Genomic DNA, 106,470 nt, shown 5'->3' with positions numbered 1-106,470 from the left:
ATGAGATGCTCTAGAAATAACGTTACCCAGACTAGTTTTCTCAGAAATGTTATCCTTAGTTAAATATACAGGTGATTCTAAGAAAGAAAAAAAATAAAGGTGGGGATTGCAGGAAGGAGGAGGGTTTTCTGCTGCGACAAAGGTGTGCGTATGTACGTGTGTGGTTGGCCTAGACTACTTGGCGTGGCATAGATAGGATGTTACGCAGTTCTTATTTACAACCCAGTGTGCTTTGCCCTGACCCGTGTAAAATGTTTTCATGTCGACCAGACAGTCAGAATAACCATCTAGCAGGTGAGCTCGGTTGTTTTTTCCACTGATTAGAGCATATAAAGTTTCAGCTCAGATATCAGACATTAACCAAATAGTTGCTGTCCTGAGCATAAAAATAAACTTTGATTTGCATGAAAGGCTTGTACAGTCCTAGCTGATACTGCCTATTCATTATATTATATGACTGGGTTTATGTAATTGTATTGATTCTGTAGACCTTATTTTCATTTCTGGATGTCCTGTAAACCAATAATGAGGTTTACACCCAGTATCAGCCTGTTATTTATTAGCTAATGGTATTTTTAGTCAAGTGCGCACCTTTTATTTCTGATGTAAACAAAGCTGGCATGTATTTTCCTTTGCCATTGGCGGCGCTGTTTTGCGACTGACTGGCCAGATTAGGTTGCTTCAATCAGTTATGAGTGGAATTTATTTATTTATTATTAAAAATAGTTTTATTTATTTACAATAAAGCAGTTGTTTATTTATTATTTTATTTTTTAATTAAAAATATTTTTATTTTTAAATAAATAAAGAAGTTTCATATTTTGAACTAAAATATTTAAAAAATTGTATTAATAAAATTAATTTAATTATAAACTTTAATATATATTTTTTAAATAAATAAAAACTTTTCTCGTTTTGAATCAAAATATTTTTAATTATTTTATTATTTTAATTTGATATTTATTTAATTTAGTTTACAGTAAATAAAGCTTTCTATTGATGTATGGTTTGTTAGGATAAGACTATATTTGGCCGAGAAACAATTATTTGAAAATCTGGAATCTGGCGGTGCAAAAAAATCAAAATATTGAGAAAATCGCCGTTAAAGTTGTCCAAATGAAGTTCTTAGCAATGCAAAACTTAAGTTTGAATATATTTACGGTAGGAAATTTACAAAATATCTTCATGGAACATGAACTTAATTAAATAAAAAAAAGATTTTTGTGGTCCAGGGTAAGATATGACAAATCAGCATAATAATTATACAATACAAGAAAGAGTAAATCAGTTTTAATAAAGCACACCATCAGAAAGTCATGTTTCAGAATAATGTAACATATTGTAGTATAATTTGAGAATTCATCTGGCTCCAAGTGGTCCCGGGAATGATTCAATGCCAAAATGATTTGAGATTGAATGATGAATTGTATTTATTCATCAGACAAACTCAGACACGTCTCAGGAATGCTTGGACTCACCATCGTGTAAAGAGTGCTGTACTTTTCATTCCTTGTTGATATTGATGAAATCTCTATAATGCGATTTATACCAATTTCTCTTATATTTATATTTGTTTTTTAGGGAATCCAGGATGACGATCAACCACTGCACTGTGAAGGTATGTGTACATATATTGACAAGCATCCTAAAATTATTTTTATTTAGGTTATGTGCAGTCCCTTCTTGGGTGTGGCACTATTGTGGCGTTCACTGAGGAAACTGCAGTTTCATCCATCCATGCAGAACAAGGGTAGCCATATTGCTGTTTCCCTCCACCAAATTTAAATAATGGGAATTCACTCTCACCATGTATTAAAAGTTTAAAACCTCATCATGATGCATTGAGAATCAGCTGCCTTTACTGGCATGTATGCCAAGATCTTCATCTCATTTCTCTGTTTTGCCAAGGTTTTATCTGAGCGAACACTTTGGCAGCAATTGAAAGTGCGTCATTCAGGGTCAATGTGAAGTCAGTCGGCCAGTCTCCCCTACTGTTAGAGATTAAGCCTACAGGAACTGGACTACTATGTTGAGATGACACTGCTAAAATTAACCCACCTGCTGCTTGCTGCTGATGACGATTGCATTAATAGAGAGACAGACAGGAAGGATGCTAGTTAGCATGCACTGTTGTAGCACGCATGTATATCCTGTGTGAAATGATGAAGAGACAAACATGGTGCTATTTCGGATGTTAAAGGTCGTAAAGATCATGTTAAATTGATAAAGAGATCATGTTCTGTCTCGCGTCCAAAGCTTCTTGTTAAAAAAGCTCTTTCTTCATTTGATGTGGGTGGCCAGTTCTGTCTGAGATTAAACTGCATTGTTATTCTTCATTGGCTGGACCTTGGGGTAAAAAAATATGAAAAAAGATAAAAGTAAGTTGATTAATAAACCTCAAAGGTGAGTGGATTGATTATTAAACATATGAGACTGAACTAGTAGAATTGAACAGTAAAATGATTGAATAAACAGACTGCAATTCTATTTGGTGCCACTAGTTATTCTAACTAAGCCAAAAGTTTAAATTGACAAGCAGTTTGTATGTTCAGACTGAATCATAGACTGTAAAAAAAAACATGGACGTAGTGTCCGTGACGCCACTTGTCAGTTTCTGAAGTGCATTTTTGAAGCCCAAAGTGGGCAGAGCAAGCCGTCACCATCTTGTCACCACTCCCGGATAATCGAAAATGGGCAAAGAAGCGGGTCATGGGTGGAGCTTGTTGCTGAAACCACGCCCACCTCGCTCAATGGTGGTGACAGCAGCAGCAATCCACCTGTCACTCAAGTGGTCACGCTCTTAATTATGCAGAACTTTAAGGCTTAATATAAGTTAAACGGATGAGTTATAAAAAAAAATCATCCCCCTTACAGTTGTCATGAAGAGCAAAATTGGCTTTATAGACCAAAAAAACTACTTTTTGTACCAGGATGTAAACAAATTTTTTCTACTGTAAAGTTGGGCATTTTAACATGGGGTGTCTATGGGATTGACTCCTTTTTGGAGCCAGTCTCAAGCGGACAGTCGATGAATTGCAGTATAAGGGTGTGTTCACACTTGTAGTTCAGTTCGTTTGGTTAATTTGGTCCGGACCAAAAGGGAAAATTATATATTTGGTCCTGGATATAGGCATAGTGATACGTTCACAACTTGATTAGTCCAAACAAAAGGAGCGTTCGACTTAAAGCTGCTTAAGTCGACTACACCTAATGCCGTCTGCTATACTAAGCGCGCTCATTGTTGCTATTGATTTGATTTTCACCACCATCATAAAAGGCACTTTTCCTCCTCGTTGCTCCACGTTTGTTGCGTTCATATTACATTCAAACCGCACCAGAGTTAATTTGGAAGCAGACCGAAAGCCATCTTTTTAGCGGTCTCTGTCCGCCTGTTTGGTGCACACCAGGGTTCGGATGGGAGCGTTCACACTTACTCAACTGAACCACACTAACAGAGCAATCGCACCAGAGTTTGTTTTAATCAAACCAAACATGACAAGTGTGAACACACCCTAAGTCACTTCCGTGTTGGTTTCAAGAGAGAGACTGGAAGGTTGCTGCTTGGACTAAATACAATATGACACACCCCACAAATTTACATGACCAACTTGAAAATGTGCAAAATCTGGATAGGAAAAATGTTCGCCCTCATGCGAAACACCCATGGATTCCTATTGGAATGGCTGGATTTTGCCTGCAAAATGTCACCAAGCAATGGTACATCTGACTGAACCAAACTAATGTTATGCGGTGTGGGTTTTTGGACCAATTACATTTTTAGGCTGGGTTTAGGCTGTAAATGTCAAATGTTTGTTGCAGTCACGGCCAGTTATAACTTTTAACACCGCTGCAGACTATTATTTTCTTCAATAGCTGGGTTTCCATCCAAAGTTGCGAACTTAAATTGAACTTATGTGCATAAAACATTTGCGAAAAAGCAACTTTCCATCCAATGAGTCAAAAAGAACAAAATGAGATCGCTCCGATGGTTAGTCAAGTTATCCTGTCCCATAGCGCAAGTGCGAGTGGAGGAATTTATTCGCAAAATGCTTTTCCATCTTGTATCATTCGCACAATTCAAAAACCACCTCAATCGAGCGTAAAAACTTTTTTTTGCAAATTAAAATATTTTTTTCAGAATTTTGCCATTTCCATCACTCGTTTCTGATGCGATACTGTAAAATGCGCATAAAAACAAGGTGATGGAATTATAGCTAATGACATTTAATTGATGAGTCCAGTATTCCAAAAAAATAAGTTAATTTAATATTTTTTTTTAGGATTTCGTAATTCATTAATCAGTTTGACCTTGTGTTATTTTATTTTATTTTTCTCACAGTGTATAATGTAGCTATAATTTCTTTTATTGATTCTGACACAAGAAATCTCCCAATTCTGCTATTATTTACTGCCTGTACTAATGCAGTGCATTTCTGCATTTATTGCTTTATAATGGTGCACATCAAACAGATAAATGTTGAAGAAGTCGTCCCAGCCATCAGCTCAACAGATGCCCTCATAACTGTAAATGTTACATAATGGCTGTCCTGATATACCCGGACACAAATAGATTGCAGCACAGCTTGGGTAAAATGCACTGTGAATTGAGACTAGGTTTGATTTGCGTTTAGAAAAGCAGATGGATGAACAATCTCAAACCACCAGCTGGTTGTAGTTCATTGTAGAGTCTATTTTCCATAGGTCTGTATCTTCTCGCATACTTAGCATGCCTTAATCAATACTCAGTTGACATTGTTCCAATGCCAAGTTGTAATGCAATAAGAGGTGGTTCAAAAAGCCATTAGGGAGACATAGATGCTCCTCCTTAGGCGTGAAGCAGATATTTGATTACTTAAAGATAAATGTTACTAAAGATATATCAGAATAACATCATGCTTCATAGTGTAGCATTTCATACTGTGTTCATCTCCCAATCTAACAAAAACTGGAGCAGAGAGGAGGATTATCATTGGCTGGTGGTGTTTCATTAGACTGTGGCCTGCCGTGCACCCTGCCAGCTGACCTACCTCACTTCCACACTTAGATTGAGATGTTATACAGAGGAGCATGCTGGGAATTGTGGTCTGTGTTAAAGTGTGTCAGGCTACTCTGAGCATAGTGCAATATTAGCCGTGTCTTTTTATGTTATTGTTATAGTATCTACCAGTCAAATGTTTTTGAAGATTTTTAATATATTTAAAGAACTGTCTTCTGCTCACCAAGCTATTACTCCAGTCTTCAGTGTCACATGATCCTTCAGAAATCATTATAATATGCTGATTTGCTGTTTAAAAAACATTTTATTATTATTATTATTATAATATTTGAAACCATTAAGTAAATGTTTTTCTGAAATATTTCATGAATAGAAAGATCCAAAGATAGGCATTTATCTGAATTAAAAATCATTTGTAACATTATAAACTATGCCATTCAAAATCTAGGACTAAGTATAATTTTTTTCTTTAAGAAATTATAAAAATTAACACTTTTAATTAGCATGGATGCTTTAAATCCACCAAACGTGATGATAAAGACATTTATAATGTTACAAAACATTTCTGTTTCAGATAAATGCTGTTTTTCTAAACTTTCAATTTATGAAAGAAACCTAAAAAATTATACTCGGCTGTTTTCAACATAATCAGAATATTAGAATAATTTCCGAAGGACTGTGTGACTGGAGTAATGATGCTAAAAATTCAGCTTTGAAATCACAGGAATAAATTACATTTTAAAATATATTCAAATTGAAATCAATTATTTTAAATAGTAAAAATATTTCACAATTTTACTGTTTTTGCTGCACTTTGGATCATATAAATGCAGGCTTGGTGAGCAGATGAGACTAGTTTTCCAGTTTTCCGAAATAGATTCAGTTTATATTTTTATTAGCATTTAGAAATGTATGTTTATATAAGTTATAAATTTGACCTCCTGTCCACATTATTTTATTTTATTTGTATTTTATTATTATTGTTAGATATTAATTAATTAATTATATTTAATTTAGGTTTGCTTCATTTTATTTTTTATATTTAATTTTCTTATATTTTAATAACATTTATTAATTAATTTAATAATTGTTTCATTTAAATAAATTAATAAATTATATAATTTTAGTTTTTTTTTTTCAAATGTAATTATCAAGGTTTACCCTCCCTTTTCCCTTATACCTCACACTTCAGATTTGAATATGGTGACATAATCCATGTTGTTCTGCTGTCTGTCTCCATGGTTACAGATCTGTAGTCACAAAACAGGAAGAGGAAGTCTATGAGCTACTGATGCACCTTCCCATGATTCTACAGTCCCTCTTGTTTTCTTTTAATCATGCAGTCCTTTATCATATCTAACCCTGCATGTCCATTCTGCTAATCTCTCCAAACGTCAGAATGACGTTACCTTATTAGACATGTCAGTTGTGATGTTCATAGATTCAAGATTCTTTCCGTCCCTGCCCATATTATCTGATTTAGCTGTCCCCCGACAGCCTGGATATGTTAAACAGGCCAAGCAAATAGGCCGAGATTAAAAACACGAGAAACAAAACAGCCCAGTTGTTACATAACCGAAGCAGAGCTCTGCGATGTGCCTTTAAAAGCTGCAGGCTGTCAGGTGATCACAGGGGCACCGTCATCTCAGTTCACCGAGACACCAGCACTTCTCTCAGAGACGCAGATGAGACGCTGAAGATATAAAAAGGGGGGGGGGGAGTTATAGGAGGACAGAGGGGAGAGGAGGACACCAGATAGACAGGAAAAAGAAAGAAGCCAACTGTAATCAAAGTGTCTGTGCCTCTCTCGCTCTCCATCTCTCACATTCCCACTCGTTATGTGGATTTTTCGAGACGCTGCGTTTGTGTGGTCATAACACAGAGAGAAAAGACCCAAGAATTAAGTGCTGCGTCACAATGAGACAAACTGAGGGAGAAGGAGACAGAGGGATTGTGGGAGCATTTGCGGCAACTATCTGTCTGGCTGATCACAATGAGCGTGTTTGTATGCGTCTATTAGCGATCTATTTATGTAGACATGTGTCTGTCTGAAAAAACAGCAGCGATTCTGCTGTTGCAACAAGATGAAAATAGAGCGAGCAGGAGAGGGTGGAGGTCTGGTGGAGAGAGGGAGGGAGGAAGCGAGAGAGAGAGAGAGGGAGAAAGAGATTTTGGATTAGTTGCTACGTCACTTTTTCACGTCGAGAGGAAAACAGCAGCTAGGAGGAGAGGATTCGGACATGTGTGCTTTTCTCCTACCTGTGAGTGTATCCCAGTCTGCTCGTGCCTTTCATCCTCCTCTTCTCCATCTCTTTTTCTCTTCCACTTCCACTCTCTCTGATTTCACGTTTTAGTCCGTTTCTCCACAATCGCAGCTCCAACATGGATGCTGAGAACGTGATAGAGTTCCTCCGATTGTGTGCGCAGAGGTTCGGTGTGTGTCGACGTTGGCTGGGCGTGTGGAGGCGGCACGAGGTGGCGAAAAAACGGTTAACAAAAACGATAACAAAACAAATGCTGCTTTCGAAGGCTCTTGTGAGATGTGTAAATAGTTTATAGAAATACCGTTTTCTGCCCGTTACTCGATCGGATACCACAAGCGTCCATACCGTAATCGCAATACGCATAATTGCGGTTGATACTGATTCAGGTATACCTTACAACGCATCTTTTCTGGCTCTTCGTAACAGGTAAGTCGTATACAACAGGCTATTTAGACCTGAGATCAGTCTCTGAATTCTTCTCGACTTCGATATTACTTTATGTCCCACATATTAGGAAGGATGAGTAGACAAGCAGGTGCCTTGGCTAAATTTGTGATCTTTTGGCAGGGACGAGGGCAGATGTCGCACTTCCATCAACAACATTTGTTTCTGCAGAGTTACTAGAAACACAAGCAGTGACGCAGTCATATTTGCAGCACTTTCTTCAAAGTGCGTGACTGTTTTCACCTCTCTCCCTGGGTCTAATTTTCAATATAGGGGTTAAATTGCATCCTGAGGAGGGTTACGTTGATGAAAAGGGTCTAAATGTCATGGGAGGGAACCGGGGAAAGGACTAGAATGAGAGGGAGAGCAAGAGAGAGAGAGAGAAATTGTTTACCTTGCTCTCTTGGTGACTGTGCACTGGCAGGCGTCCAGTTCACATGCGCTAGACTTCCTAATGCAGCCGCATCAGAGAGATGAATGACAGAGCTCTGCTCCTATCAGGCGCCGGTTGTGCTTCCGACTTTTTGCAGCTCTAAATCCCATTGGATTAGTCGTGGAAAGCAGGTGGAGGGATTAATCCGATTGGTTGCGAGGTAATGTTATCATTTGTGAGTACTCTGTTACGTTAGAGTGTTGTTGTTTTAGAGAGATGATACTTGATGAAGCTTACTTTGTAAAAACATGTTGTTTAAAGGGATAATCCGTTTAAAAATTAACAATCAGTCATCATTTAGTGGCTCGTTCAAAAAAGGAGATATTTTGTAGAATATCTCTGTTGTCCATATACTGAAAGTCAATGGGGTCCAATTTTGTTTGTTCACTAACATTATTCTTATGACATCAAGGTGAATAAATGATTTTAATGCAGTTTAAAGAGATAGTTCACTAAAAAATCTGTCATTTATTCACCATCATGTCATTCCAGAAAGTTTCAGTTTTCATTGACTTTCATTGGCACTTGGTGTTTTGTTAAATCAAATGATTGTACGATCAGAACTATCTTATTTTTTTGTTTGATTTTGACTTTTTGTTGTCCCTTCTGATTTAATCAGCTGATCTGCTATTTGACCACCAGTGTCAAAACCGCAAGTTTGCATGTGATTTGCTCTATTAGGGAGATGGTCCTGTCCTAAAACCTGTTGCGTGTTGAGCAGTGCTGTCCCCAGGTTACGTCCAAGTGTGTCTGTGTGTGTGTGAGGCAGAGGCCTGCACTGCAGCTGTTAATGCTGCATTAGACGCCACAGACCGGAGCTCTGGCAAACGTTGGTGGCACCAGAGGGCCGGAGTGGATTGCATCCCCGTCTACTTCATCCTCCCTATCACGTGGGATGGGCGTTTTTTTAATGGATGAAGCTCGCCACATGATGGAGTTAACCTACAGGCGTCTGGGCCGAGGATCGGGCTGTGACGCAGATTGTAACTTGTGCTATTTTTCACTGATATTCAGCTTGGCACTGTTGCACTCTGTGATATTGGATGTCAGATTAGGTCTTTTTCCTTTCAGCAAATCATCTCGACTTTATATACGTTATTTTATTTTGCTGATTTTGTCATGGAGTAAAACAGACGTGGTGAAAAATATATTTTTAAGTGAATGCGTAAAAGAGAAACTAAACTAATTGCCAATAAATTTTAATTGAGCTTCAATTTTTGAAAGTAGTTCTTGTCCTGTTTCAATAGTTTAGTTAGTAGATATTGAAAGTATTTATAGGCAATGTATAGAATTGTATGTATAAATTTTTTGTTTGTTTGTTTGTTCGTTTGGTTGGTTGGTTGGTTGCGTACTGTATTATAATCTTAATCTATTTATTTAATTTATTAAAAACAAATATTATATATATATATATATATATATATATATATATATATATATATACACTCACTTGATTTTTTTTCATTTTTTATGCTTCTTTTTTTTCTGTTATTAGAAAAACAAAGCTGCCCCCTTTAAGTCTTTTATAAATATTGCACAACAGGCCGAAGGCAAACAAACAGGGCAGAAGAAAGTGAGAGAGGCAACCAGATACCTCTAAACAGCAACTGTCGCCATGCTGCTCTCCTCTCGGCCGGGAAACTCCCACGAGTTCTGTCCTATCAGTCAGATAAGGGTTACCGAGCTCCTGGGGCATGTTTTAGCTCTGCCGTACGGCTCAAAACACACTCGGTGTAGTCGTTGAGCAAACTAAGGAAGCCAGAAAAAATATTTTGACATCCATGAATTGCTTTACTGAATCTCTCTTAATCAGTCCGTAGGAAAGGACTTTTAAAAAGATTGGGTGGAAAAGATTCAGGAGGAAAGTGAGGCAAATTCGAGGGATATATGTCAGGTGAGTGGGATGTTAATCTGGCAAAGATTTTGCCTCTGAGAACACTGATATGTAAAGAACAAAAAACCTTGGCAAAACGTCAGTCTACAGGGCAGTACCTGCCGCCACACCCTCGCCGAGTGCTGGCATCAGGAATCTCCCTTTCCAGATTTCTCCATTTCCTGCGCTCACGTCTTTCAGAGAGACTGCGGCGGAAAGAGCAACAGCTTAAATGAACAACTCTATAGAGACACTCGACTTTACATCCCACAGGTCTAGTGAGTACTTGACATTGAAATCTGTAGCTAATTTCTGATTTGATTTAATTTGATTTCTTTCGATCAGTTGTAAAAGCCAACCGAATGCCATTTTGATATGCTAGGTTGAATGAACTGAGCTTTGGTCATATATTCTGACCTGCTTTTGCTCTCAAATCCTTCCTGGTTTGCCTGCGTAGGTGCTGCTTCACATTCCCTGCCACTGAGTGACAGTTGAAAAAGCATACAGGGCGTTCTCTAGAGCCGTGGTGCTTGACTGGTTTCGCATCAGGACTTACAATTTACAGCCTGTTCATATAAAAGGAAACAAAAAATTACAATAAAATTAATCAGTCTTTATATAACCAACATATAACCAACATGGTACAATACTATGAAAAATGATTATGATATAAAATGAATAGGAAAATCTACCATGGTGTTTATAGTTTGAATGTTGGGTTTCTAAAAATGTCTTAAAAGTTTGATTTGATATATTTATATAAATTAATATGTGATGTGTTTGTCGATTGCCTGGCTGTATGGTGAGACAGAAAAGATGCCGTTATATATATTCAGCTCTGAGTTCAAACCCCTCACACCTGAGGGAGCTGGATCTGAGCTACAATCACCCAGGAAATTCAGGAGTCAAGCTGCTCTCTGAAAAACTGGAGGATTCAAACTGCTCATTGAGTATGTCAAGCAGGAAGGTTTATTATTTTGGGGTAAAAGGCTCCTTTGATTTTATTTTCCTCTAAACCACTAGATGGCAGAAAAATGTGGCGTAGCACTTTCCAAAACATCGGCTTTTCAAGATCCATGTGCAAATTTGACTGATCCTTGTCGCGATCGCAGACAGCAGCACATTTTGATTCTGTGCTGACTTGATCTAATATTTGATGTTGTTTAAAAATGCTGTAGATTTAAATAGCAAATGAGAATCGCTAAAATTATTGAATATATTTTGAGACAAAGGTCTTGTTAATGATGAGTTTTGTTTACGATAATTTAAAGCAACAGTTTTTAAATAGCAAAAGAATATGTAAATATATGGTAATTGGGGTAAAAAGCACAATAATTAACATGATAATTAATAGATGGCTGACTTTTCCATTTGTTGACATTAAATGGTTAGATTTAGATGGTAAATATCTATGGTAATATTATGTTGTGTGTTCATCTTGGAGATAATCATGTTTATAATGAAACCATCATATTTAAAAACATGATATTAATCATATATAATAAAATATAATTTGTTGATAGATTGAAATTTGTATATTTTTATGAAATATATGCCTGATGAAATTCGCATGACCAAAATGTTATATCAAAATTAAGGCACAACCACTCAGGAAATTCAGGAGTCAAGCTACTCTCTGAAAAACTGGAGGATTTTAAACTGAGATCTATTTGTAAATGTGATGTCAGTATTCAAGTTAGTATTCTCATTTGCTTAGAGAAGTTATAGATTAACACAAGAAATACAATATGTTTCAGTGGCTGTAGCTGTGGAGACGGAGGCGGGGATTGGTCTCCTTTGGGTTTGAAACAAACTATACATACTTTCTGTATGCTCGCAATTTTCCACTTAAAGCCCACAAACGCAGGCTGTTCACAGTTTTTCATCCATGCCAAATTTGCTTAGTCAGATTGCAAATCAGCATTGTCTCGTGTATAATTATTCACTGGCATTGTGCCACTGCATTTGCTTGTGTTATGAGTGCCGTAACTAGTGCTTACGAAACCACATTATCTTTTATCCTCAGATCAATATTTCTTCAAATTATATTGCTCAACGTTATGCAATGTTTCTTTGTGCACATTTAATGTTTAAAATGAGCGGCCGAGTGAAAGATGTGCGAGATGAAAGTTGCCTGAGATTGTGTTCTGTAGGTTTGCAGACTAATATTCTTGATTATTCTCTGTGAAAGAAGTCTAGCCGTGTTGGGTTTCCTGCCAGAATTGGAGGTGTGGGCTTTCTAGTCTTTTTTTGTTTTCTTTGTGGTTTGAGGTGTGAATCTGTCACGAGGATTGAGTTTTGAGTTGCTGCACTTTAAACTCAGAATAGAGTGTTATTGGAGATTAGCTGGTTAGCATTAGCGTTTACTGTAGCTCATGTTGGTATAGGCCGTATACATGACTACACCGTTCCTTCAACAGCCATCAGAAGCAAATTGGCAATATTTATAGTATTTAATTATATAATGGTAGATGTTTTACCACTTTTATTTTAATAAATCTTATTAAATGTATTACTAATAGTATTGAAATATTATTTTATGATGTTATTGCACTTATTAATATGATTATTTATAGTATATTATAATATGATATTATTGCACTTATTATTGATATTATTAGTTATTATTTGTAGTATTTAATTATATAATAGTAATTTTATAATGTTACAACTTTTATTTTATTAAATCTAATTAAATGTTATTACAGTTATTATTTATGATATTATTGCACTTATTATAGATATTATTCAAAATTATAATTAAATCATAATATATAACTTATAATAATTTTACATACAAAGCAACTTGTTTTTCTTTGTTGCAAACATTTTGTTTATGGTTCTGTCCGACTATTATTAATTACAAACATAAAATTATTATTCAGTATTGAAATATTGTTTTATTAATCATCATTGTATGTTTAAAAATGTAAACTGTTAGTAATTTAGTGCACAAATCACATTTATTTTTGTTGCAAATGAACCCATCGATTTGTTTGGTTTTGTTTATAGTTTGACATCTGCCTAATTAAATATATTGTACATCTTATTAAATATATTATAAATACTATTATAATTTAATTAAATATATTAGATTATATATTATGTACTATTAAATATATTATAATATTAATAAAATATATTATATTACCATTTATCATAATCACAACTTTTATGACAGTCAATATTTTATTTTATCAAACATTATTACATTACTAATATATTTTATTTGGTTGAATTTTATAACATTTATTATGCATATTAACATTATTATTAAATATGAATATTGCATTTTATTAAATAAAATATTAATTCTATGCTAATAAGACTAGAATACAAATTCTTATTAAAACCCTAAAAAAAATGCCTGCAGATTGTTTGCAAGCTATAGCAACATACAGGATTCATCTTTCATTTGCTTTTCGTTATTGCATGCACCTGTTTAAATGATTTACAAGGAAGTGTGATGGCATTTCATTTATATTTATGGTTCCTAAAAACCAAAACATATACTTAAATTTTGCCTTGCTTGGTGCCGTTGATATCACAGCCTAGTGAAGACCTTGTTCTTGTGGTGTCATCTGCAAGTCAGCATTGTTAGGATGCTATTTTCCTCCAGCTTCAGGGGGAAGACCTTAGCATTTTGTTGTTTTGGTTTCCAGGCTCATGATCCAGTGACAGCTCTGCTAAATCCCAAAGCTCTGTCTGTCAACTGCAGGTTACATTATTGGAGAAGAAATGGAAGACATTTCTTTCAACATTGATTTCTGCACTGTGTACTGCCTGAGGTCGAAATGATAAAATATGTGACTTAATATTGTGTTTTCTGTCTTTTTGTCTGAAGCCCTGCCATCTGAGGAGTGACAGTGAGTTAGTTTTGGCAGCTGACGTCGAAGGCCAGTGAAAGAGGCTCACCATGTCTCCTCCTGGAAGCTGGTTTCAAGTGGTGTCTTAGAGTGCTGATGAAATAAATCTAGCACCATTTGAAATCAGTGTTCTTGGGGTGGGGAATGCGGCACTTTCTAACTGGACAACTGACAACATTCATGCTTTATACAATGTAAACACATCTTAAATTACGTTTGACTTCAAGACATGTCCTCTAAACAAGGTTGACCGATTTCTTTTGGTGTTCAGAGTCTTTTGGGGTTTCTAGCACCATTTGAAATCGGTTACAATGAAGGACAGATGACGACGCTGGAGCACAGAAGGTATTCCAAGATCTTAACAGAAGCCATTTCAACAATATAACAGTATCAGTTCTTGTGCAATTATATACAAGACATGTGATAAACAAACTTTACAGGTAAACAAAAAGTGAGAGGTCACTTTTGTTGTTACAATACCATAAAATACCACTAGATGGCATTGTGGTCAATTAACTGAAACTACAGCATCTGAATATAGTAGGTCGATGTGACATTTTAATTTGTTTGCACTGATCTGTACACTTTTTTTTTTGTCATGTTGCACATTTTTACACAAACCTAATCAGCTTTATCAGGAAAGTCAACTTTGTTTCAGACCAAGAAAGTAGCACCTGACATTTATAATAGAGTGTTTTCATTTAAAATCCACATAAAACATAAAAATAAATGTATTTGCCAGGATACTCACAACATTATATACAGCTGTACATCACTTCTAAGTATTTATGGACATCTGGACATGGATCAGAGAAGACTGGAGGATTTGAGGCATTTAATTGACAAGACGTCTTCCCATTGCAGCTGATAATGTAAAAAAAAAGTAAAAATTAAGATTTTAATTACGTTTTTACTTTATGCTGATGTTTCATTATTTATTTTGTTATGTTTGTTATATTGCTTAATTATGCTGGTTGTTTATCTCTTTTTCCTCACATAATTAAACAATGTAATTGCAAATAAATAGTTTTATGTCTGTTCATGTTTATTTGTTAAGTAGCTGTTTAATAAGCAGAATAATGATTGGCTAAATGTACATTGTCCTTTATTATTTTGCAAATTGTTTCAAAAATAGATAAAGATAGAACTTTTATGTTTGTATGTGAGTGTTTATGTGTATCTGCTGTACCTGGAACGCAGGCTGCGGGTCTGAGGAGAGTAACAGTCTGATGTAGTTGCTAATTTATGAGCACAGGTTACAAGATCCCGTCGTCCATAATTGGCATGATGAATCCAAATCACACTATTACCTTTAGAGACATAAAAAAAAAAAACAGATGTGTGAAATTCTGAAAGGCACAATATGATGTTCTCTTACGAGAGGTCTCTCGTACTGCGTAAGCTAGCTTACGCTTGGGGAAAATCCTTTCCGCGAGAGATATTGAAGCCAAAAAATTATCCTTAATTTTGTATTAATGTAAAACGCGTTGCCGCAGTGAGCAGACATAGGCGAGGCGTATTGCTTGCCTATTGGCTGCTCTGCAGCAACTGCAGCACCTATCGAGCGAGGCTTGGCGCGAAACCAGCTCCAATGAGAGCCTTTCGCGCCTAATACGTCATCTCCCGCCGAAAGTGGCGTGATCCAAGCCTATAAATATCGCTCGAAGGTAGCTACACTCTGATTTTTTCATCCTTCAAGCGAAGCTCACGCATCGCTGGAGCCGGAGAAGAAGCCGCCGTCGACTGCAAGCATCTCAGCGGGACGAGCCATTGGAACTGCTGGCCACGCCGCCTTCCGTGCCTTCCTGCTGCGCTTTCCGGCGCCTATATCCTTTATAAACCTTTATAATCTACAGTGTGTGTCGCCGCTGCGATACACACTGTTTCTCTAAGAGAGCAAAGTGTCTTTTTAAAGATGCTTTCATACGGCTCGTGCAGATGCCAATGGCGACTCTGAGGACTTGCCTTGCCTTCTTCACTGAGACTGCTCCCCCGCCCGCGCGGTGTCGCGCCGTAAAAAGCGCCGTGCCCAGCGGGCCCCGGACCCCTCCTCCAGCCGACAAAGCTCGCCGGTTCGCCCGCCTGCTTCATCGACCTCGTCAGCCTCTGTTCCGGACGTAAAGCGGCCGCTGTATGCCACCGCTTCCATCGACGCCGGTGACGAGGGGGGCCATGAAGGAGGAAGAGGATTTCCGTTTCCCGCCAAAGCGGGAACGCGCATGCTGCTCAGAAGAGGCGATAGCAGCCCACTTATGTCTGCCCTCCGCTGGACGGCGTGCTAAGTCGGCCCTCCCCTCTAAAGCTTGCCGTCAGACGTCAAACCTGCTTCGCCGCGCTCTCGCCGCCGCCTAGCCGCGTCAGCGCTGCGTAACATGGTCTCTCACCGTTGCTGAGAGGCACCCGTGGTTAACGCTTTCTGACGTTTTTCTCGTCTGGCCGCCGCCCCGCCAGACGCGGCCCGCGGCCCAGGATTGAGTTGAAACCTGAGCCTCCGAAATCGTCCTAGCACATCTGGGAAAACGACAGTGTACGAGTCCCGCGGTTGCCGGACCCCCACCAAAGTTATTCGCTCGTCCAGTTCCAGGAAATGTGACTGTTCCAGTGTTTTCTGCAGCCAACAAACCGGCTCCGTCGCCCGTTTGCCTGCACACAAAAGTCGTTCCCACGGCTACACAGATATACCCCCAATAAAGTGTATTATCTGGTGTCCCGGCCACGGCCGATGGTGTTTCATGTGTCGTATGAATATGCCCACTAACCAGTGCTCATCTCTACACACAAACACAGCGCACATAAAATCGACTCAGATCGATTGCGCGTCACACGTGGTAAATGTGCCCGCTTCACAGTGCCCACAAACACCACATTATGCACTGTTGGTTTCTGTAAAAACGAAACCAACAGTGCATTAACTCTATGCTTTGGGATGTTAAATGTGCCCGCTTCACAGTGCTCACAGACACCTCATTATGCACGTCAACCGGTTTCTGTTAAAACGAAACCAACAGTGCATCCGCTCTATGCAGGCGAACGTTGTTTTGGAGTGTTAAATGTGCCCGCTTCACAGTGCTCACAGACACCTCATTATGCACGTCAACCGGTTTCTGTAAAAACGAAACCAGGAGTGCGTTCGCTCTATGCAGGCGAACGCTGTTTGGAGTGTTGAACGCCGGTGCGCGAGTCCCGCGGCTGCCAGACTCCCACCGAAAGTATTCGCTCTCTCAGCTCCAAGAAATGTGGCTGTTCCAGCGTTATCCGCAGTCATCAAGCCGGCGCTGCAGCCTGCTTGTCTGCACTCAAGAGCCGTTCTCACGGCTACCCAATTAAATCCTCAAAGGAGTGTATTTTCGGGTGTTCCGGCCATAGCCGAAGGTGTTTTGTGTGTAGCTCGCATGCACATACACATGAGCACATCCTGTCATACAAAACCCGCGCACATAAAGTCGACCCGAATCGGCTGCGCTTCGCATGTGATAAATGTGCCCACCCTAGAGTGCCCACACATATCACATCAGGCAGGTCTTACGGTTTCTGTAAAAACGAACCGGACGACGCCCCGTCTACACGGCTAAAGGCTGCGCTGAGTGTGTTGAATGTGCCCGTTACTACGCAACCATATATACACACAAAGATAGCAGTCCCCGCGGTCAGTGTACCCCGAGCCTCGAATGTCACAGACACTCGTGCGTCACAACGCACCGAAGCGACTCCGTTGTTGACAGATCGGAGCGCGCATCGCACCTACCCCCTTGCGTTACAGGTAAATGCATGGGAAAAGCTCCCAGGGGTTTCACAATGGGTGCTGGACATTATTAAAGGAGGCTATTCGCTACAGTTTCACCGACTTCGCATGTTTTATATGTGCCCACCTCAGAGTGCCCACACATATTACATCAGGCAGGTCTTACGGTTTCTGTAAACCGGACGACGCCCAGTCTACGCGGCTTAAAGCTGCATCGAGTGTGTTAAATGTGCCGTTACCACGCAACCACACATACACACAGAGAAAGCAGTCCCCGCGGTCAGCGTACCCCGAGCCTTGCATGTCACAGACACCGAAGCGGCTCCGTTAGTAACAGATCGGAGCGCGCTTCGCACCCACCCCCTCGCATTACATGATAGATGCATGGGAAAAACTCCCAGGGGTCTCAAAATGGGTGCTGGACATTATAAAGAGAGGCTATTCGCTCCAGTTTCGACGACGCCCTCGCCGTTACACGGCGCGCGTCGAGACCACGATAAAGGCAGATGCAGCACACCTGCTACGAGCCGAAGTGACCACTAGATCTAAGGCAACTGAACAAAGCGCTAGTGAAGCGAAAGTTCAGAATGCTCACAACCAAGAAAATCCTCGCACAAGTGTGCCGAGGAGACTGGTTTGTGTCAGTGGATCTGAAAGACGCGTATTTTCAAATACAGATAGCGTCGCGTCACAGGCGATTTTTGAGATTCGCCTTCGAGGGCCAAGCTTATCAGTACACAGTCCTACCATTCGGTTTGTCCCTAGCACCCCGTACGTTTACGAAGTGCATGGACGCAGCGCTCGCCCCGCTCAGACTGAAGGGAGTGCGAATACTGAATTATTTGGACGATTGGCTGATTTTAGCGCAATCTCGCTCAATGCTCAGGGAACACACGACCATGTTACTCGATCACCTCGAGAATTTGGGTTTGAAAGTAAACTGGGAGAAAAGCTCGCTGAACCCCAGCCAGAATATCTCCTTCCTGGGCATAGAACTGGATTCGCAGTCAATGACAGCGAAGCTAACGCAAGAGCGCGCGCTGAACATTCAGAGAGCAGTGAGCGCGCTCTGCTGCAGCGCGTCTGCCCCGCTCAAAACCTTTCAAAGAGTGTTAGGTCTTATGGCGTCAGCATCATCAGTTCTACAGTTAGGGATGCTCTGCATGCGCCCACTGCAGTTCTGGCTGAGAGCGCGAGTGCCGCACCAAGCGTGGGCGTCCGGTCGACTCCGTCTCACGATCAATCAGAGATGCGTTACAGCCCTGATGCCGTGGAGAACAGCCGGCTGGTACCAAACAGGTGTCACTCTAGAGAGACCCTCGAAGGTGAAAGTAGTGTCCACGGACGCGTCCACCTCGGGATGGGGAGCGCTCCTAGACGGCAGACCGTCGTTCGGCCAGTGGTCAGAACGCGAGAAATCGCTGCATATCAACTGCCTCGAAATGATGGCAGTAGAGAATGCGCTGACATATTTTCTTCCTTTATTGAAAGGAAGTCATGTATTAGTCCGCTCCGACAACATATCGGTAGTGGCTTACATAAATCGCCAGGGCGGTCTCAGGTCCAGAAAACTACATGCACTTGCAGAACGCCTTCTGGTATGGGCTCATCGCAACCTGCGCTCGCTGAGGGCAGCGCACGTGCGGGGGACCCTAAATGTAGGACCAGACAGACTGTCCAGGAACAATGTTCCGGCGGGCGAATGGTCGCTGCACCCTCAGACGGTGCAGCTATTATGGAAAACATTCGGCAGAGCGGAGATAGATCTATTTGCATCTCAGGACAACGCTCATTGTCTAGAATTCTTTTCCAAAGCCAAGGACGCGCTAGCACATGCGTGGCCCCGCCGTCCTCTTTATGCTTTTCCCCCAGTCTCTCTCCTACCTCAGGTGATAGAGAGGGTGAAGGAGGAAGGGTGTGCAATACTGCTAATAGCGCCGTTTTGGGGGAACCAGCCTTGGTTCCCAGCGCTGATGCAGATGACGAGCATCGCACCGTGGCCAATACCTGTGAGGAGAGACCTCCTCTCGCAGGCGGGCGGCGCGATTTGGCACCCTCACCCCGAGCTGTGGTCCCTTCATGTATGGGTCACCAGGGAATATATGATGAACTCCCCACAGGAGTGATATCAACGATCACACAGGCTAGGGCGCCATCTACTAGACGGCTCTATGCCTCGAAGTGGTCGATATTTGCGGACTGGTGCACAGCCCGCGGATCTTCACCCACAGACTGTGGAGTGACAGATGTACTTTCCTTCCTACAAGAGCTGCTGGACAAGGGCAGGTCCCCGTCCACGCTCAAAGTTTATGTGGCGGCCATAGCAGCGTTCTCGAGGACAACGCTAGGTCAGTCAATAGGGAGGAACGATTTAATCATACGCTTCCTTAGGGGAGCTAAGAGATTAAATCCACCCAGACCGCCTTCAGTCCCAACTTGGGACCTTTCTGTGGTGCTGGACGCTATGAAGGGCGGACCATTCGAACCACTACAGGCGGCTGAATTAAAATATCTGTCTCTTAAGGCTATATTCCTCCTAGCGCTCGCTTCAGTGAAGCGCGTAGGAGATTTGCATGCGCTCTCCGTGGGCGCGACATGCATGGAGTTTGGACCTAACGACTCTAAAGTTATACTCAAACCCAAGCATGGATATGTGCCAAAGTCTATTAACACACCGTTTAGAGCACAGGTCATCGCACTGTCTGCTCTGCCGGTTGGGGATGATGAGGCTGACGCGAGACTCTTATGTCCAGTTAGAGCGCTAAGAGTCTATGTGTCTCGCACGTCTGCTTTTAGACAGACAGAACAGCTGTTCGTCTCGTTTTACGGGCATTCTAAAGGAATGGCTGCGTCAAAACAGACTTTATCCAGATGGATAGTGGATGCTATTGCACTGGCGTACGAGTCCAAGGGCATGCGATGCCCGCTGGGTGTCAGAGCACATTCCACGAGGGGCGTGGCCTCGTCGTGGGCTTGGTCGAGTGGAATTAACTTGCAAGACATTTGTACGGCGGCAGGCTGGGCCTCTCCGTCTACATTCATAAGATTCTACAACTTGGAGGTTCCCGCCCTACAGGCCAAGTTGCTATCGGTCTAGATATTAACAGATATCTAGACCCATGTTCCAAGTTTATCCAGGTCGTTTACCTGCCCGGATATACCAGGAGCCAGTGTTTATAGGGTCCTAATCCCCTTATATGTTCAAGCACGTTCAAACACTATATGAACCCCGGGCTATTCGCCCTCGGGTCTATGGTATCAGATCTTGGCATGCACGGCGTTTTACATGGGGTCCCCAAGCGTAAGCTAGCTTACGCAGTACGAGAGACCTCTCGTAAGAGAACGTACTCGGTTACTAACGTAACCTCGGTTCTCTCAGAGAGGGAACGAGTACTGCGTACCTTGCCGTGCAAGCGCGTGCTCTGGGCGCTTTTATGATGAAAAAACCAGAGTGTAGCTACCTTCGAGCGATATTTATAGGCTTGGATCACGCCACTTTCGGCGGGAGATGACGTATTAGGCGCGAAAGGCTCTCATTGGAGCTGGTTTCGCGCCAAGCCTCGCTCGATAGGTGCTGCAGTTGCTGCAGAGCAGCCAATAGGCAAGCAATACGCCTCGCCTATGTCTGCTCACTGCGGCAACGCGTTTTACATTAATACAAAATTAAGGATAATTTTTTGGCTTCAATATCTCTCGCGGAAAGGATTTTCCCCAAGCGTAAGCTAGCTTACGCAGTACTCGTTCCCTCTCTGAGAGAACCGAGGTTACGTTAGTAACCGAGTACGTTTTTTTTTTTTAATAAGAATAACCAAAAACCACTAGAACAGTTTAGATTCGTGTACTTACAACATTCCAAATGTTTCCAACAATGTTTAAATCCAGAGAAATAAATAACTGAACTAGTATAACGAACCGTGTGATTTCCGATTTACGGTTTTATTTTGTAGAAAACATGGAAATACCAAAAACAGTTTAGTATGTTATGTATTATTAGACAGGTGACGAACGCACAGAGTAGCATTATAACAGAACTTTCAACACACTAAACTGTATCTAGTTTGATAAAACAACGCTGGTTTACCCAACATACGCATGACTAGAAGAGCTGGACTGTGGCATAATAAAAGCTCCTCTGCTTTCGCGCCGTGTGTCGCGCTCATCTCCAAGTGTGCCGCACGAGTCCCGAAAAGTAAAGCCAAAACGTTTCAATCGCCCCCCGGTGGCTGGCTGCAGTATAGGTCATTAACCCCGCCCTCCCCATGTAATCTAATCGGACGTGAGCCAAACCAGAGTATAGAATACAGTACAAGTTCTTTGGCCAAACTAAATATTCAAATTACATTTCAAACAATTTTTTCCCAAATATAGTTTCTATCGTGTGAGGTAGTTCTTATTATAGTGCTGATTCATGTTCAAGTGTTCGTTTTTCTAATAAGTTCGCTTTTAGGTAGTTATTTGATACTATAAAAACAGGGTGTGTCATGATTATGATCTTGCGATTGGGTCTGTGGGAGTTTTGGCGGGACTTTGATACCGCGGCTTTGCCTCACAACACTACTGCGCAGACTCTGGCTACAAACGAATCTGTACTGCGCAGACTCTGGCTCCAAATGACATACCCTGCGTCCCAATGTTCATACTTATACTACGCCCTTAAAGTATGTACTCTTTTGTTGAAGAAAAAGTACACACTTTTGAGTGTGTAGTAGAAGAGTAGGCAAGCTTTGGAGCACACTAACATGTCACACAATTGCATCTTTACCCTGTCACAGTAAACTGGCCTGTCAATCATCTTCTCACAGTCACCATCCTCCACATTGCTGGTCGCACACATCCGCCATGCTTGTAGTTTTTTTACACGTTTTATTCGTGATTTTAGTTCTAAACCGAATCCTTTGCCAAAGCGCAATGGACTGTGGGCAATATTAGCCATTAGAGTGTGCACAGATCCACACTTAAAAAATCGACCTGAAGTAGTAGACCATCCAGGGACTTTTGCCATACTCTTTTCAGCATACTATACTTTGGGACACACTTATTGTAATCTCACATGCTATTTAGGATGGATAGTATGGACATTGGGACGCAGGGATTATTTCCTCCAAGATGTCAGCGGCCATATTGAGATGCTTTGTCTTTACTTTTCTATAGTGGAATGAAGCAGAGACGCGTTGTCCCTCTTTTTTTACAGTCTATGCCCTAGGGTTGTGCCAATAGACGATAGTTTCGTATATCGTCGATAGAGATATCGCCTGTTGCTGATGCCTTTGATGATAGCAAGGCGATTATTATTATTATTGTCTGTCAAAAAGGGGCCTAACTTTAACGATGCAGATTTATTCATCATACAGTGTAGATAGATTAACTGATTTTAACAAGTCATTAGGATAACAGAGGTAGTAAAATGTGGTTTAGGCTGAAATAAACAAATACGATATATCAGAATCCGTCTGTGTATAGTAAACAAACATTCACCTCACTTGATCACTGTGTCATCAAACTGAGCATTTTTTTCTTTTTTGTTTATTTTGAATATGCGCCCCCTAGCGGTGAAAATGACATACTGTGGTTTTAAGGTGTATAGAGTGTTTTCAGGACACGTCATCAATCGACCATATTGGCACACTGAATGTAAACAAAGCCACTGAACCGAACAAAACTTGGATATTATTCTGATTATTGCCCCGGAAAATAATCAATTGTTGTTGTCACAAGGAGGGTCAGAGACGTGCGGATCCATTCGCAGCATTTATTGAAACAAAACAAACACAAAGGGGCAGGCAGAAATCGTGGTCAAAACAGGCAGAAAGGTCGGGGCTGGCAGCGAGAATCAAAACACGGGAAGGAGTCCAGGAATCAAAAACACAGGAAATCAAACACGGGAATAAACGCTTGATTGTTACAACAAATCAAGGAGAAGAGTGCAAAAAACTAAGGAACAAAAGGTGTTTGTGGTTGGCCAAACTAAACTAGAATTTCCAGGGCAAGAATCTTTACAACATTCGTGTTTGTTCTTATCATTTCCAGTCAGGTAGGTGAAATATAAAGCTAAAATCTTAATTAATACTGCTGGTATGTATCTTTACCAAGTATTAACTTTTGTCAAAACATTGCATCCTTTCCTACTTACTAAGTCCTTCTCTATATTTAGCAGCTTCCACACATTTTGTCCGTGGTTTAGACAGTATAAATTAGCAGAACAGCGTATTCAGTAGTACATTAACCGTGCAATCCATGCTGTTGTTTACATCCGAGTATCACCAAATCAAAGACGTTTAGCCAATGTCTGTAATGTTTTGGTCAGAAATAGGCAGCACAAATTAAGAAAATTAACCGGTTTAAAGTTAAAGTACACTAAAGCTTCATAGCATCATTGTGGATGGAAAGCAGGGCCAAAGATTACAAATGCCCAAATTTGTCTGGATTGATAACAACATAGAAATGAATTTGGAGAAAGAACAGATGAATCTTACCACAGTCAATGAGACTTTGGCTGCCTTCACAAGTGACACTTCTTCCTACAATTATGTTGGAGAAACAAAAGGAAAACTGGTCATTACTAAGTAACTACCAATTTAAGATGGCAAAAAAAAGCTTTCGAAATGGTCAGTAATAATTTATTAAGCCAGGACACATAAACTACAAAACCGTTTCCACAAAATATTAAGCAACACTACTGTTTTCAATATTGATAATAATAATAAAAAAAAGTTTCTTTAATTTTTTAATATATTAAAACAGAAAACAGTCAATTTAAATTGTAATAATATTTCACAATATTACAGTTAATGAATGAATTAGTATATTAGAAATATATAGTTTTGATTGTATCAAATAAATGCAGCCTTGGTGAGCAAAAGAGGCTCCTTCCAAAAACATTTGAAAAATGTTGCTCACCCCAAATTTTGAACAGTAATGTGTATCAGTATTGACTTACTAAATGGGAGACACAAATAGGACACATCCAGGTATTTATAAGTCCCAACACAAGGGTCAGAGAAAACTGAGTTCACTGCAGGAACAGAACAGCTCTTTCGTCCATCACATCTATGATCACACACAAACTAGGTCAAGAACAGACAGTTTTAAGAAGAACTGCAATTATATCTACTGTTTGATATAGAGCTGCTGTTTCAGTTGCCCGTAAAGAAGTGATTACCGGATGGACATCACATGGACGGATGTCTCTTGGAAGCAGTCGACATTTGAGACCTGATGAAGTGATCTTCCAGTGGAGCATGTTGTTTCATCAGTTCGTCCATAGTTGGCTGTAACCACCTTTATGTATCCCCAATCTGACACATTAAACTATTTACCAATAAGAATCATTGAGAATTTTAACACACTTTGTGTGATTGTAGATTACTCACCACAGCTGAGTTGAACAGAGCCTCCTTCACACGTGAAATATCTTTTTGTTTCAACACCTGGAGAGAGAAAAGCTGTTTAGGATGATGTAAGGTACAGTAACTTAATAAAAGTAAATAATCAGCATTGGATTGAATTAGCAACAGGATTGTTTTGAATTTGAATTTGCATTTCTAGCAAAAGAACTCTTTAAGGCCTTACCTTGTCGACACAGTAAAATTAGCACTGTAAAATCACAGAGAAAATATTTTGTTTTAAATATCATAGTTTTAAACATTCTTATTGCAAGTTAATGAAATAAAATCACTTACAAGAGATCCAGTTGAGGTTTTGTTGCAGCATGTTGATATGTTTGAACACAAGGAAGTATCCTTACTATTTATTGAGATTAGGAGTATAAAAATGAACATTACACTAATGTGTGTCAAGCTCACTGTCAAAGTCTAACTGGCTCCAAATCAAAACAAAACATGCAAAACGTGCATTTTATATTTTCTCATAAAAAGCCACTGGTGTTATTTAAAGATACTATTGTGCTTTAACTTTTTTAATTTACAGTAGTTATCATTTTGTGCTCTTTGTTTGGTCATACAGTACATTTGAAATATTGCATGACCTAGAAACCTCAGATTTATGACTTTATACTATAATAAGCATTAAGCAATCTTGTTTATATATCTGCATATGTATTGATCATATACTTTAAACATTAACTGTTTGGGCTTGATGATAAAAACAGCCTACTCAAAAAAAAAAAAAAAAAAAAAAAATAGACCCACACTTTTTATTAGCATGTTTCTGCTGTAAACACATTTTTGTTTCAGGAATATAATTTTGTAGTTGCCTGTTGGATCTGATATGACCAATAAACTGCTGAAATTACAATTCATACGAAAGTACAAGCTTTCTTGAGTATTTATCTACTTTTTGCCCTACGTAGCACAGTAATATGCAAAAGTCTTAGATGCTTCACGTAAACATTTGATTGCAAGATGGCAACTTATATAATTAACACAAATTCCTTTTGCAAATATTGTAATAATCAAATCCAATCAGACCGAAAATTTGATTATAATAACATAAAAAAAATATTAAAAAAAATGTTTTTGTTGACACACTGCTTTCTGTCCTCTACAAGATTGTGATTCCTATTTCATTACAATGGCAAGTGAATGGATTGTTTTGCATATTTGATTTATTTGATCAATAAGCCATGTGCATTTAGTTATTGTGTAAACTGTAGACAATTGTACTTACTCTTTTGTACATATGTCTCTAAAATAAAGACAGCTCTAGAGTTTTGTAGATTCCTCTAAAAGAGTTTGAGAATGATCATTTTCATACATTTACGTTACAATTTGTTTAACATATTTATGACAGAATCCTACAAAATCAAACACCACAAAAACAAATTATACTATGCATGTAGAGAAGATTTTATTTGCATTGTGACATTATTTTCATGTAGGTCCATTTGTAAGCATCTGCACATTTACCGTTTTGATACATTTTACTTATTTTTACTCTTTTTTGTTAACACATGATCATTAAAGCAGTGTGTGTAAGCTGTGAAATTACAGGTTGATTTTGATATATTCTTTTATTATCAACCCCAGTATTATCAGCATCTATAACAGAGATGGTTTTCAAATGGCATGTAACAGAAACGTCATACAATTATTCACAGCTGTACGTCACTTCCAGGTACTTATTGACAAGATAACATGGATCACAGAAGACAGAATTTGAGGCATTAAGATGACAAGAATTCTTCCCATTGCACCTATAAAAAAAAAAAAAAAAAAAAAAAAGGTATTAATAGCTTGCCATGTGTATCTTTCATGACTGGATACATGTACATCGCTCCTAATGATTATTATGCATATTGTTTCAAAATAGCTGAAGATATGTGTGTGTATGTGATCTGATGAAGTGAACGAAGTGTATCTGCTGGTCTGAGGAGAGAAACATTTTCGTGATGTTGCTGATTGATGAGGGCAGGTATCAAGATCACGTCGTCCATAATTGGCATGATGAACAGAAATAACACCAGTATCTTTTGAAACACAAGAACAGCAAATTTCAAAACAGTAATTTGTCCCACCATGTACTGTACCTGGACTGATCCAGTCAAAATAATGTGGACATGAGTTTCTGATGAAGTAAACAAAATGCTGTACCTTTTTGATGCTATAATCTCAGCAAAAGAACTTACAGAAAGAAATGATAAATCTTACCACAGACAATGACGCTGTTTCAATTTTCACATGTTACACTTCTTTCTAAAATTATTTTGGGGAAAATGGGAACAGAGGTCAGTAATATTTATGGTAACTACCAATTCTAGATATGTAGAGAAAAGACAACATTAATAATCAACTTTTAAAATTTAGAATGGAAATTGTATAAAACACGTGGCTTACTTGCTGGGACACATTCATAAGTCACATCCAGGTATTTGTAAGTCCCATAACAAGGATCAGAGAAAACTGAGTTATTTACAGGAACAGAGCAGTATTCTCTTCCATCACACCTGTTTCATAAACAGACAATGACTTGAGATTAGGTTTAATATATTAGAGACGAAATGAATGTTATGTATCTTGCTCTTGTAAAATATTAATTAAAATGAATTGTAAACATAAATTAATCTTTTGTCTGTCAGTCCTACCGAGCGGACATATGGAGGAATGTGTCTTTGAAGCAGTGCGTATTTGAGATAGACTTCTATTTTTTCCCACTAGCGCATGTTGTGTGATCAGTCCGTCCATAGTTGGCTTTAACAACCTTTATGAATCCCAAATCTGACATGTAAAAAAAAAAGAGAATTGTGGTAAAGTTTAATTACACTGCACATGGTCAGAGTTCAGACTCAAGGTTTCTTCCCAATTCTGTTCTCTTTTCTCTTTAAAATTTAACATTTAAAAATGACTGAATCACCAACCACAGCTGAGGAACGCAGATTCTCCTTCACAGACCAGTGTTGTTTTTGCTGCTACACCTGCAGAGAGGATGTAGTAAAATTACTTGAAATAATGTTGTTTTGTATTTAAAAGGCTCTTTTATTTAATGAGACACTATACATTAGTAAACTGCCATTCTTACCATACATGTTGCAGCATGTTGATATGTTTGAACACAAGGAAGTATCCTTACTATTTATTGAGATTAGGAGTATAAAAATGAACATTTCACTAATGTGTGTCAAGCTCACTGTCAAAGTCTAACTGGCTCCAAATCAAAACAAAACATGCAAAACGTGCATTTTATTTTCTCATAAAAAGCCACTGGTGTTATTTAAAGATACTATTACGCTTTAACTTTTTTAATTTACAGTAGTTATCGTTTTGTGCTCTTTGTTTGGTCATACAGTACATTTGAAATATTGCATGACCTAGAAACCTCAGATTTTATGACTTTATACTATAAGCATTAAGCAATCTTGTTTATATATCTGCATATGTATTAATCATATACTTTAAACATTAACTGTTTGGGCTTGATGATAAAAACAGCCTACTCAAAAAAAAAAAAAAAAATAGACCCACACTTTTTATTAGCATGTTTCTGCTGTAAACACATTTTTGTTTCAGGAATATAATTTTATATAATTTTATATAATCACCTGCAGAGAGGATGTAGTAAAATTACTTGAAATAATGTTGTTTTGTATTTAAAAGGCTCTTTTATTTAATGAGACACTATACATTAGTAAACTGCCATTCTTACCATACTGACATAATAACAGCAGCACTAAAAATCAAAATCACATAGAAACAATTATAAACAATTATAATTATAAAAAGTTAACTCAATTTCACAGTAAATACTCACAGCAATACTTACAAATGATCCAGCTTAGCTTTTGCCCCAGCATGTTGAATGTGTGATCAGAAGGAAAACGTTAGAGGTCTCTAAAGGAGACACATGTCCATGTGGCATTTATAGCAAACAGAGACCAATTTTTTCTGTTTGCTGTAGCTCACAAATGCAGAAGTTTTTTTTTAACAAACGAGATTCTAAAAAACAACACCTTATTTTTCTGATATCTAATGACTGCGTGATGTCTGTTGCAAAATTAAGGTCAAGTAATGCTACCTTTATTTCTATAGAACTTTACACAATACAGATGACAATTCATACTCTGGAAACTTCTTCAATTTTTACTCCTTCACTTTTTACCCTTATCTGCCTGCTCTCATAATATTTTAGCACCTCTATTATTTTATGTACATAAAACAACATGTTTTTAGTGACATGAACATGAATAAATACACATGTAAACACACAACAGAACAAAAAGATGTAATGAAAACCAAGTTCCAATGAAATGATTTCACAATCCTCCAATGCCTTTAAGTCCATCATTATGTTTCGTACAATTGAGTTTAGAGTTACAGTGTCTCTATTCCATTATGTTTACGAATGACAAAATAAGCAAAAATGGACAGTATGCAATTGCTTTGAAAAATAGTGACTAGGTATGTTTTTGCATAAACCCAAGTAAAAATCAATATGAATCATAACATTCGACTTCCAGAACTTAGTGGAGAAGAGAAGTAGGCCTAGGCCTATTCGTAACTGACCAGAGCTGCTCACACTTATATGTTCAGTTAAACTAAAGCAAGAAAAAGGTATGATTGGTAGGAAAACAGTTGCAATCTGAAAGTTTAGTTTAGTTCATTTATCAACATTTTCTTCAAGCAGATATGGTTCTATATAGAACTGTTACTACGTGTAAAAAAAAAAACTTATGGGTAAAGACCATTTTTAACTTGAATGTAGAAGACTTCTTGTGTCATTCGCATCCAATTATCTTATCTGTACAAAAAATGGTATTTGTTACAGAATAATATTTTAATGTATAGCCATAATTATGAACACAGTGGTTTGTAACACAAATAGTTTTACCATTTACTGCACTTTGTTATTCTTCTAGTTATTTACCTGATGAATCTGAAGTCTCTTAGTCATAGAAAACAGCTTAGAAAGAGGTACAACAAAGTAAGGTGGATAACAAATGAAGCGGATCCATCACCACCTGTTGACTGTAGATAACAAAAAAGGAACTTAGAGTTACAGGTCATAACCTCTTGAATGCTGAAATCATAAGGATCACAACATGATTTTATACAATAATACTTCTTCTTTCTGCTTCTTATTTTATTGCTTCTTTGTAGCATGGATAAACCACATTACGGTTGAGGTCAAAGTTTACATCCACCTTTCAGAATCTGCAAAATGTTAATTATTTCACCAAAATAAGAGGGATCAAAATGCATGTTATTTTCCATTTAGTACTGAATATATATTTCACGTAGAAGATGTTTACATATAGAGAAAATAATAGTATTAATAATAATAATAATAAAATTACCCCGTTCAAAAGTGTAATTCCCTTTGATTCTTAATACTGTGTTCTTTTATGTTCATTTGTTTAGTGATAGTTGTTCATGAGTCCCTTGTTTGTCCTGGGCAGTTAAACTGCATGCTGTTCTTCAGAAAAATCCTTTAGGTCCCACAAATTCTTTGGTTTTTCCAGCATTTTTGTGTATTTGAACCCTTTACAACAATGACTGTAATATTTTGAGATCCATCTTTTTACATTGAGGACGACTGAGGGACTCATATTCAACTATTACAGAAGGTTCAAACGCTCACTGATGCTTCAGAAGGAAAAAACATGCATTAAAGGATTAGTTCACTTTCATAACAAAAATGTACAGATAATGTAGGCTACTCACCCTCTTGTCATCCAAGATTTCATGTCTTTCTTTCTTCAGTTGTAAAGAAATTATGTTTTTTGAGGAAAACATTTCAGGATTTCTCTCTATATAATGGATATGTATGGATCTTTTTGTAAAGGGCGTTTGAGCTTCTTTGTATGTTCATTTTGTAAACACTGTGTCGGTACTTTTGCAGCGATGTAAGGCGATTTTGAAGTTAGGGAAGAAAACGAGATGACGAGACGAGAAGAGCATTTGAGCTTAAAATGTATATAAATTGTAAATTTGTTTTGAAAATAACTGATTGTTTCACCAGATAAGACGCTTCTTCCTCGGCTGGGATTGTTTAGAGCCTTTTGAAGCAGTGGCGGCCGGCCCATAGGGGGCGCTGGGGCACCGCCCTCTCTGATAAAAGGGGCTAAAAATGTAAAATGTATTTTTACAAATTAAGTTTTTTAATTCGGTTTTACCCACCAGTATGTGCCTACATGCGATATGAAAACATATACAACATTTCCCACCTAGTGACATTCATTCACCAGTGAATTTCCACAGGCACAGACAGACTTGTATCGTTTCTGTCATGGGGCGCTGAGAAAAAGCGCCCCTGCAGTTCAGCCATGTACTGTTGCTAGGGTAAATTAATAAATATGCGGCCAATCAGTCTCTCAGAATTTTATGGTCTTGGGGCGCTGAAAATTCTGCCCCAAGCAGCAGAAAATACCGCGAGATTTAAGTTTTTTTTTTCTTTTGAGGCGCGGTCAATCAGAGTAATGATGGCGAACTTAACGAGCGAAGAGCAATTTCCACCAAATTCGGTGAGATCACAAGCCGTTCAAATGAAGCAAAAAATAAAACAATCTTACGAATCATGGAGCTTGGATAAAGTCGTGTAAAGTCATGCCTTTTATCGTTTTCCCTGTTTGTTATTTCAAAGTCCTGTCACCAAAGCGTTGTGGACAACTACACAGAGAGTAACTGAAACAATGCAGTTTAACTCGATCGTCGGGGTACAAGCACAATGATTTGTGTAGATGATGCAGTTACACAATAGACGTCTTTTTTCAAGTAAATTGTGAGTGTTTATGTTAGTATTATTATAAGCACAATATTATTTACATATATTCATATATACAGATAGATAGTGTTCCTTCTTTAATTGGACATACATTCAGTTATGTCTACCAACTTGACAAATATATTGTCAATACCATTATAATTAGGTCAAAACAATTAATGGTCTACAAGTATTTAGTATTTACAGTTTTTGCATAACAGTTACTTATTATATCGGACTATATATAACTTTATGAAAATTAATTTCTATGCAATGTTTTACTACAAATCAATTTATTTTCACTGTCTTTAAACTGAGAATTATCCTGTGGCTCCCTCGTGTGGATAATATTAGTATTATGGCCTTCATCTCTGAATCACATTAATATAAATGGCTAATATTTTTTTGGATGATTACAAATGTTTAATGATTACTTTACTGATAATAAAGCCTGTATTAACAATGTGATTTATTTTGTGTGTGCCCCCCTAAAATTTTTTAGCACCAGCCGCCACTGGGCCTTAGGAATAAATAACGGTCCGTTTCCATGGAGAGCAGAGGATCCGCGGCTCATAAGCGCGTCTATAAGTATTTACAGTGCTTCTGTTCAGGTTTGTGATATTCTTATTATTAGTTTGAAACGTTAAAGCCACCAAAGCAATCTGCTAAGCTATGTATTGAGTGTATATTGAATATTGACAGTAAAGTACAGTAGGTGTTTCAGTAAATACACAGGCAAACATAAAAATAAAACATAATTCAGTCAATAATCATGAAAAGTGCTATGGTACATAGTAAAATAGGATTATAAGGGGTAATGTGCTTTATAAAACCTGTTTTAGCAAAGAAACACACAAGGACACTTTTAGGGGTAAACAGGGGGAAAAGGGGCAATGGGACTCCCTTCGGTTATAATTCAATAACTTCCAATTAGAAACTGTTATATGAAAAAATCTTTCTGGTATATCCTGAGACCTAGTGGAATCAAACAAAACAATTTGCAAATAGCTGGACACCCAAAACCTGAATAACAGACTTTCAAAAAAAAATTCAAAATCAAAAAGCGCCTATGTTTTTTAAGTTTTTATTGTAATATTTGAAACCTATATTATGTTATTTATAAAGAATTACACTGATATTATGTAGTTTAAATGGTTTTCTATACAATGAAACCATTTTTTTCATCGTGAATAGGGGAACCATTTGAATTTAGGTAGGCCAAATGCAGGCGGAAATCCCCAAAATAGCTGCAGAGCTTTTAAACATTTTAACTGATTCCTAGGATAGTTACAGTTTTTCTCAATTGCTAAAACACTATAACCAGTCTTTTGAACTAAAATTTCAAAACTATAACGCCATTTTTGAAAAAGCACACCCATTTCCCTAAACTATAAACACTATTCCCTGCTTTGACACATGAGTTATATTTGGTGAACTGTTACTTCAAAACTCTACACACAAATCCCTACATTTCTCAGTGCTTACACCATGAGGTCATTTAGAAAGCACAAGCATTCAATATTGTTCACTCAAGTCTGCGAAGTTTGAGCTCAATTAGCACACAATTACCCAAGTGGAAACACTAGGAGTCAAAATTTAGCACACACCAATCAGAACCTTCGATGGAGATAAAAGGATAAAAGTTTTTCTCAGTCACTTTGGTGCATTTCTCAGATCAGAAATGAAATATACATTTGTGCAGTTTCAGTTGCTATTGTCATGTTGCTCAAAATGTATTATATACTGTAGTTCTCTGTGCAATAGTCTTACCCCTCAAAACATCAAGTCATTAGCTCATCGTATAAATCATTACCTAAATGCAAAATTTTTGATCTAGTTGTCCTAAACTGTCAATCATATATTCTACACATTTCTATTAGACTTTTTGTAAATTTGCCATGAATTATTCAAGTGAATCTTGACTTTCACTAATGAAGATACAGTTTTTTCCAATTGCTAACACACAATTTTTCAAACTGGTCTGGTTTTATCAAAATACTTAACACAATTCACAAAACCACACACCCAAACTGCAAAATACCTCATATATCCTGTAAAATGAAGCACTGCAACCGAAACTACACATAGCATTATCAAAATCAAACTTTTGCATGAAATGGCACACACTTCATTCATATTACCAGATTTTTGCCTAAACAAACAACAACCTACTGGGCATAATGGAAAGCACCCCCATCTTTAGTATGCTTTGCCATAATACTAAAATATGTATCAGATTGTTCACATTCACAGAAATATGCAGATACACACACATCCTGTTGCAACATTTTTTTATTTTATATTTTTTTCACTACAGTAAACAAGTCAGTGCAACATATGCACAGCAGATATATTTACATGGGACTGAACAAAAATATTCTTACAAAAAACAGTAGACTGCAAAATAAAATTTCAGAACAAATATATTACAGTTAAAAAAAGAAAAAAAAAAAAGGTTCTCACCTGTGGTCTTTTTACATCCTGATTGAAGTGTTCACAATTAACCATTGAGGTGTTTGGCCAGGTGGCACATGTAATTGGCCAATTAGCTCATGCAGTGTAATTTTGAATAGCAGTGTTTTGAAATGGCAAGCATGTGACTTTATGTCAGATTGTTGTGTCTTATGCAGAGAACTGTTTTCAGTGCATTTGAAAAGTGTCATTTTGAATTGCAAAATGTGTGTAAAGCAGAAAATGTGTTTAGACTTTTGGAGACTTGAGAAGAAGTTTTGTTCTCTGTGTGTCAGTTTAAATAATTGTGCTGTGCATGTCATTTTAGTGTGTTAGCAATTGGAAAAAACTGTAATATAGATCAACCAATGATAAAGCAGTTCTCTGAAATAGATCAAAGGTACATCTCATGAACCTTCCATTGGAAAGCATATAGACAGAGGACAACACAGGAGTTACAAATTCTGACAGTGGACTTTCTTATTTTTATTTTCACCTTTGTGCCCATATTTCTTTTTTTTCTGTTTCACAATGACGTTGTGTGCTTTTATTTTATTTTTTTATTTTTTGTCAGACCACTAGTACAAGTGTAACTGTGAATCCTATCCAGTCTTTTTCAATCAATATCCCACATACAGTAATGTGTAATTTTGAAGAGGAAGAGTAGGAGGTGAAAGATGAAGAGGAGGAGGAGAAGGAGGACGATGACGACAACAACATGGAAGAGACAGAGGAAGAGCAAGGGCAAGAAGACAAGCAGTCTCATATATTTTAGTTGATGAGTGCCAGGGTTGGATCGGGCATGCAAGAGGATTTTACCCCTGCTGCCTGGCCAGGGCTAATTTAGCCTGTAATGCTGAAGAGGTTCTTTGGCCTGTCCCAGACCAAAGACAGGATGCTGGGCCGAATAATTATTTTGTTGTTTTTTGCTGTTTTGTACTGTACTCTACAGTACATTAAATTAAGGAATAAAACACTTGCAAAGGAATAGATTTGTGTTCATCATGTGAAAAGTTTTTTATTTGTATTGTTTTGGTAGTATTGTTTTGAATTTATCTCATCAGTGTGTAAAACTGTGTTGTAGTGTGTTTGTTTTTGAGGATTTGTGTGTCATGTCTGAAAGCAAAGTTTGGTTTTTCAGCAAGATTGAATTGTTTTGAGTGGAGAGCTTCATTTTGACCTCAATATAGGAAGTTTGGGGAAATGAGTTAGGAGTTGTGGATTTGTGTTTAGAGTTTCGCAAATAAGAGGCATAATTTCAAGAAATGTGTTTAAGCAATTGAGAAAAACTGTAAAGTTAAAGTTCTCTTTCAATTTTGTAATCAGCTTACTCCTTTTAAAGGAATTGCTTAGCCAGTTTACATTTATCAAGAAAATATTATAAAACTGAAAAGACATTTTTCTCTGCTCAAAAGAGTACCAGCACCCAACATGGGGGAGAGTGGGGACAGTTGCAACGTGTGGCAGTTGCAACATTGCTTATTTCTTCAAGCAGGAATAAGATACGGTGATAATATTCATACTGCACATGCTTTATTGGTCTCTCATAGCCTACTTCCTGGAAGAAATCAGTCACATGCGATCATTCCTTTTACCCAAAATCATTTTCTTGGTAAAAAGTAATTTTTTTAAAGATGAGATTTTTGGTCATAGTCTCTAAATTGTTTGTGTGACGAATTGCAAAAACGTAACCTCTTAATCTGTGCGTTATTAGTTTCTAATAGGCATGGCTAGCGTGTGCCAATGATATGTTGTAATATACCAATTTTTATCATGGCTATCACTGTAGGGACAGTTGCAACACACTGTTGCAACCATCCCAACATGCTGTCCCTTACCACAATATTGATTTAAAAGCTTACCATCACATTACATAATTGTAATTTTATAATGATAATACTAATGAACCCGTTTAATAGTTAGTTATCTCCCCTTTTTTAAGTGAATAGGTAAAAAATGTACTTGTTACTTAACAATGTTTTTAATTTACTATTCTTTGTTTTTTTACAGCCAATTTACCTTATTGAAGACCGTGACTGTGAACAAATAAAATAAAGAAATTGCAAAATTATATTTAAGAATGATTTCAACACATTTTATTGTATGTTGCAACTGTCCCCTATTGTGGGGACGGTTGCGACATTTCACTTTGTCTATTTAAGTGTAAAGTGTACGTATATTATAATATGTACACATGTTGCAGCAATATGGGTGAGTAGCTGACAGATGCGGCTTTATTGTATTAAAATTTTGGCTTTTTAATACAAACACTGAGAAACTAAAGGAAATGCAAAACGTGTTGCAACCGCCCCCACTCTCCCCTATTCATAAACATAGACCTCAAGTAATAACATAAATAATAAGGAACAAATGAACACCTATCTCTTTTTTTCTTTAAACGCTGAAGTAAGCGGGTGACACATCAGGTTCATTCCGATTAGATTTTCAAACAAGAGGAAACATTTTCTCCTCCAGCGACAGTGAGGGCAAATGGCCACAAGATGGTGCCCCCCAATCGCAAACTATCCAGGTGCACTTCCATAATGTAGCCTACCTAAAGTGCTGTATTTTCATGCACTAATTTTGTACTTATTAATATACTAAAAATTATTCTTTAGTACTTTAGATAATCTTAAAATATTAAAGTGTAGTCAAATGTGCTATTTTGGGACATCATGAACATGAAAATGTGCTTTTAATTTAACCCACTATCTCTGTATTAAAAATGTATTTAGTTATCACTTGTAGTACATTTGAACTAAACTTATTTCATAAAGTGGGCAGTAGTGAAGTGGAGGGTATACGTAGGTATACGGCGTAGAAGTGGGTTCAAGTGTACCCAGATAGCACACGTACATCTGCAAGATGTCTGTTAAAGATCTCTTGATCTGGAAAGCATCTACAAACGTCTGGCAGATGTCTGTAAGATGTCAGTTTTACATACATTCTAATTCATAAACATCTTAAAGACATCTAATAGACGTCTATTTGACATCTGATAGGAAACGTCCAATAGATGTATTGCAGATGAGCAAACTACATGCCGCAGATGTAAATGCAGACATCAAATAGACATCTTCGAGATGTGCTATCATGGTATAAGATTATCTTAAGAACACTTTTTAGTATATTAAGTACAAAATTAGTGCATGGAAGTACATTATGGTCACATTATGGATTAAATTGACCTCTTTAATGCATGCTTTGTTATTACAAAGTGCCGATGCAAGCAGTGCTAACTGTGCCACAACAATTTTTTCTAGGTGCTAGTTTGTACATTTAATTTTCCCTAGTTTGTGCATTTCATTTTCTAGTTTCATAATGGGAATGGAAAGTTTTGAGCATATCAATATGGTTTACAAATGAGTGCATAAATATTTACACAGAGAAGTGAATGAATATTCTCAGAAGAATCCCTAAAGGTTTTTCCCCCCATTTTTTCTAAGTTTCTTAGTGAGAATAACATTTTACAAATAGAAAGGCAGTTTTTTCACTATAAAGAAACTTTAGTGAGATGAAAAGTTTTAATGGTTGTTAAAGGATCTTCACTGAACCATCAAAGCCAATAAAAGAAACTTAATATGAAGTCTGTTTTCATTTAAAACACACACACACACACACACACACACACACACACACACACACAAATGTGTATTACAATACAAATGATCTGATGCCTTAGATGAAGCATATCTGTTTGGGAGTCTATTTGTTGTTGATGAATGGACTCTCGACTGTCAATAAAAAAGTCAGATTGTTTTACTGCACAAGGTTTCTTTGTATAGTGCCTTTTACCATACAAATTGTTACAAAGGAGAAATAAAACTGAAATAAAGGCAGCTCTAGATTCTTCAAGAATTTGAGTTGTTTTCTTAACAAGTCTCTTGATTGTTTTCAATTAATAAGGTTTGGTGGTGCTAAGTTTCCTTTCAAAGTAGATGGTGTTTTATTATTTAAATACAGTTTGATGTTCAGTAACGTTATAGATACATGTGTACGCAGATAAAAGTGCGTCTAACAGAGAGACAGAGACAGGGTGTCTGACAGAGAGAATCCCATAAAAGCACCTCAAAAAACAAAGGAAAAAGAAATTATTCTGTGCATACAGAAAATTAAGTAATTTTAGTTAGTTTTTTTATTTTTATTTTGCATTGCGAAAGTCATGATATCCCATTACTAAAACATCTCTGATCAATCTGGACATTTTACTTTTTAAAAACATTTTTCCTCCCATTATTCCCATTTGTTGTGACACATAATCATTCAATCGTTCCTAATAAATATGTAAGCTGTGAAATTACAGGTTAACGAGTTATTATTAGTTTTCATTCTAAGCCCCACTAAACATGTTTTTTGTCTCTTTTTACAAAAACAAGATTAGAAGCATCTACCATCTATAATAGAGACGGTTTTCATTTCACACCAAACATAAAATACATTGATGTGAAAGAGTAGCTGTATGTCACTTCCAGGTACTTATGGACACCGAAACAGGATGAGACTTATTGATATGTTTTTTGGTTGCTGCATCTAATAAAGTAAAAAAAACAACAACAAAGATTATTATTTGTTATAATATAAATAGCATGTCTGAAGCAAAATAATTTTATGATTAATAATCAACTAAAAAAATTTACCTTTTTTGACACAGGTATAATACACCTCCAGGTATTTGTAAATATTAACACAAGGATCAGAGAAAACTCTGTTCTCTGCAGGAACAGAACAGTTCTTTTTTCTATCACACCTGATTAATGGATAGACAATGACAAGTACTAAAGAATAGATTTATAGAATATTTTTCTTGGTCTTGCAGAAGTATGCATAATATTATATTGTGAAAAAAAAAATCTCTGCTATCTGTCAATCCTACCGAGTGGACACCCTTTGGAGAGACGTTTCTTGGGAGCATTGCGTATTTGAGATTTGAAGTTCTGTTTTCCCAGTAATGCATGTTATGCGATCAGTCCGTCCGTAGTTGACTCTAGTCACCTTTATTAATCCCGAATCTGACACATGTAAAAACAGTAATAGTTAATGCATTCATTCATTTAAAAATATAATGAGAAATGTGGTAAAGTTTTGGGGCCAGGCTCAAGGTCTCCTCTTTATCCTGCATCTCCTCTTTTCTCTTCCGTTGCTTCCTGTCTCTCTCATACGGTCCTATTTTGGCATAAAAGGCAAAAACTATAACTTAGAAATGATCGAATTACTCACCACAGTGAAGGTCCAGTTTTTGTCCTTCACAGGCCACCATCCTTACTGACTTTGCTTCTACTTCTGCAGGGAGGAAACAAGCAAGAATATAAAATTGCTTACATTTAAAGGGACAGTTCACCCAAAAATGAAAATTTGATGTTTGTCTGCTTACCCACAGGGCATCCAAGATGTAGGTGTTTCTTCAGCAGAACACAAAGATTTTTAGCTAAAACTGGTGCAGTCTGTCAGCCAAATAATGGGAGTGGATGGGATCCAGACCTTTAAAAGTAAAAAAAAAAAAAACATGCACAGACAAATCCAAATTACACTCGTGACGATACATTGATGTCCTAAGACACTGTTACGGGTGCGTGCTGGACGGACAAGACGAGAGACGATATCACAATAAACACTATCTTTTAATATATATTCGGAGAAACAGGCAGGAACAAGCAGGAACAAACAGGAACATCCACACACGTACATCAAACGTTTAACGACCGACAGGGAACTGAAAACAGAGACTGACTTATAAAGCAAACTGATAATTACACACAGGTGAAACAGATGACGGTGATGAGGGTTAAACCATTACACACAGATCGACAGGGGAAGACAATTGGGATAAACCAAAGACAAAAACTGACAGAACTGTGACATTACACCCCCCTCCGCATAGGCGCGTCCTCGCGCCGTAGACGGGAAAAACGAAACAGACGAGAGGGGAGACAAAAACGGAACAGAGTCAATAATGGAGGCGGCTTGGGTTGAGGACGCAACCCCGGGAGGGGGGCCAAAACAAAAGTCCAGGTGGTAAACAAGACAGTCCAAGGGGGCGACGATGGTGGGAGGAGCCAGGGAGGACACAGGAGGGAACCGGAGCAGGAGAGGTTGAGCCAGACCCAGAGAGCAGCCGTGATGTCGACCCATGGTGGAGCCGACGGAGGGAGGAGCCATGGTGGAGAATTGGCTGGCGACTCCATGGGGCCGACCGACAGAGGCGGAGCTGGTGGCGGAGGAGCCCGAGGCGGAGATGGAGAGCCGATGGTCCGGGGTGACGCCGAGGATCCGGAGGGCCAAGGTGGAACGAAAGGCCCTGGCGCCCGAGGCGGAGGCGGAGTTCCGGAGATCCGCGGCGGAGCCGGAGCGACAGAGGATGGAGGCTGTGCCCGCAGGAAGGAGGAGTCCCAAGGAGCCGGTGGGACGGCGTGACGAGGTGCAGCCGGAGGAGCAGAGTCCTGAGGTGACGATGGGGTGACGACTGACCAGGGCGGAGCCGAAAGGACGATGGAGCCCGGTGGAGCTGGTGGATCGACGGGCGACGGTGGAGAGGAGGGCGTCGAGGGCCGTGGTGGAACCGCGGGGTCGAAGGGCCGAGGCGGAGTCCTGGACTCTGAGGCTGGTGGCGGAGCTGAGGGATCCTCCAGCCGTGACGCCGTTGGAGACTGGCAGCCCCGCGGCGAGCCCACTGCACATGTGTTGGGCTGAGGGTGAGCTGAGGGGCTGTCAGGGGACAGCGGCGATTCTGGAAGACCGGGCGAAACCTGCGATGACTCAGGACGACTGGACAGAAACAGCGAAGATTCAGGACGGCTGGGCGGAACCAGCAGGGATTCAGGATGGCTGGGCGGAACCAGCGGAGACCAGACAGATCCAGAGACACACAGAAGAGGGCGGGTGGGTGGGAATGCCAGGCAGACCAATGGTTCCGAAAAAAAATCTGAATTATCGTCTATAGTTTCAGAAAAGTCAATTAAATTCCCAGAGTTAGTGTCCATCTCACCCTCAGCGGTGGTGCAGTGGGTAGGGCTCTCCGTTGCCCTCACTTGCTCCACGTCATAATCCACCGTCGCGGTAGTAGAGGTCGGCTCACTCACCTGATCATCCGTGGAGGACTCTGGCTCTGTCGTTCGCGGCTCTAGTTCCTCCTCCGCGGTGCGCTCGGGCTCCAACTCCGCGTGTCGGGGTGATGGTGGGCTGGGCTCTGGGTCTTGAGTGGGGCTGGTGTCATCCTCCGCGGTCAACGAAGCTCTACTGGACACCAGCACCCACTCGATGAAATCGGCGATGCTCTCTCGCGGACCCTCCCCGGACAGCTGCGCCTTGATGGTATCTTTGAGTCCCTTACGATAAAACGTGCATAAGCAGCTGTCCGGGTAGTGCGTGAATGGTACAAGTTGCACGAAGTCTCTGGTGTGGTCCACGAGAGAGCGATTCCCCTGCTCCAGAAGAATGATTCTGACGGCGGGTTCCATAGGGAAAAAACAAAACAAACACTGATACAAAACGGAAACAAAACGCAGGGGGTAAACGCCGTGAACTGTTGCGGTTGGTCGTTCTGTTACGGGTGCGTGCTGGACGGACAAGACGAGAGACGATATCACAATAAACACTATCTTTTAATATATATTCGGAGAAACAGGCAGGAACAAGCAGGAACAAACAGGAACATCCACACACGTACATCAAACGTTTAATGACCGACAGGGAACTGAAAACAGAGACTGACTTATAAAGCAAACTGATAATTACACACAGGTGAAACAGATGACGGTGATGAGGGTTAAACCATTACACACAGATCGATAGGGGAAGACAATTGGGATAAACCAATGACAAAAACTGACAGAACTGTGACAAACACAAAACGATCGGTTTTTGTGGGAAACTGAACAGTATTTATATCATTTTTTACATTTGATACACAGCAATGTCCATCTGTCCTGAGCACGAGTTTATCATTCGGCTCGTGACATGTGCACGCGCTCTGTCGTAGTATACGCAAATGCCGTATGGGAAAACCGGTGAAAAGTCCCGGATGAGTTTGCGCAAGCAAACGTAATCTTTTAGCTTTAAATCTGTTTGAACAATCAGGATAAGCACAAGTAATTACCATTTTGAATAGCCACTATACCCATCAATCCACTATACCCAATCTCTGTGCTCCGTGTAAACAATGAGTTTCGTATACACGCGACAGATCGCTTCCGGCGTTTGCGTATTCTACGCCAGAGCGTTACACATGTCATGAGCCGGATGATGAGCTTGTGTTTAGGAGAGATGGACGTGGCTGTGTATCAAAAGTAAAAATGATATAAATACTGTTCAGTTTCTCGCAAAAATTTATCGTTTCGTATCTTAGGACATTAATGTATCGTCACGAGTCACAGGGTGTAATTTGGATTTGTCTGTGCATGTTTTTTTTTTTTACTTTTAAAGGTTTGGTGCCCATCCACTCCCATTATTTGGCTGACAGACTGCACCGGTTTTAGCTAAAAATCTTCGTTTGTGTTCTGCTAAAGAAACAAAGTCACCTACATCCTGGATGCCCTGGGGGTAAGCAGATAAACATCAAATATTCATTCTTACCATGTCGACACAGAAAAAGCAGCACTGAAAATCAAAATCAAATAGAAACAAATTAAAACACTGAACTGAACATTTGAAATCATGCAAGCTGAACTGGTTCTAAATCAATACTTACAAATGATCCAGCTTAGCTTTTGCACCAGCATGTTGAATGTGTGAACAGAAGGAAGCCTCTAGAATTCTCTAAAGATGACACATGTGCACGTGGTATTTATAGCAACACAGACCCATCATCATCATTGTCTGTTTACTATAGGTCACAAGGGCAGAAATAGGTGAAATCTTGCAAAACAATCAAGATTCTAATAAGCAACACTTTTTTTCTGACATGATTGCATGGACTTTACATAATAATATTAAAGTCAAGTCACCTTTCTTTCGATAGCATTTTGCACAATACATATAGCAAACTGTGGAAACTTCTAGTGTCATTATTCAGCCCAATAACTGTGTAAAGTTCATCAACTTTAAAGTTCAATTCAGCTGCAAGCAGTTCTAATCATCCAATAGTTTTAGCAGGGTCAAAAAAAAATAGTTTTAGCAGGGTCAGATCGCTAATATTACTGAATATTAAGTGTATTTTAGACCCAAACAGTGTTGAGGAACTCACACTCCATCAAGTAAAAGAAATGGAGAAAACACCTTGGGACAAACTACAGCTCACTCAGGGGAACAGTTTTCAAAAATGGAAAGTATGTGAGTCGTTCACAGAAAAGAAAAAGTAATATATTCATGGAAAGCATGGGATAGCTTATTTGAAAAAAATCTGATTTCATGTAAAAATTGTACAATATGGATTATAAAATTCAATATGTCTGATACATACTGTACTTAGAGGAGAAGAGTAGCACACATAACTGAACAAAACTGTTCACACTTACATGTTCAGTTAAACTAAAGCGAGAAAAAGGCAGGATTGATAGGATAGCAGTTACAGGTTAAAATTTATAGACATTTTTTTTTTTTTTAATTATGTGCAGAGAGCAGTGTTACTCAAAAAATTTAATATATTACTCAGTAGTTACTTTCAAAATATTATTTTACTTATTACTCCCAGTTACACTACTACCCTGTTGAAAAAGAGCACCATATTCTGGTTAGGCATGATTTAAAACATGGCAGCTGGTTTAAGCTGGTCCTTAGTTGGTCATGAGTCCTGAGCAGGCGCTAGTTGCTTAGGACCAGCACATGACATCTTAAACCAGCTTATAACCTGCTTAAACCAGTTTATGATCAATTAAGGACCAGTTTAAATCAGCTGTTTTTTTTCCAACAGGGTGGTTACATTACTTTTCCATTACACCTGCAAAAAATTTGTTTTTGTCTCTGAATCCATGAAAGCTACAATGAAGAGTAAAAATGAGAGACAAATGAAGAGTACAACTGGCTCAAACTAATGACAAGCCACAATTTTTGAACAACTTGTGTTGTTTAATAAAGCAGCAGCATAGCGAAATCTGCAACAGGGCACAAGCAGGTAGAACCAACCAAACATGTTGACAATCGCAGTAGACAAAGTCTTGGTACCACTACACAATTTACATGTGATAATGATGTATTTGTCTTTCTTTCTCTCTACAAAAAAATTAAAAATGGCTGTATTTCCAGCTGCTATATGATGTCGGATTTTCTATCTTCTGATGAAGCTAGCTTGCTGCGTTGGTGCCATCAAGTGCATACAAACACAGCATTATGAAAATTGTTGGGGATGATTTAATTTTTTAAATTTCAAATCACAAGCAATTGTGACAAAACAGTAACTAGTAACTAGCCATTTTTTAAATGGTAACTGTAATATTATTACTTAAATTTACTTTATTAGTAATTAGTTACCACTTACACTACTACAGGTTACCAGGGAAAGTAATAATATTACTGTAATGCATTACTAACTAGTTACTGTGTTGACAGTCTGTGTAATTGGATAACTGAGCTCAGGGTTGCCAGGTTTTCACAGCAAAAGCCACCTAACTGTTAATCAAAACTACCCCAAAACTCATGTTTCAGGTGCTAAATATCACTTTATTAGGGTTGCTTCAACCCGCGGACATGAAAAACAACCAGCGGCAACAGTGTTAAAGTAGCCCAATTCCACAGAAAAGCCGCAGACTTGCCAACACTGAATAAGAAATAATGAGGTGACTTTGACAGTTAGATAGATTTGATAGATTTGAAAAACAAAAAGGCGGGAATAAAGAACTCAGCAACCATTTCTGGAAAAAAAGGATTCTTCAGGCTTCTTCCCTTACACTGCTTGATATTTTAATGTTTATAATGTTTATAGTCATAAACACATTGGTTTGTAACAAATAGTTTTACCATTTACCAGTTTCTCACAGTCACAGACAACAGCCTTTCTTGCAAAATATGGTAGATAACAAATGTCTATCTGTTGACTGCAGATAACAAAGTAACAAAAGAGAGTAGTTACAGTTCATAACCTCCCGAACCCTGAAACCTTAAGGATCACAGCATAATTTTATAAAACAGTACCTTATTTGTTTACTTCTTATTTCATTGTTTCCTAATATTGCAGCATGTATAAAACACAATATACAAAGGCTTCTTTCTCTGATAGCTGAGTGTGATCTTATACATTCATGCTTTGACCTCAGATGTTTCTTCATCTAGCGGTTTGTTTCAGGTAAACAACTAGTTTGTAGCAGAGTATATTTCTTAAGAGATCCTTAGTTTTTTATGTGTATAACACTTAACACAAGTAATCACTGGTTGTTCATATTAGAAATGTAGCACTTTTCAAGAAAAACAAATCACAAAATGATAATACATTTAAAAGCATTATCAGCAAACCTAATTAGACAGATGTAATGTCATGTCTTATCATTGGTCAAATGGCATCAGTGTGTATGGAGAGGGTGCAGATTTTCATTTTTTGGATGGCGAAAAAAATGTTTTTCAAACAACAGGCCTAGAAAAGTGTTAGTGTGAAAAGAGGCTTGTTTGTGTCACGTGAAACAATGAGGTCAGGGTCCAAGATGCAGGGAAGAAGAAGTTTAATAAAACAAATAAACAAACACAACAAAAAGCCAACACGGCCAGAACACCACATAAACTCAGAAGAACAAAACAAGGACAAGGTCTAGAGCCGGGATCTCACACACACAGACAGGATACACAAAAACATGTAATGCAACCAGAATGATGAGTGGAAAATGAGAGTTCTTATAGTCCGGATAATAGTGAACAGGTGTGAGTGTAATGATGAGTGCTAATGACAAGACAGGAGTGAACGATCAGGGAAGTGCAGTGCAAGGGGAACAGCGACCTCAGGTGGCTGAGGGAAAACCCCACAGCCCAGATCATGACATTACCCCCCCTCTAGAGAACGGCTTCCAGAAGTTTCCAACGAAAAAAAACAAAACAAACCATCTGGAGGGAGGAGGAACGGTGGAAGGTGAATCAGGGGGAGGGATGGCGGGCCAGGCCCGTGCAGTGGAGGAACGTGAGTTGGCTTCGCCGCCAGAGGAACGCGAGCCGGCCTCTGAGTCTGAGTCTGAGTCGCTGAAGACGCAGAGGATTAACGTTACTTTCGTTTTTAAAAGGAAAGCACCGATTCCGATCTACATATGGGTCTATGTTCGTGCAAATCGTTCCTAATGCAGCTTCATCCATAGCAGAAGTGAGTATAAGGGTTTTTTGCAAATGGCCTTTCTTAATAATGTGCTTGTTGGCAAGTTTCACATCAATGAAGTTGGCAAGAAATTCATATTAATAATACCAGTAAACTAATTCAGATTGCTGCGAGAAAGAGAAAGAGAAAGTATTATGGGTAAAACTCATATGACTCTATTATTAACTTTGGTTGGTCATAAACATTAAGTGTTTTATGAACCAGGAAATCTCATATGTTATGTCCTTATGTTCTTGAGTACTGAGCATTCTTGATTATTTATATAGATGTTTTGATCATCAGTGTTAGGATATTTTGGAAATGTAATAGGTTACAGATTGCAAGTTACCCTATTTAAAATTAAAAAAGGTTAAAATCATACAATATGGAATATAACCTTCAGTATGTCTGATACTTACAGTACTTGGAGAAGAGTAGAGAAACATCTATCTACAATTCAACAGAACTGTTCACACTTGCAAGTTCACTTAAACTAAAGTGAGAAAAAGGCATGAAACCAGTTACTAGTTTTACTAAATGGTTTTACCATTTACTGCAGTTTCTTACAGTCACAGACAACAGCTTACTTCCTCATTGCAAATAAGATTGATAACAAATGTAGCAGATCCCTCACCATCTGTTGACTGTAGATAAAGTAACAAAAGAAAGTACAGTTAAGTACAGCCAAGAGAGTTTTATAATGCTGTTTATGTTGCAGTTTGACCATGTTCTGCTTTCAAACAACAGGCCCAATAGAAAAGTGTTTGTGTGAGAAGAGGCTTGTTTAGTTTGAAAGACTCATCAAATCAGTATGTGTAACAAGGGAACCAAAGAATGGCACACAGAACAATGGATGTAAGTGTGGGAATTTTAATAAGAACAACATAACCAGAACAAGAAACAGGTACATGTAACAACTGACAAAGAAACATGGGAAACACAAGGGCTATTTATACAAACAGACTAACAAAGATAATAGGACACACCTGGAGAGAGAATCAAAGAGAACCAATCAGAAAATAAACTACAGAAGGACTACAAACCGGCACAAGAAATTTAGACAAGAACTACAACATGAAAGTCCATCACAGGACAGGAAACATATGGCCGTATACAGATTACATGATGCTTTTTAGCACATACAGTAAAGACCAATTTCATTTAAAACACACACAAAATATATAAAGTACATATATAAATATGTGGCAGGATAGTCACAAAGTTATATACAGTTGAATGTCACTTCTAGATACTTATAGACACGCCGACACGGTTCAGTGTAGAGAGAATTTGAAGCATTTAGTTGACAAGACTTCCTCCCATTACACCTTAAGAGGTTAAAAAAACAACAGCATCAAAAATATTATTTTTATCACTTACAAAGCTTACTTTATATATCACTATGTAGTCTGTTTCTCTCACATAATCAAATCATTTTTATGTCTGTGTATTTAATACACAGGATAATGACTGACTAAATGTACATTGTCTCTAGGCATAGGTAATATGACCAAAATCTTATATCACAAAATGGTTATGGTTCTTATTTGCATATTTGCTGTGACAGTGTCATTCATTAGACCAGCTCAGCTCATGACCTGTTTACATACACTGTAAAAAGTTTTCACCAGTTTCAACTTAAAAACTTAAGTTCAGCAGCTGCCTTAAAATTTTAGTTTTTAATTAATTTTAATTTAAGTTTTTAAGTTGCAACTGGGGAAAACTTTTTGCAGTGTATAGGCTCTAGTATTGCACAACCTCATATTATATATTGCAAGACTGTACTATCAAGTTTTCCAGAATGGATTTTCAGATTTTTCTGTGACTGTCCAAAACACATATGAGCTGTAAAAATCGAACAACATATTGTTTCACACAAGTTTAGCACCGCAATGTGAGGATAACACCACAAAAGTGATGATAGAACGATGGACAGTATATCAGGCTTAAGCTTACGGCTTAGGCTTATTGACACATATCCGCTTTTCATCCAGCTGTTTACTTTCTCTTTAGACATAATAGACTGTGCTTACATCAGTATTGGCCATGTATTTGAACATCAAGCTCAATAAGTAGTATGACCAGTGGCTTTAAGTGCATGCACACAAAAAAATCTCTGAAATGTGGACTCTTTTTACTGCTCATTGCACTTGAATGGTTTTAAACCACTGGAAAATCACTTGGTTTTAAACCACAAGGCATAATGATTAACGCTTGTGATGGCGCAGCACTTTGTCACATGACCGTAACCACTGTAGAGATGATAATCCAAAATATCTAGCAACTGACAAAATCCTACCAATTTAGTGTCTACTGGTATATCATCCATCTCTAATAATCTCCTATGTATTTTTGGTATATTTTGTCAAACCAGTTTAAGATTGAACGCTTACTGTATGTGTATGTGTGTTAGTGACTCTATATGAAGTGTATCTGCTGTACCTGGAACGCAGGCTGAGGGTCTGAGGAGAGTAACAGTGTGGTGTTGTTGCTAATCTATTAGGGCAGGTTACAAGATCCCGCCGTCCGTAATTGGCATGATCAACAGAAATGACACCTGTAGCTTTTGAAACACAAAAACAGCAAATTTCTAATTTCTGCCATCATGTAGTGTAGCTTGACTGATCCAGAAAGAAAAGATAAATCTTACAACAGACAATGACGCTTTGGGTATTTTCACAGGTTGCACTTGTTCCTAGAATTAGTTTGGGGGAAAATACGAACAGAAGGCAGTAATATTAACAGTCACTACCAGTTGTAGATATTTAAGGAGAACATTAAAGAAATTTGTCATTAATAATCTACTTACATCAAAATGGAAATTGTATGTATAAAACAACTGGCTTACTTGCTGGGAGACAGTCATAAGTCACATTTAGGTATTTATACGTCACATCACAAGGATCAGAGAAAACTGAGTTTGCTGCAGTAATAGGACAGTTGTTTCTTCCATTACACCTGTTTCATAGACAGACAATGACAAGTACCTGAAAATAGTATATATATATATATATATATATATATATATAATAAAATATTTTTTTTCCTCTATCTGTCGATCCTACCTAGTGGACAACGTATAGAGGCTTAATTCTTGGAAGCAGTGCGTATTTGAGATCTGACTAGCTGGTTTCCCAATAACGCATGTTGCACTATCAGTCCGTCCGTAGTTGGCTTCGACAACCTTTATGAATCCCACATCTGACAAATGCAAAAAAAAAAAAAAAAAAAAAAGAACAATGAATTGTGGTAAGGTTTTCTCTATTGCTTCCTGTCTCTCTCATATGTCTTGTTTGGGCACAGTAGACCAAAGAATGTCACTTTAAATTACTCACCACAGCTGAGGAACGCAGATCCTCCTTCACATATCAACATTGTTATTTCTGCTACTACTCCTGCAGAGAGAAAATATGTTGTTTAGGCAAGATGATATAGTAAAATGTAAATGATTCAGTTGTTAGCCATACTTACCATGTTGACACAGAAACAGCAGCACTGAAAATCAAAATCAATTAAAACAAAATTAAAAACTGAAAAAACTACATCAATGAAGTTGAACTGATTCTAAATCAATACTTACAAATGATCCAGCTTAACTTTTGCGCTAGCATGTTGAATGTGTGAAGAGAAGAAAAATAAGAAAACGAAAGAATATTCTTAAGGAGACACATGTGCACATGGTATTTATAGAAAACACAGACCCATCATTCTTTATTGTAGATAACAAATGTGGATATGGGAGTTGAGAATCTCAGAAACTGTAAAATCCAAATGTACCTATAAAAATGAACCATACTTTCTTTTTTATTGAAGTAACTGACTGAACAGGTTTTATAATTTTCATTGTATCCTATTTTACTGCTTTGTTTTGATCAAAATATGCTGAAAAGTGCTTTCTGTTTTGTTTTGTGCTTTCCCCAACATACTGACACATATCCAGCTGTTTACTTTCACTTAAGACATAATAGACTGCTTACGTCAATACTGGCCCAGGCTGCATTTTGACACGTCTGTATTTAAATATCAAGCAAAATAAGAACCAGTGTGACCAGTGGCTTTATGTGCGTGCCCCCTTATGCTACAGAAAATAATAAAAGTGAAATTTATATTAATAATACCAGTAAACAAATTCAGATTGCTGTGAGGAAGAGAAAGTATTATGGGTACAAAAAACTTCCTCTGAAACACAACAACTGATGTTAATGATCACAATTTCATGAGTGATAGCCATTACATGTAAAATGTCACATTAATGCAGCAAGGACATTTATGTATCCCAAGTCTTACACAACTATGAAGAATCATTCTAAAGTTTAAACATACTAAATGTGAGTGTCCCTCACAGATGAGTTTTTTTTTTTTTTGCACTTGGATTGATTTTCAACACCTTTATAAAGTTGGTTCAGTGTTTTACTCAGAATCTCAATGACATTTTTGTTCTTATTTTTTTAATGAAGCCAAAACTATGTCTAATGTATGATGAACAGGGGAACATTGTAATTTATTTAAAATATAAATTTAATTAGGTAACACTTTATTTTAAGGTGCCCTTACACATTACACACTAACTCTTATAATAACAACTAATTATGCATAATTAGTAAGTAAATAGAATTCTACAGTATTGTTGGTCCTATCGTCAGCCTGCAAGATCACCGATACATGATATTATCATTATTGAGCTAATTTATTTAATTATTTACATGGCCGAAACCAGCTGAACTTCACTATAGTGACGCTATGTACACTGTATGGGTGTACTTTAAGACTTGTAACTTTGTAGAAGTTTTTTGTGCCCAAACATACACACCACACACTGGCTAAAATTCAAAAAGTGAAAAAGCATAATAGGACCCCTTTAATAAAGTAATTGAAATAGTTACACTACTTATTACATTTTTAAATAGGGTAATTTGAAATCTATCATCTACATTTTCAAAGTAACCTTCCCAACACTGATGATCAAAACATCTAACTTAATAATCAAGAATGCTTAGTATTCAAGAACATAAGGACATAACAAATGATATTTAGCCTACTGGTTCATGAAACACTTACGTTTATGACCAACCAAAGTGAATAATAGGGTCACATGAGTCTTACTCATACTTCCTCTTCCTTGCAGCAGTCTGGGCCTTGATTCAATGGACTATAAAACTGATATTTTTTATCAGAAAATGTAACATCACTTTTAGTTTTACTTTTACTTTTAGTAACAACATTTTTAGTAACATAAGAGGATACTTAGACTTTAACCGAAGAAGAAAGTGTTAGAAATTATGTACTGTTTGTGAGCCTCCAAAAAAATAAGAATTGGTAAAAACTTTTACAGGACCATCTCGGATGAACACAGAAAACAGTGAGGGGAAAGTTCTAAAAAAACACAACAGAAAAAGCTTTTCTGGATATTTTGATCACAACAAAGCAGTAAAATAGGATATTATATAATCATAGAATGTATGCAGTCACATTATACACATAAACCATCATAAATTCAAGCACACACATACAACTAATTTACAATGTAAATACACCAACATATGAACTTGTGTAAACATTTCCTTTCAGATGTACTCCTGTAGATTTATTTAGAGTTTTCCAGTGTACCCCTATACAACTGTACATCACTTCCAAGTATTTTAAGACACACTGAGATGGATCAGAGTAGGCAGAATTTTTAGCATTTAGCTCACAAGACATCCTTCCATTGCACCTGTATGGTAAAAACAACAATTATTATTTCTAATCATTTACAACTACAACTATAGTTAAACCATGCATTTTGCTGTGCTAACCATAGTTTACCCATAGCATTTGTAGTAAAACTATGTATTGTTTACCAATGGTAAACAATGCGGCAAAAAAACCTTTACTACACTTCTACTATAATAAAACCATGGTTAATTACAATTTCATAAGGGCAAAGATGACACAATTCATTACATAATTTTCCTATAATATAATTGTTCTTCTTATGTGTAATTTAGCAAAACACTTTTTTACTTGATTGCCTCAGCTTGTTACACAAGTCAGTTGTTGTGGTTATTTTATATTCAGACAGATGTCTAGCCATCTTGTCTGTGTATCTGTTATTGCAACACACCAACTAAAGTGTTGGTACATTTTGTTTTCAAAAGCATAAAAATGGTAGGCCTGCAAAGAAAAGACAAATGTTAAGCCTGCAAGGAAAAGGAATGTAAATGATGATTCATTTAAAATGATTTGTTTTCAAAATGTCCTTTATAGACCATATTTAAATTTTAACAGGAATGAAAAGGAGGCTGTGAGACATAGAATAAATTGTACTGTTGTTTGACAAGATGCAACCTGTTCAGCAGACCAAAAAATCCATATAACACGACCAGCAGGAGGGGGCACCACTGAGCGCACATTTCTGTAATGAAGAATGTAAGGTGTGCGTTTTTGCCCCAATGCATCGTTAAAGGATCAGCGTGTTGTGTAATATTTCTATAAAACTTTACCGGCCAATTAAAAAATATTGGTATAATAAAACTCCCTAATTCACAAGATCAATACATCCTGTATAAAAAACCACTTTGTCTGAATCAATTCATTTACTTCTAACTAGGGCTGGGTATCTTTCCAAAATGTTCGATACCGATACCCTGAATTCGATACCGGTTCCGAACGATACTTTTTTTGATACTTTTATTTTAAGAAATGTATTTTAACAAGATTACTTTTTCAGGATGTTTGTGACACTTTCACATCAGGCTTATCTCTAAGACCAATAAACAAAGGAACAAAAGCACAAAATGAACAAAGTGTAGTTAACACAATATGAATGTTTTTTTTTCCAAACAGTTCAAACTGTTTTAACTCAATCAGATTTAAGTATTTGTGAGGCTCACTGCTGCTTAAAGGTTTAGTTCACCCAAAAATTTAGATTCTGTCATTAATTATCTACAAATGAAGATATTTTGGATTTAATCCAAGAGCTTTCTGATCCTCCCATAGATAAATCTTTGAATAAAGTTATTTTTGTTTACTTTGCGCACAGAAGTATTCTCGCAGCTTCATATAATTATGATTGAACCACTTATATCACATTGACTTATTTTGACTATGTTTTTGGTTCCTTTCTGGGCATTGAAAATACATATCCAGTAAATATAGGAGGATCAGAAAGCTCTTTGATTAAATCCAAATGATCTTCATTTGTGTTCTGAAGATAAACAAAGGTATTATGTTTTTGGAACAACATTAGGGTGAGTTATTAATGACAGAATTTTAATTTTTTGGTGAACTAACCTTTTAAGATCACCTGAAATCACTCAACAGTTCTTCTTCAGAAAAATTAGCATAAGTAGCAGTCTCCCATCCTCCATGGTACATATTAGCATGTGTAGTGTTTTTATTTAGTCTTTTTTTAGTATTTGTTTAACTTGCACAGATGCATCAGACAATACTTTTGCGAGGACAGGATCCCCGCTGTCTATCCAGAGATGTACAGTGCTGCCAAAAATACAACCAGCCTCTTGGAATTTATGCATTCATTTTTACATACATAAATGGGCAGATTACATAAATTAGTCAAACTTTATTAATTATTATTATTTTATAATACATAATTAATTCGATTATTTAAATTAATTCATAAATAACAGACAGGTTATTGCGGTGGCCAAAAATTAAAGTAGGGGGCACAGTTTAGAATTTTACATAATCATATAGTAGACGCTTTTATCCAAAGCGACTCACAAAAGTAAGGATTCATCCTAATGAGGAGAAATCAATATGACAAGTTTACATAGATACAAAGTTTAAAAAAGTAATAGAAACACACACAACAATAGGGTGAGTAATGTTCTTTTATGTAAGTATTTACAGTGGGACATGGAACTACACGTTACATTGGTTGACAATAAAGCATTATAATAAAGTATTTACGTAATTCCGTTTGTCACAGAAACGATACTTTGCTTAAAATAACCAATCATAATCATGACGAATATTAGAAAAAATAAGTCAATATTATCTATGCCAGTATCTTGCGCATCAGATCAAAACAAGCATTTACTTCCATTACGGTTGAACTGGCACTAACATTAACATCCACTTGGTGGCGCTAGATAGCACATCAAGCCCCGCCCACTAGATTCAGCGAGGGGGAGCTGGAGCTCTAGCTCCTCCCATTTGGCTCTGCAGCGAGCACCACTTGATACTTTTGATCGCTTAAACATCGTTTGCGTTAAATTTATGCTATGCTTTAAAGTATAGTGTACATTACAGCCTCACATTTGACAAGCTCTGGGCGAGTGGGCGTAACCGCCGTAAACTATTGATTTTCAAGACAGCCTCGCCGCAGCTAATCACCAGCTTTTGATCCGGGCACGTTAAAGATACCGCACGTTTTCTAGCTCACTGATGTTGACAAGATTATATCCTTGGGTATCGAGATTTGGTACCGAACGAAAATTATTTTTTCGATACTCGATAGTATTGAGCAGGGGCGCCGCTCGCAATTTTGGGCCCTATGACAAAATATGAGGTTGGGCCCCCCCTACCACACCAAAGCAGATCTCTGGGGGCCCTAAAGGGCATGGACCCTAGAATTGTCCTAACTTTCCCCCCCTTAGCGGTGCCCCTGGTATCGAGACAATTCGGTCGGTGCTTAAAAAGTATCGAACTTGATACCCAGCCCTACTTCTAACAGTGCTTAATAGAGGGTTTGCACTTACGTCACGATTTGGTCAGTTACCCGTATGCGTGGCCATATTGGAGATACTTGGATGTAAACAACAGCATAGATTGCACAGTTAATGTACAACTGAATGTGTTGTTCTGCTAATTTATGCTGTCTAAACCATGGAAAAAACATGTGGAAGCTGCTAAATCATATAGAGAAGGACTTAGTAAGCAGGGAAGGGCACAATATTTTGATGAACTTAAATTAATAGGTGGAAAAGATACTTATGAGCAGTATTCATTTAAGATATTAGCCTAATAATTTGCCTACCTGACCGGAAATGATAAGAACAAACACCAATGTTGTCAAGATTCCTGCCATGGAAATTCTGGTTCAGTTTGGCCAACCACAAACGCCTTTAGATCCTCAGACAGTTTTTTGCACTCTTCTCCTTAATTTGTTGTAACCTTTGGCAGACTATAGTACTTCAAATGTCTTTCCTGGTCCAACCGATTAGTACAGCCCAAAACATGGCAATAATTGACTATTTTCAGCAGCAACAATCAGCAAAATAAGCGAGTTTCGTTCAGTTCCGTGGCACTGAAAACACTCTATAGGAACATAGAGGGCAGAGCGTTCAACTTTAACTTCAAGTCTTAACTTCAGCGTTAAATCTATAAAACCCTTTGTTACCCCAAACTACATATAAAAGCCTGCTCAGCGACATAAAAGTAATCAGAATGCAGACTGATATAATAATGCAGAAACTGACACTTTTAATCAACGTTTCAAACAACAACTACAATACAGATACAAGACCAAAAGTAGTCATTTCTTAGCAACTAAGGATTGCACAAACCTGTTTATATTAAGGCTATACAGACATCTAGTAGCTACATAAAAGTATTACAGTTGATAAATGGTGCAAAATGTATATCTTATCAGTCAATTAAATAATAATTTAATTAATTATAACTATAATATACACGTATAAATTGAAATGTATCAATGCTGCTATTTAAGATTTGGGTGTTTACATAATCAGTTTTATGTTATTTTGTATGTAATTTTAAAAGATCCTGTTTTGGAGTGTGATGGTAGATTATGTTATTTTTATCGTTTATTGTAGCGTTGAGCATTCCTGATTATTTATTCGCCTGATTTGATCATACATTGGACATTTACTGTTTTGGCATTATTACAAATTTAATAACAAAACGCCTGCTGCATTTAATAAGATCTCCCAAATTACGAATTAGAAGGAAGTATGAGCTTCTATCAGTGTTTTATATACTTCTTTACATATCCTAACTGGCCATCATCTTATTGTTCTAATCAATAATATATGTAATTATATATACTATCATTTGTTTCAAATAAATGTTGCTGTAATAAGCTGTGCCATGGTATATTATTGTTCAAAGGACATCAGTGTGTGTGTGTGTGTGTGTGAGAGAGAGAGAGAGAGAGAGAGAGAGAGAGAGAGAGAGAGAGAGAGAGAGAGAAGGAGGGGAGGCAGATTTCATTTCACATGCTAAAGAAAAGGATGTGCTGCTTCTGCTCTTCCAGGTTGTTTCCTCACACATTGATGCAGCTCATGCTCTGTGACACTGAGACAGAAATCAAACATTGCAGCATTATAGTTTTTACTGAGATCTCTAAGTAAAAGTATATATTGAACCAACTTTATAAAGGTATTGAAAATCAATTTAGAGAACCCTCTGAGAAAATAATGACTTGTCACAACTGATCAAATAAATAAAGCTCAATGATAAGAATAAATGTTTTTTACTCACAAACTTAAATGCAAGAGTAAGTCATTTCCAGGTACTTAGTGACACCGTAACATGGATCAGAGAACACAGAATTTGAAGCATTTAGGTGACAAGACTTCTTTCCATTGCACCTTACAAAGAAAAAAAAAAAAATGTTCATTTACATTGCATGATTCGTAAGCGATTCCAGTCTAAATAGATGTTTCTGTTGTACCTGGAACGCATACTGAAGGTCTGAGGAAAGTAACAGAGTTGTGTATGTGGCTTATTCCCAGGGCAGACTCCAAGATCTCGCCTTCCATAATTGGCATGATGAACAGCAATTTTACCACTCTCTAAACAGAAAAACTGACGTTAATGATGACGTTAATTTCTCAAATACTGTTTCAGTCTTTATACTTCACAATTTCACATTTCATTAAATGTGTTACTTGCTGTTTCTTTGTAATATTTGTGAAATTTACTAGCAATTTCTGAGCGCCATTAACTCGCATTTCAGAGAGGAAAAAGTCAGAATTGTGAGATAAAATGTTGCAATTACCTTTTTTTTATTCTGTGGCAGTAACAAAAACAACGTAAGATGTAAACTCAGAATTATGAAAAAAATGTCAGAATTCTGAGTTTATATCTCGCAGTTCTGACCTTTTTTTCTTGCAGTTTTGATATATCATTTTTTTCGGCAGTTCTGAGAAGTCGAAATTGTAAGATATTAAGATGCAATTCTGAGAGAAAAAAGTCTCTCAATTATCTTACAATTACAGTTACAATTAGCTGTTTTACTTTGTGGCAGTAACAAAAAAAATTGTGAAATTTTGAGTTATAAACTAATATGAGCTAATATTTTTTTTTTTTTTTAGTTTTTTTAGTGTGCAAGTTACAAAACCTTTTCACAGCTGAACTGACCCGTAAGGATTAGATATTTGCAAAACTAAATAAATAAATAAATAGATAAACTCGATATATAAATAGATAATTCTTACCACAGGTAATGACACTTCTGGTACCTTCACAACTTATGCTTTGTTCTACAATTATGTGGAAAATAGGAACAAGGGTCAGTAATAATAGCAAAAGGATTTACCAAGATTGTTAAGATTAAGAAATGGTGTGTATCACTTACTCTGTGGGAGACACTCATAAGACAATTGCAGGTATTTGTAAGTCCCAAAACAAGGATCAGAGAAAACTGAGTTCTCTACAGGAACAGTGCAGCTTTTTCTTCCATCACACCTGATTGATGGACAGACAATGACAAGAACTTGTGAAGAATGAAGATACAAAAGGGTTACGTTTTTTCCTGCTCTTCCAAAGCAATACAATTTTCTCTGCTATCAGTTAAACCTACCAAACGCTCATCGTACGGAGGGATGTTTCTTGAAAGCAGTGAACATTTACGAGCTTCTCAGATTGTTTATTAGTGGAGCATATGTTTTGATCAGTCCGTCCATAGTTGGCATCTAGGACATGTATGAACCCCGAGCCTTACACAGGTAAGAAGACCATGAGAAACATTATCAAAATTAAACAATGTATTGCATAATGAACCTAGATTACTTACCACAACTGAGGTATGCAGTTCCTCCTTCACAGGTCACTATTATGCTTGCTTTAGGACTTGCAGAGATGAAACATGCTGTTTAGGTGAGAAAAGTAAAATTACCTAATAAAGAAAAAAAACAGGACACGTTGTCCTGTAATGAAAAGTGTGACTTATTTAGATTTAACTGCATTGTGGGATATCTTACCATGTTGACACAGCAACAGCAGCACTGCAAAATCAAGCAAAAATAAGTACTGTGTTAAAAAATACTGAATCTAACAAATTGAATCAAAGACAAAAAAAAAAAACAGTACTTACAAGTCATCCCGCTTAGCTTTTGCATCATGATGGTGTTGTAGATGTGAACAAAAAGAAAATCTTGTTTTCCTATGATAAGTTACATTCATGTGAAGATGGTATTTATAACAGTCACAGCAGATCTATCACCATCTGTTGTCTAGATAACAAAAGAGGAAATTACAGTTACACTTCATAATCTTGATTTAAATGTTGCAATCAAACAGGGTTCCACACTTCTTGAAAGCACCTAAAAGTGGTTCATAAAAGAGTGGGAGCCCTGTCATGAGGATCACGGCATGATTATATGAAACAACAGAAAAAAAAAACTTTGTACTGTAATAGTACAGTAATTTTAAACATCAAGGTTGAAATAATCACTTGATGAACAGTACATTCTCATGCGTGCTGAAGGCAGGTGTAATGTTTGCTCACTGGCTAAACTATATTGTAGATGTAATAACTGGAGCAGACACGGAGCTCTCTTTACTACAAGCTTTTATTTCCCTTGCTCTCTCTCATCTCTCTGGATCTGAGACTTGCCCGAGGGCTACAGTGCCATGTTCAGGACATAAAGTAACTGTCAGGATGTTACATCTCCCTTCTCAATAGAAAAATGCCATTACCTAAACACACACAACATTACTTCTGCGAACATAACAATTGTGCTGAATGAACATATAAACGGTCTGGCAAATACCAACTGTGGTCATTAATGTCATTGCTGTAATGTAAACAAGTACAGGAATCAGTTAGATGACATACGACATATGTGCCAATAAGTCATTAATTTAAATCAGAAATAATGTTTTCATTTCCCAAATGATTAAAGTAACTTAAAGGTGAACTAGTAGAACAGGCAGTTAAACTGATTTCACAGTGTTTCGGAGGCAGAGGGTAAGTAACAGTTTTTTTTTTTTTTTTTTTTTTTTTTTAGGGCAGCGATCCGCCTACACCCTTTACATTATAGGTCAAGGATTTGTCTTGGCCTGGAGATGCAGCCAAACCTTGTTGTGTAATTGGGTTTTTGCTGGTTTGTTGGTTGCGGATGGTCCGCAGGTTCAGAGTGTGGTGGCTGTGTGTTATTGTTGTGTGTGTCTGCATGCTGTGTGTCTTTGGTGTCTTGAGCATCTCTGCTGTCACGGAGGTGCCAGCGGTTGCGCCGTAGAGTCTGTCCATCTTCTGTCTGGATTTGGTAGCTCCTGTGTGTGTGTTTAGGTAATGGCATTTTTCTATTCCCATGTGTCCTGCATGTACGCGCTGGATCATGTCTCCTCTGAGGCTCAGGGGAACTATGATTTTCTCACCTTTGAAAAGTATCCCTTCCATCTCGGAGATCTCATCTCGGTGGTTCCAATATTCTTGGATGCTGGGTGGGCATTTCCTCCTTTCGTCTGGCCATCCGTTCTGTGTGGCTCTTCTGAGTGCGGTAAGCTGTGCATCCTGTGCTGTTGCGTCCTTGATCTCCAGTAGCTTCCTGTCGCTCACTGGAACAGTGCTTATGAGTGTATGTACCTGTGCTTCCATGCTCTCCATAAGGCTGCTGTCTTGGTGCTCGATGGATTTTCGGGACAATGTATCAGCCACTGGGATGTCCTTTCCGGGCCGGTGGATGATTTGTATGTTGTATTTCTGGAGCTGTAGTATCATCCTTTGTAGCCGCGGTGGTGCTGCAGCCAGCGGTTTTCGGAGGATAGCTTCCAGAGGTTTGTGGTCGGATTCTACAATCACTCTCCGGCCGTACATGTATTTGTGAAAATGCTTACATCCGAATAAAACTGCATACAGTTCCTTCTCTATCTGAGCGTAATTCACTTCGGTACTGTTGAGTGACTTGGAAGCGTAGGCAATGGGTTTTTCGTCCTGGAGCATGACAGCGCCGAGGCCACATTTTGAGGCGTCTACTTGGAGTCTCAGTTCTTTTTGTGGGTCGAAGTATGCGAGCACAGGGTGGTCTGTTATTAATTTTTTCGTCTGCGTGAATGCTTTGTCATGGTTTTTGTCCCATAAAAACTCACTGTCCTGCTTCAGCAGTTGACGTAGTGGTGCATTTATCTCGGAGAGACGTGGTGCAAATCTGGCCAGGTAGTTAATCATCCCGAGAATGGTTTCTAACTCTCCTCTGTTTGTGGGTGGCTGCATGTCTTGTATCGCTTTCACCTTCGCTGGGTCTGGCTTGACACCTTCTTGCGAGAGCGTGTGGCCGAAGTAGCTGACCTCTGATACACATATTTGGCATTTATCAGGATTTAGCCTTACCCCTCTTTCTCTTGTGCGTTTCAGCATGGCCCTGAGGTTGTTGTCGTGTTCAAGCTTTGTCTTGCCGAAGACGAGTATGTCGTTGACGATGGCAGCTACACCTGTGAGGCCCTCATATGTCTCGTCGACGCGCCTTTGGAATTCGTCTTGAGCTGAATTGATTCCGAATGGCAGCCTCAGGAACCTGTATCTGCCAAAGGGGGTGTTAAATGTTGTAAGTAGGGAAGACGTTGTGCTCAGCTTTATGGCCCAATAGCCTGATCTGGCGTCGAGGATGCTGAAGTACTTCGCTCCGGCAAGCTTTGTGGTGACATCCTCTAAAGTCGGTAAGGGGTAGTGTGGCCTTTTTATTGCCTTGTTGAGGTCTCTGGGGTCCAGGCAGACTCTCAGCTTGCCAGTCTGGGGTTTTTCTACAACAACGAGGGCATTAACCCATTCTGTGGGCTCTGCCACTTTGCAAATTACGTTGCTCTCTTCCATCTTGTCGAGCTCTTTTTTCAATCTGTCTCGCAGAGCGATCGGTACTCTTCGTGGTGGATACACTACTGGTGTAGCGTGTGGGTCGACATGGAGGTTGCACTCCCCTGGAAACTCTCCTTTGCCCTGGAAGACGTCTGTGTATTCTTTAAGGAGGCTGTCTGTGTCTGTGCATGGTTTTGCTTCCTCCTCGGCCACAGCTAGTATCAGCTTGATTAACTTGAGGTCTAGGCTAGCTCTCATCCCTAGGATGGGGGGTGCTTTGGTGTCCACTAAGTAGAATTCGAGCACAATGGAGGTGTTTTTATACTTGCACTTTAGATGACAGGTGCCTTTCACTTTCAGGAACTCACCGCCATATCCTGAGATTTTTTGAGTGGTTGGTTTTATGGCAGTGTCTCTGAACAGTCTTTCGAATAACTGTACTGGAATTGCATTGGTCTGTGCGCCAGTGTCAATTTTAAATTTAACTTTCTGAGTCCCGATTTCAATTTCAGCGTAAGCTTGTTCATTACCTTTTCCTGTATTTTCACTTGTATGTCCATCAATAAAAAGTTCTACCTGTTCATCTTCAGTGTCTTCATCCATCGTGTGAATCACTTTTCTTGTGTGGGTGTTTGTGTGTAGTTTCGACTTACAGGCTTTTGCAAAGTGATTGAATTTTTTGCATTTCATGCATTGCTTGCCTTTAGCTGGACAGGCGCCGTCTTTGGTGGTATGCAGGCCACCGTATCTATCACATTCTCTTTGTGCTGTGGCGGGCTCTCTCGGCCTGGCTTTGTGACTCGTGCGCGCTGATCTGTGTTCCGGTCTTCGGGCTATGGCGTGTACAGCGTCATTATTGGGGTATTTACTTTCCACCATCTCTTTGAGTTGGACTTTGTGCTAGCTCATGAGATCGCGCGATGTTGATGGCTTGGTCTAGCGTTAGCTCCGCTTTCTCTCATCTCTCTGGATCTGATGGTGCGTTCACACCGGACGCGACTTGCGTGGAAAAAACGCGCTATTCGCGCGTAGTTGAACGCTTGAACATTTGAGTTTACTCGCGCCATTCGCGCGGTAAAATTCGTGTCATCCGCGCGTGACATTTTCTTCACAACAGACGCGAATTCGCGTCATGGGAGGGGCTTCTGCCACTCGTCAGCGGGAAAGTAGTTGTAAAATAGGTGAATGAGCTCAATTTTAGCTTGCTTGTAGTCTCAATATGTATGTATATGTAGGTCAAATTGAGTAAAGAGCGTTTTTTAAAACTAACCAGATTGTCCGACCTCTTCACTCACTTTCTTTCTAGCCAAATCCTTTTTATTCCTGTTTCTACAAAAGTCCAAAGATGTATCGTACAGCTCCGAGTAACCACAGACAGCAACGGTGATTTTGTCCTCCATTGTTGTTTCGGATTTCTGCCTCCATCACTACTAGAGCAAGCTCCTGATTGGTTAACGCGGCGCGGATTTTCGCCAAAGTTCAGATTTTTGAACTTCGCACGAATGGCGCGGCAATCGCTTGAAACGCTCAATGCGCGCCGCTTCATTTGCGCTATTCGCGCGTTTCGCGCCGCAGGATGGCTATTCGCGTCTTTGCATTGACTTAACCTAAAGACTTGCCCGAGGGCTACAGTGCCATCTTCAGGACATAAAGTAACAGTCAGGATGTTACAGCAGGTTCCTTAGGTTGTGTCATCTTTTGGTAATGTGAAATTAATTGGCAAATTTAGACTGGCAGCTATCTTCCTCTGAAAGCTGGGTCAAAGTCAAATCAAAGTCAGCTTTTATTGTCAATTCTGCCACATATACAGGACACACAGAGAATTGAAACTGTGTTACTCTCAGACCCTTGGTGGATAACAGATAACATTAAATACAAAAAGTAGAATTTTAAAAATATGAATAAAAAAATTATAATAAATACAATTATACATATAATATAAAAAAACAAATACAATATACAAGTAAAGGCACATGGCAGAGAGTGCAAACCAGACAGAGTAGTGCAAATGCAGACATATAGTGCAAATAGAGCTTGTATGATAAAGTGATAGAGAGCACCCTTGAACAGACAAGAGTCTAATGAGCTAGACTAGCATGAGGTAGTTAGCAGACCAATGCTACACAAAGTGACTGGTGCAGGTCAGTCAGTGAGTGAGTGTGTGTGTGTGTGTGTGTGTGTGTGTGTGTGTGTGTGTGTGTGTGTGTGTGTGTGTGTGTGTGTGTGTGTGTGTGTGTGTGTGTGTGTGTGTGTACCTGGTATTCATCACGTTATGGGGACCAAATGTCCCCACAAGGATAGGAATACCAGTAGATTTTTTTTACCTTGTGGGGACATTTCTTAGGTCCCCATGAGGAAACAGGCTTATAAATCATGCACAATGAGTTTTTTTGAGGAAGTAAAGGTGTGCACAATCTCCTGTGAGGGCTAGGTTTAGGTGTAGGGTAGGTGTAGGGCCATAGAAAATACGGTTTGTACAGTATAAAAACCATTACGCCTATGGAATGTCCCCATAAAACATGTAAACCCAACATGTGTGTGTGTGTGTGTGTGTGTGTGTGTGTGTGTGTGTGTGTGTGTGTGTCAGAGTTTCAGAAAGCCCATGGGGCAGAAGAGGGGAGTGGGGGCAGAGCCGGGAGAGAGTTGAGCTTCCTAACAGCCTGATGAATGAAGCTGTCCTTCAGTCTGCTGGTCCTGGCCTGGAGACTTAACAGTCTCCTCCCTGATGGCAGCAGGCTGAAGAAGCTTGGTGTGAGCATTGGGTGTGAGGGATCAGCTGCTATGCAGAGGGCTTTTTTGGTGAGATGGGTGCTGTAGATGTCCTGGAGGGAGGGGAAAGGGACACCAATGATCTTCTCAGCTGCTCTCACTACACGTTGGAGGGTTTTATGGCAGGACTCCAATCCACACAGTGATGCAGCTCGACAGGGTGCTCTCGATGGTTCCTCTGTAGAAGGTGTGCATGATGGGGGCTGGTGCTCTTGCTCTTCTTAGTTTGTGGAGGAAGTAGAGACGCTGCTGTGATTTCTTGGCCAGTGCAGTGGTGTTGTTTGTCATCACTGAGGAGAGTCATCACTGAATGGTGCATCTCTCCATAGATGCACCATTTATGGTCAGAGGAGCATGTTGAGTGTGCGCTCTTCTGAAGTCAACAACAATCTCCTTGGTCTTCTCCACATTCAGAGAGATATTGTTGTCGCTGCACCACGTGGCCAGGCGGCTCACCTCGCTTCTGTAGTCGGTCTCATCCCTGTTACTAATGAGACCCACCACAGTCATCATCCGCAAACTTGATGAAGAGGTTGGAGCTGTGTGACGGAGTGCAGTCGTGAGTCAGCAGAGTGAAGAGGAGGGGGCTCAGCACACATCCCTGAGGGGCCCCCGTGTTAAGAATGATGGTGCTGGATGTGTTACTGCCGACCCGTACTGCTTGTGGTCTTCTGGTGAGGAAATCCAACAGCCAGTTATACAGTGTGGTGTTGAGCCCCAGCTCGACCAGTTTTTGAGTGAGATGTTGGGGGATGATAGTGTTAAATGCTGAACTGAAGTCTATGAACAGCATTCGAACATATGAGTCTTTTTTGTCCAGATGTGTGAGTGCTGAGTGGAGTGCAGTGGAGATGGCGTCATCAGTCGAGCGGTTGGGCCGATACGCAAACTGGAAGGGGTCCAGGGAGGGGGCAGGACAGACTTAATGTGCTGCATGACTAGCCGTTCGAAACACTTAATGAGGATAGGAGTAAGTGCAACAGGATGGTAGTCGTTAAAGCAGGAGGGAGATGACTTTTTTGGGACCTGAATGATGGTGGTGGCTTTGAAACAAGTGGACACGACAGCCTGGTTTAGTGAGATGATGAAGATGTCTGTGAAGACATCAGTGAATTCCACTGCGCAGTGTCTCAGTACACGACCAGTAATGGATCTCCTTACACTGTCCAGGGACAGAGTCATCACCTGGTCACCAGGAGGGGGTGGGGTCTTCTGTGCAGTGGTGCTGTTTTGCACTTCAAAGCGAGCAAAGAAGATGTTCATCTTGTTCAGCAGGGAGATGGTGCTGTCACAGGTCTGTGGTGGGGGCTTGTGATCTGTGATGGACTCTATGCCCCGCCACAGGCTCTGTGTGTCTCTGCTGTCTTTGAAGCGATGGGATATTCCTCTGGAGTCTCTTAGCGACTCTGATGCCACAGGACAGGTATAGGTAGCCTGTAGACCTCCCCTGGCAAAATTTGGCCAACGCGAGCCCGACGAAAGCCGACGTGCGGAACACACCGAACCGACGCGCTTCACCGACACCCACCAACTGCCCAACGAGGCCAGACGGCCGATCGTCGGCTTGGTGTGTCCCGGCTTTGACAGTGTCTGTGTACACCTGGAGGTCAGTGGTGTTGTTGTATGTGGCAGCCTGCTTAAACATATTCCAATTTGTGGTGTCAAAGCAGTCCTGTAAAGCCTCTGAAGACCCTTCCGGCCACACTTGTATCTGCTTACAAACCGGTTTGGTGACTTTAACGAGCGGTCTGTACGCAGGCATTAGCATGACAGTGATGTGGTCTGAGGCGCCAAGGTGGGGAAGGGGGAACGCTTTGTAAGCTCCTCTCTAAGTGGTGTAAACAAGGTCCAGTGTGTAATTTCCCCATGTTGGAAAGTCTATGTGTTGCTGTATTTTTGGAAACACACTCTTTAAGTCTGTATTATTGAAATCCCCAGCCAGGATGAGAAAAGCATCTGGGTGGGCTGTCTGCTGCTCACTGATGTGCTGGTACAGTTCATTAAGGGCCTAACTCCTCTTGTTGTTGTTGGAGGTGGGAGGGATGTACACAGCAAACAGCAGTATAGCTGTATACAGGTGCTGGTCATATAATTAGAATATCTTCAAAAAGTTGATTTCACTAATTCCATTCAAGAAGTGAAACTTGTATAATGTATTGTGACGAGCGTCCCGAACATGGATCAGCGTTGCCCTGGAAACTCACACAAATCACCTGTCTCCTCTCATCACCGGCTGATCGGTCGCAGCTGTCTCTCATCAGGCCGCAGCAACAGTGAGACATTTCTCCATGAAGATGGTGACTAACGCTCATTTCTCTCTTCATTCCAGACAGCAGTGCGTGGCCGATCAGCCATACACAGGAGCACGGACCCACAACCTTTGGAAGCCTGCACGAAGAGCACCGAGCACCAAAGCACCGCCGCCACTTCACTGTTTCAACCACACTTTTGTCAATAAAATCCACCCTCCGGGTACTCACTTGAGCTCTCCTTGTTGCGTGTTTTCTCCCCCGTTCACAGTGGTGGAGAATGCGAGCAGATAAATAGAAGAAAACACCAACAAGCGATCTCATTTTCACAGATTTTTTTTCCCCCTCTCTCTCTGTGTGTTCGCAGGTCGGCGCGCGCTCCTTCCCCGCCCGTAAAACACAATGGATGAGGCTCACGGAGGTTAGCATTCGTCAGCAACAAATTGTTGAACATCTTGCCACCCGACAAGGCCAGACGGAGCAGGAAATCGCCGCTCTCCGAGCGGCCGCCGCCCACCGCGTCCCGTTGCCGGATCCCCGTACACAAATCTCGCAGCTGCTGCCGAAGATGACATCACACGATGACGTCAAAGCCTATCTTCAAATGTTTGAGGCTACAGCTCTGCGTGAAGGATGGGACCGCGATGAATGGGCACGGTTGCTGGCACCGTTACTAACAGGCGAGGCACAACGCGCATACTTTTCTCTCCCTCCCACTCTAATTGAACAGTATGACGAGCTCAAGAGAGAAATACTCGGAAGGGTGGGGTTTCCCCGATCTGCGCGGCTCAACTTTTTTATGAATGGGAGTATAAAGCTCGGTTGCCAGCCCGTGTCCAGGCAGCTGAACTGACCCGACTCGCACAACACTGGTTATTGGACAGGGATCCTACAACGAGCCAAGTCGCTGAGCGGGTGGTCCTCTACAAGTTCCTGCGGGCCCTCCCGCCATCACACCGGCAAGCAGTGAGCATGCGAAATCCGACCACCACCGCCAAGTTAGTGGAGGCCATTGAGCTGGCGGATGCAACCTCACCGCCTGTCAAAAGACGTCACCTCGGATACCTCCCCCCAGCCCGCTGATCCCTCTTCCCATCATAGAAGTGCCCTTTGAGCACAGAGGCCGTTCCACTCCGGAAGGCTACGGCTAAAGCCATCGCACACAAGCTCTTCCTCCTCTGTAGCCGAGTCGGCATCCCAGTGGAGATACTGAGCAACCAGGGGACCCCGTTTATGTCCCGGCTAATGGCTGACCTTTGCCGTCTGCTCAAGGTGAAGCAACTGAGGACCTCAGTCTACCACCCGCAAACCGGCGGACTCGTGGAACACTTTAACAAGACGCTGAAGCAGATGCTGAGACGCGTGGCCGCGGAGGACCGCCGTGACTGGGATCTCATGCTCCCCTATGTCCTCTTCGGGATACGAGAGGTTCCTCAGGCTTCCACCGGCTTCACCCCGTTTGAGTGAAGTGGGCCGTCTTGGAGCTCCGTAACTACCTCCTAGGCCGTAAGTTCACCCTCCTTATGGACCACGGACCCCTTCAATGGATGGCCAGATAAGCCGTGTGAGCCGCAGCAACAGTGAGACATTTCTCCATGAAGACAGTGACTAACGCTCATTTCTCTCTTCATTCCAGACAGCAGTGCTTGACCGATCAGCCATACACACGAGCACGGACCCACAGCCTTTGGAAGCCTGCACAAAGAGCACCGAAGCACCGCCGCCACTTCACTGTTTCACCCACACTTTTGTCAATAAAATCCACCCTCCGGGTACTCACTTGAGCTCTCCTTGTTGCATGTTTTCTCCCCCGTTCACAGTATACATTCATTCCACACAGACTGATATATTTCAAGTGTTTATTTCTTTTAATTTTGAATATTACTTAAGACCAATACACAGAAAGGATTTTTAGAAATCTTGGCCAACTGAAAAGCATGAACATGAAAAGTATGAGCATGTACAGCACTCAATACTTACTTGGGGCTCTTTTTGCCTGAATTACTGTTGTGGAGTGGAGATGGAGAACCGGAGTAAATGAATAAATACAGTTTATTAAACAAAACACTTGAAAATGATACAAACAAATAAACAAAAACCGGGAGCAAAAAGGAGCACATGTAACATTAGTAACATTAACGACGGACAAAGGGTAGTGAGCAGACACAGACTTAAATACACAAAAGACAAGGCGTGGTCACAAACGAGATAGCAGGATGACGAGGGGGAAATTCAAATATGGGCAAGACTAAACCAAAAGGACTAAACCAAAAGGGGGAGAACAAGGACTAAACCAAATGAACTAGAAACATGGAGGGAAAAGCACTTGGAGAACAGAACAAGACAGGACAAAATACTGACACTTACACATTAATGCTTTGACCTCATGTTTCTTAATCTAGTGGTTTGTTTCAGGCAAACTTCTCATTTTTAGCAGAGGATATTTCTTTAGAGATCCTCATTTTATATTGAAACGAAGAGAGTTTTTTAATGGTATAATTTTTATGTGTAGTAGTACACTAGCAAATTAATATTGCACAAGTAATCAATGATTGTTCATATTTTGTGCATCTAGAGCAATGCCTAATTAAAATGTATTTATGGCATCACATTAGAAATGCAGCGCTTTTCAAGAAAAACAAAACACAAAAAGATCATATATTTAAAAACAAAATAGCAGTAAACCTAATTAGACAGACGAAATTTAATGTCATATCACTGGTCAAATGTGACCCTGGACCACAAAACCAGTCATAAGGTTAAATTTTACAAAACTGAGATGTATACATCATATGAAAGTTCAATAAATAAGCTTTCTATTGATGTATGTTTTGTTAGGATAGGACAATATTTGGCCAAGATACATCTATTTGAATATCTGAAATCTGAGGGTGCAAAAAAAATCAAAATACTGAGAAAATCATCTTTAAAGTTGTCCAAATTAAGTTCTTAATAATGCATATTACTAATCAAAAATTACATTTTGGTATATTTACAGTAGCAATTTTACAAAAAATCTTCATGGAACATCATCTTTACTGAATTTCCTAATGATTTTTGGCATAAAAGAAAAATCAATAATTTTGACCCATACAATGTATTTTTGGCTATTGCTACAAATATACCCCAGCGACTTAAGACTGGTTTTGTGGTCCAGGGTCACAAATGGCATCAGTGTGTGTGGAGAGATTTTTAATTTTTGGATGGCAAACAAAATGTCTTTTGAAAAAAGTGTAATTAAAATGTTTTAAGGATTCTTATGATTCCCTGTGGTTTCTCGTTTTTGCTTAATTACTAACAATGCTGCTTATGTTGTAGTCTGACCATGTTAAAATGTTCTGTGTATGTTCTAGGAAGGTCAAATGGTGATTTCAAACAACCTATTAGAGAAGTGGTTGTGTGAGAACAGGCTTGTTTGTGCTGTGGTTAAAAGCTCTCATCAAATCAGTATGTGTAATGAAGGAACCAAAAAATTGCACGCAGAAAAATGGTCTAAGTGCGGGAATTTTAATAGGAAGAGCTTAACTTGAACAAAAACAGCAGGTGCATGTAACAACTGACTTGATTGGAGAGACAATCAAAGGGAACCAATCAGAAAACAAACTACAGAAGCACTACAAACTGGCACAGGAAACTCAGGAAACAAGAACTACAACATACAAGTCCAACACAAGACAAGAAACACACCAGTATATGACAGTATGCAGATTATATGATTAGGAATTCGTTAAGGTATTTCATGAGCTTACTCAGTTCACCTGGGCTGCTTTCAGCCCTGACAAAACAATGATGCAAAATGCTTTTTAAACGAAAACAGAGGTGCGTTGAACGCCCTGTTCTGATGACACAAGCAACTATGGCAGCTGAGAAGGCCATTCTTTGTGATTTTTGAAGGATTTTCTGAGCCTGATGAAATCTGTATAAATACGTGTTTAATAATACTGCAAAATAAGCTCAGTGCTACAGTCAGCCTTGCCATCTAGAATAAAAGAGAACATCCCAATCGAGTGAAGGGATTTGTGGAAACTGAATATTTGACTCGCATTTCAGGATGAAAAGACAAACATTTCAGGTGAAGGATAATCCACTTGTTGCCTCCGAGACTGTTGCTGCGTTCCAGGCAGGTTTTTTAGCCCGTAAATCATGACTTCAAACCACGACTTTGTAGCGTTCCAGCCAAGTCAGCCAAACTGCCTGAGCGCATTCATTATTATTATATTATTATCAATTTGATTGCAATGTTATATTGTCCTAAAGTCTATTTTTACACAGTGTACCACTTGCATAAACACCGCACCCGTATGGGGCTGACATTGTTGTTACGCGGGTTATGTGATGCCACAACTCAGAACTGGGAGTACATCCTTCTTGTACAAGTTCACGGGTGGGAAGTCACGGGTTTGATTACCGCTGCAGTGCACTTTCACAGGTAGAATGTTGGAAAAACACGGATAATGGTTTGCCTGGATCGCGGCATAAATTTAACACTTGCCAAGCGCCAAATGCGAGTAAAAATAGCCGTTGGCAAGTATATGTAACAGTGTCAGTCACCAATTGGCGGGTAAAACTTCTACGAAATATAATAATGCAGTGTAGTGAAAACGCCAATTTTATTCACTGTTTCTGACGTAAGCGAATCAAAGAATCTTTTTAGAAGACAAGACCATCTTGATGAGCTGTTCTGCCATAAGCGACAAGAGAAAATCATACACAGATATTTCAAAATGCGCGGTTTTGGCGAGTTACCTCATAAATGTAGTCTTAAATGAGTTTTAAAATCTTAAATGACTGTAAACAGCTTCGAGAAAATCGCATATGTGTCAGATCCGCGTCTTGTGCATCAGATTTTAGACTTAGAGATTAGTTCAGAGATTAAAAATAAAATAAAAATAAAGTGAAACCTGCTGAAGTCTGTCGTTGTAGTAGTAGTTAGTCATTGTGTAAGGAATAATTGACTTCGGGGTGTGCATTATTTTCTAAGAATTCTACGGCCCGAAGTCAATTATTCCGGTTATACTACAGTTACCACACCTCAAGACATCGATGAGGTGATATATTTCGAGACCGACAGACAAGCAGAGAGAGAGAGGGAGAGAGACCCAATATTAAGTGCATGAATTAACTCTCTCAAGTCTGTGTGTCTCTCAAAGATGACTGGCAGCATCGTCTCTACTAACCTCGCTTGTGGGAAACTGTCATGTCGTTTTTAAGTTGTTCATCGTCAGAGCAGCGCTAACAACATTAGCGCGAAAGCTAACGCAAGTGCTAACTGTATGTGTGTCAGTAAGTGAGAGAGAGCGAGAGAAATAGAGTGTTTTTCTTTCCGTACATAATAAAACGTAATATTGTGGAAAAAACATGGAAATAATCTGTCGTTTTATCCTGTTGTTTACTGTATTTATTAGTTTGGTTAGTGTCATTATGGGTTTTGGTTATTTTGCTGTAATGGCGCGTTCCAGGCAACTCGTTACTCGTGTTTTTCCAACCTTCTACCTGTGAAAGTGCACCCGAACGGCAGTCAAACACGTGACTTCCCACTCGTGAACTCATACTAGATCGATGTACTCCCAGTTACGAGTTCTGACGTGACATAGCCCGTGAAACCACTATGTCAGCACCTACGGTGCGGTGTTTATGCAAGTGGTACACAGTGAAAAAATAGACTTTAGGACAATATAACGTTGCAAACAAATTAATAATAATACATGCGCTCAGGCCGTTTGGGGTGACTTGCCTGGAACACTACAAAGTCGTGATTTGAGGTCGTAATTTACGACCTTAAAAACCTGCCTGGAATGCAGCATAACGACCTTTGAAATAATGCTGAGTTCAAGGCAGGTTTTTTAACTGGTAAATCACCACTTCAAACCACGACTCACGATTTTTTTAGGGTTCCAGGCAAGTCATGCCAAACTGCCTGGGCACATTAATGAATTAATATTATTTTTATATTATTATTAATTTGATTGGAACGTTATATTGTCCTAAGCTCTATTTTTCCACTGTGTACTACTTGCATAAACACCGCACCCATTAGGGCTGACATTGTTTCATCGGCTATGTTACGTCAGAACTCGTAACTGGGAGTACATCGATCTAGTACGAGTTCAGGGGTGGGAAGTCATGTGTTTGACTGCCGTTCCAGTGCACTTTCACTGGTAGAAGGTTGGAAAAACACGGGTTACAGGTTGTCTGGAACGCGGCATAACTGCAATCATGTGGCGAAGTGATATAGACATGTAACGCGGTCAAAAGCTGCCTGGAACTATGTTCGCAGTGCGTTTCCGCCTCTAGAACGTTCGTCAGCCAATCAGATTCAATCATTCAGTGGCTCTGGAATATAAAGTAGTAATAACTGGCTGTTTTTGCAAAAAGAGTTTCATGGCCGGTGTTGTGCCCATTTTCGACCCCTGCCAAATTATTACCACCTCTCGTTGAAATCGCTACCTAATTGCCTAATCCTAACCCCACCCCTAATCCTAACCCCTCCCCCACACCTAACCCTAAATCTACCAATTCTAGGGTGGTAGTAATCTGGCGGGGGTCATTTTTCTCTGCTCAAAAGAATCCCAGCACCCAACATATTCATAAACATAGACCTTTCATTCCGATTTCCAAACAAGAGGAAACATTTTCTCCTCCAGTGACAGTGAGGGGAAATGGCCACAAGATGGTGCCCCTCAATCGCAAACTAACCAGGTGCACTTCCATAATGTAGCCTACCTAAAGTGCTGTATTTTCACGCACTAATTTTGTACTTAATAATTTACTAAAAATATTCTTTAGTACTTCTTAGATAATCTTAAGAACATCAAAGTGTACTCAAATGTGCTATTTTGGGACATCATGAATATAAAAATGTGCTTTGTAGCTCTGTGTTTTGTAGATTATTCAAGAATTTAAGTTGTTTTCTCAACAGGTCTCTTGATTGTTTTCACTTAATAAGGTGTAATAACATTTGAAATCATGCAAGCTGAACTGGTTCTAAATCAATGCTTACAAATGATCTAGCATAGCTTTTGCACCAGCATGTTGAATGTGTGAACAGAAGGAAGCCTCTAGAATTCTCTAAAGATGACACATGTGCACGTGGTATTTATAGCAACACAGACCCATCATCATCATTGTCTGTTTACTATAGGTCACAAGGGCAGAAATAGGTGAAATCTTGCAAAACAAGCAAGATATTAAAAAGCAACACTTTTTTTCTGACATGATTGCATGGACTTATTGCAATATTAAAGTCAAGTCACCTTTCTTTCGATAGCATTTTGCACAATACATATAGCAAACTGCGGAAACTTCTAGTGTCATTATTCAGCCCAATAACTGTGTAAAGTTCATCAACTTTGAAGTTCAATTCAGCTGCAAGCAGTTCTAATCATCCAATAGTTTTAGCAGGGTCAAATAGGTTGGGGGTAAAATACATGTTTTTTGGCAGGGTTTCTCCGGTAAAATTCACATTTCAGGTGCTATAATACCCGCAGACATGAAAAACAACCAGCGGCAACAGTGTTGAAGTAGCCCAATTCCCTGGAAAACCCGCAGACTTGTCAACACTGAATAGGAAATAATGAGGTGAATTTGACAGTTATAGATTTGAAAAACAGAAAGGTGAGAATAAAGAACTATAAAGATAAAGAGCAACCATTTCTGAAAAAAGGATTCTTCAGCCTTTTTCCTTATACTGCTTGATATTTTAATGTTTATAATGTTTATACTGTAGTCATATACACACTGGTTTGTAACAAATATTTTTACCATTTTCCATAGTTTCTCAGTCACAGACAACAGCCTTACTTGCAAAATAGGGTAGATAACAAATGTGTATCTGTTGACTGTGATAACAAAGTAACAAAAGAAAGTAGAGTTACAGTTCATAACCTCTTGATCCCTGACACCTTAAGGATCACAGCATAATTTTATAAAACAATACCTTATTTTTTTTACGTCTTATTTTATTGCTTCCTAATATTGTAGAATGTATAAAATACAATATATACAGGCTTTTTTCTCTGATAGCTGAGTGTGATCTTATACATTCATGCTTTGACCTCAGATGTTTCTTCATCTAGCGGTTTGTTTCAGGTAAATGACTAGTTTGCAGCAGATTATATTTCTTAAGAGATCCTCAGTTTTTTATGTGTATAACACTTGCAAAATTTATATCGCACAAGTAATCACTGGTTGTTCATATTAGAATGTAGCACTTTTCAAGTAAAACAAATCACAAAAAGATAATACATTTAAAAAGCATTATCAGTAAACCTAATTAGACAGATGAAATGTCATGTCTTATCATTGGTCAGATGGCATCAGTGTGTGTGTTTATTCGTAATTTTTTGGATTGCGAAAAAAATGTCTTTTGAAAAAAGTGTAATTAATTGCTTAATTTCGAATAATGCTCATTGTTTTGCAGCCTGACCATGTTCTGTGTATGTTCTAGTAAGTACAAAAGGTGCTTTCAAACAACAGGCCTAATAGAAAAGTGAAGAGGAAGATGCTTGTTTGTGTTGTAGATTAAAAGGCTCATCAAATCAGTATGTGTAATGAGGGAACCAACTCACCTGTTCTGTGCTCATCCCAGACGTTCCCGTGAAGTGTTCTAACTCTTTCTTCTTCTGTTAAAGTCTAAGTATCCCCTTATGCTGCTGAAAATGATAAAAGCGATCTTTGGTTGGTCATAAACATTAATTGATTTATGAACCAGGAAATCTCATATGTTATGTCCTTATGTTCTTGAGTACTGAGCATTCCTGATTTTTTTATCTACATGTTTTGATCATCAGTGTTGGGAAGGTTATTTTCCGGAAATGTAATAGTTACAGATTACCCCATACCGAAATGTAATATATGTGCTTATATGAAATACCCATGTATTAAATACATGTCTTGTATATGCCATATCCATATATGATTCCTATTAGAAAATGGAACAATTTCATATACTGACATATAAGTCTACCCCATACAAAAATATATGTTTATGTATGTATAATACATGTATTGCCATATATGGAATATATATAATTATTAATATATGTGAGATATATGCATTTTTTTATTATGTTATATACAAATTAGACATATATAAAACCATATATTTCATGCATATTTAATATTTTAATATGTGATCTTTGATCTTTAAATACAGGACACATGTGAGACACTACACTCTACAAAGTTGCAGTGCATTGCACATTTCACACCTTGAGCCTTAAATGTTAAATGGTACACAAAGAAACATCTTTATTTAAACAGAATTTATTTAAATAGGGAAAAAAAATGTTACTGACATGCACAATCAAACAGAAAAAAAGAAACAATTACATATATAACTGATCAAAACACTGAACAGGCATAAGAAACAAAACATCAATTGTAGTGGTCCAGCTAAAGGTCTACAGGTTTGTATTCCCACAGCTTGGTTAGTTTTTGGTTTATTGCCATCCCCAGAAGGCCCCAGGTGAAGAAATGTCTGGATTCCAGCATCTGTATAAAAAAAAAAGATAAAAGTTAGATTTTGATAAGATAATTACAATAAATTTTCTGAACCATATACTTAAGACTTGCAATCCAACATTGTACCAAAGTGATAAACTACTATAAGATGACAAATATACTGAATATTAAACAGTTGGTAAAGTTAAAGATTCTTTTAAAACTGCAGAATACTAATTATGTATATATGTTTGTAAATTGTAGTTGTAAAATATTCCCAGATACCACAAGGACATGGCAGAACAACAAAGCACAGCCTGCATGCCCATTCAAATAATCTCTATATACATGAAGAACTAAAATATAGTAGCCCAAATGCTCAATGACAGAGTTCACAGCTAAGGTTACAATTTAATTAGCTATTTAGCATCAATTAAATAAAGTGTTGACATTCATAATACCTAATATGTGCATTGTTTTGGCCTGGAGAAAACAGGGTGGAACTATTACATGGATTTTTGAATGACAATTTTGATTAAATCCCCTAAAATAAGGTCCGCCGTTCACACAAACTCATAATCCTTTCACATTTTATTCTATGACATAAAAAAACACCAGTTTGATTCGTATTTTAATTTTTAAACTCTTATGTTTCTTAAAAAAGATGGTTGCTAACATGCTGCTAAATGGGACTACAGGGCCTGTCGGAGGCATTAAACGTCATCACGCCAAACAGTTTATCAATTTACTGTGTTTTGCATTGTAGTGTAATTTATAGTGCAATTAATTGTAGAATAATCAATTAATAGTTTCCCGCACCACATTTACTGCCTTTGTCACAGTGAAAGTGAAACTTTAATAATCTATAGTGCTTAAAGCCACGTTTAAGATAAATGTTTACGGCCATATGAAGCTGTTAGAAAGCAGAGAGATTGAGGATTTTCTAGAAGCAAGGATAAAATAATATTTTGTGTACCCACCCTAACAACATGATAGCTGAAATGTGGTACTTCATTCACTAAAATAAGTTTAATCTTACCATATCCAAAACCTCTACAGTTATTTATAGATTAAATGCACTAGAATTTTATTAAATAGTACACGGAGACACATATTTTGTTGATTTGATTTGTCTACATATTTAACCTTTTCTGTGTACGCTCCATGATTCACATCACTGCCATCCACATCTGCAGGTTCGGCCTCCATTTCTGTTTTATGAGAATTTCGGGACTCATTACCTATTCATGGGACACAAACGAGAATAGCACAATTATCAGCAAAGATATGAACAAAATTTACCACGATAGATTAACCATATTTTTAAAACCCCATAATCACATCCTTTAGTGTACTGTTACCTTTATGCAATGTACACAACATGCATGTGCTTATGCACCCACTCTAGGCATGTCACTGACATGTCAATGCACTTGGTGCAATATAACCAAGTACTGTAATTTACTATATGAATTCAAGGTGCTTTTATTTAAATAATTCCATTTTTTGCAGTTTTATAGTTCTAGTCTAGACTACATCTCAGAGATAAACATTATAATTTTCCTCCGTTATTTTTGTCAGACAGCTTTAAATAATTTCCAAATGTGGCATTAGGGATGGGCGATACCACTTATTTTGTTTTCGATACGATACCGATATTTTTAAGGCCAGTATCATCGATATCGATACCGATACGATACTTTTAAACTTAATTTTTTAATTATTACATTTATTAAATTAATAAGAGTAAAATATGTAATTATGCCCTTTTTTATAACCTTTTACACTTTATATTTGAAATGCATTTTAACATTTAATATGCAACTAATTAAATTTTATTTTCTAAACGTGGTTAAAATATGTTTACTTTAGTGGTAACTACAAAACCTACAGTTGAAAATACTTGGTTTCATAAGGGGCTGCCAGTGACAAGCTGTTGCACACATAAAATACAACATTTTTATTCTGCCAGTGTATAATTTATATTAACATTACTGCAAAACATGATCAAGTGTTAATTTAATTTAAGTGTTAATTTAAAGAAATGTAATTGCACTTGTGAAATGCAAATTATGTAAGCTTCAGTTTCAGTTTGTTTATTGAGAAATAGCTCAAACATTTTTTTATTTTCTGTCCTCTGATAAGCATTGTACAGGGCTGTCGTTCCCAAAAGCATCAATGCTTTCTTATGATACTTTAGCGAAACGCAGCCCTGTTTGAATGCACTGTCTAAAGGGAGTGAATGCTCTCTGATTGATTGGTTCTGTCTTGCATCATTTGCGTGCGTTCAGATGAGCAGGAAAAGTGTTCTATCGTGAACAGTTATTCTCTAACATAGGTTATGCATCCAATTCAATGCACATTGTACTCCTGGCTTTTTGTTAAATAAACAAAATCACTGGTAAATAAAACACACCTTAGTATCGATATTTTCAATTTGAGTATCGATACTTTCATCCCTATGTGGCATTGCTTATCCAGTGAAAACAATGAGCTCACAGTATCTCCATACAGATTGTTCATTAACCTACCCAGTAACGTTAGCTAAAATTAACTTTAATGCAAGCAAATTGCAAAACACATCAATGCAGCTGTAAACATAACATCATATATAAAACAATGCAAGGGAATATTTTAAAAAACTTATCTGCTCTATATAGAGACAGAGGCTCTTGCAGACCAAAACAATCATATAACACTTAGTTTCTATTAAATATTAGCGTAGGAATAAAGCGTTGAGTAAATTAGCATAAATTACCTGCACCGCTGCCACATTTCATCGTTTCCTCTCAGTGATGTCGGTCTGTCTTCGTGCCCGTCTATAAAATCATTGTCGTTATGTGAAGGTATTGGCCCATTTGTTATCCTTCCACTTGCTAAGAAAAACATCTTACCGCAGATGACTTGTTTAGCCCCAAGGTATTGTTTTATAAAATTATGCTGTGATCCTTAAGGTGTCAGGGATCAAGAGGTTATGAACTGTAACTCTACTTTCTTTTGTTACTTTGTTATCACTGTCAACAGATAACCCCCCCCCCCCCCCCCCCCGAAGGCAGGAGACCCCTCTGAAGCGTGAGTTTTGTACACTAGTGATGGCACCGACGCAGCAAGCTAGCTTCATCAGAAGACGGAAAAGGCCACATCATATAGTGGCTGGAAATACAGCCATTTTTTTATCTCTCAGTTTTACTCTTCATTGTAACTTTCATGTATTCAGAGACAAAAATGAGCAAAAATTATGCAGTTACTATTTTTTTGCAAGTGTAGTGGAAAAGTAATGTAACTGTATAAAATTTAACCTGTAACTGCTTTCCTATCAGTCATGCCTTTTTCTCGCTTTAGTTTAACTGAACATGTTATTCACGGCATCTCTCAACCCGGCTCAATAACATTCATCTCAAGCCATACTCACCTTCATCGGGTCCCCTCTCATCTCCGGCACTGCTGCTTGTAAAATAAACCTTACCTGTTCTTCACTTACCTTGTTGTCCTGTCTGCTTCATAACAACATGTAAGTGTGAACAGTTTTGTTCAGTTATGTGTGCTACTCTTCTCCTCTAAGTACAGTATGTATCAGACATATTCAATTTTATAATCCATATTGTAAAATTTTTACATGAAATAATTTTTTTTTTAAATAAGCTATCCCATGCTTTCCATGAATATATTACTTTTTCTTTTCTGTGAACGACTCACATACTTTCCATTTTTGAAAACTGTTCCCCTGAGTGAGCTGTAGTTTGTCCCAAGGTGTTTTCTCCATTTCTTTTACTTGATGGAGTGTGAGTTCCTCAACACTGTTTGGGTCTAAAATACACTTAATATTCAGTAATATTAGCGATCTGACCCTGCTAAAACTATTTTTTTTTGACCCTGCTAAAACTATTGGATGATTAGAACTGCTTGCAGCTGAATTGAACTTTAAAGTTGATGAACTTTACACAGTTATTGGGCTGAATAATGACACTAGAAGTTTCCACAGTTTGCTATATGTATTGTGCAAAATGCTATCGAAAGAAAGGTGACTTGACTTTAATATTATTATGTAAAGTCCATGCAATCATGTCAGAAAAAAAGTGTTGCTTATTAGAATCTTGATTGTTTTGCAAGATTTCACCTATTTCTGCCCTTGTGACCTATAGTAAACAGACAATGATGATGATGGGTCTGTGTTGCTATAAATACCACGTGCACATGTGTCATCTTTAGAGAATTCTAGAGGCTTCCTTCTGTTCACACATTCAACATGACTCTGCCGTTGGCGCGGGTGAGTTTGAATTTTGGCGCATGCGCAGTAGCGGTATTGTGACATACGCACTCAATCGCTCATGTATTTTAATGAAATGCGTTTTAGTTCATTGATGATGACAGCACATATGGACAAACAGTTACATGAAGTGTTTTCCCCCTCAATAACTCCATAATACATTCGTTTTACTACAAGTAACTAGTACATTGGCATTTTTTGAACAGGTTATATATTCATCTGTAATTTTTCCCCAGAAAACTGAATTGAAACAATAAAGTTAAGCAAAAAAATATTTTGTTATGTGATTTACAATAAGCAGTATCTTTTAGGCATAAATGGTTAATAAACTTGCATAAATTCAATATATACATTGGTAATTTTGATATATATTATTAACATATATGGCCTTATCATATAATACAATATACAATTTTAATATATATTGTAAACATATATGGTCATAACATGCAATACCATATAAAAGTTGACCATATATATGCTTTCAATATATGTTTATATACAAATTGTACTATGGGAAATTCATATATGTTATAAACATACATCTACATATATCCAGAAGATGTATATATGTGATAATAATATATTGCCCTATTTAACATATATGAGAGTAGCACTTCTGATATAGGGACATATATGTCATATATTACATTTCGGTATGGGACAATTTAAAAGTAGGTAGTAAGTTGTAATACATATTGTAACTCTTTTAATTACTTTATTAAAATAATGTAACTGAATACATTTGATTACTTTTCTAAATTTACATTTAGTCATTTAGCAGACGCTTTTTTCCAAAGTGACTTACAAATGAAGACAATAGAAGTAATCAAACCAACTTTCAAAATCTTTTGTCTCTTGAATTGAGATTATAAAAAGCACAGCACCACAAAATCAGACTTTAGCGCCTCTTTTTACTTTGAGATCGTTCTGAGGTTAAATGCAGGTTTCAAATATACAATGATTCTTTATAAGTTGTGTAAGTTTTTGTATTTCAGAGAATAATGGTGTTATTTCTGTTCTTTTCCCTTGCCCTTAAAACTGCACCAGTATGTGTTTCTGATGTTTCTAAACAGAAACATTTGCTAAAAGCATCTGCTAAATAACTAAATGCAAATGCAAATTAGAAAAAGTAATCAAATGTAATCAGTTACACTATTTTAATAAAGAAATGAAATAGTTACACTACTTATTACATTTTAAATAGGGTACCTTGTAATCTGCAACCTACAAAGTAACCTTCCCAACACTTATTATCAAAATATGTAGACAAATAATCAGGGATGTAAGGTTTTGGATAGTACATAAGGACATAACGTATGAGATTTAGTGGTTCTGTTTATGACCAAGCAAAGTTAATAAGTTAACACTTCCTCTTCCTTGCAGCAGTCTGAATTCTTTACAGATATTATTAATATGAGTTTCCTTGGGCCTTGATTCAATGCACTATAAAACTGATATTTTCAACATACAATGTTACATTACTTTTATCATTTTCAGCAGCATAAGGGGATACTTAGACTTTAACAGAAGAAGAAAGAGTTAGAACACTTCACAGGAGCATCTGGGATGAGCACAGAACACGGTGAGAGGAAAGCTCTGCTAGTGTGAATGTACAAAACACAACAGAAAAAACTTTTCCGGATATTTGGGTCAAAACAAAGCAGTAAAGATACAATAAAATCATAAAACGTATGCAGTCAATTACTTAAATGATCAACTAAAGTATGATTCATTTTTATTGCTAACTGAATTTTAACATTTCTGAGATTCGGATCTCCCATTTCCGCATTTGTTATCTACAAGAAAGTATGATGGGTCTGTGTTTGCTATAAATACCATGTGCACTTGTGTCTCCCTAAGAAAATTCTTTCACTTCCTGAGTTTTCCTTCTGTTCAAACATTCAACATGCTGGTGCAAAAACTAAGCTGGATCATTTGTAAGTATCAATTTAGAATCAGCTTAACTTGATTAATTTCAGCTTTTAGGTTTTTCATTTTGTTTATTTAATTTTGATTTCCAGTGCTGCTGTTTCTGTGTCAACATGGTAAGTATGGCTAATAAATAATAAATAATGTACGTTTTGCTATATCATCTTGCCTGAACAGCACATTTTCTCTATGCAGGAGTCAAAGCAGACAAAATAATGCTGGTATGTGAAGGAGGATCTTCGTTCCTTAGCTGTGGTGAGTCATTTTAAAGTTACATTTTCAGTCTTCTGTGCCCAAACAAGACATATGACAGAGACTGCAAGCAATAGAGAACAGGAGCCGAAAATTTTTCAACAATTACCTTTTAACTTTTTTTTTGCATTTGTCAGATGTGGGATACATAAAGGTTGTTGAAGCCAATTACGGACGGACTGATGGAGCAACATGCACTAGTGGGAGACCAGCTAATCAGATAACAAATACGCACTGCTTTCAAGAATCATCCTTCTCTACGCTGTCCACTCGGTAGGATTGACAGATAGCAGAGAAATAATTTGTTTGTGTTTACAAGTTTATTTTACACATAATTTTACAAAAGCAATTATTTGTCTATAGTATATAAAAACGTAGTTCCCTGAGATAGTGAACGAGACACTGTGTCCTCTAGGGGTCGCTATGGGGAACGCTGTCAGTTGACTCGTGTCTGAAGCATACATACAAAAATGACAATAGTATTGGCCAGCAACAGCCAATGACGTCACTTCCGGTGCGACTCGTTGCTGCCGGCACATCACTACTGGTGTGACCACAGTATAAAGGGGCGCTGGTAGAACACAACATTCGCTTCTTCATTTGAAGCTTACGTCTGAAGCATGGTGATGAGACTAAAGGACACAGTGGTTACATACGTAACCTGAGAAGTTCCCTTTTGAGGGAACTTCAAACTGTGTCCTCTAGGGGTCGCTATAGGGAACGATTATACCCCAAGTGAGCACTAAGTACCACTCCTTTAAGTTCAAAGGAATTGCCCCTGGGACGATAGTGACGTTATCCCCCTCGGCCAAAAGCCTGAGCTGTTACCCAAAACTTACCTGCAAGGGGTCAGAAAGTTGGACCTGGAGTAGAGCTCAAGGATTGGAATCAAGGAAACTCCTTCAGGGGCATACGTCTAAGTGGGGGTAACCTAGGCTTGTCTGTCATGCAGGGGCTACTGCTAGCTCTGCATGGGTCTGGGTAGGTAGAGTGGGGCCCAGGTAGCCGGGGCTTTAAACCAAATCAAGAATGGAAATGAAGTCTAGTGCGTAACCCATATCATACAGGATTTAGGAACCGTTGTACTAAGCAGGCTAGCCTAGGAGTGCCTTGACAAGTCTTAAGTAGCAGATGGTCAAGAGGTATCAGTAAGGATACCAAAGTGGAGTTGGGCCCAAGGTGACAGGGGTTTTACACCAACTCAAGAATGGGAACGAAGTCTAGTGTGTAACCCATACTATACAGGATTTTAGAAAAGTGCCCAGAGACTAGCGTGGGCACATTTTAGAAAGGTGTGCCAGAAAGGTCACACTCGACAGGGCTCCAAGTGATAGTCAATAATGGGCTAATACTTAGGGTCTACCCTCATGGTGAGGGGAGCAATGCTAAACCCAATCAGGAAGAAAGCTCGCAAGCTGCTAGTCGACTGATGGTACTGCCATGGAGCCATACTTGACCATCTCTTAAATGGTGGTTAGGGACAGGCCCCTCAGGGTGAGATTCTCAGAAAGGAGGCCTCTAGGGCTGGGAGTCCAGCAGAGTTGCCCAGGGGCATTCCTATGAAGAAAAACTTCCAAAAAGGACTACGAGTCTTAAGATTTCTCAAGCTGTAATGGGGGACCTGGAAGCGAGATGTTACCTGAAGGGGCATTGATGGTAAGGAGGGAGTCTTGGGAGAAGATGTCTCACCAGTAGAGAGATAGTTATCCAGTGTCTCTTTCGCAGGGAGCATCTTCTCATAGCCATATTCATGCATTCCCTCAATGTTAATTAACCTGTTGGAAATTATGGACACAGGAAGAGAACGGTCCATAGGGCAGGCGGATTGGGAAGGCTCAGCCTCAGCTCTTCTCCTGCTCTTCCTGGGTGGAACCCAACAGAGCACTAACTCCTAGGTCAGACGATGTCAGGGAAACTACATCATCATCCAGAAGCTCACTCTCGTCTCTGGCCAATGAGTGTTGTGCCAGCGGTGACAAGTCGTGCCGAAAGTGATGTCTTAGGCTGTCGCCGGCCAATACTATTGTCGTTTTTGTATGTATGCTTCAAACACATGTCACACTGACTGTGTTACCCATAGCGACCCCTAGAGGACGCAGTTCGATGTTCTCTTGAAAATTAACTATTCTCAAGTATTTGTCATTGTCTGTCTATGAAACAGGTGTAATGGAAGAAACAGCTGTCCTATTTCTGCATCAAACTCAATTTTCTTTGATCCTTGTGCTGGGACATATAAATACCTGAATGTGACTTATGACTGTCTCCCAGCAAGTAAGCCAGTTGTTTTATAAATACAATTTCCATTTCTATGTAAGTTTATTATTAATGACAAAATTATTTAATGCTTTCTTTAAATATTTACTGTTAATATTAGTTACTCCTGTTCCCATTTTCCCTCCAAACTAATTCTAGGGAGAAGTGCAACATGTGAAAATACCCAAAGCGTCATTGTCTGTGGTAAGAATTTTCTTTTCTCTCTGTTCTTTTCTGAGATAGTATCAAAAGGATACAGCATTTTATTTAGTTCTTCAGGGCCTCATGTCCTCAGTACTTTGACTGGTTCAATCCAGCTACAGTACATGGTGGCACAAATGACTGTTTTGAAATTTGCTGTTTTTGTGTTTCAAAAGCTACGGGTGTCATTTATGTTGATCATGCCAATTACGGACGGCGGGATCTTGTAACCTGCCCTAATAGATTAGCAACTACACCAGACTGTTACTCTCCTCAGACCCTCAGCCTGCGTTCCAGGTACAGCAGATACACTTCATATAGAGTCACTTAAGACATCAGATCACATACACACATAAACATTTAATCTGTTTGAAACAATATACCAAAAATACATAAGGGACCATTATAGATGGTTGACCAGTAGACATGATGTAAAATGATTTGAATTTAAATTATTTGATTATGTGAGAGAAACAAGTAGACTGCATTGTGGAAGTAAAATGTGTAGCCTAAGTGATAAAAAAAATTATATTTTTATTGCTGTTGTTTTTTAAGGTGCAATGGGAGGAAGTCTTGTCAACTAAATGCTTCAAATTCTCTCTACACTGAACCATGTCAAAATGTCCATAAGTATCTAGAAGTGACATTCAACTGTGCATAATTTTGTGACTATCCTGCCACATATGTTTTGAGTATGTGTAACATTCTCTATTATGTGTGTTAGATGCTGCTAATTTTTTTTGGTCTAATCATTCACTCTCCATTGAGAAAAACAAAATAAATTAAAAATGAATTTGGAATAAAATATAATGAATATATAATGATTATGTGTTTTAGAAGTAAAACCATGTGTGTGTGTGTGTGTGTGTGTGTGTGTGTAAATATATGAAAACAATAATGTTGTAAAAGAGAAAAAACATAGCAAGAAATAAAACAGCACCATATATTCTGCCGACCAAACCTCATTTATGGAGAACAATCAAGATTGTGAAGAAAAATGGTCTAGTAAGAAATTATCTTTGTTTTGTATGTCATATGAAGCTGTTTTGTGAAATTTGTATTGTAAAACGCACTATACAAATACATTATGTAAAAAAGTATGTAATAAAATTTCAGTTTGTTCTTCCGTTTTCATCATTTTTACTGCCGTGATTTTTACCTCTAATGATAAAAACAGCCTACTCAAAAAAAATAATAATAATAATCAAACAGACCAACACATTTTTGTATTCAGAAATGTAATTTACCCGCTACATCTGATATGATCGATGTACAGCTGGAATTTCATTCCAGTGAAAGGAACTATAGGCTTTGTTTGAGTGGTTATGAACCTCATATATGCAAAAGTTTTAGATGCTACACAAAAACATTTGGAAGTGTCCTCATAAACCATGTTTACATTATAATACATATGCAATTATACACATTTGTATAAACCATGTATTCAAGCACACACAGACATACAACTAATTTACAATGTACCAATAGTAAAAAAAAAGATGACATAATTCATTACATAGTTTTTCTATAATATAATTTTCCTTAGTATGTGTAATTTAGCAAACCTCCTCTCTGTTACCAGCAAAACACTTTTTTACTTGATTGCCATTGCTTGTTACACAAGTCAGTTGGTTATTTTATATTCAGACAGATGTCTAGCCGTCTTGTCTATGTGTATCCGTCTATGTGTATCTGTAACACCTAAAAGTGGTTCATAAAAGAGTGGGAACCCTGTCATGAGGATCACGGCATGATTATATGAAACAACATTAAAAAAAAAACTTCTTACTGTAATAGTACAATAATTTTTAACATCCAGATTGAAATAATCACTTGATGAACAGTACATTCTCGTAGGTGCTGAAGGTACAGTACAGACCAAAAGTTTGGACACACCTTCTCATTCAGTTGTGTCCAAACTTTTGGTCTGTACTGTAGATATGAATTCAACTGAAAAAACTTGTAAAAAAATGTCTTTCAGGTGGTCAAATTGCAAATAGCAAATAGTGGAGCTCTGCAGCCACCTACCGGTAAAAGTTATTTGCAGTCTTTTTTTTTTTTTTACTTTTAAAACTGGATTTTCCAAAAGATGGGCAAAAATCTTACACTAAACCATGTGAAATTATCCATGTCATCCCCATGAATTAAAGTTAGAAATGTGGGTCTTTTATAAAGTGAATTTTACATAAAAAAGCAGTTTTTGTATAAAAACCCATTTAAAAAATATTTATTTATTAATTTATATATATATATATTTAAAAAATATCACTAACCCACTGAAAACTGCACAAATGTAGAGTAAAAACTTTAATAAACAGAAAAATATACAGTACCGACCAAAAGTTTGGACACACCTTCTCATTCATTTGAATGAGAAGGTGTGTCCAAACTTTTGGTCTGTACTGTAGGTTCCTTAAGTTGTGTCATCTTTTGGTGGTATGTGAAAAATTTAGACTGGCAGGTATCTTCCTCTGAAAGCTGGGTGAGGTCTTACTCATTCATACCTTGACCACAGATGTTTCTTCATCTTGTGGTTTGCTTCAGACAAAGTTACTTTAACTGTACAAACTGTGTGGAAATTTCTAACTCGTGCACATTTTTATCATTGGTTGTTCATCTACAGCCACACTTAAAAATGTATAAATATTGCTACATTGTATATTAAACCAAGTGGAATTTATTTTTTAAAGAAAGAGGCTATAGCACTTCTTATGCAAAACAATACACAAAAAGGGTTTGTTAGGTTTAAATGAAAACCATGTGTGAACCTGAGGAGAACTGACTTTATACATCCAAAAATCAACAGATGTAGCATCATGTGTTTGGACTTGTATGCTGTTATTTAATGCAATGACTTTCATTTCTGTGAAGTGTGACTTAAAGTAATAGTTCACTTACAGAACAAAAAGTTACAGATACTGTACTCACTCCCTTGTCATGTTCATGTCTTTCTTTCTTCAGTCGTAAAGAAATTATGCTTTCTGAGGAAAACATTTCCATTTTAAACCCCATTTTTAATGTATTGTTTTGTCTTTTTGTCTCATTAAAACAAATCATTTAATTTTACCAGTGTTTCTATATTTGACTGACTGTATTTTATTCTTATAATTAACAGACTGCAACTTTTGCAATGCTGTGTGTGCGTGAGGCGCCGGCGCAATCTAATAGCGGAAGAACTACATCATTTTTGGTCATACAGATAATTTAAAACTGCAGCGTGTTTACTTTTATTTCTGTCATCTCTGTTTCCTTTCCGTGAACTTTTCGTAGAGCGCCGCTTCACACAAAAATGAACCAAACTCAGCAGCATATGTCACGCAGTCTTTTCCTTTCGTTTTGAAAATCTGTTAATTGGGATATTTATGTCAGATATATTTTGCGTGTTCATTCATTTTTTAAACAGAATATGATTTAATAAAAACAGATTTTGTCATTTTTAACTTAATTTTTGTTGCTTGTCTGCGCTCGTCCGTCATTTTTCTCTCTTCTCCGACTCCACAGCTCTCTTCGTTAGTTTAGTGTTAGTGGCAGCTGCCCAGGTGTTTCCAGGAGTTACTCGTGCTATTTCTCCAGAACGGGAGTGTGTCCATCTCACAAATATAGAATCTGTCTCTGCAGTCATCTCAAAAATCGAATTCCAGCAACAAGACAAAATATTTTACTCGTGGAATTTTTTTAATTCACAAATTAATTTTGAGTTAAAATATGTTGATGTAACTTGTGTTACTGAGATTGTAACGAGTAATATTATTACCCAAAATGTATTAGTAATGCGTTATATTACCGCGTTACAGCAAAAAATAATAAACTACTGTAATATATTGCTTTTGTAATGCCTTACTCCCAACTCTGCTTACAAATCATCCAGCTTAGCTTTTGCATCAACATGTTGAATGCGTGAACAGAAAGAAAACTCTAGAATTCTCTAAAGGAGACACATGTGCATATGGTATTTATAGTAAAGGCAGACCCATTAACAAATATTATGTTGATTGTTAACTTGGTTGATTGTGCACTGGAAATGTTTTATGATTCAGTATTATCCCATTTTACTGCTTTAAGACCAAACCGAGAGTCCCGACAATTTCTGGAAAAGTTGTTCTTGTTGTGGGATTTTATGATTGTGTGCACTCACACTCCCCGAGCTTTTCCAGGCCATGTTCTGTGGTAATCCTGAGCAAAGTGTTTCCCAGTTTGGTTTGGTTACACTAACATAGTTCCGTCACAAACTCTTAGAAATTGGCAAGTTGCTCTCCTAAGTTGCTGCTGCTGTAGAGCAAGTACAATGTCAGAAATAAAGGTACAAAAGCTGTCACTAGGGCGGTACCTTTTCAAAAGGTACACTTTTGTACCTACTAGGTTCTAATATGTACACTTTAAGTATTAATTTGTACCTTTGGACTCTTTAGGTAAAAACATGTACCTATAGATTGAGGTAGCGCCCCAGTGACAGCTACTCTACCTTTAATTCTGAGAGTGTACAGAGACACTGACAGATACTGTTTGGTGCACATACAACATACATGAAATTACCCCCCAAAAAAGCAGACACAAGAAATTAACAACTCAAGCTAATATATTAATGCTGCTGAATGTAAGACACTCAAAACAAGCAAATCTTTCACCAATATGTATTGCTAATGCTTCAAAAAGCCATGAGAACTGCATGTTTTACTATATATGTGCCTGGGCTACCATGCAGAATGGCTTAAGTCTAGTGATCATTTTCCAGCATCATCTCTGGCTCTTGTTGCAATAAAAGTAAGAATAAGAATGACGATACATTTAGGTCTTAAAGGGATAGTTCACCCAAAAATTAAAATTTGATGTTTATTTGCTTACCCCCAGGGCATCCAAGATGTAGGTGACTTTGTTTTCTCAGCAGAACACAAACAAAGATTTTTTACGAAAACCGGTGCAGTCTGTCAGCCAAATAATGGATGTGGATGGGCACCAGACCTTTAAACGTAAACAAAAACATGCACAGACAAATTCAAATTACACCCTGTGACTCTACATTGATGTCTTAAGACACGAAACGATCAGTTTTTATGAGAAACTGAACAGTATTTATGGGCAGTATTCATTTAAGATATTTTTTCAGCAGCAATAATCAGCAAAAAAAAAATAAAAAATAAATAAAAAACAGTTTTGTTCAGTTCCGAAGCATTTAAAACACTGTACAGGAGAATAAAGGGCAGAGCGTTCAACTTCATGCATCAATATCTATCAGCTGCTGATACTTTTATGTCACTGAGCAGGCTTTCATATGTTTGGGGTAACAAAGGATTTAATAGATTTAATTGATATAAAAATGCAGAAACGGACACTTTTAATCAACGTTTCAAACAACAACAAAACAACTAAAATACAGATAAAGACAAAAAGTAGTAATTTCTTAGCAACTAAAGATTGCAAAAACCTGTTTATATTAAGGCTATACAGACATCTAGTGGCTAAATTACAGTTTTACAGTATTACAGTTGATAAATGGTGCAACATTTTTTTTCAATTGAATAATAATGAAATGAATTATAACTATAATATACATGTATAATTTGGAAATGTATCATTGTTGCTATTTAAAATTTGAGTGTTTACATAATGTTTTATGATATTTTGTGTGTAATTTTAAAGTATCCTGGATGGAAGATTATGTCCTTTATGTTGTTCTTGAATGTTAAGCATTCCTGATTATTTATCTGCATGCTTTGACCATACATTGGAATTCAATAACAAAAACTCCGGCTGCATTAAAAAGATCTGTCCAAATTACAATTCAGAAGAAAGTATAAGATTCTATCAGTGTTTTATATACTTCTTTACATGTTATACTTTTCTAACTGGCCATCATTTTATTGTTCTAATTAATCATATATTTAATTATATATAAACTATCATTTGTTTCAAATAAATGCCGCTGTAATAGGTTGTGCCATTGTATATGATTGTTCAAAGGACATTTCAGACATTTATTTATTAGTATAAAGCTTTTAGCAACATAGTTTCAGAGCCGATTTAAAGAAAATAGAAGCAGAAATGGCAATGCTCAAGAACAGTACTGTAGACAGGAAGCAAAATGGGAGGGGGTTGGTATCTGTAAGGGTCCATAAACTGGGACTCGAACTTGGGACACCCAAAGCAAAGTAGCACTATATAGCCTACATGTCGGCGCTCTGCCCACAGGACTATTTGCACTGACCTGTCCTGTAATCTCCATTACTCTAATTTATAAATCGAAAAATAAAGACCAATGAAAAGAATAATTGTTTTACTCACTAACTCAGTCTTAACACTTGTTATCTCTAGGTATTTGAGTAGCCTAAATGAAAACACAATATTTACAATACTTCAATGTGAATTCCTCAATAGAACTCTCATCCTCTATGTTCTTTGAATATAAATTGCGCGAAAGTGAATCTGGGATATGGTACGGTGAAATTTTCCTGGTAAACCTCCTGGTTAGACCTCATTTGAAAACACTTTTGAATTACGGCAGCCTTCTTTGTGCCGTGGTGACGCAGTTGGCCTGGGAATGTGGTCTTCGGGGGACAGTTTACGTCGTGACGCTGTAACGCAATCCCACTTCAAATTCGCCCTGCGGAGTCGCACACTTCAATTGACCATACCCAGCAAACATTTGGACGTGTAATGACCGTTGAAAAGACGTCCGTCCGACACGTCCCGTCATGGTTGAAAAATAGTTCCAAAATGGAAGTTGAACCGACGTCTTTTCTGGCCGTGAATTCCACGTCTCTTCTGGCCGTGAATTCCACGTCTCTTCTGGCCGTGAATTCCACGTCTCTTCAGCACGTCCCTGGACGTCAGAATTAGTCTTCTTCTGGATGTTTATGTGTGTTTATGCATAAGTGTAGGCATAAGCCTGCATATAAAATAATCATACACTAATTGTGTTAAATCGTAAACAGGCGATTTTGACGTATCTAAACTTGACAAAGGTTCTAAAAAGGGCCAAAATCGGCCCAGTCATACCGAAACGTCTAGATAGAACACGTTATAATCACGTGTAGATCAAACAACACATTATTTACTTATACATTTAAGTACTTAATATAATTAACTGCATCTGAATATAAGGTTAAGGTTTGATACATGCAATTATGCATAATTTATAGTTATTACAGTAACTACATGTAACAAGGTCACTGTAAAATAAAGTGTTATATTATTAACATTTTAGTAGTTCATTACAAATGATCAAAGATAACGGGATGAACTAAAGTCACAATTTATTTATCACATTTATTTTATGGTTTTAATACAAATTCACCAGGGAAACAGGAAAAATGAACATGTTCATCACAAAACAAATTCAGTTTCATAACTAAATTTAAGGAATTGAGCTGTCTCCCACATCTTTTTCACCCGAAAACTTATTTTTATAACCCCCACCCCCTGCTCTTCCTGGAGCATGTTTTAGATGTTCAGCCATAGCGCCATCAATTTCCGATTCTGTTGAATTGGGGTTCCACCTCTTCACAGCATCTGAGGGAAGAAAATATGAATGTAAAAAGCAAAAACTTAAACAAGCACTTATTTTGAAAGTGTTTTTATCTATCAAACTAATTGTACAATGCAGTCGAACAAGACTTTTCCCATCCATTTCATGAACACATTAACCTGTGAAATGAGTAACATGAGAACATTATATTTTAGTGGATTTCTCTGACACTCTACATGTCACAGTATTGAGAGCTTCTCTGAGATACCAAATGATTGAATGTTTCACCAGGACCACTCCCTCTTCTTAGTCTTCAAAAAGTCTAAAAGTAATGTAGTGACACTCTTATGGAAATAAGATAATTTGTAATTATTTAAATTTGTCTAATTTTTAAACTGTGTGTCATGAATCAACATCTCAGAAAAATGTTATGCATTTCAAAACAAAGTGACGACTTAATTCGTGATGCAGGATGTTGATTTCATACATGTCCACATATGAGAACACCGGGACTAAAACATGTTAATTATGCGTTTGGACATTTCTGATAAAAACAGGTCTTTTAAATAAGACACAAGGAACATACGATGTGTCACAAATTACCTTGTATTATATTATATAAAGGTGTAGCCTTGAATGCAGCCTTTTCCAGCTGGCCACCACCCTGCATGTTGAATTTTGCCATTAAGGCATTTGACATGATTCTGCGAAATAAACGATTCAGTCATAATATTAAAATACATTGTAAGATCAGTATTACAAATTAGCAGTACTGTGCAGCTTGCCAATTGCATGCAGTGTTAAAACATACACTTTCACAACCACTCTCTATCATGTAATAAGTGCTCTATCCCTATCCAAAGTTTTTGTGACAAGTAATGACTCATTCATTTCTTACACTAACATTATGTTTTTATATCTTGTTTTAAGTCCTACGAACAACCTGATTTAGCACAGACATTACAACTTCAACACAAAAACAGGCAATTATATAAGTAGATATAGTGTGTGACAGAATTATAGTATTACCAAAGGTTGAGGTTATTATTGTGGATACTGTTACTATTGTCATTTTTTTCTGAAATACGACACAGCAAAACACACAAACAATGCTAGGTAAATACATACCTGTTCATACACAGTCTCTGACTGACATTCGGCCAACTCTGGACAGTTGCTGAACCTAAAAGTGACACCACAATCAAAATAATGTAATAATGTTTTGAAAAATCAAGAGCAAGACAGAATTGACAGCAAACAAAAACAATGGTATCGATATTGGCATTAGATTATCGATAAACAACTACTTGTACCTCTAATAAAAGATTTACAAACTGACTGTTTGCAAACTTTGCTTTAATGAATTGCCCATAAATGGCCTGCGTTTCAAACACCATATAATATTCCTTACTTGCTGATGGCATGGGGTAATTATCTGGTTCCACCTATTTGAAATTGTAAAACACCAAGGCAGGCTCCATTGTCCCCTCGGATTCTGAGCTGCTGTCCTCTTCCGCTAAGGCATCAACTCTTGCCTTTCGACATCTCCACTTTCTTTGATAGTCAGAGGACATGTTTAGCAAATCTGAAATTACAAAATACTTTTAAAGCACTTATTGAAGTCAGCCATGCTCAAATTAATTTACAGATTTCAGTGAATTATTCCTGAGCTCCTTCTACAGTTTTAACATATCACAGTCTTTCATTTCATTTATTTTCAGAAATAAACTTTCAGAATGCTACATCTGAGTAGTACTTTTTAATTTAATCTTTAAACATGTTTAATCAACCGATGTGCTCTTATGTGCTGCATGTCATTGATATCAAAGTACATATATACATTTAACTATTGTTTTTTTTCCCTTTTATAGCTTGCCTAATAATAAAGAAATATATATATGTATATGTGTGTGTGTATGTGTGTGTGTCAATGCATATAGTATACTGAATATATAATTTTTAATATATCTCATACAAGTCATTAACACACTTTAACATTCTGTGATAATGCTTACACATAAAACAACAAATTGAGAAAACTTAAAAATATTCGAAAGCTGGCTACTTCAACTTTTAATTTTCATAAACTTTTTATTTTGCCACAGATGAGTTTCTTTTTAGGGTTAAAAAAGACCATAGCATTAAACATTACCTTTTAGCATACTAGCTAACTTTAGCCCAAGTTAATTTAACTTGACAGTGTGCTTATACTTGCTTTTGGTTCCTCCGAGTAAAACAAGTAAAATTAAAATACATTAATTAAATATCTCAAAATGTACTTACCCATCGGTGAATTTTTAATGATTTGTAAACTCAAAAAACTCTCTCCTTGTGTACGTTTACGGCTCACTCCTCTTCTTCTGGTGTTTTTGGCGATTTTGCCAAACCAGCATAAAAAGATGCATTACCGCCACCTATTGATCTGGAATTTTGAGTATACAAACTGTCATATCTCGAGATAATCTGCTGTAGAGATACCATATCGGGAGATTTGTCACAACATCTTCCCAGCAGTTTTTGCATCCAGCTCAGACTTTAAATTGTGACTTTATGAATAACTTATGTATATAGCCTATATATATTTAATCATTAAAAACGAAATAATTAAATCATATTGTAATGTATGGGAAACTAGTGGAATAATGGGTAAATGCAGTGATTTCACACTTAACTACAAGCAATTTGTGAATAGAATTTGACATAAAACAAGATGTAAAACAAATGGAAGTTTTTTAAATAAAGATTTCCGTGCTGGTTTGCATGGGTCTTAAACGTTTAAAGGACGTCAGTGGACGTCTATTAACAACCTCTTAAGAAACTACTTTGGGCACTTAAATTAATTACTGTAGTATGCCAATGTGAATGTGTATGTAAGCACAATTGCTTTTGCATATTTCATAAGGATTTTATAGAGGTTGACGATGGACTATAAATGCACGTGTAAAAGACGTCACCTGCTGGACGTCCTTTCACAACCGAATCACAACCGGGTATATTTTGAACTACACTCAGCTAAAAGTCAAAGTAACAACTTTACATGCAACCACATATAATTGTAGACATGTACAAATGCATCTGAATGCATTTTTAAGAAATATTTTGTGTTAAAATTTTTTGCATATTTTGTCGTCCTACCGCGACTATTTTTGGCCAGGGACAGGACGTCGCCGTCGGACCAATGTTTGCTGGGTATTATGCACGAATTACTACCTTGTTTAGTCAAGCCAGCTAAGTCATTCCCGGTCACTGTGCCGTAATATGAGCGTACTTTGCTTGTTTTCTCTACATAATACATTCACAATCGAAGAAAAGTGTTGTTTGTCTAAGAGGACCAAACGTCCATGTATACCGTTTCAAGAATGACAAATCCCAGTTAAAAAAAATACGCGAGTAAATCGGCTAAATATGCGCTATGAGTCATTGCTATGATTGACAGTAATAACCCGACCAAACATCTGACAAGCTGATGTCAAAAACAGAGCTTAAGTGATTCAGACTAAATTCAGAGTAACAAAACTACAGCAGTAACAAGTTTGTGTTGGTTAAATATAGGCTGTTTAATAGCTTTTACAGTTCAAGATAACTTAAAAGATGTAGTTATTATATAAAATTCAGCAATTAAAAAAGGCCAACAAATGTTAGATTATCTTGAGTAATTTTTGCTTATGAGTAGGATGAATTGGATCATCTAAGGTCTGCAGCAAAGGCATTGGTTAATAAAATGGGATTAAATACATAAAAGAAAATTGTATTATTTAACATATTCAATTATTACAGGTTTGCATTGAATTTCACTGTTTTTATTCTTTTGAGGAAGACAAAAGAACAAAAGAAGGATGACACACAGAGACATTGATTTAACTGTGGGTATTTTAATAAGAAGAGCAAAATTAGAACAGAACAAAACAGGTAGGTTATAGTTTAGATAAATTTACCAAGAAAATTTTCCTTAGCTCACTAAAATCGCTTTAAAATCAAAAGATAAAAGTGTATATTAAAGTTTAATCTAACAAATATAGCAGCATCTAAAACTTTAGTTTTTATTTAAAACACAAAACATAAAATAGATGCCTTTATTTAGCAGGATTATTATTACAGCTGTACATCACTTCTAGATACTTATAGACACATTATACGATAACATGGAAAAATGCACTTCACTATATAAATTAAATATACATTTCTGCTTATTGAAGTTATACAAGTGTTTCAGTCAAGAGCGTGTGATTTTAGTTTTGGGTGTTTGATTAAATTACACTGATGGGCTTTTCAAACCTGAAATTAAACCCTGTGTAATTCCAATCTACATGCGAATGAAGTCCTGGGTTATCTTGCTTTATGTTTGATTGGACCAACACAGCATGTTAAGTGTTTTCATAAGGCTATTATATACTGCAGAGTGTACGATCAAGTTCCCTTCCGGAGGGAACTCTACGCTGCGTCCTGGTTAGGACACTTTGGGAACTGCTCTCAGCGTGACCGGTTCTGAAGCTCTTATAAAACAACGACAATGAACTTGACATTGACCGGCGCCAGCCCATGACGTCATTAACAAGGCGCCTACTAGTATAAAGGGGCGCTTGTGAATACATCAACCATCTTTTTGTTCTTCAGCCTTACCTTGTTCTAAGCTCGAGTAAAATGATGATTCCTAGAGTATACAGTTCAGCAAGTGTGCAGAATCCGTGTCAGAGAAATCTGACACCAGATGACGTGCGCAGTCTGTTTGTTATGTGTTTGGGTGAGTGAGCACGCGCGCTCTGTTCTTGAGAGTGCAGAGCGCGTTCATCGTGAGAGTTTCTCTCTAAGGAAACTCCGCTCTCGTTTGTCCCCTTTTCCGAGGGAATCGGGACATTTATCTGCCCTACGCGGCTCGGGTCCCGTTGCAGCCGAGGCTGCACGGAGAACGAGCCCGCGGTGGTTACAGATGAAGCGCGCACACGAGTTGAGAGATGTGTAATCTCTCACGCTCGTTAGCCGCGGACGAGGGCGAGCTGCGGGCGAAGGATGTATTAATCTCTGACATCCTTTGATACAGCGGCAAGTGCTCTACTGGTTTTAGCCAGGTAAGCAGGATGTGGCTGTTATGGGCGAAAAGTGATTTTCTGAGCTCTCACAGCCTGCCTGCCCCGCGTATGATGAGCTGTTGTCTGTTATGAGCCGCGCTGCGGTCTGCTTTGATCTGCGGTGAAAGCACGTGCAGGGGGAGGTTGCTCATAACAAATTATATGAGCAATTTCACCCTGACCATAACAGACCAGTCCCCATATACATCCCATTCCCTCCTGATCTATATATTAGGATCGGGAGGGCATGGGATAAACCATATTCAGCCGCACTCATCTATATCAGCATGTTAGTTATGCTGGTGCAGAGTGAGTGCGTGAGTATGGCAGGCCGTCGATGCCATAACCTGAGGATACGTTTGCTGTCTCTCGGCGTGGGTGGCGTCGACGCTGAGGGCATACGCGGCAGTGGGTCAGGCTGGTGCTGCCTGCACGCAGTGACAGTGTTGCAGGCGTACCGGGCTGATCTGCTGGAGGATGAAGACCCGTGGAGAGGGCTGAGCTGTTTCACACCACAGGCTTGTAGGTGAATTTTTGCAGACATCGGGGAGAAAGATGAGTGCTTTCTCCTCGATGCGCCAGTCTCGCCTTCCGAATTATTCGGTACATCCGTTGTTACGATGTTCGACTAACTCAGGGAGGCGGAGGCGTGCTCAGCGGCTAAATAGATCCTTTGGGGTCTGTTATTTCTCACCGGTCCTCATCTCCACCCGAACGCAGGGGGAGCCTGGCCCCTCCTGGCCTGCGGGCTGGAGGCAGGGCCAGGCGGTTTTGTGTGGCCACTCGAGACCCTCCTCTTGGGAGGGGTAGGTCTCAGAGGAGACGTGATGTGCGTTATGGGAGACGGGATCGTAGGGAAACGATCCTCTCCTTTCTCCCTCACGTCGTGCGGCCACCCGCCCTTTTTTCCCCTTAAGACTCTGGGGCTGGGCTGACGATAGATTGATAAATTCAATCCGTTGGCCCGGTACATGAACTGACATATAGGTGGTTGTGTATATGTATATGTACGTATTCTTTGTCTACCAGCTCCGCTTGGGTGAGACTTTAGTATTTGAGCTACTGAGCTCCTAAGGTCCCTGAGTGTCGAGTGTAGCCAGGTCTTCCCTCGTTTGTGAGTTAGTGTACCAGACCTCCACTCGTAAATGACTCCTGTAGGGGTTAGGCGTTGTCAGGCCTCCTCTCATTCTGAGAGTTATCCCTTGAAGCCTCCGCTGCTTTTGAGCTCGGCTTAGGCACTATTTATACCTGCATATGCATGTCTACACACCTACTGGGTGTGGCAATGTACCCCGTCCCGTGGTAAGAGTCCCTCTAGACTCCGCTCGTCTGAGTGTGAAGACCGGGAGGTTAGGGTAGGTTCCCCACCCTCCTTTTAAGAAGATAGGAGCAACCCAGGGTTGAGCGCATGGGCTGCCTCTCTTTGTGAGTCAGTGCACTGAAGGCCCCGCTCCCCAGGGCCCTGTCAAAAAGGGAAAGAAAGAAGTTTTCTTTAGTGAGAGAGGAAAGTTTAGGAAACCCCCCCCTAAGTGTGAGGATTTTTTCAGGCCTCCTCTCTCTGAGAGTTGCGCTGACGAGATGCCCCTCTATGGAGGTTCTTGTCTAGGCTGATTTCTCACAGTTCTATCAGATTTGGGCAGTTCTGGGAGCTGGTAGGCTCTCGTGAGCCTCGCTCTACACCGAAGCTCACAGTGTTAGGTCCTCCTTGGCGGAAGCCCTGGTCTGGACCTCCAGGTTTCACCTTTTGAACCCTGTATAGGCGCTTACAGCTCTGTCCAGATAGCATTTAGGGGGTTGAGTGTAGTAGGTCTCCCCTCGTTATTAATGAGCTCTGTTGGTTAGCACCTCCACTCCTAGACTTTCCTGCCACGGTGAGCGTTGTCAGGGTGCTGTAGGCTTCCTCTCGATTGAGAGTCCTTCTGTAGGAGCCTCCGCTCTTCGCTGCTGCTGATCAGACCTCCTTTCGCCTAGTGGCGTCATGATGTAGGTCGGGCGACTGGTCTTCCCTATGGTTTAGACTTAGAATGGTTAGATGTGTTCTCCTGCATGAGAACCGTCCAGTTGCAGCCTTCGCTCCCCTCAGTGCTCCGCTTACAAGTACATACTCGTGGTATTTAGCTGGTAGGCCTGCTTAGGCCTCGCTAACTGCTGTGCTCTGTGCTTTGAGCCCTCTGCCAAAGCTGAGTATTGTTAAGGCTCTCTCTTTCCAGACTTGAAGCCTCCACTCTACAGATTCCTGTGATGTGGGTTCATGTACTTGTAGCGTTGAGTGTAGCCAGGTCTCCCCTGGGTTTTTCGTTTAGACCTCCACTCTCGAGCATCTCTCGCTAGGGACTATTAGAATACCGCTCACCAAGACCGAGTATTGTCAGGCTTTTTCTCTCTGTGAGATTCGTTCAAAGCCTCCACTCTACAGGGCCCTGCTCTCAGCATTTGGGCCCTGCTGTGAGTCCCGGTATTCTCTAAGCGTTGAGTGTAGCTAGGTCTCCCCTCACTAAAATATTTGGGTGAGATCTCCACTCCATAGAGCTAGGAGATTGAGCGTTGCTAGGCTTCCTCTCATCCGAGGGTCTCTGTGAAGCCTCCGTTCCCCTGAAGCTCCGCTTCTGGTACTTTCAGACGTGAGTGTAGCAGATCTCCCCTCACTGAATATTTGGTGTGAGATCTCCACTCTTTAGAGCTGGGAGGTTGAGCGTTGTCAGGTGTTCCTCTCATTCTGAGAGTCTCTATGAAGGCCTCCGTTCCCCAGAAGCTCCGTTTTTAGTACCTCCAAGCGTGAGTGTAGCCAGGCCTCTCCTCACTTAGAGCGTTGAGGCCTCCACTCGTAAAGAGCTGGCGGATTGAGCATGTTGGGGCTTCCCCTCTGGTGAGGCCCCCGTTCTCCAGAAGCTCCGCTTCCAGTCTTTCCCTCCAGGCGTGAGTGTAGTCAGGTCTCCCCTCACGAAGGGTTATTGAGATCTCCACTCCTAAGAGCTAGTGGATTGAACGTTGTCAGGTTTCCTCTCTTTTTGAGAGTCTTCTGTGAAGCCTCCGTTCTCCAGAAGCTCCGCCTTCAGTACTTTAGGCGTGAGTGTAGCCAGGTCTCCCCTCACTAGAGGGGCTCTTTTGAGACCTCCACTCCTGAGAGTTATTGGATTGAACGTTGTCAAGGTTTCCTCTCCTTAGAGAGTCTTCTGTGAAGCCTCCGTTTTCCAGAAGCTCCGCCTCTGTACTTACAAGCATGAGTGTAGTCAGGTCTCCCCTCACACAAGGGTTTATGTTTGAGACCTCCACTCTTACAGAGCTCCGAAGCTCCAGGCTTTGCTATCGCCTGTGATAATTATATGGTGTTTCCCTCGCTACGCTCTGGGCACCTTCTCAAACCCACAATAGTGGTGAGTACTCACGCGAAGCTTTGAGCACTCCTTAAAAACCCACGTGAAGTGGTAAGTGCACACGCAAGTCCTTGGGCACTTTCTAAAATCCACATGAGTGGTAAAGACTCCCCCCTGAAGGTTGGGTTCTTTTCTAAAATCCTGTATGGTATGGGTTACGCAGTATTTCTCCGTTCCCATTCTAGAGTTGGTTCTAAACACCCCTGGGTGGTTACAACTCCACTGCAGATAGCACTACCTATAGGTTTGAGTGCCGCTAGGCTTCCTCTCATCTAGAGAGTCTTCCTGCAGAAGCCTCCACTCTTCCTAAAGGGAAAATAAGTTTGGGCGTGAGTGTAGCCAGGTCTCTCCTCACTTAGAGCGTTGAGGCCTCCACTCGTAAAGAGCTGGCGGATTGAGCGTGTCGGGGCTTCCCCTCTGGTGAGGCCCCCGTTCTCCAGAAGCTCCGCTTCCAGTCTTTCCCTCCAGGCGTGAGTGTAGTCAGGTCTCCCCTCACGAAGGGTTATTGAGATCTCCACTCCTAAGAGCTAGTGGATTGAACGTTGTCTAGGTTTCCTCTCCTTAGAGAGTCTTCTTTGAAGCCTCCGTTTTCCAGAAGCTCCGCTTCCAGTACCTCTAGGCGTGAGTGTAGCTAGGTCTCCCCTCACTGAAGGGTTATTTGAGACCTCCACTCCTAAGAGCTAGTGGATTGAACGTTGTCAGGTTTCCTCTCTTTTTAGAGAGTCTTCTGTGAAGCCTCCGTTCTCCAGAAGCTCCGCCTCTGTACTAACAAGCGTGAGTGTAGTCAGGTCTCCCCTCATACATGGGTTATGTTTGAGACCTCCACTCTTACAGAGCTCCGAAAGAAGAGCTCCAGGCTTTGCTGTCGCCTGTGATAATTATATGGTGTTTCCCTCGCTACGCTCTGGGCACCTTCTCAAACCCACAATAGTGGTGAGTACTCACGCGAAGCTTTGAGCACTCCTTAAAACCCACGTAAAGTGGTAAGTGCACACGCAAGTCCTTGGGCACTTTCTGAAATCCACATGAGTGGTAAAGATTCCCCCCGAAGGTTGGGTTCTTTTTTAAAATCCTATATGGTATGGGTTACGCAGTATTCCTCCGTTCCCATTCTAGAGTTGGTTCTAAAAACCCCTGGGTTTTTCCAACTCCACTGCAGACAGCACTACTTATAGGATCGAGTGTCGCTAGGCTTCCTCTCATCTAGAGAGTCTTCTTGCAGAAGCCTCCACTCTCCTGAGAACTCCACTTAGGTGGTTCTATTGCTTAGGCTCCTGGAGCCTCATGGATCACCTCCAGTGTTGAGTGTAGTTAGGTCTCTGACCTCCACTCCCAGAGTTTCCCGCAAGCACAGAGTGTTGCTAGGCTTCCTCTCATTTAGAGAGTTTGTTTAGAGCCTCCGCTCTTCAGAACCCCCGCCTAGTATGAAGACTTAAGGGTAAGCTTCACTACTAGCGGTGAGTGTAGGTAGGCCTACTCTCGCTTAGAAGTATCAGGCCTCCACTCCTAGGAGTTCCGTGCTTGGGTGGCCGAGCTAGCTGTGACGTCGGCCCAAGTAGTGGGGAGTGATGTTCCTTCTTGACTCCTCAATCAGTCAGTTGTTCACTTACTCCTCAGCATGGCGGCGTTGGTATATCGTTCCCAAAGTGTCCTAACCAGGACGCAGCGTAGAGTTCCCTCCGGAAGGGAACGTCTCAGGTTACGTAGGTAACCCTAGTTCCCTGAGGACAGGGAACGAGACGCTGCGTCTCGTAGCCATGCTTCGGGCCCCACTTACGTCTCCATCAGACAAAAAGATGGTTGATGTATTCACAAGCGCCCCTTTATACTAGTAGGCGCCTTGTTAATGACGTCATGGGCTGGCGCCGGTCAATGTCAAGTTCATTGTCGTTGTTTTATAAGAGCTTCAGAACCGGTCACGCTGAGAGCAGTTCCCAAAGTGTCCTAACCAGGACGCAGCGTCTCGTTCCCTGTCCTCAGGGAACTAGGGTTACCTACGTAACCTGAGACGTTTTCCAGAATGGACTTAATCTAAAATAAATCTGTCTTCACTTCTGTGTACCGTTACACCTCTAGCGTCTACAGATATCATGCACCCCTAATAGTCTTCATATGTATATTTCGCAATTATTGAAGACTGTATGTTTATGTGTGTGTGTGTGTGTGTGTGTGTGTGTGTGTGTGTGTGTATGATCTGATGTCTTAAGTGACTCTATATGAAGTGTATCTGCTGTAGTACCTGGAACGCAGGCTGCTGGTCTGAGGAGAGTAACAGTGTGGGGTTTTAGCTAATCTATGAGGGCAGGTTACAAGATCCCGCCGTCCATAATTGGCATGATGAATAGAAATAACACCAGTATCTTTTAAAGCACAAAAAGAGCAAATTTCAAAACAGTCATTTGTGCCACCATGTACTAGAACTGGACTAATTCAGTTAAAATACCATGGACACGAGGTCCTGATGAACTAAAGAAAATTGCCTTTTGATGCTATGATCTCAGCATAGAAAAAGCTTAAAGAAAAATCTTACCACAGACAATGATGCTTTGACTGCGTTCACAGGTTACACTTGTTTCTAGAATTAGTTGAAAAATTGGTAGCAAAATGAGAACTGACATCCGCATTACCATCAACTACAACAGTAAGCTACTGCTACAAACTAGATCTGTATAAAAAGAGAAAGCATTAGAGAATTCAATGATTGATAATCAGCTTCAACATTTTGGATGAAAAATTGTATAAAAATAACTGGCTTACTTGCTGGAATACAGTCATAAGACACATCCAGATATTTATACCATGACAAGGATCAGAGAAAACTGAGTTTGCTGCAGGAACAGAGCAGCTCTTTCTTCCATCACACCTGATTCATGAATAGACAATGACAAGTATTTGAGAATAGCTTTCATACACTACAGACAAAAATTGCTATTGTATAATTATGTATTAAATGGAACTGTAAACATAAACATTTTTTTCTCTGTTCGTTGCTATCTGTCAGTCCTACCGAGCGGACATTATATGGAGGGATGCTTCTCGAAAACAGTGCGTATTGGAGATCTGTTTAGCTGTTCTCCCACTAGCACATGTTGTGTGATCAGTCCGTCCATAGTTGGCCCGTAGGACCTTTATGAATCCCAAATCTGACAGGTGTAATTAAAAAAACAAACACTGAGAATTGTGATAAAGTTTAAGCACGGTGCACATAGTTGATTCCTAAGGGATTCATCCTGATCCTGTTCTCTCTCTCATATTTTCCATTTGGGCACAAAAGGCCATATATAATATAAATTACTGTATACTCACCACAGCTGAGGTATGCAGATCCTCCTTCACAGATGTGTATTGTTTTTGCTTCTACTCCTGTGAAAAGAAAACATGCTGTTCAGACAAGATGATAAAATTATATGAAATGAAATAATGTAATGTTGTTGTTGTTTATAAGAATGTGCATTATTCAGTTCATTGGTCATCTGCCATTCTTACCATGTTGACACAGAAACAGCAGCACTGAAAATCAAAATCAAATAGAAAAAAAAATACTTACAAATGATCCAGCTTAGCTTTTGCATCAGCATGTTGAATGTGTTAACAGAAGGAAGAGCAAGAAATCAAAAGAATTCTTATGAGAAGAGATACGTGCACATGGTATATATAGCAATCACAGACAGATTATCATCTGTTTGAAATGGGAGTTCAGTTTGTTCCTGTTGTGTTTTGTGCATTCACATACCAGAGCTTTCCTCACAGGCTCAAAGGGGGTGAAAGGGGGCTTGATGGAAAACAGTGCTCCCAAGGAACATGATTTCTACTGAGGGGGGCCAATAGGAGTCAATATGCTATTCAGCGGGCACAGAAACCATAGGTTTAGAGTAGATAGTCTAGATTGAGTCAAGGCCTTAGGAAATTCATAATAATAATAATACCAGTAAATCCCATCATGGATATAGGATACTAGCTGCTATATAGGTAGTCCTGTTTTAGGAACAAAATGCACCGGAAAAAAATAAAGAAAAATCTAATTTGTAAATAAAATAAAGATTATTGGAATGCATTTACAAAAAAAAACCTTTAACTAAATTAAAGTCTAATCAATCCAGATGTAGCAATAAAAAAATCATGATCATGATCATTGCAATTGTTTATGATTCTAGTATCCCACTCCCAGGGCTTTTCCAGATCATGTTGTGTGCTCATCCCTGACAGTAAAGTACCACATAAAGGGATTAACAATATTCCTGAAGTTACACCAACACACAGTAAGCATTTTTCCCATTCAATAAATCTTATTCAGCTTATCAACCTGCTCCCCGTTCGTGGTTTCACTTTGGTTTGCAGCATTTTGTTTTTCATGACTTTACATGTACAAACATGTATTCTCATTCTTTTTGGGATAGTCAACATGATAAAAGATGCCTGTTGAACCACAGCTCCAACAGCGTAGGTGGTGAAACACATCTTGACGCAATCGACCTGAGTTTGAATTCACCTTTTGCTGAACTTCTTCCGTTCAACATCACATATCAGATCGATAAGATGTCTATTTAAAATAAAATGAAGGATACGTTCGCAAAGTATAAAATAAAGTGCCTCATGGGTGTTGATCGGTTGGATTTAGAAGTAGGCTGCAGCATCCATTTAATAATTTGAATAAAAATTATAATTCGTGCTAAATATGTTATTATTGCATACTGTTTTATAATGTATAAATATCTAATTTAGAATGTGCAAATGTCTGCTACTTGCACTACGTGTTATAAAGAGCATCTTATTGCAAAGAAAATACTGCTATTTTTACATAGTGTAAATAGAATATATCCCTGCAGATAGCTGCTGGCAGTAATGTAATATTATAATGTTATAAATGTAAGAATTATTTCCATATGCTGGGCATTCTTATCTATAGATATACAGTACAGACCAAAAGTTTGGACACACCTTCTCATTCAGGTGTGTCCAAACTTTTGGTCTGTACTAGATATAAATTCAACTGAAAAAAAAACTTGTGAAAAAAAAAAATATCTTTCAGGTGGTCAAATAGCAAATAGCAAATCTACTTTTTTATTCTAATCACTAATTTGTTTTATTATATATAGTAACATTTACATCAACCCATTGCATACTGTATAATAAGTTGTGCTATATCATATCATTGTTCAAAGGACATCAGTGTGTGTGAAGGAGAGGAGGAAGATTTTGTTTCAAATGCAATTTAATCGTATAAGGCTTTACAACATAGTTTCAAAGCAGATTTAAAGAAAAAAGAAACAGAAATGGCAGTGCTTAAGAAGAAGGATGTGCTGCTTCTGCTCTCCTAGGCTGTCTGGAATATTTCATGTGACCAATAAAAAAAGGATCTTAAACACATGTTGGCTTTCTGAAAAGTGTGTTAATGAACTATATAATGTCCTCAGTACTTTGTTGGGCCTCCTTTTGCACTAATTCCAGCATCAAGGAGGTGTGGCATGGAGGCAATCAGCCTTTGACAAAGCTGAGGTGTTATGGTAGCCCAAGTTGCTTCGATATTGGCCTTCAGCTCGTCTGCATTTCGGGTGCAAATTGGTATTGGTTTTTCATGTTTCTACAGCCACACTTAAAAATGTGGGAATGTCTTGCCAGTAGATCTGCTTGTTTTGAGAGTCTTACACTCAGCAGCATGAATATATAGCTTGAACTGTTATTTCTGGTTTCTCATGCTTTTTGGGGGTGTAATTTCATGTATGTTGCATGTGGGAATGTCGCTAGATAGTAAACCACGTGGAATTTATTTTAAAGAAATATACTATAGCAATTCACAAAAAA

The 106,470-nt window shown here is 38.7% G+C and overlaps 3 protein-coding genes and 1 pseudogene across 3 annotated transcripts; 1 reads left to right on the top strand and 3 right to left on the bottom strand.

The window, feature by feature from the left end:
* Positions 1-14,170: 14,170 nt before the first annotated feature.
* LOC141290594 (L-rhamnose-binding lectin CSL1-like) lies at positions 14,171-42,934 on the bottom strand. The gene is given in 14 exon segments (XM_073822709.1): positions 14,171-14,740; positions 15,066-15,186; positions 24,092-24,136; positions 24,556-24,665; positions 24,778-24,913; positions 24,989-25,045; positions 26,672-26,769; positions 26,925-27,042; positions 27,224-27,268; positions 27,410-27,519; positions 27,658-27,790; positions 27,931-27,987; positions 28,716-28,739; positions 42,904-42,934. Coding segments are annotated over 14 exon segments (1,194 nt in total). The 3' UTR covers positions 14,171-14,631.
* A 4,354-nt stretch (positions 42,935-47,288) lies between these two features.
* LOC141290818 (L-rhamnose-binding lectin CSL2-like) lies at positions 47,289-50,074 on the bottom strand. The gene is made up of 8 exons (XM_073822945.1): positions 50,000-50,074; positions 49,891-49,914; positions 49,755-49,814; positions 49,485-49,620; positions 49,268-49,377; positions 49,070-49,114; positions 48,862-48,982; positions 47,289-47,747 (listed from the first exon to the last, which is right to left on the bottom strand). The coding sequence occupies exons 1-8, from the start codon at positions 50,028-50,030 to the stop codon at positions 47,642-47,644; spliced, it is 633 nt and encodes a 210-aa protein (XP_073679046.1). The 5' UTR covers positions 50,031-50,074; the 3' UTR covers positions 47,289-47,641.
* A 4,173-nt stretch (positions 50,075-54,247) lies between these two features.
* LOC141290820 (L-rhamnose-binding lectin CSL3-like) lies at positions 54,248-104,246 on the bottom strand (annotated as a pseudogene).
* On the top strand, positions 82,038-85,491 carry LOC141290819 (L-rhamnose-binding lectin CSL2-like). The gene is made up of 8 exons (XM_073822946.1): positions 82,038-82,068; positions 82,153-82,176; positions 82,256-82,315; positions 82,450-82,585; positions 84,474-84,583; positions 84,725-84,769; positions 84,943-85,063; positions 85,322-85,491. The coding sequence occupies exons 1-8, from the start codon at positions 82,038-82,040 to the stop codon at positions 85,425-85,427; spliced, it is 633 nt and encodes a 210-aa protein (XP_073679047.1). The 3' UTR covers positions 85,428-85,491.
* Positions 104,247-106,470: the final 2,224 nt, after the last annotated feature.

Source organism: Garra rufa, chromosome 18 (assembly GCF_049309525.1).
Source record: "Garra rufa chromosome 18, GarRuf1.0, whole genome shotgun sequence".
NCBI lineage: Eukaryota > Metazoa > Chordata > Actinopteri > Cypriniformes > Cyprinidae > Garra > Garra rufa.
Note: the sequence above shows the minus strand (reverse complement) of the source record. Positions and strands in the feature narration are given on the sequence as shown.

Excerpts from the sequence above, each read along its gene's own strand:
- LOC141290818 (XM_073822945.1), bottom strand. The coding sequence starts at position 50,030 with ATGCTAGCGCAAAAGTTAAGCTGGATCATTT. Across the intron at positions 49,115-49,267 it reads TTATGACTGTCTCCCAGCAA|GAACAAGTGCAACCTGTGAA; the intron begins GTAAGCCAGTTG and ends AACTAATTCTAG. Across the intron at positions 47,748-48,861 it reads ACCCTCAGCCTGCGTTCCAG|GTGTAATGGGAGGAAGTCTT; the intron begins GTACAGCAGATA and ends TAACCTCTTAAG.
- LOC141290819 (XM_073822946.1), top strand. The coding sequence starts at position 82,038 with ATGCTGGTGCAAAAACTAAGCTGGATCATTT. Across the intron at positions 84,584-84,724 it reads TTATGACTGTCTCCCAGCAA|GGAGAAGTGCAACATGTGAA; the intron begins GTAAGCCAGTTG and ends AACTAATTCTAG. Across the intron at positions 84,770-84,942 it reads CCAAAGCGTCATTGTCTGTG|CTACGGGTGTCATTTATGTT; the intron begins GTAAGAATTTTC and ends GTGTTTCAAAAG.